The sequence below is a fragment of the Prionailurus bengalensis genome, chromosome B3 (assembly GCF_016509475.1).
Source record: "Prionailurus bengalensis isolate Pbe53 chromosome B3, Fcat_Pben_1.1_paternal_pri, whole genome shotgun sequence".
Classification (NCBI taxonomy): domain Eukaryota; kingdom Metazoa; phylum Chordata; class Mammalia; order Carnivora; family Felidae; genus Prionailurus; species Prionailurus bengalensis.
This window is the reverse complement of record NC_057355.1, coordinates 56327031-56471209: the sequence shown is the minus strand read 5'-3', so window position 1 is coordinate 56471209 and position 144179 is coordinate 56327031. Positions and strand designations below refer to the sequence as shown.

The 144179-nt window shown below is 40.6% G+C and overlaps 1 protein-coding gene across 10 annotated transcripts; it reads left to right on the top strand.

Moving 5' to 3' along the window:
* Positions 1–60631: 60631 nt before the first annotated feature.
* On the top strand, positions 60632–115594 carry SEMA6D (semaphorin 6D). Of its 10 annotated transcripts, XM_043555494.1 has the most exons (20): positions 60632–60678; positions 61631–61815; positions 100873–101035; positions 101453–101564; positions 102125–102185; positions 102285–102347; positions 102452–102553; positions 102778–102868; positions 103539–103658; positions 104352–104440; positions 105176–105393; positions 105503–105634; positions 105941–106096; positions 106187–106360; positions 107150–107290; positions 107386–107463; positions 107939–108039; positions 108402–108458; positions 109921–110088; positions 111879–115594. In XM_043555494.1, the coding sequence occupies exons 3-20, from the start codon at positions 100927–100929 to the stop codon at positions 113165–113167; spliced, it is 3261 nt and encodes a 1086-aa protein (XP_043411429.1). In that variant the 5' UTR covers positions 60632–60678; positions 61631–61815; positions 100873–100926; the 3' UTR covers positions 113168–115594. The 10 variants fall into 10 exon arrangements, with proteins under 10 accessions (XP_043411429.1, XP_043411430.1, XP_043411428.1 ...); XM_043555495.1 differs by lacking the exon at positions 60632–60678 and having other exon boundaries at positions 61108–61815; positions 109921–110076; XM_043555493.1 differs by lacking the exon at positions 60632–60678 and having other exon boundaries at positions 61108–61815.
* The last annotated feature ends 28585 nt before the right edge of the window (positions 115595–144179 follow it).

Genomic DNA, 144179 nt, shown 5'->3' with positions numbered 1-144179 from the left:
CAGTGACAAGATGGCTGCAGAAGCTCTGATCATCATAGTCTTACGGAACATCACATGATAGCATCAGAAGCAAGAAGCAGGCCAATGTCTTCTTGGTCTGTCTCTTTGATGAGGAACATATATCTTTTTAGAAGGCACTTCACTGGACAGGTAATATTAATAGTAGTATTTATCAAGTACTTAGTAATTACCAGACACTGCTCTAAGTTCTTTATGTCCATTCACTCATTTAATCTTCACAATATCCTTTACACAGGAGGGCCTTTAGTATCCTGAGGATCAACGTGTTCAAGTAACTTGCCCAAGTTTACACAACTAATGAATGCTGGACCCAGAGTTCTTATTCAAACAACTGACTTCAGAGTCATACTCTTATCTTTATTTTAATTATATTACATTTTATTTTGTTTTGTTTTGTTTTTTGCGTGGCTTTGGATTTCAATTTCTATTTATTTCTTTTCTGCAATAAAATTAACATAGAGTTATATTAGTTTCTGGTATACAATGTAATGATTCAACAATTCAATACATTACTTGGGGCTCATCACAACAAGTGTACTCTTAATCCTCTTTATCTACTTCATCCAACACTCACGACCCCGCTGGTAACCACCGTTTTTTTTCTCTGTATTTAAGTCTGGGGATGGAGGGGTGTCTCTTTTTGTTTGTTTATTGTTTTTTGTTTTGGTTTTTTGTTTCTTAAATTCCACATATGAGTGGAATCATATGGCATTTGTCTTTTTATGACTGACTTAATTCACTCAGCATTATACCCTTCTAGGTCTATCCATGTTGTTGCAAATGACAAGATCTCATTCTTTTTTATGCCTGGGTAATATTTCAGTGTGTATAGGTGTGTGTGTGTGTGTGTGTGTGTGTGTGTGTGTGTGTATACCACATCTTCCTTATCTATTGACCTATTGATGTGCACTTGGGTTACTTCTGTACTGTGACTATTAGAAATAATGCTATAATAAACATATGGGTGCATATATCTTTTCAGATTAATGTTTTCATTTCCTTTGGGTAAATACCCAATAGTGGAATTAATGGATCATATGATAATTATATTTTTAATTTTTTGAGGTAATTCTATACTGTTTTCCACAGTGGCTGAACCAATTTGCATTTCCAACAGTATACAAGGGTTAGTTTTTCTCTATATCCTTGGCATCACTTGTTATTTCTTGTCTCTTTTATTTTAACTATTCTGACAGGTGTCAGGTGATACCTCATTGTGGTTTTGATTTGAATTTCCCTGATGAATAGTGATGCTGAGCATCTTTTCATGTGTCTGTTGGCCATTGGTATGTCTCCTTTGGAAAAATGTCTTTTCAGGTACTCTGCCCATTTTTAATTGGATTATTTGTGGGGTTTTTGGTGCGGAGTTGTATATGTTCTTTATATACTTTGGATATTAACCCATTATATTAATCCCTTATGTTAATGGATATATCATTTGCAAATATCTTCTCACATTCAGTAGGTTGCCTTGTCATTTTGTTAATGATATCCTTTGCTGTGCAAAAACTTTTTATTCTAGTGTAGTCCAAAGTTTAATTTTGCTTTTGTATCCCTGGCCTGAGGAGACATATCTAGACAAATGTTTCTATCACCAATATTAAAGAAATTATTGCCTATGTTTTCTTCTAGGAGTTTCATGGTTTCAAGTCTCACATGTAGATTTTTAATCCATTTAGAGTTTAATGCATGATGTAAGAAAGTGGTCCAGTTTTCTCAGCACCATTTGTTGAAGAGAGAGTTTTTTCCTCTATTGAATATTCTTGCCTCCTTTGTCATAGATTAATTGATGATATATACATGGATTTATTTCCAGGCTCTCTATTCTGTTCTATTAATCTATGTGTCTGTTTTTGTGCCAGTACTATACCATGTTGATTGCTACAGCTTTGTAGTATATCTTGAAATCTAGGATTGTGATACCTTCAGCTTTGTTCATCTTTCTCATGATTACCTTGGCTACTTGTGGTCTTTGATGGTTCTATACAAATTTTAGTATTATTTGTTCTAGTTCTGTGAAAAATGTGGCAGGTATTTTCACAGAGATTGAATTAAATCTGTAGATTGCTCCGGGAAGTATGGATATTTTAACACTATTGGTTCTTCCAATCCATGAACATAGAATATTTTTTCCATTTGTGTCGTCTTCAGTTTCTTTCATCAATGTTTGATAGACTTTAAACTGCAAGTCTTTCACCTCCTTGGTTAAACTTATTCTTAGGCATTTTATTGTTTTTGATGAAAATTATTGTTTTCTTCATTTCTCTTTCTGCTTCATTAGTGTGAAGAAATGCAATAGATTTGTGTTTAATTTTGTATCCTGTGACTTTACTCAATTCATTTATCAGTTCTAGTTGTTTTTGGTGGAGTCTTTAGGGTTTTCTATATAATATAGTGTCATCTACAATAGTGAAAGTTTTACTTCTTCATTGCTGATTTGGATGCCTTGTATTTCTTTTTCTTGTCTGATTGTTGTGGCTATGACTTCCAGTACTAGTGGTGAAAGTGGACATCCTTGTCTTATTCCTGATCTTACAGGAAAAGCTCTCAGTTTTTCACCATTGAGTATGATGTTAGCTGTGGGTTTTTCATTTATGGCCTTTATTATGTTAAGGTATCTTCCATTAAACCTACTTCACTGAGAGTTTTAATAGGTTTAGAGGGAATATACCCCAACATAATAAACTCCAGTGTTACACTTACAAATAATTAATTATATCACCAGATATTGTGCCTAGGTTGAAACTGATCCCTAACAAAGGGGAATGTAATTGCCAATCTTGCTAAAACAAATTTTTTTTTTTATCCTCTAGGACTAGGGGAGGGACTCAACTTACCTGAGCATGTTGTGTAGCCACAAAGACAGAGTCAGGATTCTAAAACTTAAAAAAGAAGGAGGAGAAGTACCTGGGTGGCTCAGTCAGTTAAGTGTCAGACTTTGGTTCAGGTCATGATTTCATGGTTCCTGAGCTCGAGCCCCACATCGGGCTCTGCACTGACAGAGCAGAGCTTGCCTGGGATTCTCTCCCTGTCTCTCTTTATCTCTCTCTCTCTCTCTCTGCCCCTCCCCAACTTGCACTCTTTTTCTCTCTCTCTATTTATCAAAATAAATAAATAAACAAATAAAAAAGGAAGAAATAGTTGCTGGATAGGCAATCAAAAGTATTTGCCATAGATAAGTACTACTGTTGTCCCCAATTAACAAATAAATAAATGGAGATATAGATTAAATAATTTTTCCTGAGGTCATGCTTCTTGTAAGGGGCATAAAAAACTTCATGAAAAGTTGATATAAACCTGTGGAAATAATCTAAATATGTATTAACAGGAGGCCAAATTAAATAAATTATGGAGATTGACACAATGTGATAATTTGTATTTTTATAAGTATATATAGAGACCTATGGTATGTTCTAAGATTGAAAGATAAGAGTAGAAAGGTAGAGAAAAGCGTATGTCATATGTACGCAAAAATAAGACACATGGAGACACACAGGTGCTTGCACAAATAGGTTCTATTTATCTACTTTTGTATGGATAAACAAGTAACTAATAACAGGAGTTTCTCGAAGGACATGGTCTCAATTACCAGGGTATGGAGAAAACTTACTGTTTGGTGGACAGTTTTTGGTCATATTTAAAAATTTGCCATCTACAGGTATTGCTTTTTCAATTAAAATATGTAGTTTATTGGGGCGCCTGGGTGGCTCAGTCAGTTGAGCGTCCAGCTTCAGTTCAAGGCATGATCTCACGGTTCATGGGTTCGAGCCCTGTGTCGGGCTCTGTGCTGACAGCTTGCTCAGAGCCTGGAGCTTGTTTCTGATTCTGTGTCTCCTTCTCTCTCTGCCCCTGCCCCATTTGTGCTCTGTCTCTCAAAAATAAATAAATGTAAAAATATGTGGTTTATTTAAGAACTAGTTTTGATGTCACAAGTGATATTTTTCTGCATGGTGAATGACTCACAAACTTCCTGAAGATCTTGAAGAGTTGGCTTTTCACTATGTTTCTTTACACTTGTTTGGACAGACAGTTCAGAAGAACCCATGTTTTCATACACAAATTTAAGTCATTTGACAAGCAAGCAGAGTCCGCTGCTTTCATCTGTTAATAAAGTTAGGTTTTGGATAAAGAAACACAGTCACATTTGCCAAATGTCTTTGTAGAGCAAAAGAGAGTCAGTCAGTTTTGAACTCTTAGTCACAGATAGCAGTTCTTTCTCATATTCACTTAATTTTCTTAGGAAGCCAAGTAAAAGAAAAGGAAGTTTTCTTTCTTAATCAGCTTTAGGCACCACCTTTATCATTGCACATTTCTTCAGGGAACATTTACCTGCTGATCCTGTTGCCCACCCCCTCCTCCAGGAATTTCCAGTAGGCACTTCCCTGGGAAACCGTGTCATATGAGATGTATACAAAGATTGAACTTGACTCTGTTTGTTGCCGAGAGGGCCTAATTTAAATGTTGTTTTCTTCCAAACTTATACATCTTTTAATTTCTCCTGTAATAAAAACGAACTAAAACCTGGTGATGATGAAAATATTGATGATGTAATCTCTGCCTGCCAGGCTGAATTAACATTTTAAAAATCCATTTTGGTTTTGACACCTTGGAACTGCCCTGCTAAATCGACAGTCCTTAAGATTTTCTGGGTGAGGGGTGAAGCTATGGAAACTGCATGAAGAGCTGGCTTCTCACATTCTCTCCTGAAGGGAGAAACTCAGGGAGAAAAACAGTATTAGTGAAAAGCTCATTCTAGGAAGTGAACAGAGGAACTGAAGCACTGGCTGTGGGAAAATGGAGACTTTGAAGGTAATAATGTTTGTGCGTCCAAGAAGAATAATGACCAGCTTGTGTCCCGAGAAGGTGATGCTGGAGTCCTTTTATTCAAAGCAAAACCGCGTTGCCTAGTTACAGAGAGATTTTGCTCTAAATGTCAAAAGTGCCAGCAGGAGTAGAATTAGAACCCATGTCCCTAAAATAAAGCAAAAAAAAAAAAATTTAAATGATGCTAATACAGAACTTTGTTATTGAGACACACTTCTTGTCCCAGATCATCAGCCCAGATGTCTTCCACAGATCACTTAGTTAGAAGTGCTCAGTTGCATCTTCATTTCTTTTCTGGGATTCCTAACACCTGCAGAGAATTGACCGGAGGCCCATTCCAAGCCCTAGCAAATGCAAGGTATGTATCCCATGCGCCTCCCCTTGGAAGCACAAATAGAGCTAGTAAGGTTGGATGTTCAAGTTTATCAGTGTGTGTCTGCTGTGTTTGGGAACGTGACAGGTTGCAATGTTTCCAAAGCTGTGCGTCCAGAAGAGAGGCAATGTTGGAGAAGTATGGCCACCATCACCCTGCACGCACACACTCTCTGGCAGAGTCCTGTGTGTGTTTGTGTTGTGTCCTCCCAGTCTTAGTACCATCCCCAAAAGCAGCAGGACAGCAGTGGTAAATCCATTTCTGTGTTTCTGCCACCATCTTTTTTTAAATTTTTTTTACATTTTATTTATTTTTGAGAGAGAGAGACAGAGAGAGAGAGAGAGAGAGAGCGCGCGCGCAGAGAGAGGGAGACACAGAATCTGAAGCAGGCTCCAGGCTCCCAGCTGTCAGGACAGAGCCTGATGCAGGGCGCGAACCCACGAACCATGAGATCATGACCTGAGCCGAAGTCAGTTGCTTAACCGACTGAGCCACCTAGGCACCCCCCCTGCCTGGTGCATCTTCTAATGCACCACTGAAACCTAAAATTAGCCGAGTCTTTATGAAATGACATTCATCTCAGTTTTATCTGCTAATGACAGTGTTGTAAAATCAGGAAGGCCAGAAAATTCTGTTATTAGCTCATCACTCTTTATGCATCCTTTATAGAATTTACCTTCCTCTGTCTCTCTTTGATCCCTAAATATGTCCAAAAACATTTCAGCAATAACTTGCCTCATTAGGCATTCTATATGTATACATATTTATATCATTTCTTAGAGTTAATTTTTTTGTAAACTTCTATTTTAAACACAAAATACGTGAACTCAACTCAGTATGTATATTTTGAGTACTGCTGTATACCAACTTTGAGTTGAGTAGAGTACGAAAGACTTTTTTTTAAGTAGATGGCATTTAACCTAGATTGAGGGGTGTGTTTTAGGAGAGAGGATCTTAAAGTAAGTAGCTATTGTACACACACACACACACACACACACACACACACACGCACACACATTGACTCATATGGGATGATAAAAGCTATAGATAAGGCAAATCACGTGATTTGAGAATAGCATATAGTTCTGTTAGTATGAAGCACCCTTATGCTACATGTTGGTGGAAAGTAGGCTCAAAAGCTAAGTTGAAACCATACTACGGAAGCCATTGAAAATCAGAGTAAAATAACTCATATTTTAAAGCAATTTTGATGACAAAATGAAACAACACACATAAGGCATTTAATAGTGTCTGGTATAATGTTGGTGCCCAGTAAACATCAGTTCCTTTAATTTTGCAGGCAATGGGAGCCCTTAAAGATGACGCAGACATTAACAATTTCCAGAAAGAATGCTCCAAAAACATTGCTTACAGTGAAAAAGGCCAGTCATGTATAGCAATGGAAGATTACCTTGTTCCAACCAGAAAGATACTTGAAATCTTTCACTCCTTTTGGCCAGTAAGCTGTTTATTCTGACTCAAGTCAATATCACTAGAACTGAATCATGTTATTTCCTGATCCTGAATTAATCTTGGATTGATCTTTGAGGTAACAGATTCAGATGCTTTGTTTTGTTTCCACAGTAGCAATGGAGTTGGGAACTTTGAAAAAAAGACATGTATATGTAAACTGGTGTTAGACCTTCTGGTGTCCAGAAATAAAAACCTGTGAAGCTTAGTGTCATAGGAAGGAAATACTTAGAATACAGTGATGAGAGTTCTTCACTAAAATTCTGGAATTCTAGTCATTTGTCTCTTAACTTCTGGATCTCCTTATATTTTATTGTGTTGGACTTTTTCATCATGACCGAGTAGATATATTTCTTATGAATAAAAAATCCAGAAGTCAGTCTTAGACCAAATCTGAAGACAAGTAACAGCAGATACATTAATAGAGACTCAAAAGAACAGTTTTCAATCCACGGTGTTGTCTCTACTATAGATATTATTTATTTACAGTTATTTCTTCTCAACTAACATATATTTACACCTACATATACACACACATAAAATGGTGACATTTGTTTTACATTTATAAGGTACCACACTTATGCTTTATAACAGGCACAACTACAGATGAATTTGCTCTGATTGGTTTATTTTTGAAGATTCCTCACCTTATAACAACTAAGTTCTGTTTCTAGAATATTTAGTGAGCTCCTACTACATGTGCCAGGCAAAGTCCAGGTAGTAGTGATTCCACTTAAGAAGACTTCTTAACTTAAAAAAAAACAATAAAGTGATTATGTAGTCAAATTGTCCTGTGATGGGAACTGAAGCATTTATCATGTATTACAGCTATAAAATATTCAAAAATACGTAGCATACAACTGTAGGCACAGCTATAATTTGTACCACATAACAGCCCCACTGCAGTAGGATGTGACCCTGGGAGGGATCATTTAGCACCTCTGTGAAGGCACTCCCTTAGAAGGAATGAGATCTCTTCTTTGGTCTTGCTTTCGGCTTCCCTCTTTCTTTGTGCCTACTGCGTACCTGAGCTGCTCTCTTCACTTGAACCCTGCGAATCTGTGGTGGGTAGCCACTTTCTACTATCAACAGTGAACGTCTAATTGCAAGGTTTTCATGCATTCTCTTTGTATTTGTTCAAAAGTCATCTTTAGAGTTGAGTTCTATCAACCAATTCTTTATACTGTTCACAGCATTTGCATTATTTGGAAAGATGAATGCAAATGCTGGGCAGGCTCAGTGGATTACCTCAGCAACCGTGGCCTCTATAGAACTCCTCTGATTGCACTTGTCTCCCCAGCTTTAATGGGGGTGTGGAGGAAATAGGGCAGAATTCCCAAGTGTCACCTAGAAGATCCTCTCTCATCTCTCTCTCAAAAGCCCTTTATGGTTCATAATGTAATGCCTTTCTCTGTCAAATATCCCCTCTGGCCATAGCGAATATGTGCTGACTCTGTGGGATTGTTATTTAACTGTTTAATGTAAAACACGATTATGAGTAATTCTTGGTATTCTCAGCCCTGGAATAAGAAGGGAGGCCAAAGGAAAACCATTCTTCAGTCTTCCGTTTGAAGTTACAGGTGATCTCCTCTACCCTTAAGTGTTTTAAGCTATTGCTTTCTGTCTTTCTCGTTCCTTCCTGCTTTTTCTCCCCTTACCTATCTTTATTCACGTTGTTGTCTTTTATTGTCTGCGTGTCCCTTCCAGCCTTTCTCCCATCCTCTAACCCTTTCAGGAAGACAGAACCTCAGGTGGACAAAGAGCAAGATCATGGTTAGAGGGAGGGTGTGGGGAGACTTCGCCTAAGGTAAATACATTTGGGGCCCTTCGAAATAATTGTTTACCCTTAGAGCCTAGCCAAGAAGAACGAGTCAGTGTTAGATCAGTTTTGGCACTCACATCTTTACAGATGAAGAAGCAACCTTAGGGAATTAAGTTTGGCAACACTACAGCCAAGAGTATCCAGAATAAACCCAGAGTTCCTGGGTTCTTCCTATTGTTAGACCATATGTCCCAACTCCTAGTCTGTAAAATGTCGCTGTCCTAAAACTAGCGCTTGCCAATAATACATAGATAGTCCCAGCTGCATGGGAATTTGGATTTCCGAAACATCCATAGTAAAATTTTCAGCCAGTAGTTAGGGAAATGTTGTGTGACGTGTTTTTCTGAACTTACAAAAATGCTTGTTTACAAATTCCTACTCAAATATCCTGCTCTAACGGTGTTTGTGTCTTCACAATGTCATAACAGTGCTCTGCGGGAAAACAAGAAATTGAACTATCTTCCTGCTACAGGAAGTTGGGCCCAGACACGTCTCTATACGTAATGGCAAGGCCAGTGCCCTGAGAAAAATCCCGGTTTTACCCCATTGAGTAATTGTGCTAGGAATTATATTTAGCACCAAGCTGGCTGGGGAAAAATTGTGACATTTAAAGATAACCCCATGCTTAATCACCGACTCCTTTATTTTCATTTACGAGAAGAATTGGGGAGGCTACGGCCAAGAGAATGCTTTTAAGCAAGACGACTCCTATGGGATTGTGGCATCTTTGGGAACCAGAACTGTGCAAGACAGAGACAAGGACCATAAGTATATACACTCTTAGTGTGCAGAGTACAGTGCTGAATTTTTCTGCTCTCCTAGAATTATTTTTCTTAGAGTTCTCAAAATACAGATAAATTACTTCCACTCTGACCCACTTAGGAGAATTTCCTGCTCCTTTGGCTCTTGCTCCCAAATCTCTACATTTCGGGAATGTGTTCATCACATGAACAGCAAATGAAGCTTCTCAATGTGAATGCGCTTTACATATTTGAAAGAAAAGTGCTTTCTAAACTATTATCATCATGATCATGGCCCTTTCATGGCTTTTACATGGCCCTAAATAAGCTTCCATGTAGGATGTTCAGCTACCCTGAGGCTGCTATGCTGGAAAGAGACCAAGTGACATGGAGAGGCCATTCATAGGCACTCCAATCAACAGTCCTAACTGGGCTCAGCCTTAGAGTCCTCATGGCCTGACCATCCAACATAGGAGTGAGGAAGCTTCCAGACGATCCCGGCATGCAGCTGTCCAAGCCTTTCCAGCTGAAGCACCAAAAATCATGGAGCACAGCCCAGCCATCCCCACCGTGCCCTGTCCAAACTCCTGACCCCCAGAATCTGTGAGCATGATCAAGTGGTCATTTTACACTACTACATTTTGGAGTGGTTTGTTACACAGTCAGAATAACTGGAACAATCACCACCATCATTAATGCACTTGTCATTCTGAAGTTTTGATTTGCCGAAACACTAAATGGCTGTACAAACTCGGAAAGTATTTTAAAAACACTATTGAAGCGCAACATAGCCTAATTCTGTGTGAAGCTATAAGCATTCTCTAGCACATCAGGCCTCACGCTTCATAGAGAGCCACATGAAGATGCCTAATTCCTCAGACTGGGTGGTCCCCAGGAGAGACCAGACAGCTCTAAAAACCGTGACACTGAGGGAGGAGTCCGAGGTCCTGTGGGCCCATTTGGGCAGGCTCCGTGATGAGGAAAGTTTTTCCTTCTCCATTTATTCCTGTATGCTTATTCTGTGTCTCTATACTCACATGTTAAAAGTTTTAATTCTTTGCTTTAAAATCATCTTTTTTAAAAAATTATTTTTAATGTTTCTTTATTTTTGAGAGAGACAGAGACAGAATACGAGTGGGTTAGGGGCAGAGAGAGAGGGAGACACAGAAGCAGAAGCAGGCTCCAGGCTCTGAGCTGTCAGCACAGAGCCTGACACGGGGCTTGAACTCACGAGCTGTGAGATGACCTGAGCCGTAGTCAGACGCTCAACCGACTGAGGCACTCAGGCGCCCCTAAGGTCATCTTAAAGAAATGCAATTAATTACAACTTCCATGAAATTTGCTTTGAAAAAGTTAATGCCTTACAAGTGCAATGGTGGAGTATTTCTTTATCTCCAAGATGACTCAGAAGTATCACTGGTACTGAATTCCACTGACTTTATTTCCCCTTTGATGTACCTTGCAGTTTGGAATATACTCTGTTAACACAATAATCTAGAACAAAGCCCAGTATTAATGGCTCTGAAATAACTTGAGTCAGTTTGTTCCGTGCCATACTATAAATGTCTAGTTGATCTAACACTGGAAAGTGTTAATACCAAAATGAAGTCTGACCTATTTCAGTTCTTGGCCAACTAATTTCCACTCCACTGTTTATAACATATATACTATTCCAACCTCTTATGTATAAAGAGCTGGGTAATATAGGGCTCTGTTCTGCTTCTGAGCTGCTTGCTCTGGTTTCATACATCTCAGAAATTACAAAATCAATGAGATTAATGCCATCCTGCCTTCCATCCACCTCTCTCTGCATGCTCCACTTCAAGAAACAAAAAGCTTATTTGAACCTATAGAGTGAGACCCTCTGCAGATTGGGAAGGAACAGTCTCTTCCAAATGCCTCAGTATCACTGTTCTTTGACTTAATGAATAGTTCCTTTTCCTGACCACGACTGGCCTCTCTCTGCTGCTGCTCTCCCCACTTCTCCCGCTTGGAGGAAGGTTCTAACCTTTCCAAGAATGAGTGCTGCTGCTTGCCGTCCCCACCAGGGCTGAGTTTACCCTCCTTGCTATCATAGCTCCTTCTGACTGGGTACCCTCCCATCTTTCAAATTACACTTCAGTTCTCATTGTAAGATGCCTCCTTTTATTCTCCGCCGCCTTGAAAAAAAAATCTTTTAAATCCAAACTTACAGAAAAGTTGGGAAATCTTATAAGGGACACCTGTACCGATTCACCAGCCACTATCATTTTGCTACTTTTGGCTTTATCCACATCTTCTTTTTTTTAATCCACATATTTCTGTCTCTCTTTTCTCTTGCTGAATAGTTTGGAAGTAAATTGGGCAAGGCCATCAGGCCATTTCATCTGTGACTATTTTGGCATGGAACTCCTCAGAACAAGGGTATTTTTAAAGCTCCACCTTCTGAAGTCCTCCCTAGAACCCACTCCCTCCACACAAATGGAATCTTCAGTCCTTCCTTTCTGCATCCCCCTCTCGTTTTTCACATATATACCTTGATCTTAGCATCCGTAACTAGTCCTTGCCTGGAGTTGCATATAAAGCTGTATCTTCTTGATCAGCTGTAAGCTCCTAAGGGCAGGGCTCCTTTTCTGATTTTTCTCTGCATTGTGAGTTCCTGGCCCAGTGCCTGATGTACGGTGCATGTTTGTTAACTGCTACCCAAATGAATGAATGGCTAAATGAGGATCGTCCTCTTTTGGTTTCCCATCCCGGAACTCCAAAGCCCCTCATCCCCTTGGCCACCTGCCATGCCTTCCCTGACAATCCAAAGACTTCCTCTCCCCTTCTCCATGGCTACTATTCAGAACTCTCATCCCTCTCTCACCCCATTCGTATCCCTTTTACTATCAAAAGATGATCCGGCCTATCTGTTCACACATATCTGTCGACTGCTCCATCCCCTTCCTTTCTCCTCCACACCTTTATCTGTCCTTTCCTTCTCAGTTATTTCAGAAAAAGAAACGTCCTTCTTCGGGTACTGAGCAACACTTGCATCTGTGCCTCAACACATCCCAATCTATGTGGTGTAGAACAAACTGCCGTGAAGTCTGACCTGGACTTGAATCCTCACTCTAACATTTTGCAGCCATTACCAGCCTCTCTTCTTCCAGAATATAGGGTTTGTATTGTTATCGTAGGTAATTGTAATTTTATGAGACAACTACCTGGCATATGCTAGCCAGTAAGTTGGCATTGGTCCCCCATGCTTGTATGGTTTTCCAAGCACATTGAATTCTTTCACTCATTCTGCACCTTTGGGCATGTTGCCCTACCTGAGATATCCCTAGCACTCTTCTGGTTGGAGAAATTCCAGCCATGGTTCAAGATCTTTTTCAAATGCCTCACTCACTGTGCAGCATTCCTGGAGTATAACCCCCTCCTCTTAAACACCCAAGAACAAGCAAAAGAAATAGCCGATCCCTTCTCTATGCTCCCTTAACCTTCATTACCACTGTTAGAAAATATTCATTATTTTGCATTGTGAACACTTGGCATGTTCGCTACTCTGTGAGCTGTAGTGTCTTCATTTGTTTCATACACACATCTGCTAACCCCACCACCAGGAATGTGGTGCATTTTCTGAGAAAGAGTTACATACAGAGTATGTGGGCGTAAAAAGGGTGTAGTTTCCTTGTGTCTGTCCTTGCTTGGTTATTGGCATGACTGACCAAAAAAACCAAGGTGAAGACTCCTGGGGCTAACTCACAGCAGAAGCCAATGAGAAATGGGGAAGCACTGCTTTAATGATGTCTTTCCACCACTGTAGACTCCCTTGAAATGGCGCTAAGTAGATTTTCTGTTTCCACGATGTGCACAAGAAAAATCATCTAAGGGATTAATACAGTTAAAGAATTGAAGTTTGAAGAACAAAAGAAAGTTCCAGTGCCACCCTCCTGTATGTAAACGCACACTTCAACACTTACAAGCCTACTTGCCTTCCTCTTTTCTCACTCATTTTTGAAGGGCTGTACTAAATTCCCAAGTCCACTGACTGTCTTGTGGGTATCAGCTTTAACCTCCTGCTGTGTTAGTTACTAAGCATTAGCCAATCCTATTTTTTTGTAGCGAGAAATTCTACACAGTAGTGTTTTGGAAGGATTTTCGTTTCCATTTAATTACTTTCAATAAGTACATTTTGTAAACCGAGTTTGCATTCTTGAGAAAACAATGGTATTGTCTAGATGATAGCTTTGGATTTAGATTTTATTTTGATAATAGAATATAGAAGAAATATCTTTGTGTTTTTATTCCATTTTCAAAGAAATTGGTGGTGGGTTTTTCCCTTCTAATTTAAACATTTCCCTGCAGTGTTGATAACTCAAAGCAAATCTCATTATACACAGTGCATAAGAACCAGAAAATGATGCTGAATTGAGTTGAAAAATGAAACTGAGTAGTTTAGGCTAGATTGTTGTTCGAAGAAATAGTTGTTCTAAGAATTTGTGAAATACCCACCATTTTCCTTGTCACTATCCTAGGCAATGGAGGGTATACAAGAGAATTTTCAGAAGTGGCTAATGCTCTCCAGGGTATATACAAAATGTGGACACAGGTCAGATTATAAAATAATGCAGTACAATATTTGTTCCTTTGGCAAATGTATAAAAGGTATAGATGAAACCTTACAGGAATTGGCATAATGAGAAATACTTGAGGGACAGAAAGAGAAACTTAATCACAAAAGCAGGTGGTAGGGTTTGACTTGGAGGGGGGACTTCAGACAAAAGAAAAGCGATCATGCTTATAGCTTTTTGGGAGCATGAGGAATAAATCAGCCTTGCTGGAGCACTGGGTAATGAAAGGAAATAACATATTTGGGGCCCAGAGATGGAAAGCTTAGGTTGACAAAATAAGGAATCTGGACAGTGGGGATCCAAGTGGTAAGTGAGCAGGAAAAACATGTCTTTTACTACCACGAAGGATAGATTGGAATGGGAGAAATTACAGGCAGGAATAGCAGTTCAGAAGCTATTACAATATTTTAAGTTTGAAAACCTGGTGGTGGTAGCAATAAAATGGAACTGAAGAGATGTGAGAATAGAAGCTTAGAGGCTTGGTAACTGGGTCGATAAAAGAGTAAGTGAGAGAGAAAGATTTTGAGTGGCAGAGAGGAATATGATACCAATGCTTACAGTAAACTAGAAAGTCGCGATGTTCTGCTTCGAGGACAAGCGTGTGTGGCTGTTTGTAAGAATAACAACTCCTACTATTTATCGAGCATTTACTGCATATGAGGTAGTCTGCTAATAATAATAGCAAATACTACCTATATGAATTCATAGACCTTTAAAATCCCTATGTGATATTATTGTCACTTATAATTCTTATAATATCCCTGTGTGATACAGTCATCTCTCTTTTACACAGGAAGGGACTGAAGTATAGAGAGGTTAAGTGACTTGCCGGAGGTTACACACAAAACCAGGATTCAAAACCAGGTAGCCTGGCTCCAGAGTTTGAGCTCAACTGCTGTGCTATGCTGCAAAGCATTTTAGAGACTTTCATCACTCCAGGCAGAGTCCAACAATAGTGAGAAATAACTTTCCTGATCATTCCCACTTTACATATTAACGATTGACTCTTGGGGTTCCCCGGTGGCTTAGTAGGCTAAGTAAGCATCCAATTCTTCGTTTCGGCTCAGGTCATGATCTCACTGTTCGGGAGTTCGAGCCCCAAATCTGGCTCTGCGCTGACAGCACAGAGCCTACTTGGGATTCTGTCTCCCTATTTCTCTGCCTCTTCTCTGCTCACTCAATCTCTCTCTCTCTCTCTCTCTCTCTCTTACTCACTCAAAAATAAATAAGCATTTAAAAAAATTGACTCTTAAAAAGTGAAGTATTGTGGGAAATGCCCGCTGCCCTCTGGGCGATAGACCACAAAAGGTATGAAAAAGAAAAGAAAACAAAACCAAAACAAAGTTCAGTGTAGAAGTCAACTATATGCAAACTGGAACCCTGAAAGTAGTGCAAATAGTGAAGAACACAGGGTTAAATCCTGAATTTTAAGAGAAATTTATGCCACTAATATCTTAATTAACTTGAAATCATTATTTTAGTGATGTAATTTATCCTATCACCAAGTTGTATTAAAATGTTTATTGGCAGTCCTGAGCACATGTATTAATGATATCAATAAAAACGTTGGGACTAAGTTTTATTTTCCTAATTGCATCAGCTTCTCTTTCTGGTTAAATAATGATAATTATATAACATCAATATGAAAATTTCACTCAACCTGAATTGCTTCTTTTTATTTTTCCACTCTAGGCAATGTCTTAATAATCATCAGAATAATTCAGTGCAACATAATAAATATGACCTAATAATATTTAATCACATTAATAATGTAAATGGCAAAAATTAAATGACATTCAGAAATGTTCCTACAATTTTAACAAATAGGCTGGGTTATCAGAAAGACAAGGAACTTTCTCAAATGGGATTTTCATTGCAAGCCAGACTCCTTTAGCTTCTGATGCCAGAGGCAGAAAGATCCGTCATCTCCCTGGTTGCTGTCGAAAACACGGGAGGACCACTTCTGTGTGTTTCATCGGGTCCTGAACAACATATGCCCATAGCCTGGCAATCTTCCCTCAGACCCAGAAAATCCCCCAATGGCTAGCTATCCACTTGAGCCACGTCTCTACAATTACTCTTTGCAAAGGGAAAAAAGAACTAAATTATTTTCAAGAGTAAAATCTGTACCCAATCATAAGAAGCCTGAGGCTAAAAATCTGTTGTATACTTTTCTTCCTTCTGAAATAATATTAAGCTCAGGCATATATAATTATACAGGAACCACCAGGCTGTGAAGGATGAGAAAATATAACACAATTATCTCTTCACAAACCTCAACTGAAATCTGACAGAAATCAACACGAGCTGAGAACCCTCCTCCCCTCCCCTTTTCCCTCTCCAACTTAACCCCTGCTTTCAAATGGCTGTCTACCAGAATCCGTGTCTGGGAATGCTGCCTACACGCCTGTCACACAAGGACTGGGCTGGTCCACAAAGCATTTAGTGGGATATGTCACGTTCAATTCAGGGATAAGGTTTGCAGGGAATGCTTGTTGTTTTGATGCGGTGGCAACACTGTAAGCTTCATAATCTGCTGAAAACCAGCCTAGTCTATGGGACAAAGCCAGTTCTGCTCAGGAACTTGCAGTGGGGTAGGAAAAGGAAGGAAGGAGCTGCCATGCGGTGGTGGTTGTGGGGAGGGGCTGTGGATCAGCACCAGGATAACTGGGAGAAGAAAGATAATGAAAAGAAACCAAGGAGTTAATTTCCCAACCAGCCTGATGCCTGCAGGCAGAAATGCCCTTCTGCCTACATAGGAAAACTTGCATACAAGCAGTATAAAGGTTTCTGTGGGAGAGGTAATGCTATCCTTGGTTCCTTAGGATTTGTCTTAAGGCTTTTCCCCCCAGGAACAGTGCTTCTCAGGCTGGCTTTTCTGTGTCTTGGTACCTCCCCTTTTTATCTCATTGCTTCCCATCTGGTTCTTTGCATCCTGTCCTTCCGGCAGTTTCACCGAAGGCTGTCCCAGGACACTCCCTATAGATCTCCCATATTACTTTGGTGGTCTATGGACCACCCCATTCTGCACAAAACAAGAGCTGGCTCCCAGGACCCATTCGTGGGGAAAGTGCTCCAGGGGCCCATTGGTATCAACCCATAGAAAGTAAAATAGGGAAAATATGCTGTTGATAGCAAAAGCATTTCCAAGTACTTCAAAAATCAGTTTTAGGGTAGTTTTAAGATCTTTGAAGGACCCTTGGGCCTGACTTTTTCTCCTGGTAGAAGGGAGAGCGGCAAAGAGTTGGAAGGAGAAAGAAGTGGATTATGGAAAGAGCATCCGATCCTTCACCCACCATCACCATTGCCATCGAAGTCACTGGGGCCATGTTAAACCTGTAAATCATCTTGAATAAAGCACAGCTTTGAGAAAGCCTGGTTCAGATTGAAAACCTCATCCATTAACTGTTCTTTGATTAAGAGGATAACTTGAAATTCCCACCTACTGTGTCACTTTTGCCCCCTTCACTGACATTCTGACTGCCTCTTGTTTCTCATACCCAGTTTGTAGCCATCGTGGTTGGAAGGGTCAGGATTCTGTTTATCACCACTCAGGATCACTTATTAGATTTTGCCCTTTAAACCAAAACACTTAATTACATCTCCAGAAGCAGCGTGGTCCAGCCAAAAGCAAGCTTAGAGGAGAGGAATGGCAGCTGGATGAGACTGGGCTTTTGTAGTCTCAGAAGGCATTGTGTACATGAGGATTAAGGTGGAGCTAATTATAGGAGCAAACTATGGAAGCCACACCATTTTGCAGCTGCCCCTTTATTAAGGATTCAGGAGCATCTGCATCCCTTTCCCAGCAGAAGTGGGAATTCCTGTTCCTTGAGGGGTTACTGAATAATTAGCACCTGCCAAATCCTAGGTCTCTTGGAAGATCTCCTCCCTCAGTGATCTAAGTGATAACTAATGGTGGGCCCCCACATGAGCAACTAAAGCAGGCTGAGTTACATAATGGCGTATCCGCAATGCAAAACACAGAGCAAGGTCAAGGAGTGACCACAGTATCATAATGCCCCGTAACAGTGTTTCTTACATTATTTGCTTCTTGGTCTGATCCACACTATTATTTGTCCTACTTAGCATATACAGTTTTGATCGACTTAATTCTCAAATTTTCTGATTTTTCTCTTAATCCTTGTTATGGGCTGAATTGTGTCCCCTCCAAAAATTCATGTGTTGAAGCCCTAACCCCCCGCACCTCAGAACGTGACTAATAAAAAGTCATTTGAAGAGGTAACTAAGTTAAAATGAGGCCATTAGGGTGTGTCCTACTCCAATCTGACTGGTGTCTTAAAATGTGGACACACAGAGAGACACTAGGGGTGTGTGCAGACAGAAGGAAAGGTATGTGAGGATGAGGTGGCAAGGTGGCTATCTGCAAGCCAGGGAGAGAAGCCTCGGAAAACAACAAACATGCTGACACCTTGATCTTGAACTTTCAGCCTCTAGAACTGTGGGAAAATAAATTTCCATTGTTTAAGTGACCCAGTCTATGGTATTTTGCTAGAGTAGCCTTAGTAAATATACTCCCCTCCCTAAGAGACATTAATATCAGTACTATGTTTTGCTGTATGTAAGAGAAAATCCAAAGTAATAACAACTTATAGACGATGGGCATTTTTCTCATATGGCAATTCTGTGATCATCAGGGCTTAGTCTCCTTCTATCTTTCTCTTTCACCATTCCTGCACTGGCTTCTGTGGTGCTCCTGGGCTAATTTGGCCATGGGGTCATTTTTAACTTTTCCCTGATCTGCCTTGTACTGGCGGGAAGCTGGCCCCTGCAGCTAGGATTTCCCTGGATCCTAAGATTATTAACCCTAGTTGCATCTAGCCAATGGGAAGTATTGGCCAAAGTTCAGGAGACAAGAGGAAGGATGAAGCTTTTCTGCCTTGGGCTGCTCCTTTGGAGCGGCTGTGCCTCTCTGGGGTTCTAGTTCCAGCAGGATAGGTCCTCAGTGTTACAGTTTGTATTGGGGGACTCTGCCACTCTAGGCTCCAACAACACTGTCTCGTTCCTTTGTCTTCCAACGTGGCACTGGTAGTGGCTACCTACTATTGCTAATTTCTAAATCTTTTCACCATTCTGTTTGGCTTCTCAGCTCTTCCAATACCTATGCAACCAATTCCCTGTTTTTAATTCAATGAGTGTTAAATACAAAGCGTGGCTTTGTTATTCTGGTTAGACCCTGCCAGACGCAACTTCTATCCTCAGTGTCACGTCATTGTCCAAGCTAGATGCTGGCACTCCACCCACCATGTCTAGTTCTGGGACAGAAGAAGGAAACCGAAGAAGAATGAAAAGATCTTACCTCCCGGCTACATCAACTCTTTTAAGCAATGTTTCAGAAAATCACATATAACAATTCTGCCTATACTTCACTGGACAAAAGTTTGTCACGTGACTACTCCTAACAGCGAAAGTAGCTGAGAAATGCAGTGTACTAAGTGGGGTCACTGAAACAACGAATAAATTAGGATTCTGTTACCAAAGAAGATGGGGAAAGTAGATATTAAGTGGCAAATAGCTGTTTCTGCCAACATGTCTTTAAAAAATACTTCCATATCTCCATGATTGACTCCTTTCATATTAAACTTGATGAGGTATGATACTTTTAGAGACAGCTAGTCTAATATTGGCCATCTGAGAAACCAAGGCTAGTTTTCCATATAAGCAAAACGTGGGAAGTTACAATTTGTGAAGCTTCAAGAATTCTGACATGAGTTGTTCCTCTAGTCAAACTCAAATTGCCCCTCACTTTCAATTCTGTGCAACATTTGAGACCAGGGTACTAATAACATTAACCTGTTAATCCCAGATAGTTTGAGAAATAGTATAGAACCAAAAGGAAGCAGTGTGGAATTTAAGAGCCAATGAAATGTAGGAGTACTCTTAGATACATTGCTGTATAGCATAACACCCCAAAACTTAGATCTTAAAACAAATATTCATTATCTAATGGTTCTATGGGTAGTCTGGACTCAAATGAGGAATTCTATTTTGGGGTGTCTCATGGGGTCACAGATTGTGGCTGGGGTTTTTGTCTTTTGATGGTTCTACTGAGCTGAACGTCTAAGAAAATTCACACTTTTGGCTAGCAGTAGTTTCTGGTTTGGGGCTGGGAGCTTGGCTGGGGCTGTTGACTATATTGCCTATGTATGGCCTCTCCATGTGGCTTGGGCTTCTCACAACATGGGGGCTAAGTTCTAAGGGAGAGCATCCCAAGAGGCCCAGGCATAAGCTACTGAGGTCCCTCGTGCCTTAGTCTTGCTATTTTCTGATGTCACTTTTGCCACATTGTATTGGTTAAGAAGATTCAAGGGGAAAGGAATTAACCTCCCTATCTTAATGGAAGAGTAGCCCAAAATCACACTACATATGGGAAAGGGAAATAATGTTACTACTATCTTTAGAAAATGCCATTTGTCATAGTTACTAAGAACCAGGGAATTGGAGTCCATTCCTGTGTGACCTTGGTTTAGATGCCTTCTCTCTCTGAGCCCCAGAATCTTCAATTCTTAAATGAGCTAATTGAACAAGATGCTTTTTACAGTTCATTCCTACTAAAAATATTCAGCGTTTTGTTCATTATGAACAACGACATCTGTATCTATCTAGCTATAGGTCCTGAAAACCAAGAAATCATATAAAAGGAAAAGTTTAAATTGCCAGCAATTCTCATGATGTAGCTTTTAGACAGAGAATGTAAGAAATTAGATGATTAAAGACTTTTCACAAAAGCACACCATGTTTGAAAGCTGTAGAACAGCAAAGAAGCATTATAATTCCACTAAATTAAAAGCCTCAATAGAAAAAGGGAGTGTGAAAACGGGGAGTATCCTTTCTCAACGAGAGCCACCCTGTGAACATTAATTTTCTCCTGCAAATCTCAAAGTATTTGACACATTCACTAGCCTAAGGTTTTACTATTTTCTTTTTATTGAAGAGACACCACTGGCACAGGAACATAATTTTATCATAGAAAATTAGAGCTGAAGGGGACCTCAAGGTCATCTTATCCAATGCAATGATACAGGGCAGAAGAGTACAAATTATATACACCCACTGAGATTGCAATCTAAGAGATTAAATGATTTCCCAGCATCAAACAATAAGTCAGTGGCTGAGCTGTGGCAAGAAGGTAAAGCAACTTTCCAGCCACAGACTAACAGAGTCCCTTTCTTAGCTCCCAACAGTCAAAAATGCTTTAGGATTGTCTACTATTTTCATATCTATTCTTCTTCCTTCCTTCATTCCTCCCTTCCTTCCTTCTTCTCATCCTTCTTGTCTTTCTTACACCTTTCTTCTGGGCATGTTATATATCATAAAGTGCTATCTAAATTATTTCTTCGGATGTTTACATCAATCCTGTGATATCCCTAACTGCTACTGCCCCATTCCCATAACTGAGGGAAAAGGAGCCCTTGTAAATTAAGAGACTTGTCAAAGAAGACCTAGCTGGTAAGTAGCAAAGTGTTGCTGTTGGACTGGTGCAGTGCTGATTCTCATTCTAGCACACTTTCTCTGTCCTTTAGTCACAACTATAGTTACAATGGCTGTTTATTGAGTCTTTTCTATCTGGTTTGATCTGTATTAGACTTACTTTTAATATCTTATTTAATCCTCACAATAATATTATTGTGGGATAGTTGCTATTATTAGGCCCATTTACATATGAGTAAACTGAGGCAGTGAAATTCAGGTCCCAAGGTCATGAGACTACTGAGTATTAGAAACAGGAATAAAGGATGTGATGTCTATTACCAGATTTCAACTATTCGTAAGGTAGATTCTAAAATCCTAGTGAACTCTGCTCATCTGAGAAGGTGAATCTGTACTTGTACTTCTAGACTCTTGAAAAATAAGAATTTGATATTAAAAGTTGGTCCAATGTAATACACTGTGTATATATGCACACAGAATTAACTTCTGTTTGCTGCTGCAAATGTAAGTGCTTTGCCTGCCTTTTGCTATAGATATGTTTTTTAATATAAATTCAATTTTTGCGAAGTGTAAAACATTGAATTCAAAATCAGAAGACCCTAGGCTCTACCACATAGAGCTGTGTGACTCTGAGGGAGTTCATGGCCCTCCTCCGACAAGTGGACAGTCGTCTTATACATAAAATAAAGGGATAGGTTAAGTAGTCAGGAAGATGATTCTGAGATTCAGAATCATCCATATATTCTGGCTGAGAAAGACAGAGAATACTTTGGCCTTAGTTCTGGCATTCTTCCAAATGAGTCTCTCACATTTTCATGGAGAAAACAAGAAAGATCCTGTTTTCCCAGGAGCTCTGCTGTGGCTCTTCAGCCACCTTCTGTCTCTTCTGATGCACACCCTTGCCAGAGAGGCAACACTGCATCATTCTCTTCTGAGAAGAGAATGCAGCTTCCCTATTTTCTCTTCAAATGGTTCACTGGGCACATTTTTTTTTATTGTGAAAGTTAAAATCAATTTCTCCATGACAAATTTTGTAAATGCTGAGACACCTGAAGGAAAAATAATTATAATAATTACTAATAGGGGCGGCTGGGTGGCTCAGTCAGTTAAGCATCCAACTTCCACTCAGGTCATGATCTGTGGTTCATAGGTTCAAGCCCTGGAACTTGCTTCAGATTCTGTCTCCCTCTCTCTCTGCCTTTCCCCCACTCAAGCTCTGACTCTCTGTCTCTCTGTCTCTCTGTCTCTCTCAAAGATAAATAAATATTAAAATAATGATAATAGGGTCACCTGGGTGGCTCAGTTGGCTGAGCATCCAACTTTGTCTCAGGTCATGATCTCGTGGTTTGTGAGTTAGCGTCCTGCATTGGGCTCTGTGCTCACAGCTCAGAGCCTACAGCCTACTTTGGATTCTGTGTCTCCTTCTCTCTGCCTTTCCCCTGCTCTCTCTCTGTCTCTCTGTCTCCCAAAACTAAAGATAATTTTTTAATAAATAAAAATAAAATATAATAATATCTATAATATCTATAACATTCTATATATGTTAAATCATTTCCCCACTGCTTGGCTCATTTGGTCTTCATGCCAATCCTGGTTTTTATAGACAAGCAAACTGGGGATCCAGAAGGGTTAATTTCATGTGGTTTTCTAGATTGTTTCATGTCTCCAAGCTATTAAACGGCAGAATTGGTCCTTAAAACATCACTGAATCCAGTTAAGTCCATGCCAAGGATCAAAGGTCTAAAAATCACCAGATAATCCTCATCATGGAATTGCCCCCACTAACCTGCATAAGACCCTAAAGATGAAGTACCAGAGTGTAAGCCCCTTCTATGTTGTCCAGGTAAGATTATAGAGACTATCTTCCTCTCTCCATGACAAGACTGCAAACTTTTGCCTCTGTTGCCCTTTTCATCACCTGCCCATGGTAGCAACTAGCCTATGTTCAGAATCTTCATATTATTCTTCATATTATGTCTTATGATTCAGAAGTTATCCCTGAAATGCATCCCCATATCCCAAAACCTGTTCTCCTAAGTGTATCTCATATCCTTCAACTGAATTGACCCTTCTCACCCACTAGAGTTCTTATATTTGGTTGTCACATCATTTATGAATTCTGCTCTGAACCAAAGAACATGATAGAAACCTAATCAATAATTCATTTTTATATGAAATTGTGAGTACTAATTGGTTAATACATCGCCCCTTCCAGATAACATGCATGCATTGAAAGCCCTTCTGTCCTTACCCTTAAAACAATGAGGCCAGTCATATAAATGTAGCTATTTGGGCACATCAAAAAGTCAGATATTTATTGGCAAGGTTTCACCTTCTCAGTAACTCAATGTAGACAGTTACTAGATGGTATAGTAGAAAGAGAAGATATAGGCAAACCATACATCTGATAAATGGTTAATATCTAAATATGTAAGGAACTCCTATGACCCAATAGCAAAACACACACACACACACACACACACACACACACACACACACACACACAAATAACCTGATTTAAAAATGGACAAAGACCTTGAATAGACATTTCTCCAAAGAAGACATACAGATGGCAAACTGATATATGAAAACATGGTCAACATCACTAATTATCAGGAAAATGCAAATCAAAATCACAATTACATATTACTTCACATCTGTCAGGATGACCATTATTTAAAAAAGAAACAAAATAACAAGTGTTGCCGAGGATGTGGAGAAACTGGAACCCTGTCCACTGTTGGTAGGAATGTCAAATGGTGGATGTCTATGGAAAACAGTATGGAAGTTCCTGGAAAAAATTAGAAATAGAATAATCATATGATCCAGCAATCCCTCTTCTGGGTATTTATCCAGAAGAACTGACATCAGTTTCTCAGAGAGGTATTTGCATTCCCACACAAATTATTGCAGCATTATTCATAATAGCCAGGAGGTGAAAACAACCTAAATCCCATTGACAGATGAATCAGAAAAGATAATGTGGTATATACATATAATGGAATATTAATCTGCCTTAAAAAGGAAGGAAAATCTGACACAGGCTTCAATATGATAAACCTTGAGGACATTAAGCTCAAGGAAACAAGCCAGTCACAGAAGGTCAAAGAATGCATTGTTCAACTTATATGAAGTATCTAAAGCAACCAAACTCATAGAAACAAAGTAGAATAGTGGTTGTCAGGGGTTGGTGGGAGAGGGAAATGGGTAGTTGCTGATCAATGGGTACAGAGTTTCAGTCATGCAAGATGAAAGGGTTCTAAAGACCTGCTATACAACATTGTGCTTAACAGTACTAAAAGATTTTTCATGAGAGTAGATCTCATGTTATGTGTTATTTATCACAGTAAAAAAAGAAAAAAAAAATGAAGGGGTGGATGAGTGAATGCCTACTTCAGACCAATCTGTGTCACTCATTCACTGTATATTGGACATGATATTTAACCTCCCCAATCCTTAGATAGTAACATCTTCTATACAGTATTGATATAAGGTTACAATGAAATGATTATTAATTGAAAAGCATTATGAAATGAAAGGTGAGTTTATTATTGCTATCATAAACTGCATTAGTATTTCTTCACCTAGAGGAGAGATCATCATGGGGATGTAGTTGATGTTGACAAAATTTCCCAAGTGTGATCAGTGCAAAAAATATTTATCATAAAAATTACTCTCTAAGAAAAAGCTTTTAGATCTAATGGCCTAGTTGTTTAAGATAATATTCAATTTTTATAGAAGTCAAGTTTCAGCTCCGTAACATTAATCTTACTAAGTGTGACTGAGTAAGGTGTGATTTAGGAAATATACATAAACTCCTAAAGAGTAGAGTTAGCTGTTAGGTTTCTTCTCAACTAGTTAATATTTCAGCATACAAAGGTGTCATAGTCTGACCCAATCCGTGCCACTTTTGTATCAGTTGTGTCTGCAATACACATGTCATTCTAAATCATATCTTCAAATCACAAACCAAAATATGTCAAGAATTGATGACTTCAGTGACATTCTTTGGTCCCCCATTTCCAGGGTTTGGTTTACTTGCTCTCCTCACTCTAAATACCAAGTCTGGGATGGTTCTTTACCAGAATGGCTTAACCATATCATTCTGTACAAGTAAAAGACCCATTAAACTATCTCAAGCCAATCTATATTGTACTCTAAGAATAACACAACTCTGCCAAATAATAATATCCTAGTTCAGCTGAAAATTAAATCATTTTTTGATCTGAGTCATTTGGCCTGAGCAGTACATAAAACTCTTCTCACAAATGTCCACTGAGAGAAATGAAGATAGAAACCGGGACACCACACAAAAACCATTTGAGGGAAGGGGGCCTATTTCCCCAGCAAAAGAACATGCTCACCACTAATGCTGAGCATATAAATGCTGTTGATTGATTTCCTAAACAGAGTGAATTCACTCATGTTTAATTCCCGTGGCTGCATCAAAACTCCGAACAGCAGACCATGAAGAGAAATGATTAGTCTGTGTGCGTATTTTTATGTCAAGATCTCCACCTAAAAGCAGTGATGTCCACGTTCTGAAAATAGAAAAGCTAGTAGTTTATGAAAATCTCAAAATCCTTAAATTTGTGTTGTACTATAAACTTTGCAAACTGGAAAGCATAGTACTTTTTGTGTTAACTACCTCCTGCTTATCTGAATGTGACATAAGTTTTAGTTTATCTTAGGCTGCATTATTTTCAGAAAAAAAATCATCTTTGAACATTTTATTGGGTTTGTACTGATATTTGCCCCATTTTTAATCAGCATAAGTCACATATATGAGCACACTCAAAATAATTACTTAAGTATTACTACTGTTAGAATTACTTTTCCTACGTATTAGTGTGGTTGTACTAAAACATGAATGATTCATTCGTCTCTGGGAGTCCAGTCATTAAAGGCCATGACTGAATGAAATATTGACTACACAAAGAAAATTAATTGTGTCTTCATTCAGTTCAGTTCTGGTAATGTGTAACTAATGTTAACATTTTTTAGCAACATGCACTGAGCAACACTCCTAAAGTTTAATACCCAGTGATCGCAAAATCCAAGAGGACTGAAGATAGATGACAAAAGAGGCAGGATTCTTTAAAGGAATGGATATGTTTTGTGTTGATTGACATGGAGTCATCTTCAGAAAAGCAGGCTCATGGTCTTCACCCCTCAGCAGTTTTAGCCAAAAGAAAAGTATTAGAGGCTTCATTCCCCTCTCCCTAAAAGATGTTGATGCTTTCCAAAGCTCATATCAAATATTGCCTGCACCAAATGGGTGGTCATGCTTACATTATATTCATGTGGGCTGTGCAGTTTTAAGACACATTCCCCAGGCTAGTAATAAAAAAAATCAACAATAACAACTACTGGCATTTACTGAGTGTCGACTATATGTTGGGTAGTACCTTAAAAATTATGGATGTGTGTGCATGTGTGTGTGTGTAATCATTTTTTTCTTTTTAACTTTACTTATTTATTTTGAGAGAGAGGGGGGAGAGAGAGAGAGAAGAAGAGAGAGAGAGAGAGACAGAGAGAGCATAAATAGGGGAAGGTCAGAGGAAGAGGGGGAGAGAGAGAATCCCAAGCAGACTCTGCACTGTCAGCATGGAACCTGACACGAGGCTTGGACTCACAAACCGTGAGATCATGACCCAAGCTGAAATCAAGAGTTGGTTGCCTATATGACTGAGCCACCCAGGTAGCCCCATTTTTTTTAAAGCAAGTTGACATACGGAGTATACCCATTTTACAGCTAGTATTAAGGCACAGAGACATGACACAGAACATAAGCTCCATGAACACAGGAGCAGTTGACTGTTTAGTACACTGCTTTGTTGCCCAGAGTCTGTAATAATGCCTGGCACATACCATGGTCTCCATAATTATTTGTTGAATATACGAATGAATGTAGCTCATCAGTGATTACTATGCCAGCAATTATGCAATAATAATTGGAAGTTAAATATTTAACAAATTATAAGACCTTTTAATATGAGAATTCCATTTTTTTTAAAAATTGGAAGATTTATTACAACTATAACCAGTTTTAGTTATTCAATCTAATCATTATGGTGGGGAAAGACAGTTATTCCATCCCCTCATTTATTCATTCATTCATTCACTTACAGATCAACTTTTAAAATATTTATTAGTTGGATTCTATTTTCCAGGCTCAATGCCAAATATGAGAGACATGAGGAAACTTATTTTTAAAAAGCTATCAATAAACAAAGTGAAATAATTAGTGTGTCACAAAAAAAGGAAGAGGAGGAAGGAAGGGTGGACTAAAATTCAAGATTAAATAATATGTTGAAAATCTCACACTTTATTCCAGTCTTTCTTAAATGTTTTTACAGAAGAATTTCTAACATAGATGAGAACAAACCTGTCTTCCAAGAGGTCTGGTTGAATATCATGAGGGTCCTTTTTAAGCATTAACTATCTTTGGAGAGTCATGTTTTATCATAAAATTCATGAAAATTTTTTCCAATACCATCCAATAAGTTTTTGCACAATCCCTAGAAAAGAGCCTGAGGCAAATGCTTTCATGCTAACACTTCATTGGTTAGTGAAATTCCAGGGAGGCAGGTGGAAAGGAGAGAAAGGATGAGGCAGAGAAGGCGAAAGAGCGAACATGGAGAGACATCACCAAGTTAGCCTTCACTTGTATCAGTAATTGTGTGGTCTGGCCAGAAGTGTTTTTTTTTTTTTAATTTTTTTTTCAACGTTTATTTATTTTTGGGACAGAGAGAGACAGGGCATGAACGGGGGAGGGGCAGAGAGAGAGGGAGACACAGAATCGGAAACAGGCTCTAGGCTCTGAGCCACCAGCCCAGAGCCTGACGCGGGGCTCGAACTCACGGACCGCGAGATCGTGACCCGGCTGAAGTTGGACGCTTAACCGACTGTGCCACCCAGGCGCCCCTGGCTAGAAGTGTTTTTAAAGGCCATATGGGGACAGTCCATTGGAGGGGGTGGAGGAAGGAAGGAATGGGAGGAATTTATCTGCTGATTCCCTACCATATTTATTAAAATTTGACCCACATGGAGTTAACCCCCCTAATGCTGAATTAGACCACACAGCCCTTTCAATAAGCCATGGAGCAAGTCACATCTCCCATAAGGGAGGTAGTGCTTTGTCTGAGTCCAGAAGTGGTGGGAAGATCTTAAGACCCCTAGCAGGAATCTCAAACCAAAATAGCTCTGGGAAAACATGTGACCAAGGATCCTAGAGACAGGTGACGCCCAGAGGATCTGGGGCTGACCACATGAACAGTGTAGTAAAACCCATGAGTAAAACTGACCCCAGGAAGATGTGCCACATTCTTGGTTTCGCTTTGTACCTCCTTGAGACTTCACTCAACACCTCCAGGAGAACTTGTAATGGGGGGAAAATTCAGCCTAACTAAAAGAAGCATATCTGAGAAATGGGCCAGGGGAAGAGTGTATGATTACTGACATAAAGTCCACTGGAGAAGCTCTTGGGTAGTTCAGTTGATTAAGCGTCTGGCTCTTGATTTCAGCTCAGTTCATGATCCCGTGATTCGTGGGTTGGAGCCCCATGTTGGGCTCCATGCTGACAGCATGGAGCCTGCTTGGGATTCTTTCTCTCTCTCCCTCTCTGCCCCTCCCCCACTTGTGTTTTCTCTTTCTCTCTCTCAAAAATAAACAAATATACATTTAAAAAATAAAGCCCACTGGAGAGCAAGTGGGTCTGGATTTGCAAAGAGGAATAAAAATGAAAATATTGGATATTATTTATTTATTTAAATAAAAATGTGGATATTCAATCTCAGCCACTATCTGGATGGAAGAAGAGGGTGATACATTCCTCAACATGGCAAAATATATATCAAATCATTCATAAGCTACCTTGTTCCCAGGAGAATAAGTCATATTCTAAAATCATTTGCAATGATTCACAAGTAAAATTAAAAGTAAATCATAAACCAGGGTAAAACGAAAAATCTTTCAGCATTTAGATGTTTTAGAAGGGTCATTTAACAAAGTTCCAACCTTCTGAAATTTTCTTAAAGTGCATCAATGAAAGTTTCATCCCTAGACATGAAGAGTTAGGCATCTAACCATAGTTAGACCAAATGCACTGTGTAGAGGACATGATATGGTTCAGTGGTGCAGGGTTCTGCAAGAAAAGCTACCTCAAAGAGGATTGGCTGGGAATTAGCCAAGTAAAGCAGAGCTATAGAGTGTTCCAGAAGGGAACAGTATGTGGCTTGGCTTATTCAAAGAATTGAAAAATACAGCAAAAGCCAGATCATGAAAGTCCTCTTAAGTCATGTTAAGTGACTAGATTTTATTAGAAAAGAAGGGGAATCCACTGAACAGCTTTAAGCAGGAAAGCAACATGATCACATATGAATCTTTGAAGTATCGACCTGGAATCATGTGGAAAATAGGCGTGTGTAGGGGATATCCAGGCAAGACAGCCTAATAGCCAGTAACAGGAAGAATGGAGACAAGTCAGAAGAGATATATGATGTTGAAGCAACTAGATGTGCTGAATTATTGGATATGAGGCGTAAGGGGAATGTTTTTGGCTTAAGAATCTGCTTATATGATTGTGCCATTCTGTGAAATGAAATTATTGGGGAACTGTAGTTTAGGGAGAGAAAATAATGACTCAAACTTGAGTCCTATGGAATTTGACATTCCTGTGGGTTATATAAGCACAGATGACAAAGGTACAATTGGACATAAGAATTTGGAACTCAAGAATGAGATCTAAGCTCACTGAATGTGGTACATGTTTGATAGTCAACATATATGTTATAAGGAAAGCCATGGGAGTAAATGAGGCCAGAAAATCAGCGATAGAATATATAGGGAGTACATTTTTAATATATACCACATTCAAAGAGTCAACAATGTGATATGGCTTTACAAAAAGGTAAAGTAATGATAGCATACATTAATATCGTATTTGGCACTAAAGTAAGATAATGGAGAGTCCTGTTCTCCTTGGAGCATCATATTCCCTGTTGGGCACTGTACTAGAGGCAGATTCAGAATTGAAGGTCTAGGTAATGAAGTGACTGAAAACCAAGATGAAAACTGAGAATTACTGAAGTGAGCACGCGTGCTCAGTCTAAATAAAAGATGATTCCTCTTCAAATATTAAAAAGGCAATTGCATAGGAGCTGTATTAAAATTATTATGTATTCATTTATTTCACAATTATTTATTAAAGGCATGGAAGTAGTACATTCCTTGTTACAGAAGGTATGTAAGCACAGTCAGGTGAAGACCTAGTAAGGATCTTGTGGAGACAATGACAAGCTCAGATGAATGGGTGGGTTAATACGACTTTAATGTACTTTCGAACATGGCATTCTACGATTCACACTGGAGATGAGAGAGGGGCTTACATGAAGCAACAAAATTTTAGTGAACAACCTGGAAGAAGACTTGTTTTCTAGTTTTGAGTCAACCATTTAATAATGCAACCTGGCAACCTCACCAGACTGTGCTTCAGTTTCCTCAGTGAAAGATGAGGAGGGGCGCCTGGGTGGCTCAGTCGGTTGAGTGTCGGACTCCTGGTTTCTGCTCAGGTGATGATCTCAAGGTTTTGTGAGTTTGAACCCCATATTGGGTTCTCTGCTGGTAGTGCCGAGCCTGCTTTGGATTCTCTCTCTTTCCCTCTCTCTCACTGGCCCTCCTCTGCTTGCACTGTCTCTGTCTCTCTCAAAATAAATACATAAACTTAAAAAATAAAAAAAAAGATGAGGAATTCAAAGTGTTTGCTAAAGTCTTTAAAATCTGTGAAGAGCCATACTCTTTAGCTAATACTCCTGACTAGACTGTCTACCCACATGTAACCAATACACTTCAATTATGCAGATGTATCACATACATGGTTCAGTTGGATGAAAGAACTTAAAGAAAAAAAAAACACTTCTGGGGAGGCAAAGGAAATGAGGCTTGGCTCATTGTGCAAGTTGGCAAAAACAGTGTAAACCAATTCTGAGTCATAGATAAGCCATTTGAATCATGACAAGTTTAATGGATTTACTATTGCTCAAAGACCCACCCAGGAAAAGGAGGATGGGGAGGCAGTGGCAGATATTAGCTTAGACTTTACACAGCAAAATGTATCAGTGATATCTATTCACACTCACCATACTCAACAATTATACTTATATTCAGATGCTTTTAAATTTATGCTTCTGATTTTAGTCACTCCTTTGAATTTCATTTTCATACGGATAGTTGGAACATCTCTAGGTGCTGATGACCTGTTCAAAAAAGGATGAAGTTATAAAAGTTGCTATGGGAAGGCAGTGTCAGCGTGTAACTGAATTCCGTGGTACAAGTTGGTTTGGTTCCTTCATGAACGAGTGCATATAAAATCCTACCAGTCAGATGGCAGCTTCCAGAGAATTTTGTTCATGCTTAGCCAATTGGTTATATCTTGGAAGGAGGGATCCTGACTTCTAGTTCAATGAGGTGATAGGAAAAAAAAATAGAAAATAAGCAGACCCTTTCTTTTTGCTTTCTTTCTGTATTTTTGCTTTCTGTATGTTTGCTTTCTGTATTATCTTGCCCAATAGGGAACAAAAGCAATCCCTTCCACTGAACAATGAGGAAAATTAAGAAGGGCTTCTCCTCCCTTCAGAGCTTTCATAAAGAGCCCCTGTCAACCTAAAAGTTCTAGCAGAGGGAGTGATTTGGCCTTTAACAAGCCTAATTTTCTCTGGCCACTACCTGTAGCTGCATTTCCTTATTTGGGAAATGAGCTGGACTATATGTTTTACAGCAAGGTCCCAACTGCCTTCATGCACCTTCTCCTTAACTTGCCTCTCCTCAAATCATCAGTTTCCACAATAGTCTGATGAAATGAGCTTGCTGGGGTCCACAGCTTTTCTGTATGCATGAATTCACTCATCATCATCTCTTTCCTATTCACAGCTCTGCATGGGGTTCCAGGGCCTCAGGAGATTTGCTATGGGGAGGAGAAAGCAAGGATTTAGAGCGAAGTATTTCCCTGAAACATACTGCCTGGGAAGCCTGGTTCTGCTGTTACAAAGCTCTTTCATGGCCATACGCCTCCTTTCCTCTATTAAGTGGAGTGTTACTGTCATATAGATAGAGGCACCGGCTCCCTCCATCAATTACACCCAGTGCCGCCCATCTGTAGGCATGGCATTGTGCCCATTGTGAAGCTATAGGCCAGCTACAGTAGGAAGCAACTTGCATCTACTGCAAAGCACAGAGGCTTCAAAACTTAAGTGATTTGAGAAGTCATTGTTCCCATAGTGGCTTATCGTGAACCTTTCTTGGTATGTTTCAGGAGTGGTATGTATGGTAAAGATAGGGAAGGGGTAGCACTTGAATTAGTCTATCATGACAGATGGAGAAAAGGGGAACCACCAATCTTAAGAGATATAGTTGTTACATTGACAGTCAGTGTCCATTTCTTGATTTTAGACTTTATCCACATTCTCCACAAGGAATTCCTCACTTTCCCAAGAATGGGGGGGTGGGGGGGGCAGAATCAAAGACTATCTGTTTTCATTCATATGTGCAGAGATATACTGTTGACTCCACAGGTTTTTTTCTGGATTCCTCCTCTAGGAGACACAATAATAACAAAGCATTGCACCTTCAGAATCCACTAAGCAACCTTTGGCACTACCCAGTGGTTCCCAGTGGCACCAAACATAGAGATCCCAACTTATAAGAAAACAGTGTCCTAAACTCCCTTTGGTAGGTTGTGTTTTAGTTTACTTTTTTGAAATTGGAACATCTTTATTATTTTTTAAGAAACTAGGCTGTTTATTTAGCACTTCATTTTGCCATCATTTTAAACTTAAAGTTATAAAAATATAAGGTAGCAACTCAATTGTCCATCCATAGATTAATAGATGAAGAAGATTCTCGCATAGACACAATAGAGTACTATCAAGAGATAAAAATGAAATCTTGCCATTTGTAACGACATGGATGGATCTAGAGGGTATAATGCTAGAGGGTATAAGTGAAAAAGGTCAGTCAGAGAAAGACAAATACGTGATTTCACTCATACGTGCAATTTAAGAAACACAACAGATGAACTAACAAAAGGGGAGAAAAAGAAAGACAAAGAAACCAGACTCCTAAATACAAAGAACGAAGTGATGTTGCCAGAGGAGAAATTGGGGAGAAGGGAAATGGGTGAAATGATAAAGGAGACTAAGAGTACACTTAACTTGATGAGCCCTGAGAAGTGTATGGAATTGTTGAATCATATTGTACACCTGAAACTAATATAACACTGTGTGAATTATACTTCAATAAACAAAAGTTACAATAGGGGCGCCTGGGTGGCTCAGTTGGTTAAGCGTCCGACTTCAGCTCAGGTCACAATCTCGCGGTCCGTGAGTTTGAGCCCCGCGTCAGGTTCTGGCCTGATGGCTCAGAGCCTGGAGCCTGCTTCTGATTCTGTGTCTCCCTCTCTCTCTGCCCCTGCCCCGTTCGTGCTCTGTCTCTCTCTGTCTCAAAAATAAATAAAACGTTAAAAAAATTTTTATAAAAAAAATTAAAAAGTTACAATATACACACAGTTCTATCATACCTTCCACCTAACTTTCCCCTCACCATCACTACCACAGAACAATAATCCCAACCAGGAAAATGACAGGGATACAATAGCGTTAACTAATCTGTAGACTTTATTTGAATTTCGGTGATCATTCCAGTAACATCCTCCTTCTGATTCAGGAGTCAACCCAGAATCCACTCTGCATTTAATTGTCATGTCTCCTTGGTCTCCCCTAGTCTGGGACTGTTCTCAGTATCATATGAAGCATTTGATGAGTTCTGGCTAGTCATTTGTTAGGAATATGACTCGGTTTGGAGTTGTCTAGGTTGACTCATGATTAAAATGAGGTTATGCATTTTTCCAAAAATACCAAAGAAGTAATATTAAGCCCATCTCAGAGAATCACATCAGAAGGTACTTGATGTCAGTATATCTTATTACTAATGACGTTAATTTTGATTACTTGCTTGAAGTGGTGACTCCCAGGTTTCTCTATTGTAAAAGTTACTATTTTTCCCTTTGAAACTATTACTTTAAAAGCTAGAGTTGCAGGGGCACCCGGGTGGCTCAGTCGGTTAAGCATCCAACTTTGGCTCAGGTCATGATCTCACGGCTTGTGGGTTCAAGCCCTGTGTCGGGCTCTCTGCTGACAGCTCAGAACCTGGAGCCTGCTTCCAATTCTGTGTCTCCCTCTCTCTCTGCCCCTCCCCTGTTCATGCTCTGCCTCTCTCTGTCTCAGAAATAAATATACATTAAAAAAAATTAAAACCAGAAAAACAAAAAGAAAACTTCACTCAAGAGGTGATATTTATAATGCAACCCAAAAGGTGGCAAGGGTTGCTTTGTCCAAAGAGCCAAAAGAAAAGCATTTCTAGGAGAAGTAACAACAAAGGCAAAGACTGTTAAGATGGGAAGGAGCTTATGATGTTTGAGAAAATGAGAGATGGCCAGAATGCCTGGAACACAGTGAAGAGAAGAGTTTAAGAGCTACCTGTACTTAATAGCCAAAACTCTTCAGAAAGTGTATTCACATGTTTGGGTTCTGTGGGGTTTTTTTTTGTTTGTTGGTTGGTTGGTTGGTTTTCCCCTCTTAGTTACTGACCATCTAGCATTCTGCTCAGATATGGGCATTTTTCTAAGTCATTGGTGGTATTAGAAATGTATTTCTTCTCCTACCCCAGCCATTACTTTAATTGTGCTCATTGTTGAGAGTGTTCTTTATTCCACAAGGCTTTTTTTCCTCCACTGTGAACATATCAGAATATTGAAGGTGCACCCACTTACCATCTTTGCTTTCCCACATCTTCCATGCCAATTACTGTTTTGCCGTCCTGGTAATGATCTTGCTAAGGTCCACTTGCTGATTACACAATTTTCTCTGCTTAAAAAAATCTCTAAGCATGCTGCAGACTTAGCATCCCTTCAGCACAGAGAGTTAAGCTGTGAAAACAAGGTTGTCTAGCACCTTAAATATTGTCACGTTACATTAAAAACACATTATACCCGATTCTCCAGTGCTCAGAATAAAGCAGAGTCATGTAAACCTGTCAGGAAATTCTTGGCTGGCTGAACTGGAAAGAGTGTTCAAGTTTTCTTGGGATTGGTTGTAGATATGACCCATGGTGTCAGCTTGGTGGGCCATCTATTGCATACCAATGAGCGTCTATTTTCTAGTTGTTTAGCAATGACCCTGAGACCTCCTTCTGGTATCTCAATGCTCTGCTTCAAAAGCATAGCATGAAGTTTGGAATCTGCAATTACAAGCTGAGAAGAAAATATTTACAAAAGATTGATTTTCTTTTTTTTTTCATGTTTATATTTATTTTTTGGGAGAGAGAGAGAGAAAGAGAGAGAGAGCATGAGCAAAGGAGGGGCAGAAAGAGAGGGAGATACAGAATCTGAAGCAGGCTCCAGGCTCTGAGCTGTCAGAACAGAGCCTGACATGGGGCTCAAACTCGAACTCATGAACCAGGAGATCATGATGAGCCAAAGTTGGGCGCTTAACCAACTGAGCCAATCCAGGCACCCTAAGATTGATTTTCTACAATTATAGAGGGCTTTGGTTTAAATGGGAAATCTGCAAAAAGGATCAGAGAGTATTCCTCTCCCACCCCCAGATACTTGGAATTTTAGAAACAACAGTATTAGAGTTAGAGACTGAATTGCACTTCCCCCAAAATTCATGTGTTGAAGTCCTGACTCCCACTACCTCACAATGTAACCCATATGGACATAGGATCTTTGCTGGGCTAATCAAATTAAAATTAGGTCATTAGGGTGAGTCCTAATCCAGTTGGACTGGCATCCTTATAAAAATTTGGACATGTGCACAGAGGGAAAACAATTTGAATAGACACAGGGAAAAGACCACCACCTACAAGGCAAGAAGAGAGACATAGAATAGAACCTTCCCTCACAACCCTCAGAAGGAACTAACCCTGCAGACACCTTGACTTTGGATTTCTGGTCTGCAGAACTGTGGAACAATAAATTACCATTATATAAGCCACCCAGTCTGTGGCACTTTGTACAGCAGCCCAGGCAAACTCAGGCAACTGTTTATTGCCTGAGATGGAAGAAAAAACCACATGGCTAAATCATTGAAAGTGAGAGTGGTCTTCTATTTCAATACATTCCCTCCCCCACTATCACACCAACTCTGTTCCTCTCAGGGAGGGATTCTAAGCCTGGCCTCACGTTATTGGAACTACTTCGAGAATTTTGAAACAAAACAAAACAAAACAAAACAATGCCTGGGCTCCCCAGATCAATCAAATGAGAATTTGGGGGAGCAGAGACTAGGGCTTGGTATTTTTTTAAAAACTACCCCCAAGTGATTCTAGGTTTGGAAACCTTGCATTAGTTTAGTTCATTGCTCCTCAAAGTGTGGCCCCAGACCAGTTGCATCAGAGTCATGTGGAAAATTATGGAAAATGCAGATTCTCAGGCCCCACAGCACACCCACTGAATCAGAAACTCTTGGGGTTCAAGGATCAGTGTTTCAACAATCTCTCCAGATGATGCTGGTGCATGCTCACATTTGAAAAACACTGATCTAGTACATCGATGGTTCACATGTTGGGAGCTCATGAGAATCTGAAAAGTTGTGGATGCTTTCCACACACACGCAAAAATGTACATATGCCCCAAATTTTGTATTAAATATCAGAGAGTTTGCAGTATACCTGCCATATATATGGATATCATAGGGCCAAAAGATCCCAGTTTAAGAACTTGAGACCCCTCCTCTCCACCTCCCACCCACCAAACTATAAATTTAGAAGAGAGCATTTTGCCCTTCTTGATTGCAAAATCAGCACCCTTCCCAGGACAAGGTTTCTTCTGTCCTGCCACATGCCCCCTTCAGCTGAGTTGGGGGCTGCTTGGGAGAAACCTAAGCCTCCTGCTTGTGGCCATCAATCTCCATGGCCTGTGTCTGAGCCATGCATTCACTCACCTGATACAAATGGCAATATTTTTCCTAGGCTCACATGAATACAAACAACCCAGCTGTGAAAAGATCAACGCATGTGTCTGTTGTAGCCAGTCAACTGCAAGTTATTTTTTGCAGCAGGGCACAGGAAGAATACAGCAGCTTTTCTTAAATCAGAATCATTTTTATATGAAAGTGACGAAGATGAAAAGTCATGGCAGAGAAGGTTGGTAATTAAAATACCTCTGTGTCCAATTAGAGCGCATGTTACAATGATTGAGATAGTAGTGATGTATGGCGGTAGCAGGGAGAGGATCCAGAGCCCCAAACATGATAGGCTTGAGCAAGACATTGCCTTAGGCAAAAATTAAGGTAATATTGATGGAGGTTATTTATTCATTGAATGGTAACATTGTGCCTGACATATGCCCCTAGGGCTTAAAACCTATGTTACACAGACAAGCAGATTGTCTAGTCACTAGGTGGTCAATGCTTGTTGGGTGGGCACACTGAATGAAATGCCTCATTTGTTTCCAAATGTAAATCAAACTTCTGTGGACCCAAACTGATTTGTAATACCAATGCCAAATCTAAATTCCATTTTTTCGAGTGAAGAAAAGAAGAAAAAGGTAGTGTGTTTCTGTTCTTGTTTGCCTGTAAGAATCTTGGTAGCATAGTCCTGTAAATTCTGTTCCCTTCAACGAGGCTGTATTTCAGGCCCTAATAGGTTATGGGGATAGATAATGTAGGGACAAAGTTAGGGTATATTCATTCCCCTACAAGGTACCAAGAATGGTCTCTGCTAAAATCAGCTGAAAGAGATTTGCTAATTTGAATTATGGAAGCCCTGATAACTTCTCATTAGGAAAGAGAGGTGTTGTGTGTACATGTGCGCGCGCACACACACACGCACACACACACACACAATTTATAGGTTTCGTTAAATGAAGATGTTGGTTTTTATCATCATCTGATGACTTCCCTTCAACTGTCAAGTTTTCCAAATGAAATCTAAACATAAGTTTTATTATTTTTCTAACAAAATATAAAATGTATTTTAATCCCCAAAGCTAGTAGAGTATAGGAAGGAAAAATGAAGAGTCATATGACTAAAGGTCCATATTGCTGTAGGATTTGACTCGTTGGATGTGACAGCAAGTTGATTCATATTGGCTTGTGTATATTCTGGAGCATGTAATGAGTTATTGATCTATGATAAACTAAGCTGACATTTTTGTAACCAGTAAGCGATCAGTATATCCAGTAAGCATGGGTTTCAGTAATGCATTGATGCAATCAGGTCCTTGGTAGTCTTAGTACACATTTGAAAACACATTTGTTGCCAGAAAAAAACACATACATATTTATAAATGTGCATGTATATCTCTACTGTTTAATTCTCACCTCTACCCACTAGGAAATATATTTTACCTCACCATAAGAGAAGTCTTCTCTTCATTCACCTCTGGTGTGCTTCCATGATGTGAGTTGATGATGCATTAAGAGGGTGAGCTGAACTCCACTTTGTCCAGGTTTTTATTAGAGACCTACAAACTTATTTTCAACCCAAAGTCTCTTTAGATGACTCAGCCTTCAATTTACCAGGTCACATTACAAATTTACAACATCCGAGTGTTGGTCGGATGTTCTGCATTCTCCATCCTTCCCCAGAGCTGCAAGTTGTGTAACACTGAAATCTGAAAGTCTCCCAAGGAACAAGGTCTCTTGCTAAGTTCAAAGGGGAAGAGAGACTTCCAGGGGTTTCTATCAGCCTGAACAAAGTATTTTAGACATTGCGTTCAGGATTACGACTCTTAGCAGCTATTTTTAGAAGCAGGGGTGAGAGGGGGAAGCAAGAGGGGTTCTCTGTGGTGAGAAGATTTGGCAAAAGCTTCTAGTGACTTCTTTTGCTGCCAAAGGTGAAGAGAAAGGGTGGAGGCAGTAGAAAGGATCTGACATATGTTCTGTGGCTTCTTGGAGGCCAAGTACTGTGAAAGGCGCTTCAGCAACAACCCTGCTGTGTGGGAATTAATATTCCCATTTTGCACATAAGAAGCTGAGACTCTAAGAGTTCAGTTACTTTCTCTAGTCACACAGGTAGTGATAGACCTGGCATTTGAACCACTGTTTGCCCATTTCATAGATATACCTACATTACTGGTGATAAAAATGTTTACCTCATAGATTTAGTATACAGATTAATATTTGTAAAGTATCTAAATAAGTCCTTGACACAGTAGGGGCTCAATACATAGAAACTCCTATTACCCTTATTATCAATGTAATCATCATCGTGTAAGTCCCACCCAGGCCCCATTACTATGTGATGGTGTGCTCGTCACTTCCTAAGCATCCAATAAACTGCTGTGAAATTATCAAATTATCAAACAGAGAAAAGCATGTCTTTATTGTTCCTCTCACTCTCACACCAGGCCTGGGTTTTAAAGAATGTACCAGGATGTGTCAGCTGCACCCCCCACACACACACACACACATACACCTTGTCCAGGAAAGGCAAGAGCAATGCATATCTGTGAACTTGCTAAAAACAAGGGAACAGGGTGTGGGGTTGTGAATCTCTCCTCACTGCCAGAGCAGAGAAGCAGAGGAAGGCATGTCTGCTCACAGCGTAGTCTGATCTGCATTCTGAGGATTAGCAGTCATCCTACTCTCCTGAAAAGAGCCAGTCCTACTTCACTTCTGTCTCTGAACTCCTCTAAAAACCTCTCAGGATAACCAGTGTGCCCACAATGATCATTTGTGGCCATCTTGTCCTCCTGCCTCTTCTCTCCCACTAGCAAATGTTATGGCAGTTATTTTCCTAATTTATTATTGACTGAGAGGCATTGGATTCCAAAGTTGATTCTATTTTTACTTCTAACTTTGAATTATTTTCAAATAATACTCCAATAAACTACATGTGTTATGGTTCAGACTCCAAAACCCCTTTAGTTCATTGCTTTTCAACTGTCCATTAGTCTCTTTCCAAATCTCTCTTCCTATAGTTAGAAACTCTGCTGATCGGACATTAATCCTAATTAATCCAATTCTATGTCTGTTGCTATTTAAACCTTCCTCATTTTTCTACCTGAACCTACCTAGTCCTTCTGTTATATAAGCCCTCTAGCATCCTGAATACACATCCTTATCGTCTTACTTCTGACACATCTCTTTTCGGGGGCAGTGACATTTGGTAGAAAATGCTATGATTGAGTGTCAAGAGACTTGGGTTCCATTTCAACATGATGCTTACCTAACTCACTAAGACCAAAGGATAACTAACTTCCCTGAGCCACATTTTTCCCACCAGTAAAATAGAAGACTTGACCATAGATCATCTTTAGAATCTGTTCAATTTTGAGTTTATTCTATCAGAAATCCCTTGATCTTTAACATATGCTTGTAGGAACTATGCATACTTTTTTTTATTTGCCCTCGAAATAGATATTTCTCATTATTAAAATATGGGTTTGGTGAGATCCCTCTGGGATTACATATATTTTGCATAATCCATGAAATTTAATATTTGAACAGGGCTCATGGCGAAGTGGAGGATTGGTCAATAAACATTTAAATGCAAGCTATTTTAGATGTTCTGCCTCTATCTTTATGTAACCAATGTAAGAGGTGAGAAAATGAGAAAAAGAGGGCTGGTGTAAGCTGAGATATTATTGAACAGACCAAATGATCAAACTCTCCAATGGCAAGAACAAGATTTTATAAATGCTTTTTGCTTCTGTGGCAAAACTTCTAGCAATAAAAATAAAACTCTCTTAAGACTTCCTCAGGGTATGGCTACTAAAATCTTCCTACCAAGGAAAACTTCTCAAGAGGGAAATGAAAAATTTTTGATGTAGATGGGACCTAAAAATGTGAATCCACTAAACGAGAAACATTTATAAAATAGATTATTCCCTACCTGTCTGGAAATCACCTGTTCCTTTTTTCCCTTCCTCCATTTTTCCTCACATGTAGCTGACTCACATATATGAAATGGACATACGTGGTACATAGGTATCTAGTGCATGTTGTACCCATGGCAGGCATAACTAATCAATCAGGGTTCTTCCCCACCCGTCCTCCGGAGGCCACAGCATCTTCCTTCGTCAGCACAGCATCCCATGCAGTCACTATCTAGCAGAGTTGGCACAATATACTACACTTGCTTGCCTCCTATGAGCCAGACACTAACTAGGTCCCTAATGGTATGGTCTTCCAGGCTCTGTTTTCACCTGCCCACTGCCAAAGTAGTAGCTATAACATTCTCCACTGTATGATAATCTTAACATCTAAAATGGCTGTGAGAGCAAGAGCAGGCAAAAGGGAAGTGACTATGATTATAAAAGAGGGACAACATGAAAAGAGAGTAATACTTAAATTGATTTTTTATCCTAATTATCTATATAATTTTTTGAACATCTACTCCGTGCCCAGCCCCATGAAGATGTGAAGGGTAAGCCTATGCCAGCTTTCAAAGACCTTTATTTCACTTTCCTTTTATTCAACACTGTTCATTTAGCACCTGTGTTTCATCTCTGAAACTAACCTCCATATAATCATAGGATTTAAGTAAAATAACATAAGACCTAATATTTATTGCAAGCCTACTGTGTGCTGAGCATTATGCTAAGTGCTTTGCCAATGCTATCTCATTTGGGTGTTTAACAGCCCTATGAGGATTGATATTATTCCTATCTTACACATGAGGAAATTAAAATGTATTAAATTAAAGTGACTTTTCCAACAGCTATTAAGGAATGGATTTGGGATATAAACCTGGTTTTATTTGTCTCTATGCAGTGCTCTTTCCACTACACCAAATTACCTCTAAAAAATACCTTAGACATTTGGCACTCTTTTTATTAACAGATCAACAAACTGAATCTTGGAAACATAAGCTACCAGCAACAGAGAATAGTGGCTGCCCCTCCAAGTCATGCCTAAACAAGAAGCCTAAATTGCCTTCTTGCATTTAGTATCAATTTGGTAGGAAAAGAAGGAGAATATTTGGCGGGAGAAAAGAAAACAGAGAAAAAGCAAGAAAACCCAATTCAAGATATTTTTGCTTTCCAATCACCTTCTTGTAGGAGAATGTTTGTCAGTGGTTCCAAAAATGATTATTTAAAAAAAAATTTTTAATGTTTATTTATTTTTGAGAGAGAGAGCGTGAGCGGAGGAGGAGCAGAGAGAGAGGGAGACACAGAATCTGAAGCAGGCTCAGGCTCTGAGCTGTCAGCACAGTGCCAGACACAGGGCTCAAACCCATGAACCCTGTCATGAGATCATGACCTGAGCCAAAGTCAGACGCTCAACTGACTGAGCCACCCAGGCGTCCCCAGAAATGATTATGATACAATTTGTGTGTGTGTTTAAAAAAAAGGATATATGGAAAGGTTTTGAATACATCCTATGAATTTATTATTAATAAAAGCATTATTTCAAATTTCCATGTACAACTTCTTCAAAAAAGACAGTCTATTTAAACATTTCTCCAAAAGAATTTCTAAAGTCCAAAGCAGATGTACATATTGTTAATCAAGTGTTTAATGTTTGCTCAAGCTAACCCATTAGCTTTAGCTAACTGTAGTTTATGGCATGGTGGAATTGTATTTTTATAAGCTTTATAGGCTATACATTCGTTTCATAGTTCTTTGGGACCTTTTGTATAATCAATAAAAATATTTTCACATTTTTTGTATAGGACATGAAATATAATTTTCTTTTTTAAAGCAAATGTAAAGGGGCACATTTGCATATTTGAATTTTTGACATTGGCTAAAGCTGTTATTTATGTCATAATATCAATTACATGACACATTTTGATCAGCTCTGTGAACTTTTACACATACCACTGTTCCTATGGAAAAAGAGAACAGAATCCATCATGAAGCAGCTCACTTTGTGACCATTTCCAGAAACCTCATGTGGGGGAAAATGAAGCCTGTGAAAGATGGCTTCTACTCTTTGAACTTACATTTTCGAAAGGGAAAGTAGGGAATTAACACAATTACCCAGATAATTCTACTGAATTATCCAAATCTATAATGGAGATAGAAATAACATTTGGGTTCAATACTAAGTAATGCACCAATTTTCTCTCTCTTTTTTGGAGAGGAAGGAAGATGGGGTTGGTTTATGTGCGTATATGCATCATATGTGGCAATATATTGAAAGTTTTACAAGGTTTGACTTTGTCAAAAACAATTAAGTGTTTTCTACTAATAAAATTAATTCCCTCTCCATAAAAAGAAAAAAAATTCTGATAATACGTGGACATGTGTATAAGAAAAAAAATTACCTGTCTTAAAACCATAGGGATTTTTAATACTTTTATTTACACACACACACACATACACACTCCTCATTTTGGTTTTTCTTTTAAAATATGAAAGCATATGAAATAAACTGTTCTCTAGTCTATCTCTTCATATGCAGTGGATATATTTCTATACACAAAATATTAATATGCCCCATCAGTTTCAATAGCTATCTAGCATTCCACTGACCGAATACACCATAATTTCAATATTTCCCCTAACGGTAAATATTAAGGTTATTTGAAATGTATTGCCTTTATAAATAGTCATAAGTATGTAAGTGGCCTAATTCTTTTTTTAAAAGTTAATTCATGGAGATGGACCTTCTGGGTGAAAGAAAAGTACATCTTATGTTCAGATACATGGTGCCATTGCTCCCACCTATAAATACAAGATAGTGTACGTCCCCATACTTCCTCAACATTGGGTTTTACCCATCTTTCTAATTAATGATAAACTTATTGAATAGAAATGATAACTCATTGTTTTAATTTGCATTTTGATTACTTTTTGAAGCCATTATCTTTTCAGAGGTCAGTTGGTTGAAATTATCTGCTCAATATCATTTGTCCATGTTATTATTGACATTTTTGCATTTTTTTTTCTCTTTGAAGTGCACTTAAGATGTTAAGAATAATATTTTTACGTGCACAATAATGAACTTGGACTCGTACCTCCACCATATAAAATTAACTCAAAATAGATAATAGATCTATATGTAAAAGCTAAAACTGTTATACTCTTAGAAGACATAGGAGTAAAGCCTCATGACCTTGGATTAGGCAATGGTTTCTTAGATATGACACCAAATGCACAAACAACAAAATACGAAATAGATAAATTAGGCTTCATCAAAATGTTTAACTTTTGTGCTTCAAGGGACACAATCAAGAAAGTGAAAAGACAACCCATGGAATGAGAGAAGACATTTGCAGATCATATATCTGGTGAGGGACTTTGCCTATAATATACAAAGACTTCTTATGATTCATTAGTAAGAAGACAATCCAGTTTTTAAGTGGGTGAAGTATTTAAATAGACATTTCTCCAAAATATATATAAATGGACAATGAGCTCATGGAAAAATGTTCAACACCATTAGTTATTAGAAAAATGCAAAACAATACCACAGTCAGATGTTACTTTACACACACTAAGATGGCTGTAATCAAAAGGACAGACAGTAATAAGTGTTGATGAGGATATAAAGAAATTAGGACCCTAATACACTGCTAGTAGTAATATAAAATCATTCAGCCAATATATAAAACAGTTTGGTAGTCCTTCAATAAATTGAAGACAGGTTTATCATAGCCAGTCCACTCCTAGGTATATGCCCAAAAGAAAGGAAAACATATATCCATGCAAAATCTTGTATATAAATTTCCGGATCAGTATTATTTATAAGGGCCCAGAAGAAAAACAATCCAAATGTCCAACTGATGAGTGATAAACAAATGTGGTATATCCATACAAAACAATATTGTTCAGCCCTAAAAAGAATAAAATATCAATGCATGATACAACATGGATGAATCTTGAAAGCTTTATCTAAGTGAAAGGAGCCGGACACAAAAGGCCACATATTATATGATTCCACATGTATGAAATGTCCAGAATAGGGAAATCTATAGAGACAAAAAGTAGATTAGTGGTCAGGCAAAGGAAGGGATGAGGAGTGACTGCTGATGGGTACAGGGTTTCTTTTGGGGATGATGAGAATATGCTGGAATTAGATTGTGGTGATAGATGCACAGCTCTGTCAATATATTAAAAGCCAGGGTAGCTCAGTCAGTTAAGCGTCCTGCTCTGGATTTCAGCTCAGATCATGATCTCATGGTTTGTGGGTTCCAGCCCTGCATCGGGCTGTGCACTGACAGCATGGAGCCTGCTTGGATTCTCTCTCTCTCCCTCTCTGCCCCTCCCTGCTTGTGCATGGGTGCTCACTCTCTTTCTCTCTCAAAATAGGTAAATAAACATTTTTTTAAAATATACTCTAAAACTTATCATTGAATTGTATGCTGTAAAAGAGTGAATTTTTACTATGTGAATTATGTTAGTACAGCAGTTATTTAGAAAAGAATATTAATCCTTTTGTTCTTATATTGCAAAGAGTTTCTAGTTGGTGTTTTAAGTTTTAGTGTGTTTTTTACTGTATATAAATTTTCATGTTTTATAGGAAAAATATCAATCTTTTACTCTATGATTTTTGGCTTTTTGTCATATTTATAAACTCTCTACCTTAGGTTTGTGGAAATAATCACTGACACTTTTTTATAATCTCTTTTTAAAATTTAGATATTTGATCCATTAGAAATGTATTTGTCGGGGTGCCTGGGTGGCTCAGTCGGTTAAGCATCCGACTTCGGCTCAGGTCATGATCTCGCGGTTCATGAGTTCGAGCCCCGCGTCGGGCTCTGTGCTGACAGCCTGTTTCAGATTCTGTGTCTCCCTCTCTCTCTCTGACCCTCCCCCGTTCATGCTCTGTCTCTCTCTGTCTCAAAAATAAATAAACGTTAAAAAAAATTAAAAAAAAAAAAGAAATGTATTTGTCAGCGGACAATGAAGTATGAAATAGGATTCCAGCTTTTTTTTCCCCCCACGACAGATAGCCAGTTGTTTCTGCATGTTTATTTAATAATTGATCCTTTCCCTGTTGCTTGAAATGCTACCATATTTATATTTTAATTTGCATATTAATGAATTTAATTTTATATAAAAGTTCATGTCTATCCCTATACCCTACTCTGTTCTGTTAACTTGGGTGCTGCTTCCTGAATCACCATGGCATTGTTTTAGTTGTCGTAACTCTACCACCCATGTTAGTGCTCGATTAGGAAAGAGTTACCATCTTTGTCTACAACCACCTAGATTAGTCACACATTACAATTCTAAATGGGTTTTAAAGCGGTATTCAATTCCCCCACAAAATAAAGAATTGGGAATCTAATTACAGGTATACTGTATTTCAGGTTTGATTTAGAGATCATAGATACATTTATTGAGATTTACCATGTAAGAATAAAATCTGGTACCTCATTTACTCATCTTTTATGTTCCTCTGAAGAGCATTATTGTTTTCTTAATATACAACCAGTGCATTTCTTTCCAAGTTTATCCTCAGGTAATTCATGTTTCATTTGTCTTTGTGAATGTGATATTTTACCATTATATGTTGCAACATTTGTGTGGTATTTGGTATATAGGAAGACTAGTGATTTTTGTATTGTTTTATAAATTACTAACCTTATAAGCTCTCTTACTCTTTCTGAAAATTTTACAATGTTTGCCTCCTTCTTTCTGGTATTTATGACTGTATTTTACTTTCTTGACTTACTGCTTTGGCTAGCACATTCAAAATTATGGTATTTTGAGTATAAAAGAACTTGATAGCTAATATCCATGGTTTTTTATTGTTAAGAGGAATTCTCATATTTTACCACTAGGAACTTGTTGGATTTTGATATGAGTGGCTTACATTTTGATCATGTTGAAGAATTATCCTATTCTCGTTTTTTTTTTTCCAGAGCTGTAGTTGAAGTGTATTTAAAGTTTTTAAAAGATGTACTCTAGTAGTAGAAATGCATTCACTTTTCTGGCAATAATCTCTGTGTTGTTATTTAAACTCTCCATTCGATAAATATGTATTTAGCCACAGACTGTTCTAAGTGCTAGAGGCACAAATATGGCTTTCTAGCACTCACTTCTGAAAGCAGCTACTTTTACCCTTTTTATTACTCTGAAAAAAACTTATGGGACACAGTGTAACAGTGGATCACTAAAGTAATAATACTGAATGAGAGAGAAGAGAAGGACTTTACATGGACAGATCATAATGGTGAAGGAAGGGAAGAGTTTGTGACACATCTGGCTTAACAAAGCATCTCAAGTGATTATTATATGGCCACCAGGTCAGCCCTTGAACTTTGGTAATATCTAACCTTAATATAAAGTTTTACAGTTTTAATCTATGAAACCTACATAATGTTTTCACATGTTGATTACTTCAGTCCTAACAATAACCTCATGTTAAATATTTCAACACTACAGAAGAGGAAACTAGAACTTGGAATTGTTAGGATACCAAAGCTAAGCAAAATCCCAAACCTGTGCACTCACCCTCATAAAACAAGTAAATAATGAAATATATGACTTATTTGCATAATGTTTGACAGAGGGTTCTAGAATTCATTCTTCCCTGCTTTTTTAACCCAAAAGCTCACCATTTCCCACTTCAACCAGAGAATCACCTGCTAATCACATGAGGCCATCCCAACCAGTGCTTTCCTCAATCCCTCTGATTTGCAGGAGTACCTAAGACCAGCCCTCTGTGAAAGCCCTGTGTTCTTGTCCCACATTGATTTGTGCCAATAAGAGGCAAAGAAGGGTCCAGATGACTCGAATTGGGTCCAAATTCTAGGCTGCAGTATGAAAAATGTTGGCTTTTCAACAAGCCCTCAACACTAAGGCCATTTCCAGGGAGTCACAAACCTTTTCTGGTAGCCATACTCCTGTGCCTCAAACCAAGAACAAGTTACTTCTCCAGAGCGAGGACTGACTCAGTCCCAGGGTCCTTTTCCTAATCTACTTCATTTGCACAGTACACATAGGACACTGTTTGAGCAACAGGGTGTTGTATTTTTCTACTTCTCTGCAACTTAAGGAATATCAGGGGAAGGAAAGTGGAGAGGGGGCTCAGGAGGCCAGATCAGCAGTTCAGTCTCTGCTGAAAACTGCTCCAGATCTCACTGCTCAAGTGGAATCTTGAGAGCTCCTTGGCATGTTAAATATTCATCAAAAGCCAAACACTACTTTTTCAACATTTGACTGAGTAATACAAGTGTACATTTGTCCCATCTCTACTCTCAGGTCGCTCAGATATACCTAGAGATAAATTAAGGTCCTAATGAAGTCAGCTTAAAAGATGAGGAAAGAATCCTTTGTAGTTTATGCCTGCCTCTCATTTCCTCTTAATTTAACCATAAACTAAACGGATTCATAAAATGTTTATAGAGGGTAATAAAGTGGTGTTTTTTAATACAAAGGTTGCTTATGTAATTAAACATACATTCTATGACATTCCGTGCAATTTGAAATGGGTTGCACAAAATTATATCTGTCTTATTTCTCCTTCCATTAATGGCAAATAATAAAACAAAAAGGGGAAAAACGTAAGTTCCTGCCAAGGTAAGCACCTACAGTTCAGAGACTGAGCCTGCAGATGTTGCTAAAGACTTTATCTTTCTCTTGGAAATGTGCCATTAATTTTAATTAGATTTCTCATTTGCCTTCCTTTTCTTTCATTTTGTCGCTCTGCTTTTTTTCTGCTCCCACCTCCTTTTTCCCTCCTGTCTCTCTCCCTTAAGCGTTGGGGGAGAACACTCTATGTTTTTAACCTACATAACATAAATGAAGAAACTTACCTGATGCCGTAACTGTTACATTATAAATTGTCTTGAAAGAAGTTACTCTGAAGCTCTCACTCTACCTTTCAATACTATCATGATGTTCATGGCCCCACACTCACTTTTCACACACCTTCTTTTTCAAAACAAATAGAAAAACTAATCTTGAAGAATTTAAGGTCATATTGTATTATTTCCAATTTTTTCGTAAAGAGAAATTGGCTGTGATCTAATCTTTACTGTTTTAGCATTTTATCATCTGGCTGTCAAGATGTGATTTCTTGCTCTGAAATGATCCACTCTCTATTATATTTCACGTTAACATTTAAAATCAAGTAAAATGGCAATATTCACATTGTTCAGAATAATTGAGAGAAGAAACCATTGAACTGTTATTTCTCTGAGTTCATTTAGACTTCAGTAGCAAATATTGATAATCAGAACCTAAGGATACCTAATTTTACTTGGAGTTATCATGGCTTAAATCCATTAATTTTTGGACATTTTTCTCATCTACACCACATTAAGAAACATCAGGGTTTCCCTAGAATTCTAAAAGAATGATTTTGAATAGTTTCACAAAAAAAAAAAGTTTTAAAAGTATACATCAGCATTTTTCTAGAACAGTGGCAGGTGGAAAAGATATCACTGAACAGTTGGCCCAAAAGGTATTAGATAAAATATGATGAATTGCCAGGTCTACTTTTCCTGTTTGTGTCACGTGGGTGAGAAATGGGAATAACTCTGTAATTCTCCAGTGTGTATTTTCCATATTGTAAGAAACAGTCCATGGGAAAGATTAAAGTTTCTTGCCTGAGCATCTCTGACCATGTGAGACTTAGGAGGGCATAAAGGCTAATATAGCATAAATTTCCTTTTACTTTATTCTATGTATTTTGCTCATTTAGGTTTTGCTGTTTCTCTGGAAAAGAGGAAGTTTCCCCCGTCCACGAACTATAATTCTAAGAATAATTTCCGATTTGCTGTTGCCCCTCAGGGATACCATGCCAGCATTTTAAGCTCTACTTCTCCAAAGCCAAACTCAATTATCCTCTCCGTAAACCTGCTCCGCTACCTGTGTCTCCATCTCTGACAATAACTCAACTTTTGTTAAATGTGGCCAGACCCAGAAAACTTAGAAAAATCTCTCACATCCCACACCGATAGTCAAATATCAGCTCATTCTGCTGTGTCTCTGGCATCTACTGATTCCAGCACCACCGAAGTCATCTTCTGTCCTGACTCCTGTTCTAGCATCATTACTCTGAAATCTCCTGCTTCTCCAAGCTCTTCCACCCCTTGGCTTGAGCACTGTCTCTCAAAAGTGCAGCCTGGGTTATGATCATTTTTTCTTCAAAAATCTATGACTTGTAAACACCCAAAGAAAGGCCTTCAAATCCCAGCAAGTACCAATTCAGAAAGTCCATGCTATGATCCTATCTTGTCCTTCCAGCCACATCTCTGACTACTTGTCTCCAGAAATATCAATCGTGCCCACCTCCACCATGCCCTCCCACCCTCTCCTGCCTCTGCTCTCCCCTTGGCCCACAAAAACTTGGTTATAGTTCTCTGCCTTTGACACTTGTCTTTCAGTGTGCTTGGCTCAGCTCATATGACCCCACATCATGAAGTCTTTTACAACCCAAGCTGTTACCTATTCCCCCTTTTTCTGTTCATTCAGAACACTTTCTTTCTACCTCTGGATTTGGCATTGGCAACATTCTGCTATGTATGATGTTAGTTGGCTTCGTGCATCTGTCTCTCCAGTTAGGTTGAATGCTCTCTCCATTCTATCCATCAGATGTTTCCAGGATTCCTATCCCAGCTGCTGTTCTATACACTAATGATACAAAGACCTAGTCCTGTGTCTCAAGAAGCTAAGTCTAGTAAGTGATAAAACATGTTAAGGGTGTCTGGGTGACTCAGTTGGTGAAGTGTCTGATTCTTGATTTTGGCTCAGGTCATTAGCTCATGGTTCATGAGTTCAAGCCCCACGTCCAACTCTGCACTGACCATGCAGAGCCTGATTGGGATTCTCTCTCCTGTTCCTCAGTCCCTCCCTCTCTCTCTCTCAAAATAAATAAACTTAAGAAAAACATGTCAATAACTCAATATGAGAAGCATGATAAGGAATTCCAAAGAGAGGAGAATAGAGAGATAGGTTGATAAGCACCCAGACTTAGATTCAGAAGACTCCAGTTCAAGGGCCGGCTCTGTTATGTAACTAAGTCATGATGGGCAATTCTTTTACTTTCAGTTTTCTCATTTGCAAAATTAGAGTTTCTACCACCTACTATTGCATAGGAATCAAAATAAAATTAAATAATGGGTTTCCATTTATTCTACCAGGTCCACCCTCTGTCCTTTTTCTCTCCTCTGTGCCTCTAGAAATTGACCTCTAAGCAAGGGTCTCCTCCACACTGCCTCTATGTCTCTAGGTTCTGCTAATCGCTCCCTCCTCTGGCTCCCTAGGCCCTAGGGGTAGTCAGGCCCCTGGGTACCTCTCCTTGTGGTTTCCCTGCACTCTACCCTACCCACACCTTTACAAATAATCCCTTTATTAAAGGCTCCTCAAATTACAGGAGTCAAATGTGCCATCTGTTCCCTGCCAGGGCTCTGACTGATAAAGCTGCTTTTCAAACTCTAAGTTGCTGTCTGAATGCAAGGTATATCTCATTTATCTCTGCACAGTGCTTTACACAAAGCAGATTGCTGCTATTAATAACAAATGGTAAAATGAACATATGTAAAGATGAATGAGTGAATGATCCTGCCCTCTTCCACATTACATTCTTATCTGGAGGATCTCTTCTTGTACCCTTGATTGGATTTTGTAATGCCCTGCTTTGATTTAGATGGTTCTCTGTTCCTTTGGAACTCACTGTCTCTTAGTGGAAACATTTCTACAGGTAGTCTCTCTCAGCTCTTATATGTTTCCAGTGGTTTAACTTGAAAGGATTAACTTTGTTTGAAATTTCCAGGAAATACACTCCCTTTATAGGCTGTACACTTACCTGATATCAAAATGGATTACTAATTTGTTCTTTTTTTTTTTTTTTTTTTTTTTTTTTTTTGGTTATCAACATCAAAGTTGATAAATCAGAAGCAAGCAAACTGATTGTTCCTTATTACCTGGGAACCAAGAGCATATTTAAGGGAATCCATAGCCTGGGGTAGTTTTTTTCAAAAGCACAATAAATAAACATGGGGCAAACGATCACCTCCACTACTCCTTTCCTAGGCAAAAGCCTAGCCAGTGAATAGGCAATCGGGTAGCTTCGCCAAATGATCTAAAAGAGGTAAATCACAGAATTCAGTATTCTCTTTTTTGAGGAGCTGAAATCATGAGTGATTAGACTTTAATATTAATTTATTCCCAGCAACCATCCTTGTCTTCTGAATCCTTACATATCTCAATAAAATAAGAGATAAACATTTTCCTGTTATTTTAAATATAAGGTTAATGACTTAAAAATGAGGAACTGACCATAGAAAGTATCTTTAGAAAACATACTTTTGAGTGAACATATTTAATAGTATGCTTTGGTACTGAGTAGGTGTTATTTATTAGCCAGTAATTGCATAACTAGAATTCTTAATTAAAATTTGTGATGAGAAATAAATCTGTTTATTCTGTAATTATGACCCAGAAATTCAGAACACATTGGGGTAGTTTATGAGCACAGTTCCAAAGATTTTAATATAGCAAAAGAACTCACTAACACTTTAAACAAGAATTCTTAGAATTCAAACACAGTGTGTGTGTGTGTGTGTGTGTGTGTGTGTGTGTATCCAGATGCAATAAGCTTTAAAAGCCAACCACTGACTACAACTGTAACATGGAAAGATTCTATTTAATGGGTGTGTGATACTGTTAAAAGCCTCTAAACAGTCCTTCTGGACCTCTTCTGGGTTTTACAGAAAGGCTTCAAGCCAGTTTCTTCTCTTAGCTTTGTAATTGAAATACAAGTTAAGATAGTGGCAAACTCTGAGGCTCCTTTTTAAAGGTTCCTAAGAATAAGATTGAAGTGATTTTTTTTTTCAGCACACATCAAACTTTTAGAGGACAGCCGTTGAGGAGCTCATCCTTGGCTACATGAAAGTAAATTGGATAATGTTTACATATAACTTGGTTGCTAGGACCATCCCAGTAAGAAAAGTCTGTTGTAAAATTGATGATCCTTAACTGTTTTTACTTGCTGACTGTCAGCTGATGATGGGTTCTGGTTTCGAAGGCCAGAGAGATCTGGGGAGACCACTTTGTGGAACCAACAAAAGGTTAGACAAACAGCAGGTTTCTTCTGAGCATTCTCCTAAGACATAAATGAAACCCCAGTAGCTGGGGCTGGTGGAGAGAGCATTACCTCCTGTCACCTCGTTTGTGTCACTGCTGACTCAGTGACACGGTATCCCAGACCCTGATTTGAACACTTGCTGGCCAAATGTATCTCCCCCTGTGCTGCTATGTCTTGCCACCTCATCACAGTTTAATAAGGCATTTGGGATTTTAGACAGCTTCTATAATTACAGCAGAATGCTAACAGTGTTTGCTATTGATTTTTATTCCAAATGTCAACTTTTCCTGTGCTCCATACACATATTACCCTTCACTCCCTTGCACATTACCAGTGTCATTTTTTAAATCTCTCATAGAGTCAATATTAATCAAATGTCCATAATGGAAAACATCCTGAGAAGGCAAAAGGAAAGGAAAAAAGGTATCCTTGCGTGCCTTGTTTGGAAGGATGGAAATTACCCAGAATCCTATTCTTTTTTTTTTTTTTTTTTTTTTTTAGGCCAACAGGTGGCACTGGTGATTTCTAGCAATGAATTGGCCCTATAGCTCTAATGTATGGAAGTTCTCGAATGTAGTAGCATTTAGAGGTTAGGATTTTTTTTTTTTTTTTGGCAAAAGGTGCCATCATATGGCCCTAACCTTTAATTGAAACACTTGTAGCCTACCCAGTGTTTTTTTTTTCATGTTTATTCATTTATTTTGAGAGAGAGAGAAAGAGAGCAAGTGCAAGCTGGAGGGGCAGAGAGAGAGAGGGAAAGAGAGAATCCCAAGCAGGCTCCAAACTGTCAGCACCTAGCTGGATGTGGGGCTCGAACTTATGAACTGTGAGATCATGACTTGAGTGAGCTAAGATCAAGAGTTAAGCACTTAACTGACTGAGCAACCCAGGTGCCCCCCTCAGTGGAGTTTATTTTAATATAAATTTGCATGCTGTTAAATAGGGTTTTTTTTTATTATTTATAAGCGATCCAGAGGAGTTATGTGGGCAATAGAATGCATACAATGTAAAGAAGTTTAAAGTATGCTATAAACCCTGTTGCACAGTTCCTGATGCTAGTTTGTATGTGACAAACGACAACTATCAAAGAACTGGAAACTGAAGCACACATTTTTAACTTAGCACTGAGAGTGTAGTTGTAGGTTTTAAATATTTGTATTTCCTGTCTTATCCAAGACACATTGCTTTGCAAACCTGTTCTCTTCTCATTTTTTTATAGCATGGTGTCCTAGAAAGCAAATTAGACTTGAGAGCCAAGCAGACCTACCGTAGATTCTAGACTCCATCATCTATGAGGTTGCACACCCTGACAAGATGGTTAGCTCAAACAAGCCTGGGTTTCTTCATCCCTAAATGATGTCTATCTCCAAGAGATGTGGCAAAAATTAAGTGATAGTATTGTAGCTAGTCAGTATCTAGGATGTAATATGTACCCAGTTAGCTTCTTTTCCCTTTGTTGATTTGAATTTTAACATTGGCTGAGGCAAAAAAAAAAAAAAAAAAAAAAAACCATAAGAAGAAGAAGGAGAGGGGGACGGGGAGGAGAAGGAGATGATTAGGCACGGAGGTCTATTGTTAAAAAATAAATTAAAAAGTATATATTTAAAAAAACATTAAATGTTCTAATTCTCTACCACTTTGGATTATTTGTATTACCTTTCATTTTTGTGAAGAGGTTCTAGCATTTAATAGATATGATTTAGCCTCAATTCCTCAAGGTCAGGGGCTTGGTTACTGTAAATTTGTGGAGAGAAGGCTCTGAGGAATTTACACAGAGCCTCAGCTTCCGTCTCTCTGCAGGCATCAGCTAGCATCCCGGCATCTAAGTGCGCTTTCCCAAAGTATATATAAGTACAATTAAGCAACTCGGACTGAGTTATCACACTTTTGTTTGACCCTGCCTCTAAAAAGTTTATTTGCTTCTGCTTTTTCAAAAGATCTTTGATAAAATGGTGATAATACTCCTGATCTCTTGCCTATTAAAAAAAGAAAACACTAGTATTATTAGGAACATCTAAACTGCTCATCTTTCTGATGAGAAAAAAAAGACCAATTTTTTTTTACATTTATTTATTTTTGAAAGACAGAGTGAGACAGAGTGTGAGTGGAGGAGGGGCAGAGAGAGAAGGAGACACTGAATCTGAAGCAGGCTCCAGGCTCTGAGCAAGCATTCAGCACAGAGCCTGATGTGGGGCTCGAACCCACGAACCATGAGATCATGACCTCAATTGAAGTTGGATGCTTACCGACTGAGCCATCCAGAGACCCCAAAGACTGATTCTTTTTATTTGACTTGATCACTCAGTGTCCTTCCACATAGTGGCACTTGTGGGGTCATCAGCCAAATTAAAGAAGTAACTGATTTATTATTTCCATAAATGCATGGTGCATTCCTTTTACTCTGAGTATACAGCAAAAACTGCTCATGCTAAGGAATAGTAATCAAAATGACTAAAAAGGCACATTTTTATCATCCAAACATAAGCATAGCTGTGGTGGTATCTTATCAGAGTACATAATAATAGAAATGAATTATGTCAGTAAAATCTTGAGGTTTAAGATTTACCATGATAAATATTTTTCATTAAAGTGAAATATCTTGGCAGAGTCACTTTCATATGCAGACTGTTGACACAAGGAGGCCAGCTGTGCCCATGCAGATGCCGAGATTTGGGTCTATATTATTAATGATTTATCATGTCATGGAGAGCTTAGATTAGTTTTGAAAGCAATCCCTTGCCACAAAAGCACTTTCTATAACGTGCGAATGCAAGGAATACTATATGTGCATTCCAAACTAAAGTAACCATAGAAGCTGTAGCTACCTTTGAAATGTCAATACCTCTCTTTTTATTCTGGAACATGAAATTCTAGATCCTAAACTGTATTACTCATTAAAATTTATACAAAAATGTTATTGCATATCAACTGGATAGTGAGCAGTGTGTGTATCTGAATTAACACATCTATAGACATAGATGATGGAATGAAGGAGATAGAATGGAACAAAAAGGTATTGCAAACCTATTGTATACCATGTGTTTTTGCCCTAAATCTCACATTTAATGTGAGGTTGGATTAAGTTTCCCAATCCATTCTGCAGGATTCCAAGATTGCACTGCCTTCAGGGCATGTGTAATAACATTGGCTAATATTTATTCAGTGCTTGCTGTGTTCCAGGTAAGATGCTAAACACTTTACATGCATTATCACATTCAGTCTTCATAAGACCCATCTGAAATATTGTTATCACCCCTGGTTCACAGATAAGAAGACAGAAGCAGAGTGCAGTGAAATAAATTATCCCAAGAGAGAAGGAGCCTGGACTTGAATCCAGGTTGTCTGATGTTTTAAAGCCTTCACTATTAACTATTGCTGTTAACGGTGACCTCACCATTAACCACTATTACAACTAAGCAAGAAGTAGGATTCTGATCCTACTTAGTTACTACCTGTGTGGCCTTAGGCAAGTCACTTGAAGTGTGTAAGCCTCAATTTCTTCTTCTATAAAATGAAGATAATAATACTATTCACCTCACAGAATTGTTGTGAGTTAATACTTGTAAAATGCTAAGAACAGACTTTGGCACATGTTAAGCACTGATGCTTTGTACAGTAATATTTAATGAGTTGTACTCTTTGATAATTGATATACTTTCATTGACTATTACACACAGAGTCTCTATAATTTTCAGATAGCTTTTATTCTGAAAACTAGATTGGAAATGAAACACAGAAATTAAATTCTCGGGGTGCTTAGGTGGCTCAGTTGGTTAAGCGTCTGACTCTTGACTTCGGCTTAGGTCATGATCTCATGGTTCATGAGCTGAAGCCCCCAATGGGGCTCCGAGCTGACAGTATGGAGCCTACTAAGGATTCTCTCTCTCTCCCTCTCCCTCTGCCGCTCCCCTGTTTGCTCTCTCTCTTTCTCTCTCTCTCTCTCTCAAAATAAATACACTTCAAAAAATGTTTAAGAAATTAAATTCTGAAGTTTACTCCTAAAGAAAACCAACAAACAAAAGATTATGAATTAAGTTACTACTTATCACTGATGGGAGATGTATGCATATAACAATAAAGCATAGTTGCTAACCTATATTGCTAACATAATTGCTAATCTATAGCACTAGTCCTTTAAGTATTCTTTCTGGGTGTGGAAAGAGCCAGATATCTTCTTTTCTTTCTTTCTTTCTTTCTTTCTTTCTTTCTTTCTTTCTTTCTTTCTTTCTTTCTCTCTCTCTCTCTCTCTCTCTCTCCCTCCCTCCTTCCCTCCTTCCTTCCTTCCTTCCTTCCTTCCTTTCCTTATTCCCTCATTATTCACTCATTAAACCAACATCCTTACAAGGGTACTGTGCTTGCCCTGGGGATATAGGTGAGTAAGTCCTTACTCTGGAGGAGCACACAGTCTAGAAATGACTATACCCTTTGGTTTAGCACACAAAAGAGTGTGAGAAGGTTGTAGGTTCCATCATCTGATCAGTTTCACAAGTATTTAGGGTGCCCACTAAATGCCAGGCACTGTGCTAGGCACTGGGGCTGTTCAGGTAAAAAGACAAGATTCCTGCAGTTAAGAAGCAGCCAGTAGGGAAGACATCCTGAACAAATATTTTCCTTACAATTTGGCAAATTACATAAATGAACTTGCTGGGACAGCACAGAAAAGAGTTGCTGAAACCCATCCCGGGGCTGGTAGAATGAAGGAAATTTTGATACTTAAACAAAATTTTTGGTAAAAGTCAAGTAAAACAGAAATTAAAGTACCTGAAATGATGGGGAAAGAGCACCCCCAGAAAGCAGAGATACCACAGGTGAAGACATGGTGACCTGAAACCACATGACACAGTGGGGGACTGCAAGGGGCCACACAATGCTAAAGCCTAAAGCACAAAGTGGGACAGCATGCGGGGCTAGAGAAGTAAAGGGGCCACAAGGTTAAAAGTGTACAAAAGCAATGGAAAGGACCAAATGCCAACAAACTACATAGAGTGAGCACTTTCCTTAGATTTCTTTCCACTAAAAGCCAAATTAAAAGAGTGTCATTTTCCTGGCCGTCAAGATTCCAGGAACCAAGGAAATGATGAATCCTTAAGAATAATGTTTGGATCCTGACTGAAAGATAAAGGGTACTAATCTTCCGATGTCAGCGGATTGTCCACTTCCCTGCTTCTCTCCCCCAGTGAACCAAACATCGAGATTGGCTCAGAGGTCTAGACTGATAGCCAGACTGGGAACGTGTCTAATCCTTGGCTCCAAATGACCTATTAGCACACAGCCTTCTGCAACTTAAAAGTTTTTTTTTTTTTTATTCCTGGCTTTAAGAACTTAGTCCAGGTAAATTGCACTCTCAGGGAGTGGTGCTCCCCCAAAGTTGGCCATCGTGGAATTTCTGCAAAGAATTCAGGCATCTAAAGAATTGAACTTTTTTTTTTCTTTGCTACCATGGCAGACACAGAACAACTCCTAAGGGTTCTGCCTCCAGGTGGGTGGCAGTTTGACTCTCATCAAGCCCCTGGTCACCCCCTAGCATCTTCATTCAGTGCACAGAGCCCTCTGCCTGCAGCGGGGGGGGGGCTTCCTTTCTTGATGGAGAAAATACGAAATGACTGGATGCCAGTAAAACAGGCGCAGCTTTCTGGGTCAGAAGTTGGCTGGGGAAGGGCCCTGACTGCCAAGTAACTTGCAATGATGTCAGAGCCGAGCACAACCAGAAAACACCAGCCAGCCAGCCAACAAAAGCCTTAAGAACAACAGAAAAATCACAGAGCTGCCTTGCCAAAGCTGTTCTTTCCGCCCCCTACCCCTTTCTTGGAATAGGAAGAACAGCAGGAAGAGAGTTTATATTTTAAAAGACTCTCCCTCCTCCTCCCTCCTTCTTCCTTTTGGTAACAAAGTGTTAACTAGTGAGGAAACAGTGCTCAGGATGAGTCCCCCAGCAGTTCCTTGGGGTGTCTTTTTTGAGTTCCTTTTCAAGGCTGTCAGTGGAAGTTTCGGAAACAACTCAGAACAAGGGTACTTTTTCTAAATGTGAGCATGTAACTTTGTGCAGGGGAGAAAGCAGGAACCATTGAAGAGAGGAAAATCCTTTCTCTTGCCCCCTTCACTCTTTGACGGTAACTAACCATACTCAAATGAAAAGGAAAAGTTTTGTGGAAAAGCTCTTCTTTCTTTTTCTTTAAATAGGGGTATCTTGGTTCATTCCAGCCATTTAGAGCCCTCAGTGATTCATAACTCAACTGGAAATTAATAAAACACAGCCCCCGTTCTTGGAAATGAAGTTTGGATTAAAATCTTCTTGTTTTGGAATATATGGCCTTTTTTTTTCATTTGTGACAGTCAATTTTAAATGATGTCACTTCAAGGACATTTTCATTTCTCCCACAACATATTACACGAAACACTTGCCTGTAAAACCGGCTCATTAGCCTGCAAAATTATACTGTACTGAATGGCTTTCATTCAAAGTAGAAATGGGATTTTTAGTAGGCAATTTCTGTATTTTATAAAGATAAAGCAATGTTTGATTGCTTCTTCCCAGCTGTTTTGCTTAGTGGTTATAAAGAGAAATTGGAGGGGGCTGGGGGGGGGGGCGAGAAAGGTAATATGGGGGCGGGGTGTGTAAGGGTGTGTTTAAAAAATAAATCTTAGATTAGGAAACCGAGGCAGAACTTCACAGAACAACTGGGCCTGCTGCTCCTCGAGGCTGCAAGGATTTGTCCTCTGGATTGTCTGGAGGAAAGCGCTGAAAAAAAGTGAGGGAAGGAGAAAAAGAGGGAAAGAGGGAGGGACGCGACAGGGCTGCTTGTCAGGCGGCGGCAGCCACGGCGAGCTGGATGACTGAGGCTCCGGGAGTTGCTGAAGGAGCAGCCCTTCAGAGGCGGGGAGAGGGAGGGTGCGCGGCAGAGCGCCGGGGAGGAGGGACGCGGAGGCCACCGCGGGGTCAGCGGGGCCGCGGCGCCGGGCTGGGGGCCTCCAGGCGGCGCTGGCCGCGGCGCTCGGGCGAGGGTGAGCGCGCCGGGCCGCCCGCGCCTCCTGCCGTCCGAGCCCGGGGGTGGGCCCCGCGCCGCGAGCCGCCTAGTGCGGGGAGGGAACCAGCTCCAGCTCGCCTGATGGATTGACTTGGAGATGGATCGAATTACACCATTTGCCTTGCCTCGATTTGTTTTGCTCCCGCTCCGTCCCGCTGCTGCTGCTGCTGCTGCTGTCGCTGCTGCAAGGACTGGTGGTGGCGAGTTGCAGGATCATATCGAGGAAGCCAAGACCCAAAGAGAGAGAGGGATATATATTTTTTCTTTTATTTTCTTTTTTCCCTGCGCGTGACAAGCTGCTTTTTTTCCTCTTTTTTTCTTTTTTCCTTTTTTTTTTTAATTGTTACCAGCCGACCCCCCATGAGGTAAGACCATCTTGTAATCTGCTAATGCTCTGGGCTCCTGGTGGGGATCGGACCCAGATCCTCAGAGCCCGAATCGCAGCCCGTGTGTGTGTGTGTGTGTGTGTGTGTGTGTGTGTGTGTGTGCGCGCGCGCGCGCGCGTGTGTTGTCACTGGAGAGTTGATTTCTATTGCCAGCAGCTCTGTCCGCCTGCGGACGCGCAGCGGGCTGGAGAGGTTTGGCGGACCCGTCAAAACTGGCAATGGGGGAGGCCTAGGGGGAGGGGCACGTGGACTTGGAGACCCCCCCTCCACTGTGCACCCCCCACCCGGGAACAAAAAACGGGCGGAAGGAGGGGGGCAAGTAAAAGTTTCTTGCCAGGCAGCGCCGGCTCGGCGCTCCCCCGCACGCTATCAGTGGGAACCCGGGCTGCTCGGGTGCTCGGGCACGGCGTCTCCAGCCGGGGCGGGAGCCGCGCCGAGGCCGAAGAGCCGGCTGCGGACTCGGCCGCCCCCTTCCGCCCGCCGGCCCCGAAGCCGACGCCGGGACCATCGGGGTCGCGCAGCGCCCGCAAGGCTAGGAGGGGACCCGCAAGCATTCGCCTGCGCCCGTAGAGGGGGCGCAGCGCTGGCACCGAGACCCTAGCGGCTCACCGCGGAAGCCCGCTACCTGTCAGTGCGCCCCGGGCTCGGACGGCCCCCGGCAGCGCCTGGGGGCGGGGGCGGGGGCTCGGGTCCTCTGCCCCTCCATCCCCCCAGCCCCCCGGGCTGCAGTCCGGAGGGCAGCCACTTCCCACCCGCCCTCTCCCCCTGCTGGCCGAGCGCGCCGCGGGCGGGCGCTGGGGCTAGGAGCTGCCCACAGCCCACCCCCCACCGCCCACCCGGCGCCCCGGTTTCTTCTGCCGGCCACTCTCCCCCGCAACTTTCCGTGCTTTGTTCTACGGCTGGAAATGATTTACGGAAGCGTCTTGGATAGGGTCTCCGCCAGGCGGCAAAAGCCCAGCGCTGAGATGTGTGACGTTCTCATCTACCCATCAATTATGGATGGAAACAAATAAGGAAGAGTCAATTTTGCATGAGCCCCTTCTCCGGCAGCGAGAGGCGTCCTGCAGCCAGGAGGGAGCCGCCGCTCGCGTCGGCAGGGGGATGGTGAGGAGGAAGGTAGGGAAACTTTTATTTCCCGTCTTGACAGCGATGATGTTTGTTCCTAGTCTGCAGAAACTGATACAGCAGCCGCCTTGGGTAATTTCGAAGGGCTTAAAGCTTGCTCTGTCGTGTGTAAGTGTTGGATTGAAATAAAAGGTCATAAAAGACTTGATGTGGATGAGAACTGGGTTTTAAGAATTTCTTCTACTAAATCGACTCTCAGGACCACCTCTGTCAGGTGATTGTTTAAATACCGAACTTGTAAAGAGCTGAATGTCATGGAACTAGAGGAAAATGAAGTAGCAGTATTAATTAAGGCATTAAAGGAGCTGAGGGTAGTACTCTGTTTCTGAGGTGACCAGTCAGCAACCCCAGTTGCCCTCACCAGTCTCAGGAGGGTGACTTTCACAGAAGGGACAGTAGATTGTTATTATAGATATATAGACTTTGTAAACAGTAATTGGACCTCATGCCCACCACTATGGACGGCTGCTTTCTCTTTAAAATAACGGTAGTGTTTCCAGTTACTTGGGAAAAGAAAGGTCTGGGGTAATTTTCCTAAGAACTTCTGGGTACTAAGAATCTTAAGTCTGCAGTAAAAAAGTCTAGGTGCTTTTTTAAGGACTGTCCTTCCCTCTGCTTGTCCTTTGGAGTAGTAAAGTGGATTATTGTGTTTATTTCAAGGCTAAAGTCCTAGGGAAAGGTTTAACACTTCTTTTCTAAACTGTTTTCGTCTCTGTTCCTCGGAATAGGAGAAATACTTGTTTGGAGAAATTTTTCCAGGTTTCTTCCTTATAGAACTGAGAAAAACCTCAGACAGTTCAAGGTGAGGATTCCACTGTCCTTTTGGTAGTTTATAAACAATAGGTTTTGATGCTGGTCTGTTCAAGTTGTTAAAAAATCCTATTGCTCTCTTAGGTGTCTAACTCGGGAAATTAAGTTGTATGTAGTTCTGTTGAACATAGTGAGTGACAGGCATATTCTGTCAGGCTGACAAATATTACACAAACATTTACCCGGCTTAGATAAATAGAAGTTGCCAAGTAAACTCTGAGATTTGGCCCCAGATTATCATGCATTTAAAACATCTTAAGGTAAATAAACTATTTACCTTAAGCCATAGCTGGGTTTTGTTTTTTGTAGTTAGTGTCTGTGCTTTGATTTAGGTCCCTGGCTTGTGCTGTCAGAAAGACAGTTAAGTAAATAACCCTAGGATCTCCAAAATGTGTTGTTTAGCAAACCATTTTCTTCCATTAGCACGTTTAGTTAGATTAACAGCCAGTTACTGTTTCTTACTGGATTCTGCAGAATATTGCTACCGGTCATCGCTTCTACCAGAGATGCTACATAGATTACCTTTTTTGAGGAACATTTCTGTGATGCAGGACAGTATGCCAGGAATATTGTGACTTCTCCATCACCAAACATCTGGTTAACTCCAGTTTGATTTAGATTTGTGGGCATTCTGCCCTCTTCCTTTTTTTTTTGCTTTCTGTCTTCTCTCTTTCTTTCATTTTTTTTTCTTTGTTTTTGTTTGTTTTTTGGGTTTTTTGGTGGGTTTTTTTGGTGCCCACTAATAGCACCATCCGGTCATGTCTCCCCTGGTTTGATGGATTTGAAAGATGCCTGTGATGTAAACCTATTAGTCCTTAGAGTGAGGGCAACTTAGAAATCCGGTGGACTTCAGTTCACTGGCCGCTTGCAGCGCAGGAAGGATCTGTCCAGTAACTGTGCTCTGGGTAACTGGGCCCCTGCATCCTTGTGTGGTGGTTTCTAGTGCTTGAAAGGCACACAGGCAAGTAAGCAGGAACCAGAGCTTTGGTTCACAAAGATGCCCATCATTGTTAAGGACTTCTTGAAACTGGAGAAGTTCTTCACTTCTTGCTGCTCCATCATAATGAACGCTGGTAATTAGCTTAGTCATTGTTCTTGCATGTGAGTTTCACTAAGATACAAAGAGTGAAAAATGCATCTGAAATGGGGTCATTTTTTACCCTTCTGATGCATTTACACAGACTTAGGAGCCTGGCTGAGTGCCTAACCATTATTGGTGTCACCGTAGGAGGTGAACTCCCTCCCTCGCATATTGCAGGATAAAATATTACCTTTTATTTCAATTAATAGACTTTAAGGCTGCATATTCTAGGTTCATTTCTAGAGGAAGCAAGAGGTACTCGGGGTATGCCAGCCAGTCGGTGTTTATTGAGTACCTGTCATTTGCAAGGAGCTGTGCTAGCCAATGTTTCAACACCAGGTGAGGCAGACATGTTTCTGTATGTTCAACTTAAGTAAGAATGCAAAGAAATAGAGAATGGCAAAATGGATCCCTTGGCAAGAAATGTAAATATGCATCATTTTTTGAACCATGTTGTTTAATCCTAAAGATTCACACTAAGAATTCAACATCCTGTTAGTGTAGTTCACGAGTTGAAACTGTCATTAGAGCAGGAGAACTCATGTGAATGGAGACTGAGCATTGAAATCTACCAAAGCCAGTGTCTTAGGTTGCTGCTTATTTCATGAACGGCTGCCTACTTCTCGTTCGGGGGGAAAAAAGTGCTCTTTAATTTGTTCCCATGACACATAGAGAGAATAAAATTCATAGGACTGTGTTAAGCATATCAGAACCCTCTTCAGTTGAGGTGGCTGTTCTTGGGTGGACTTTTTTGTCCTCAGACCTGACAACAGCTAATACGTGCAGCTGATACAAGTGGGGCCGCTTCTACTTCCCCTCGTCCAACAGGAAAACTAGGAAATGTCCTTGCTTTGAAAAGCGACCATTTATGTAACCAAGGGTGATCAAATCAGTGGTCCACATAGATACCACATGAGGTGGACTTATTTCTCAAACTTTTCGTTTCTATTAAGCTTTTGTTAGCTCACCCAGATTAGCATTTTAACAACCCTGAAGTGAACTTCTGCCATTCTCTCTACTTGGACACAGTGTGTAGATCATCCATCATCCTGTCCTTGGCTACAACAGGCTGCTGGCTCCATCACCATTTGGAGCTACACAGAATCCATCCGACTGTGAACAGCACAGCTGGCTACAGCAATTTTTTCTTCCACACCACTGGCAGCATTGTCTGGCTGTGGTAACTAAAGTTAACACCCAGAACGGGAAGTTTCCATTGTTTGGCAACCTGTGCTGGGCCCCTCGTCCAGTTCTGGGCACACACCTGCAGTAAGACTCTGCTGACTTGCAATGGTGCGCTCCACGTGAGCAAGGACGTGCCACAGCCTGGTACAGCCCAAAGCAAAGCCTCTTTGGGCTCGATACAATTACAGCACCAGAATTACAGAATTAGAAGGCTTTCAGACACCATTCTTCATTCACCATCAGAATGGAGTCTTTTGGAAAAAGGGAAGAACAGAATGAAAGTAGCCTTTGGCCCGTGACTCCAAATGACAGAACACAGAAAAGGACTTTGTCAAAGTTCTTTGGAGAACTGAACATGTCACTGCTTCCTCCCTTTTCCCAAAGAGCATGTGATGTAACTAAATCTGGGGCCCATGTCTAATAGAACCCAGTGCTTTCTATCACCTTTTTTTTTTTTTTTGGCTTTCTTCTTTTTTTCTAAGAAGATAACCTGTTACAGCAGTAATTGTTTGATAAAACAAGAGTGACATGAGGTGGATACGTTTGTTAAGTTATGTTGCAAAACTTTAAAAACCAACTTTTATAATTGGAAGTCCTGCTTTTAGAGTTTGATGTGAGAGGGGGAGACTGCCTGGTATTTTGGTCAGGATAGTCTTCTCGCTTCTCTCCCTGATATTTGCTACTGAAATCAGCCACAGATCAGCTGGGATGATATGACGGTGATGAAGGTGATAGAGAAAGGGGAAGGGGGAAAACAGCAACAACCATAATACCTACCACTTACTGTTACTGTTAGTCTTGATCTTAATTACATCGTGTAACCTTCAATCAACTGCACTATGTGGGCTCTGTTATTATTATCACTGCTTTATCTAAAAAGAAAACTCAGGGACCTGAGAAGTCAGGTCATTTTCCTGAGGCTGTACAGCAGGGAGGTAGGAGGTAGAGTCGGGATATGAACTTAGGTCTGCCTCACATGTCAGCCCACACCCTTTAGTCACGACACTGAATTGTTTCTGGGAACATGGACCACGCTACTATTTTGTGACTCCCTGATATTTCTGACTTTTGTTTTCAACAAAAGAGTCCTACTTTGAGGGAGAATTTTACACTGAATGAAATTATATGTACAGTGTGGCTATCCTCTTAAATTTTAACCTTGCTCTAAACTAAATCATATTGTTGCACTCTTCTTTCACTTTTATTCCTGGTGGCCAAATAATTATGACACTCTCCTTTTCAAGTGTCCTAGAACAGCATCTTCTTCTCCCGCCATTTTTCTCCATGGTAGGCTTTCCTGTCCAAGATTACAGTGGCATAGGACAAATGGCAATATTCATCACTCTCCACCAAAAAAGTGAGTCTGCATCAGGGTGCAGTTGACATTCATTTCCCTGATCTTGGCAGGTGAAGATCCATTATGTATCCCTGTCCCATTTCCCAGGAGTATTTATGGGCCCCATCAGCAAAGACAGTGAGAGGTGCAGCTGTTCACGCATTAGTGGCACCAGGATGGAAAGTGTATTATTGAAGCTTGACTATGTATTATATTGTAATACGTATTTTTCTTACTTATGGCTGCAGGAGAGTCCTTTTACCTATACGAGTAATCAGACACATTGTTGAGAAATTGTCACTGGTGCCTCAGCATTTCTCTGGTTGCCCTTTTTTTGTTTTCTTATTCAGGATTCCTATGGGAGGGAGAACAACAAATACACATTACCACTACACAGAATGCTGAAATTTAAGGTGTTCAACATATATTTACGGGAAAGAAATACGGGTTTTAAGAAGTTCAGTATGTTGGTACATGTATAATAAGGCCTCGGGAAGATCTGCAATTACTTAGCCTATTACTGGAGTCTGTATTTAAAAATAAAGTCAGGAATTTCTACTCAGACGAAGAACTGGCACATATGAACCAGAGCAGATGAAGCTCTTTGAGAAAATAACACTTCCATTCCCAGGAGCCGGCTGTCAGCAGACCAGAGACTGACTCCCCCCTGCGTCTGCGTTGGCCTAGGCACCACTTGTCATTATAGGGGTCTCTGGAAGCTTTTTTGGTCTGCAGAGTTGTCTACACCTATCAGTAAGTCCCCAAACCTCCTCCCCTGGGTAATTGGTAGATCAAGTAAATAGATGTTTAAAAGCTACAGAAGGAGGAGAGGGAGGAGGGGAAGGAGGGGCAGAAGAAGGAATAAAGAATGTTGCAGTTGTTTCTGTTTTTGTCATTGCTGGGGTAACCATTTGTTCATTCAGTCATCTTTTACCAAGTGTCTGCTCTGACAAAGTAGGTGCCAGGGTGGGGAAATGGTTCAAAGAGGAACTGACACAGAGTTCCAGAGCTCAAGGGTCTTATCGAGTGGTATAGAAAAGACGAGGTGAACACATAGCCAAAATAAAATGGCGAGCATTGTTAGTGCCAGAAAACATGCACACAGACCTATGGAAATTGAGAGGAGTGAGAAGTTATTTCTGGCTAGGGTAGTCAGGGAAAGCTTTATGGAGCCACTGATATTTGAGCTGGTCCTTGAACTAGGTGGGATTTGGACAGGTGGACTGTGAGGGGCAGTGGGGGAGGTGGTGAGAGGGAGGGCATTCCAAGCATAGAGAACAGCTTAGGCAAAGGCCCTGGGGTGAGGGTGGGGGCAGGGATCTAGATCAGTTGTCCACATTTGAGTTATAACCTAGCACAGACTTGTCTTTCAGGTGTGAAGAGGCAGTTTGCCAGGCAATCCACAAATATTTATTGAGTATCTCTGGTCTACTCCTCTTAGCCATTCAGCAGATGGCCCCACGGCTTAAGCCATCAGAATGAATGGGATCAATCTTGTGGCGATTCAGTAGACTGCTCTGTGATCAGTGCTAAAAACTCCATATCAACTGCCAACTGGTTCAGTGTTGCACGAGAACATTGCAAGGGAAAATACGATTTTTGCCTCAAGATGGTTCCCCCCACGGGGTTGTGTAGCAGAGCCAAACTAGAAGGCTCCTGCCTCATTGGTTTCATCTTTTTTAACCTGAAATAACTCTAGACATAGACTCTATGAGGAATAGATTGCATACATCTATGAGGAGGATTGGAGATGGGAAAGGGGGATATGGAGAGAGGAAGCTGAAGAGAGTAGAAATAGCATGAGCTGGACTCTAGGTGCTCAGTCCACCCTGCAGGTCCCATGAGGCTGGATTGCCTGTTCATCCCTGAAAGGTAGCACAGCGAGTGATGTGCAACAAATATCTTAGTAAATGTGTCTATCGAGTTTAACATTTTATTACACTGCAGATGTAGCCTATCATGCCTGGTAAACTCTGCAAAAAAATGAGGTTGGAGCTGACAGTTTTTTCCCAATAAAATGAAAACGTAGCAGTGAACAACTTGGAAAGTTACTAATGCTTCCTTTTGGAAAATCTCATCCTCCAGAGACCCTGGGGTTTCAGCTCCACTTTCTGGGTCTGAGCTTTCAAGATAAACTCAGCCCCATCAGTGGCTGCCCACATCCCCACCTTTCCAGCTCCCTCCCCACCTCCCTTCTCCTATGCCCAGCCCTACTCCAAGATAGGCTGTTGGGTATGAGGGTTTCCAAGCCATCGTTAACCCCTCAAGTTAACATAAATTGTAATCAAACCACTTAACCACAGTTAAGTTTAATGGTGGAGGTGCTAAGCTTCATGGAAAGAAAGACGGGTCATTCAGTATAGTATAAGCATGCTTATTAGAACGCATAATAAAGGAAAAATAAAATGAAAACAATTACATTAGGGAATGATTAAGCCAATTACTTTGCCAAGAATTGTTCCAGCGGTTCAGTTTTCTTTGGTATATTTAAGTCTTTTACAAGCTAATAGTTACGTGACAGACAGTCTGAGAGAAGACTTAGGTCTAAAGAATCACTGCCAATGAAAGATCAATCAGAAATTATAAAATAGGTCAATGGGGAAAAAGGATTAAGCATATACAAGTTCAATATCGGGAACTTTTCAGGAATATTCCAGTGACATAAAGCAAAGAACCTGTTCAGTCAAATAATTAGTCTGGCTCCCACCCAGTTATTTTTTGAAGCCAAGGACACGCTGCCTCCCCCTGCATAAAAAGCACAGTTGCCTTCCAGACAGGACCTAAAATAAACTGGCCTGGCTCAACTGCGCTAATAATAGGAGCTAGCGCTTACTGTGTGCCATGGCGCTGTGCCCAGCACTCTAAATATGTTATCTAATTTAATCCTCAGGCTACCCCTGAGAGTATAGGACTGATAGGTAACCTCGAGCTAGCATCTACTGAGTGCTTACTGTGTGCCTGATACACTTTTAAGTGCATATACTAAATGATTTGATCAGCGTTCGTTGAGGGAGGTATGATTATTAATAATATCCTAGTTTTATACAGGAAACTGAAGGAAACTGAAGTCGGGGAGGTTAAGTAATTTTCCTAGGGTCAAACCCCAGGGGACTTAGATCCATGAGAAAGAGCATAGCAGGGTGTTTAACACCTTGAACTCTGGAGCCAGCCTGTCGGGTGTGAGTCCTGGCTGTGAGTTCTGGCTGTGTGACTGATCAGCTGTGATCTTGAGCAATTTATTTGACCTCTCTGAGCCTCAGTGTCACCACATAAAAGGTGGCTGATGTTGGTAGTCCCCACCTGGAAGGGTTGTTGTGAGACCTAAATGAATTAATAGTTGAACAGCAGTTAGAATAGCGCTTGGCAGGTAGTGAGTGCTATATAGACGTCAGTGTCTGTTAAACAAAAGTAAATGCAGTCTGGCTCCAGAGCCCATGCTTTTAGCCCTTATCCTGTGCTGTCTCTTCACAGGTGACTTTATCATATCTCTTAACTGATATAGAGACCTTGAGGCCAGTTTCACAACCAGCTACCCTCTACCCTCATGCACCGTACTTGCTACAAATTCAGCCAGACTGGAAAGGAGTTTGGCTGGGGAGGTCCAGCAGCCTGGAGATTTAACCCAGACCTTGATGCCTGGTTGCATATCCCTGACCCTGATGTCAATCATTTCAGATTCATGATGGCAGAAATCTGGCTTCTACTGTTGATTGTTTTGAAGGCCGATACAGATGATTGGTATGTGTTCTGTGCTGGTTGCCCCCTGGGCTGATGAAAAGCTGAATAGCACCCCGAAAATCTAGGCACAGTCCCAGACTATTCCTGTCATTACCCACATCTTCGATCTCTACCAGTAGTCCTCTCATCAGAATCTCACATGGTTAAAATGCAGATTCCCAGGGCCCCAGCACTAGGAGCTCTGTTCTGCTGGGTCTGGAGTCTGTGTTTGCAACCAACATCTCAGGTGACTCGCACCCTGCAGGCCCTTCACCGTGCTTTGGGAAATGATGCTGTGGTGTGGCCAGAGCACGGATCCCCACCCCGACAAAGTGCTAGACTTCAAGTCTAGTGTTGGCAGGCCACTAGGTAGCAGATCTGAAACCTCTCCCCTACAGCACGGGAAGAATGGTGATGAGCCAGAGGCATCCCAGCTAGCTCATGAAAGAGTGAAGAAAGTTATAAAATCTGCTCAAAGCTAAAGAGGCTTTTTTCCCCCTAGTTGGCAAAAAAAAAAAACAACTTCACAGTGAGCAGAAATTAAGAAAGAAAAAGGGCACTCACTTATTTCTGCTGACTGGCCTATATCATTTCATAAATGGAGTCCTAGGCCAGTATTCATAGCAACAGTTTTTGATTTAATGATAAACTGAGATAAGGGTAATCAAACTTCATGCTTCAGGGCATAAGGTGATTGCCTGCTGCGGTCAGGATGGAATTTTTTCCCCTGTGCTTTGCACAATTGACTAGATGCATTAGAGAGACTACTCAGGCTGCACTGGAGAGCTGGGGCTGGAGGCCCTAGTGAAAACTGCACTGGGCGAGATCATATGGGAAATGGGCTGGTATGTGATGAATAACCCCACCATCCTTTGGCTTCATCATTTTTGTTTCATGTGAGGATTCTGCATACCATGACTGTGTATTTCTGTAAACCACATGATGAGATTGGGAGTGTACTATGTTTGGAATCAGATGACCTGTGGCCAACAGAGTGCTCTCTGAGTGACTGAAGAAAGCACTGTCCCCTCGGACCCTCAGTCCCCTCCTCTGTGGACTCACAATTATAATAAGCATCACATAAGACATCAGAGGTGAATGTGCTCCATAAAAGCCAGCTAATTGCTGCTCCTATGTAAGGTATTATTATGATAAAATGAATTACATTTTGTGGAATCACCATTTATTATAATCAGCAATATGTAAATCCCTAATCTACATGATGATATCAAATGCATAATCACAGTGTACATTCTTTGAGTTTTTAATCTGCCAAGCACTGAAGTGTTTTATTTATATTCTCTTAATGTAATCATCACATCAGCCCTTTGGGGCACATTATTTTTTATTCCCATTTTATAGATCAGGACACAGATGCTCGAGGAGCATCAGTTAGACTCCTATTGCTGTTATAACAAATGATCACAAATTTAGATGCTTGCAACAACACAACTGTATTACCTCACAGTTCTGGAGGTGAGAAGGCCCAGATGGGTTTCACTGGGCTAAAGCAGGACTGTGTTTCTTCAGCAGGCTCTAGGGGAGAAGCCATTTCCTTGTCTTTTCCACCTTCTAGAGGCTGCCTTCATTTCTTCACTTGTGGTCCCTTCCTCCAGCTTCAAAGCCAGCCATCCCTGACTCTGACTTCTCCTTCTATGGTCACATCTCTTTCTTGGATGTATGCCTCCCCCTTCCATCTTTTAAGGACCCTTCTGATTACATTGGGCCTGCCCAGATAATCCAGGAAAATCTCCCTCTTTTAAGATCCTTTGCTTAATCACATATACAAAATTCCTCTTGCCGGGTAAAGCAGCCTCTTCACAGGTTCCAGGGATCAGGGTGTGGACGTCTTTGGGGAGAGGTTGGGACAATATTCTGTCTGCCACAGTTCACTACCTCACTAGGAGATGGCAGAGGTAGTCAGAATTCATGCCCAAGCCTGTCTGACTTCAAAGCCCACCATCTCAGCCACTCACTATGAAACCTTCTTGAGTCAATCAATGGAAGAAACAGTAAAGTCATAGAACATAAGTGCTCAGGAGGGCCCTGTTACTTTTAGAATAATCAATTGGGGGCTTTTAAAAATAATCATTATAGTAGTAACAAAACAAAAGTTAACCATACTGATCTTCATGTCCTACTTTGTACTAAGCGTACTATACATAGTCTTTCATTCATTTTGTGTGAGTTTCAGTATTATTTACCCGATTAACTGCATTTACAGAGTCCTTGAATCAAGGTGTCTTCCATGGGATGATTGAATAAAGAAGAAGAATTTAGGGGACTAGAGGACAATTTTGGAGGATTGTAAGGAAGGTGTTTTAATGGGTTTACCAGACATCTATGGGCAAGGCACTGGCCTTGCTGCCCTTAGTTCTCTCATTAGAACAAAGTGAAGTAGAAATGGGCAGCACAGAGTCTAGAGAATCTCCAAGATTCTTTCTAGTAGCAGGACTCCTTAATGCTATATTAACTTTCATATTTTAATTACCTTGGTAGTAGGATCAAATCTATTGGTGATTTTTAAAAATTTGAATTCACTTCGTAAAGAGACACATTCTAAAAATGTGTCCGCAAAAAGAGACAGACACACAGATAGTCCAACTTTCAAATTTATTATCGCCATTTATATTTTACAACACTTTGCTCTTTTCTTTTGGGATCACTTAAACTTCATCGCCGCTAATATAGTTTTTAGACTCAATTTTCAGGAATACATAGATAGTATTTTCAGTTAGCAGTAATTTCACCCATTCAGCTCTCAGGGGTTGATAAACTACCATTGCACAATTTCCCTGTAATTTCAGTTACATCCCTGAAGAGCCATCCCCCATTGAACATGTAGGACAGATAGGGCAAATGAGTTTCAAAGTAGAGAGCCAAACCTGACGGGTTGGTAGTGGCTGTTGCAGCTTGCGTTGTAGAAATTTGTGAGACTGCATCCGAGGTCAGAGAGAAAAGGAAAGCCTTGACTGATTAGTAAAATCTTCTGTGAAAAGGGAATGGTGAATGGCAGCCCCTTTACAGCAAATTTGCCGTCTTTGATTCAGTATTTTCTTTAGGGACACATACCTCCCTTGCAACACTCATGGTCACTAATGGTATCCATATAGGTTGATAAGTATTTAGTGCAGATGTCATCTGGTGTGATGTTGATGTCTCAGCTAGCCCCGAGAACAGAGCTTGAATTATCTGACCCATGAGAAGGAAAATAAGTAACTCCCAATGGGAAAGAAAACCTGGTAATGATTACTTTTCCCAGTTCTTGCCATTTGCTTTCTTTTGTTGCATATTCCCTCAGTAATGCCTGTGTGTAATGTTTTATGTGAAACATGTTTATGTTCAGCGTTTTAACATTTCAGACTCCAAAACGTGATAAATGATTGTGCCGCTACAGATAACACCCTCACCATAGGTATATAAACATGGATGTGTATAAAAATGGAACATCACCACACATGTACACAAACACATACAGAGATTTTAAATGATAACTTTCAAAGTCACGCAGACTAGGGTTGGAATCCTGCCCTATCTGCTAACTAGATGTGAGTAATTGGGTATATCATTAGTTTCTCTAATTCCTAGTTTCCTTTTGTGTTAAGTGGAGAAAATATCACTTAGCTTAGAGATGTGAAATCAATTAGAGATATTGCATGGAAATTGGCCAGAAGAGTCCTTAGAACATAATAGGTGTTAGTCATGTTGGGTTTGGCAACCAGTAACAGAAAATCCAACTCAGAGTTGCCTCAACAATGAGGACATGTGTATATTAAGTTGCATTATAAGAAGTCATGAGACGGAGTGGCTCCAGGACTGGTAACTTCTTTGGTTCAATAATGTCATCAAAGACTCAGGTGCTATCTGTGTTCTGTGCCATTCTCAGCCTGTCATCTTGTCCTTGGTGAGCTCTTTTCATATTCCCAATAAAACTGGCACATTCTATGTGAGTATCCAACAGATCAAGAGACCAAGTCTAACTAAGATACCTTTCCTAGTAACACATTTCTCCTTGGTCTCTGTGGATAGAATCATTGACACCTTTTCATGGCTGTAGTCCTAGGCAGGGGGATGGGTCCAGTGCAATGGACTTAGATGGGGAAGACTTTCTTATCTACAGACAGGTGAACAGAATCAGCATGTTGTTACAAACTGTGTTTGTATGTATACATTGTTATATATGCATAATGTGTACACACAGGGTCTATTACATAAACATATTCATGAGTGTGCTCAATCTATAAAACTTTGGTGTTTTGCCAAAAAATATTTTTCTGCCATTATTTGAAAATTTTGCCTATCTAAAGCAGATTTTTTTACTTAACCAGTCTGGCAATTAAAAATTATAAAAGATATGACACCAGAGGACAATGCTACAAAATGTGGACAGAACATATATACAATGAATTTAAGGGGCATCTGAGTGGTTTAGTCAGTTTAGTGTCTGCCTTCAGCTCAATTCATGATCTCATGGCTCTTGAGCTCAAGCCCATGTCAGGTTTTGTGCTGACAGCTCAGAGCCTGGAGCCTGTTGTGTCTCCCTCTCTCTCTGCCCCATTCATAGTTAACACCCTCTGTCTGTCTGTCTGTCTGTCTCTCTCTCAAAAATAAACATTAAACATTTTTAATAAAAAAAAATGAATTTGCTTTTGCTATGCTTCCACATTTTTCCTTTATTTCCCCCCATAGGTTGTTTTAAATAAGAAGTAAGATACCCTTGCCACTTTGAAATGTCATAATAAATACAAGCCATAATTATGAAGGCACCCTTATCACTTGAGAGGTAGATACAGAAACACTAACTATATTTTCTTCAATTCTGAGACATTTCATGATTTTAAACTCACATTTTCTTATGGTTCCTACTTCGAAAAACCATTAGCCCCTAAATCTCTGTAAAGTTTCACGTGTTTCTGTTACACATTGTAAATCTGTATCTACTGAGGAAAGTTACCCACTTTTTTTTTTTTAATCTTTCTTGTTCCTTAATGAAACAAATATACTACAAACCACCTGAGTGGAAATCGTAGCTTGGCTCTGAGCCTCCTTTCACTCTGTACTGTTAACCTCTTTTCCCGGTATAGTAATGCAATAAATCAGTCCTAAGGCCCCATAAAATGTGGGCAAGGAGGCTCCTCCTTTACCTGCCTTTGTACAACTGATCTGCCTTTGTAGTGAGCTGAAAATTAACCGCCTAGATTTTCATTTCTGTTCACCAAAGTGAAACTTCACTCAGGCCTTATCAAATAAAAGTCTCATTCTTTCAAGTCAAGCAATAGCTCCTGTTCTGCTCTTCTCGGTATATCCAACCTGCACTATTTTCCTTTCAAAGAATAGTGAGTCTCCAGGAATCCAAATAGTCTAAAGTCAAATTCTGATTCCACCACTCAGCCTCTCAGAGCCTTGTTTTCCTCACTGGAAGATCAGGGTAATATATCTACCTCATAGAGATGTTATAGGGTCTTCTTCAGGAGGAAATATATTCAAAGCACTTGACATGATATCTGACATAATAAAAACTCAATATACTGTAGTAGTTTTATTGTTATTACTATTGTTTTTAAATCAAAGATGCCTGGCAATGTATGAAATATTCATATCTGAAGGGCTTGCAGATTTTGCACATGGGTAGGTTCCATAAAATATATCTGGACGGCTACTTCTAAAAGCAGAAAGAGAAAAAAAGCCAAAACCATCCTGGTAGGAAGTTGGCATTTGTCGAGCACATAATAGCACGGTAATGCCACCACCTGGGTGCATTGCCATTCACGTCCTGGACATAGATCTGGCAAGTTATCTGTATTGGGACTGGGAAGGTTTATTATGTTATGCGGTATTTTCAGATTATGAATTGTGACACTTAAATAATGGACCAAGCACTCGCAGTGACTTGCTGTATTAACTCAGCCTGACGCTGAGTCTTAGCCGTAGTCTCCAAGATGCATTCCTTCCCTCATTTCCTTATTCACTCATTCCCTTCCCCACATGACAGATAATTTTGGAGCGTTTTCAGCATTCAAAGAGCCTTTCTTCGCTTTTGCCTTCCATGAGTCCAAGTCCAGTAAACAATTAAGTAACTGTACCCAGGGTCAGTTTCCTGGGTGTGTTACCTGTGCAGTGACACTTGGCCCCATGCCAAGAACACTCTGCTGTAGCCATCTTAAAATTCATAAAAAAATAAATTTTTTAATAAGGACCTCCATGTTTTCATTTTGCACCGGACTGGCCCCTGCAGATCATGTAGCCTGTCCTGATGGCTGCTTTTCAACAATGGCATTTGTTTTGTATTGATCTGAGTAGACGGACATGAGTTGTAAAGAGTCCTGGGCTCTGGCTCTGAGTTCCCGCTGCATCATCTACTCAGACAAACCATGTAATTTCCCTGGGCCTTGGTCCTTTCAGTTGTAAACTAAGGCAGAATAGACATGGCCTCCAGGGTCACTGCTGGCAATCCTCACACTTCAGTAGACTAAAATACTAGTATAAAATTATGTCAGGCCTGCATTTGGATTGTAATTGTGATGATTACACTCTCAAGACTTCATATTAAGACATGGGGATTATGGAAGCAAAAGAAACACAAAGTGGAAATCACAACTCCTTTTGAGAATTTGAGCTCTATAGCTGAAACCTTTGACCTCTAGACTAGGCCTACAAGCTTTTGGGTGGTTTTACAACATAAAATCAAATTCATTGAGATGGGCATTATTCTGCTCATTTCATTTGGATCTGTCCTTTCCTCTCTCTAGATTTTTATGCTGATATCCCAGAGGAGACTTAACTAACTCCAGTACTTTGGCTGCACTTAAAAAGAAATCTATATCTAAGACCTTAAAATTCTAATGTATAAATGCCGGCATCCTTGAGAATTTTCTAATTTACTATCCAAGAAGTTTGGTATATTGCAGGGTGATAGCCAAAATATTTAGCCAGCCCTCTGGCATGGGTACTGACCAATTAAAACAGACTCCACAACATGATACCAAGTGAATACCAGCTCAGGGTATATACCATGTAGTCTGACACTCAGTGTTAACTGTTAGAAAGGTACCACCATACTCAGGGTGGCCTGGATGTCTGCACAGACTCGGTCTCCCCAAGGTGTAAAAAATAAGGTACCGCTATGGAATCTACATTTCCTTAGTGTGAGAACCAAGATATCTTCTGGTTCAGTCATCCTGACATCTCTGAGAGCACAGTTACAAATCCTGTATTAAAACTTACAGCTATTTGGGGCGCCTGGGTGGCTCAGTCGGTTGAGCGTCCAACTTCGGCTCAGGTCATGATCTCATGGTCCGTGAGTTCAAGCCCCGCATCGGGCTCTGTGCTGACAGCTCAGAGCCTGGAGCCTGTTTCGGATTCTGTGTCTCCCTCTCTTTCTGACCCTCCCCCGTTCATGCTCTGTCTCTCTCTGTCTCAAAAATAAATAAACATTAAAAAATTTTTTTTAAAAAGCTTACAGCTATTTAATGGCAAGCACAGACTTAAGATGCACTCCTGTTTGTGTGTTTATTTTTCATCAAGTTGAGGTCACCAGGAAATTGCAGTGAGTAAAGACATTTCAGAGAAAAACAGCCTCTAAATTAACTGAGATTCAGCGTCCTTGTTTTGAGATACACCTTCAGTTCTACCGGAAGCCACCTTCTACTTTAGTAAATTTTAAATCACAAGACAAGTTGATGCTCCAAGTGTGTCTAATCACCCACCTAAACGTTTGCATCATCAAGTGGGCTTCTCCACTTCATAGGCACGCTGTTGGCCTGTTTGAGCGAAGAGATGGGGTCCGTCTGCAGTGTTAAAAGCCTGCAAACAACTCTGGTGTAAGACTAGCAGGAGCCAATTAAGATCAAAGCCACGATGCTTAGTGCTATGGATTTCATCACTTAAATTTTAAGGAGTTTTTCCTTTGGCCTTGATCAAGAAGTGTTAATGTAGATTCTTTTAAACAACTGAAATAGCTTAGGGCGTTTGTGTGTGTATGTGAAAGAGAGAGAGAGAGAGGTAATTTTTCTGCGTTCAAGAGCTACAACTATCATGTCTTTAGGCCTCCTAAAATGTATCCAGTTTAGGGGGTTGTGTATTTATTTACTTACTCTAATTTAACTTAACCTTATTTAATTTTATTTTCTCCTGATGGAAAACATCTTGACTTCTGCCTATTTTACTGTGTGCAATAGAGTGCTTCACTTAGAAGCCTTGGAACCAAATGGGAGCTCACATTTTAGCTCCCAAGAGATTTCTTCAGTCCTAATGGTTGGTGGAATGATGTGTTTACATTTGCATTAGCATTGAGTGGGCTGATTTGAAAAGGGCTGTAGAGAGAGCTGAAGTCTGCCTTCTTGTTGCTCTAACAACTAGTGACAGAGGTACAGAATTATCCTTATCTGCTGTGGTATTTATTTTATGACTAAGAAAAATGGCTCAGTGTGACGAAATTCTGAAATAGATTCAGTGTTCCAGCAGCCACTTATCTCTAAGGTAAAATATATAAACAGTTCTGCTTGGAAATTAGTTTATAAAAACATGTACTTAATGTTTTGCTACACATTCAACTGAAAGTTAATCTAACGCTTAGATTGTCACTTGGTTGGATCATGGTGAAGGAAGGTGATGACTACACAGTGAGCAAGAAAGCTGGCAGAGAAAGTGTCCTTACTTCCTGCCACTCCACTCACAGGGCTTTAAGTGGAAATTTGGGATTTGAATGAGCCAGGTCTTCCTTCTCCACTTCCCTGTGCATGATTTTAGAGTCGAGAAAGGAGACCGTAATGCCAGTGTTTGAACCATTGGGGTAAAAATGGTTTGGGCTTTAAATATCCAAGTACTCGATAGCAATCAGTTTTCCACTTGCTTTTGCTGGTGTACATTTGACCACTAAGAAGTCGAAGCCAAGTTTTCTTTCTCCTGTGTGACTGTAATTCTTAATTTTTAATGCAAAAGACAATCACTGTATTACTAGCACCAAGAGAAGAGCAGTGATTTTGAATTGGCATGGATCTTTGTGAAAATTGGATTAAAGTTCACTCTAAAAATAGAAACTGTTGGTGCTGGTTTTATTTTGGCAGTTTATATTTTGAAAGTCTAGGAAGGGAAAAGTAGAAGGTTGGGAGGGGAGAGGAACAAAGCCAAAATTATAATGTGCTAATTTAACTTCAATTTCTGAATTACCTCCATTTTCTCTGACTGAACACCCAGAGTATAAATATGATACAAAATGATAGAGGACTTATTCTCTAGGAAGTCACTGCCTAAAATAAGCTGTTTTTCATGGGATCCAAGTATCAGTTCTTGGTTTTATTCAACAGAAGGGCAATAACTAACCATCTTGACCACAATGGTCAATTAACTGCTTAATTGAGTTGGAGGGTAATTTTAATTTGTTTAATGGCTCGTCTCTCCATCCCACCTTCTTTAAATATTAAAAAAATACAAAGTTTTGTTTTTAAAAGGCAAAAATACTGATACCAGCTATTATATAAACTACCTTCTTTATCTTTTCCATTTTAATATTTGCTTTATATGTATCTGTGTCTTTATAAAGTTGTAGCCAGTAGATTTACAGTTTTATATTCTGATTCTTTCCCCACTTAGTATTATTACATCATAAGCCAAGGATTGCTGGTCTTCCTTACTGTCATCTTAATGGTTGCATAATATTCCACAAGGCTGATGTAATATACTTTTGATATAATTTCTTCTCCGTGTTTAGAAATTTAACCTGCTTCCAGTTTTTTCACCATGATGAATAAGACTACAGTGAGCATCTTCCTCGATTAAGTTTCTTTATTTTTCCTTCTTTAGATTATTTACTTAGGATAAATCATTAGAGGTAAAATTACTGAGTCAAAGGTTAGTTTTTTCTAAATAGTTGTACTAAGTTACCCTGCTATGTGCAATATATTGATTGAGATATATTGCAATCCCAGCTTCACTAGCATTAAATAGTATCCTTTTATCAAAAAAAAAAAGCTAATTTAAGATAGTACCTCATTGATATAATTTGCTTTTCTATGATTAATAACAAGAAGACATTATCTTAAGAGACTGGGACAAAACATCTTAGGGACAAGTTTTGTACTGCTTGACACATAGAAAAACAATCTGAAAATTGCTGCTGAGGAATTGTCATGGCATCTGCATTCTGACCAAAGGCTCCCTCTGTTTCTGCAATACCACCAGCAGTATCTTCTGCAATATATCTGACAGCTAGCTAATTTGAGTCTTTTGCTGGTCTAAGAGGAGAAAGCAAAGAAAGCAAATTTCAAGATAGAATACCTAGAAAAGATCCAGGAAGGGATTCTCACCTAAACATGGAGTCTACAAATTATCTAGCTGCATTAGAAACCATCTCAAAACCAGGTGTTTAAAACAAAAACAATCAAGGAGCACCTGGCTGGCTCAGTCGGTGGAGCATTCTCCTCTTGATCTCGGGGTCATGAGTCCCAGACCCACGTCGGGCACAGCATTGACTAAAAAAAAATCATTTATTTGACTCATGGATCTGCTTTTTGGAAGACGCTACTCTGCTCCACGTAGGATCGTCTGGGATGGCTCAACCAGGGGCTGTAGGATCCAGTTCTGAGACAGCCCATTCACATGGGGCCCAGTGGTGTTGCTCTTCAGCAGAGAGTTCAGCAAGGACTGGCCTGAGTTCCTCATTATAAGGGCCTTCTCCACGAGCAGCTTGAGCCTCCTCATACAATGGTGACTGGTCAACATCAAGTATCTGAAGAAATCGGAAGTGGAAGGTGCCCATTTATTATGTCCTGGGCCCAGAAACTGGCACCTCACTTCCAGCATATTCCATTATTCAAGTAGTCATATGCCAGATTCAAGGGGAGGATATATATATATATATATATATATATATATATATATATATATATATATATCTCCACTTCTAAATGGGAACAGTGTAAAAATATTTGGTTGCCATGTTTTTAAACTGCTATACAGAATTTCTAACCCTTTGAGAGGTTGAAAATCTAGATACTTGGAACATCGCGGCCTGGGATGTATTGTAGCAGTAATTCCCACTCCCTACTTTTCAGAATTCCTCAGGAGTGAGATCTCCATTGACCCCATTTACCTTTCCCACAAGGAATTCAGCCCAGCATCTCTTGGACTAACATTTCTGCTACTGGGAATCTAGCAGTATTCCTTCTATTACACAGCCTTCTTCAGGAAGCCAGGTCTCAGTGCTATTAATCATCGGTTGTCAGGGCTCTTTTCTATTAAGATAGATATTAGAGATGGGCTTGAGTGTGTGATGTGTCTCCAGAAGAATAATGACATTAAATATATTTGGTGCATTTATACTGGCAAAATGCTTAACTTCTAATGTGCCGACAGCCATCTTTTTGAGGATCTTGCCTGATTGCTGAGTGGTTGACTTAGGTGTTTCCATTACTAGTACCACGAAAAGGGAAATTATTTGAAGTCAGTTTCTTTGTCCAGTCTTCCAAAGAATATTACAAGGGAGAATTTGGAACTGAAATCTCTAGAGTTTATATGCAGAAAAGATTAGATTATCACAGGGCAGGGAACAGAGCAGAGAGAAAACAGAGTGATGCTAATAATAATACCAACAGCAATAACCATGCTAATAGCTAGTACTCACTGTGCTTATTCACCAGGCAGTTCTAAAGGTTTGCTGTATATTAAGCCTACAACCCTCAGAACAATCCTTTAGGATAAGTGGAATCATTTTCTATTTTTCAGAGATGCAAGGTTAAGTAATTTTTCCAAGGTCACACATCTAGTGGGTGGTGGAGCCAGAATATTTTTCAAATGTGTTTCCTCGTTGGATTGTATAAGAGGATTTCTTCTCAGGAGTGGTGAAAAGATGGACCATCATCCCGTTGCTCTTTCCTTGGGTTCCATGCAGTGACAGCGCATTTCCAGCCATTTTACCCGGCTGAAGTGGGAGGTGGGTGAGAACTTCCCCTTTGATGTCCTCTTATTGGTCCTTGAAGACAGAAACTTGAAAAGCGGACAAGCTCTCTAGAGGCAGAGACTACCTTGCCGCGTGCCTCCCCCTCACATCTGCTCTGCCTGGCCTGCCAGACATTTAAAAGGAACAGGTTCCCAAGCGAGGCTTTCTTGAGCTTTGAAGGACCCGGGAGCAAAGAGGCTTTCCACCTTCCATCAGGCCTTCCACCCTAGTCTATGCGTACACAAGAGGACCCGAACAGGGAGATTCCCTGGCCCCGGGGGCGGGTCCCTGCTGCATCCCTGCTGTGGCAACTGAAAGACTGCTGATTATGTCAAGGATGGTAGGGAAGTGGCCTCTCACTGCTTCAACGGTGGAGACAGGGGGAAGAGGTGGAAGCCAGCTCCCAAGACTTAGGGAGGCAAGATCTTGGCTCTCGTCCTGCATGAAAGTCCTCTTACTATTTTATGTTTTTCACAGAACCTTTATTTGCTACCATTACCCGCTATGTCATCAGGCTGAAAGAAGGGATGCAAGGGAAATAATGGAGTCCATATCTTAAAACAACAATGATAAAATCAAGCTAAAGATAGGTATTTTTCTTTTCTTAGCAAATTACAAATGCCTCTTCTCTCCTCTCCTGTCCATTTCTTCTGCCGTACCTTTTCCTGGTGTAGTGATTAAGACCACAGACATTGGAGTCAAACTGACTTAAGCCCCACTATTTAGTTTTGGGACTGAAGGCCGACTGCCTCTTTATTTCCTCATCTGCAAATTTGGAGAAATAGCACCAGCATCCTAGGGGGCGCTGAGCACAATGTCTCTTGCCTCCTTAGCATTCATCCATGGCTTGTCATGATCATTACGGCCTCCACTTCTCCAGCCTCCAGCTTGTGCAGATTACACAGGACCCCAGGCGCGTCGCCTGTAAACCGAAGGAGTATGTTATCGATGGCCACCTTTGCTCTCTTAGTGGAGCAGGCGTGGGGAATATCTCATGTACTGGCATACGAGCTTATTTCCACTAAGAAGTCCTGCATCCTGCTTCCAGGAACTCACAGTCTAATCAGAAAGGGAGCAAGAAGGTGGCCAGTGCTACCCACCATGGCAAATCCATAGTTGAAATGGATGGGGTGTTGCGAAAGGAGACTAGAGAGAGATGGAAAGCGGCCCGAACCGGTGATGGGCCCTAAGGGATGATTAGGAACTTGCCAGTCAGAGCATCCTCACTCGGAAGGCATTCTAGGTCCAGAGAACAGCAGGAGCAAAGGGCAGGAGGCCCCGAAGGCCGGCCACTCGAGGAGCAGCTGCATGTGTGGAATGAGGAATGTTCATATTGATTTGAGCCAAAGCGTAAGCGATGTCAGTATACCGTGCTGATGCAGACTGCAACTAAATAAAGCACCGATAATAATACTATTTCTTCACACTTGTATAGCACCTTTACAGTCTACAAAGTATTTTTACTTCCATTTTCTCACTTGTCCCTTTAAAAAACTGTGGCGAGGCACTCAGCAGCAATGCTCCCTAATCTCATCTCAGAAGAGGTGACAGAGCTGGCCTGGGAGCGTGGGAGGGCACGGAAGCCCACGCTGCTGGGGCCCCTGCTGTCCAGCCCTCAGGTGCTCCACAGCACCCTTGTTTCCTCCCCCACCTTGGAAGGTTGGGGGCTCAGAAAGACACAGGAAGCAGAGAAGGTGGTACAGGCTCTTTTGAGATACAGCTTAGGGCCTGTGAACCTTTGATCAGAATGCCTCTGAAAAGTGGTCTCCCCACCCACATTGGGGTGAGGATTGTGCCTGTGTTAATGGCCTCCTCTTCTTGGGTCCCCACTACCCTGAAGGCTCTCTGGGACCTTCAGCATGTGCAACAGGAAAGAGGCAGCATTCCCTCTCTCCCCAGCTTGGAAGAGACACAACTTGGGAAGAAACCTACAGGTCCCTCCTGTTTGCTTTCCCTCAGTCCTGGTAGAGTTCTTTGCCTATGCTTTTTATAACCCCTCTTTGTCCCTGTATCCTTTACATAAAAGACCCCCAAACCTTCCACCTTCCTGGTTTTATAATTATTTTTACCAAGGAGCTGCAAGTCTGTAATAAGGGTAAGTGGTGAAAAGGAAAGTCAGCCACACTTTTCTCTCCAAAAGTAATTAGACTAATTTCCGTCAATCTTTCTTCTGTAATGTTCAGCCTGTTTGCATGTGGTAAGCAACACTGTGTGTGTGTGTGTGTGTGTGTGTGTGTGTGTGTGTGTGTACCTTCCCAGGGTGCTTCCACTTCCTATATGGCTGGGATGGAATTTGGAGCCCCAGGTCCAAGGCTCAGGTCATTGTAGAAAATGGGCCAGATAATATTACTGGAGCGTTGTAACTCCTGTGTATTTATCTCCACAATTGCAGCAATCACAACATCAGCAGGAGCCCATGTCTTACTGTGGTCACATTCAGCAGCTATGAGCACGAGTGCCTTCCACACACACAGCCGCATAATTTCATGCCGGTGTGTGTTCATTACTGGTGCATATGGGTGACCATTGCTACCAGCTCATCATTAGTGGGAAAAGTGCTCTTTGGAGATTTTTAAACTTTTTTTTTTTTTGATAAGGTACAGGGTTGCACACAACAATTCATTCAACAAACAACTATTAAAAACCTGTATCCCAACCACTTTTTAGGAATTTATTTATGGGTATAAGAGACAGTCCCTGAACTCAAGATGCTTACAGTGTGGGGCTGGGGAAAAGAAAGGAAGCTGAGAAAATGAGGAAGCCTAACATTGTGTGGTACGTGTTCTAACAAAGGCGAGCTCAGATTTTGGTGCCAGAAGGCAGGAAAGGGAAAATCTTGGTGGAAAGTGACTTCTGATTAGGAGTTGGTGAGGAAAAGATAGGAAAGACATTCCAAGTGGCAGGCACAGCACATGCAAAGGCAGCGAGGCAGGGGAAGCAGGCTCATTTTGGAATTGGGTGACTCCATACACCCAGAATGTGCATGGCTAAGAGAGCCATCATCCAAATGCTGCCCACTGCTCCCTCTTAGTCCTCGAATTTGTAAGGTCACTGCTGAATGTCGCTGTGGAACCTAGTTTTTGTGTTTGTCTATGCAATTCCATTTTGAGCCTCTCTGAGATTAGCCACTGAGGTGATAGAAAGAGCAACAGACCCGGAGACAGATGATCCAGAAGCCTCTTTTTAACAGCCTAACCTCAAGCAGTTCTTTAACTTCTCATCTGTGTGGTGGAAATTCATGCACTGACTCGGTAAACATTCTGTGAGTAGGTATCTGGTACCAGATACCATGGTGGTTATAAAGATAAAAGCCAAGAACAGAACAGACGTAACTTGTGTCCTCATGAAGCTGACATGAAATTCAGTGGAGGTAATCATTTCTGTCCTAAGCCTTTAAGGACCAAAATAGACAAGGCATTTTTGTTTTAAAAGCATAAAACACAATAAAAGTGAAAGCTTCATTGGCCCAGTCCCTGGAGTGGGATGAATATCCCTGAGACCTGGGGGCTGTTCTCACACACAGAAGTTAATGAAATACCTTTGTCAGCTATGAAGTACATGTGGGGACAGAGAGAGTTGAAGAGACCTAGGGCTTCTGGGTGTATGTGAGCTAAGCTTCCCACAAGTATATCATGAAATTTAAAGACATTGGAAGTGATCTGTTGACCTGTGGGAGGGCTTGCACCACCTGATCCCCGGATCCAAAGAAGCTAGAGACAGCACTTAAAGCTAGTATTTCTCAAAGCCACGTGACAGTGAGGGAAAAAATTTACCCTCTGCCGTTGCATCTGGTACACCATCACAATGCCCCATCCCCATTCATACATGCCAGTGGAGACTCATTCCATGTTCAGCCCATCAGTTTGTACTGCGAAGCCTGTCTGTGGTTTGGCGTTACACGTGAGAGGCAGTGATCACAGCGCTCCCCAGTCCCCAGGATTCAGAGGGAGTACTTGCACTTTGTATCCTAGGCAACATCAGTGCTATAGGAAAAATTCAGAAGTGTGAATTGGGGGAATCATTTTGCTTTTGGTAAAGAGCCTTTCTCAAACCAGGCACATAAGATCAGAATCATAAAAGCTAATGACTTGGAGGAGTCCTTAGAGACTTTGGACATTCTAGCCCAACCCTCTCATCATCATATAGGTGAGGAAACTGAAGCCAGAGAAGGTACGTTAGCTTTCTTGTGGCCTCTCAGCTAGCTCCAGCTGAATCAAAGGTAGAATCCAGGGATGCCTGGGTGGCTCAATCAGTTAAGCATCCGACTTCAGCTCAGGTCATGACCTCCCAGTGAGTTCGAGCCCCATGTTGAGCTCTGTGCTAACAGCTCAGAGCCTGGAGTCTGCTTCCGATTCTGTGTCTCCCTCTCACTCTGCCCCTCCCCTGCTCATGCTCTGTCTCTCTCTGTGTCTCAATAATAAACATTAAAAAAAAATTTTAAAGGTAGAATCCAGATTTCCTAACTCCCTATTATCTCCAGGTGTATTTGATGTCTGGGGTAAGATTAGTACCCACCCCCCCAACGCCCCCCCCCCCCCCGCCACCGAGGTGATTCATAAGGTGAGGCCAGAATAGATGTAGATAGGGGTAATATAACGTTTGAAGCATAATTATCTCCAGCACTAGCACTGGAAGCACACAACCCTTTCTCAAGGCTGCGCCTTCAGCCTTGCGCCATCTTCCTGGTACTCACCCAATCACATAACATGTGCTGGGAATTCTGTATGCTGCTTTAATAACTCATTCCATCCTCAGAACAACTCTGTGAGAAAGCTGCTAGCATTATTCCTGGTTTACAGGGAAGTGAGGTACAGAGTAGTTAACCACTTGCTCAAGAGCAAACAGCTAATTAAGTGGCAAAGCTGGGACTCCTACCTAGACATTGTGGCTCCAGAGTCCATGTTCCCAACCCCCATACTTTAGTCAGGCCCCACCCTTCATAGAAGGAAGGGCCCAGCTTTTCTCATACCCTCTGGGTGCTGAGTTGAGTTAGTTAAAAATCAGGAATCAGCATCAATTTACCTAAACTCCCATTTTGTCTCTGTGGCCCCGGATGTTTCAAAAATTCACAGGTAAACTAACCCAGGCCTAGGCTGGGCCCTCACAGAGGTTGTGCCGCTCATAAAATACACTTGGGCCATTATTCTCACTCTTGATTACAACCTCTCTTTCAGTCTAGGACTTTTGGGCTAACATAAGTCACCAGGGATCTTGTTTCTATCAGTAGGGACAAAACACTTTTTTAGCAAATGTTTATTTTTGAGAGAGAAAGACAGAGGGAGTGGGGGTGAGGGGCAGAGAGAAGGGGACAGAGGATCAGAAGCAGGCTCTGTGTTGACAGCAGAGAGCCCGATGTGGGGCTCGAACCCATCAACTGCAAGATCGTGACCTGAGCCGAAGTTAGACGCTCAACCAGCTGAGCCACCCAGGCTCCCTGGGACAAAATAGTTTTCTTTTAAAAAATTATTTTGAGGGGCAACAGGGTTGGTCAGTCGGTTAAGCATCTGATTTTGGCTCAGGTCATGATCTCACAGTTTGTGAGTTTGAGCCCCGCGTCGGGCTCTGTGCTGACAGCTCAGAGCCTGGAGCCTGCTTCGGATTCTGTGTCTCCCTCTCTCTCTGCCCCTCCCCTGCTCATACTCACTCTCTCTCTCTCTCTCTCTCTCTCTCTCTCTCTCTCTATCAAAAATAAATAAACAATTAAAAAATCTTTAAAAAATTATTTTGAGGGGCACCTGGATGACTCAGTCCATTTAGCATCCAGCTTCAGCTGAGGTCATGATCTTGCGGTTTGTGAGTTTGAGAGCACTGTGTCAGGTTCTGTGTTGACAGCTCAGAGCCTGAAGTCTGCTTTGGATTCTGTGTCTTCCTCTCTGCCCCTCCCCTGCTTGTGCTCTCTCTCCTCTCTCTCTCTTTCTCAAAAATAAACATTTAAAAAATTTTAATAAATAAATAAATAATTATTTCAAAATAATTATGACCTCACAGGGAGTTGCAACAATAGTACAAACGCCACGTACTCTTGACGCAGGAAGGCCATTTTTAAAAACAAAGTGGAACTGAATTTTCTAATAGAATGTGGATAACAGTAATGCTTTAGGTCCTTTGAAACCATTAATAATCGTTCTCCACATTTGCCACGGACAAGCAACCATTACTGTTGGCTTACTCAAATGCAGAAGGCAGATAAAAGCCATGTTTTTGGCAGCTGAAAATCACAGGATTTGAACCAGGAATTTTTGACTTTTAAAATTTTAAGAAAGGCTGCTTCTCTTACTCTGGATTGTTAGAATTTAACCCTTCTCTAAACCCTCGGACACTGTTTTAAATCATGACATCATCTGGAAATCTCTGGTGAGGTGGTTTGCAGAATATAAAACGTGAAGACACAAGCTCTTTAATGCAGAACAATTGCTATTGTTGTTGGCAGTGGCTGTAAACATAGATCACTGGACGCTTGTGAGATCTAGGTTCTGCACTGGCTTCACCACTCTTGGAGTAGAAGTTCCTTCATTTATCTGCTTCTTCTCTCCCAGGAATGGTAGCAGCAGCTCATCCTTAGTCTTTCCTTGCCTCAGTGTTGTTCATGTTCTTTGAAAAGCTGAAAAAGACACCATGGAGGATACTGAAAGCGGCATCGGAAAGTCAGTAGTGGTGGCGGCATCCGAAAGTCAGTAGAATCAGAACAAACGTGCTCTACTTCTGTCATCCTAGCCCAGAGGGCAGAAGCAGGCATGGACCCAGGCCCTTTTATCCTGAACAGAATGTCACGCGCAGGCCATATGGCAGCCCCAGCAGGTCATCTGGTAGAATAAGCCAATGTTCCAAAGACAGGCTGAGTCCTTTGGCATCTCAGTCATCCCTGGGAACCCTGAGCTCTTCCTTTGTCTAGAATGGTTCCTCTCCTGGAGGCCCCGGGGAAGCAGCCGGGATTGGCCAGAGCTCCCTGTGTGGAGGAGATAACAAAAGAAAAGGCTTTTAACTTCTCTTGTCACCAAGTTAGCCTCGAAAGCCCCGCAGTCCTCCCTGAAAAGAGAGCAGCACACTGTTGTGTGAGTATCTGCCACAGCAATCTTCTGCTATCTAATTTGGTTTTCTTTGTCAATCATAGAAGGTTCCTATGTTTTGTATTTTCACAAAGCTAGTCCTCATCTTGATCTCTTAAGAAGCTGATGTGTTTGTCATCTGCCTGGATGGCGGGTTCTCTCTGCTTAGATGTGGGGCTCGTCCTCTCATTAGTTTCTTGTGTTACTTTCTCATTAAATGAAGATCGTTTCTAGGACAATTTTGCTTTCAAATGTTACCCAATCTGAGTTAGGGCCGACCGGCAGAACTTCTAGACAAGTTGTCACTAGAATTACATTCCCTGGAGCCATGGCTCTAATCAGAGGTCCAATTCTGAGATCCCTGTTTCTGATTTGCTCAGAATTTGGCAAAGACAGGTTAGATCCTGTTTTATGTACCTTCCTGCTCAGTTCCTTTTAAGTTCAATTCCTTTTTGAATTATTAATATTTGACCAGAAGCATTACTGATGGAGATATTGGTATGCTTTGCTTAAAAAAAAAAATTCAGACTTAAACTGAAAACCTTACATAAAAAGCTGCTTTAATTTTCAGAAAACTTTTTAAAATAGCCAGTTTTCCTCATGCATGTAAAATGAAATTAAAATAAACAAAATTGACCCAACTTTGGGGAAAGCATCAATTATAAGAGCAAGGCATTAACAAAGAACACAACAGGCTTCCACACCCTACAGCATGCCCCTGCCTCCCTTCCATGGCATCTATTCCCACCTTTCCTTTTTCTCCTATTAGAATCTAGCCCAAAGGAAAGATCTTAGGAAGGTATTCGTCCTGATTTCTGGCTTATGCAGTGTGCTTTAGCACTACTTACTTTATAACTGGACAAAAGGCCATCTGCCAAAGAAAAGAATTTCCCATTGCAGGATCTCAGACATCAGGCAGCCATTAGGCAGGCTAACTTTTATTTTATTTTTGTTTGTTGGGTAGTGGGGAGCCAAGCAGACTTCTTTCTCTGCCAGTCCCATATACCCTGTTCTTTCATCTCAGGAGCAGCTCTGCTTTCCTTTTCTTTGTTCTGGGGAAGCTTCAAAATGAACAGGAATTCCAGTGGAGGGGTGAGGTGTATGTGGCAGAAATTGCTTAACTCCTTTGGCCCTTGTTACCCATGGCTCCTGGATCAAAGAGCAATTTGTTAATGATGGCTAAGTGTGAAAAGAGGCATCTGTTGCCGTTTGTAAAGAATCTGTTGGTTTTGCAGCACCTGGAAACTCATGGATTGGAGGCTGATGAGGATTGTGTGCTAGGAGAGCAATTGTAGGCTCAAGACTCTAGGTGTTTGAGGCAACGGTAGAGAGATGTTCATGTGGCACCTGTGCCATAGCAGAGTCCTGTCACATGTACAACCTCTTTTGTATATTTACCTCTTCCTATATTCATTAAATACTGACTGAAGACCTCCTAGATGCCAGTTCCTGTCCTGATGCTGGGATAGAGGATGAATAAGATCTTCTCTCTCCCAGGAGCATCCCAGCAGAGAAACTGTGAAAACAAGTAATTACTATGAAATGATAAGATCTGTAATACAAGTATTTACGTGGTACTACAGTATGATTAGCCATCATTAGGAGAGCAGTGTGGCCAGAGAAGAGGGATTAGGGGTTGGGGGGAAGAATGGCCAGAAGTAAAGACCAGGGACAGTTTGTGGTGATAAGTAGACAATTTCCAAGATGGGCATTTGAGGGACAGAAGCTGGCAAGAATCAGATTGTGAAGAACCTTGTAAATCTTGGAAATGAACTTGGATTTTATCATAGAGGACTTTAGAAACCATTAAACTATTTTTAGAAAAGAAAGTAACATGATACTATTTGTGCTTTGGAAAGATCATTCTAGTGGCTTTTTGGAGAATGAACTTAAGTCTAGGAGAGCAAAAACCGGTTAAGAGTGCATTCTAGAACAAGGAAGAGAAAAATCAGTAGGGTGTACTAACAGATTGGAGAGGATGAAAGGGAGAAATCTAGGATGACTCTCAAATTTAAGGCTTAAATCTCATACTATAATAGTATGAGATTTATATCCTACTCCATGGCGATCATGGAGTAGGATATTTAAAATATCAATAAGAACAATACTAGTAGTTGTAATTATTGAATCCTTATCATGTACAAAAGGCTTAGTTATATGTGTTGCATAGATTATTTCATTGAGGCACTGTAATGATGTAAGTGCTACAATTATCCTCATTTTTGGTGAGAAAACTTGGTACTTTAAGAGATGAAATAATATATCCAAGGTCACATATTTGGAAGTTATAGTACATGAATTTGAACCCTGGCACTTTGAGCTGAGACCATGTGCTCTATAAGGTATTTAGCAGGAGGACAAGTCAGGGCAATATATATGAAGTTCAGGCTTGTCCCTTCTGAATTTAAATTGCTTATATCTTACTGAGGTCAAAATATCTGGCAAAGAATTGAACAGCTGGCTCTATAACTGAGGAATGTGGTTTGTGCTGGACATGTGGATTTGGGATTCATCAGTTAATTGGTGGTAGTGAAAAAGGTGGGTGTAAGGTGAGTGAATCTCCAAAGAGCCAAGTGGAACCGTGAAGAATCCCATCTAAGAGTGAATGTGTTGGGGAAGTTTGCTGAATAGGAGTAGCTAGATAGATAAGGAAAAAACTATGAAGGCCAGAGGTAGACATTCAAGAACTGAGGAGAGGTCAACATGATTAAATACCTTGCGGAGATGAAAGAAGGTTTAGAATGAGGGTTGAGTTGGGTTTGCCAATTAGGTGGTTGATGGGCAAGAGCTGAAGTTAAACTGAAGTGGGTTAAAAATTTAATAAAAAGTGGAGACAAATGGGCTCAGACATCTCTTCAAAGAAACTTGGTGGAGGAGGTGAAAGACAGGGAGGTAACAGAAACTGCCTCAGGATCGGGGAAAATTCTGTTTGTCTGTGATGGGAGTCACTTGGGATGCTCACACATTGAGGAGAAAGAACCTGTGGGGCAGTGGGGATTACCCCAGGACATTTATCTGAGTAGGCAGGGGAAGCAATAATCTCTCCTCCAGCCTTCAGGAGATCATGACTCTTAAGAGAAAGAAGTGTTCCTACATTTCCAACCCCCCACTCCCTTCCTTTTTATTATATGAAGAAACCTAAGCCAGAGATGTGAAATGACTTGGCGATCATGCAGCAAGTCTGCGATCCCAAATCTCCTGGTTCCTGGTGCTTTCCCTCTCCTTCCAGTGTCAGTGGGAGAAGAATTCCCGACAGGTTCTTTGTTCCAAGTCCCCAGTTCCCCATGGGGACTCTTCCCTGCTCCTTGAAGATGCATGTCCTTCCAGATTCTAATCTGTCAGCAGGAACTCAGCTGTGTGGAGGGTGAGTCAGAGAGCTGATTTGTCATTTCCTCAACATGCCATGGGACAGTGTTTTAAATGGTTGATTATAAAGTGACATTAACATCACAGCTCTCGAAGCCTTTTCCTCTCACCTGGGCACCCAAGTTCCCAGAAGACAGAAAGATCTCAGACTCAAGGGCCTTTCAGCCACCTCTTCCTGGCCCAGAGTAAGAGAGGGTGTATTTGTTCATATATGGCACCCGGTCCCCAAGCTTGTGTGTAAGAGAGGATTGGGTGGAGGTCAGTGGGGTAGCAGTAGAGATTCCTTAAACAAGAGACTCCAAGAGACTCCATCAGTCCAGCGTCACTTGGTGAGCCTGGATTCAGGCAGCTCCTTAGAAGGTCCCAGAATACCTACCTCAACTCTGCTTAAGCATCTTCTGGACTAATAGTGGTTCATCATCTCTTCCTCTCACTTTCTTATATTTAACAGGCTATGCTGTCAGCCTGGTTGTCATATAATTCTGACTAAACATTTACTAAAACCTACAGCCCTAACCAGAACATACTGCATAGAATCCAGGCAAGTGAATGCTGTATAAACATAAGCCTTTTGTAATTGACCTTCAGTTACAACCCTGTCTTGATTGGCTCCAAAGAATGGCAACTAATTTGCTTCTCTTTGCTCTTTTTCAGTCAACCGAAACCCATTGCTACCTTTCCATTCTGTCCTGGGGGTGGGGGGCTGTTAGGCAGTAGACCTATAACTCCTGTAACTCCAGGAGCTGGCTATCATTCTCAGTGTGAACAGTGCCCCCTGGAATTTCATGTGCTATAGAATGAATGCTGTCCCTGGTGCTGCAGCTCAGGTTCTACCCCCATTCTTTCATTTAGCTCACAGAATATTCAACTAAAAGAATAGTGCTATTTGGGAGTCGAACCTAGGGTTCCCTGGGTCTGCTGCTCTTTGTTATACCTGTTTGTTTTTTTTAACAGTATTAAATACATTTAGATTAGATGGGAGCCCAAAATTCTGATCTTGCCCTGAGAGATTCAGCAGGGCTCGTGGTGATTCAGGACACCTGATTAGTTCTTTTGTTTCTTCCTTCATTCACCTTTCATTCACAATTGTCTCGAGTATAGACAACTGTGACACATGCTTATCCCCTGACACTGAGAAGAATACCCTCTAGACTCTAAACACTTAGTAAGACTTAACTAAGCCAAAGATGAGAGACAAGAAGGGCCATCCAGAGTGAAAGTAGGAACAAAGTACTTGATGGAAGTAGGTGGAATGATACATTGCAGGGCCAGACACAGGGCCAGAGTGGTAGAACACAAGTAAAGAAGGATATAGGCTCAAATTAGACTAGAGAAGGAGACAGGACTCAGAACACGGAAAGTCTTACAGCCCCATTACACAGATCAGGGCCTTCTAAGAGTAAGAGAAAGTTACTGGAGGACTGTGAAATAATAGTATGAGATTTATATTCTGAAAGATAATGCTTGTTTCATCTAGAAATACATGAGAGACAAACGAAGGTCAGACCGAATAGGCAAGAGGTCAGAAGAATGTGATATAAGGGAAGTTGGTGTTTTAAAAAGCTGTGAACAGTCAACTGTGTCTAAAGCTACTGAGCAATCCTAGGAGACAGGACTGGAAGCATCCATTGCATTTAGCTACCTGGAGGTCATCCTGTCTTTACTGAAAGGTGTTATTGAGAGAGGAGCTAGAACAGAGGAAGTAGAAGAATGAGTGGGAGGTGAGGAAATGACAACAGTGAGAATACAAAACTTTTTTAAGTGCCCGTGAATGGAAAGAAAAAGGAAGGTGGGGGCTAGAGAAGAATCTGGGGTCACAGGAGTTTTTTCACCATTTTTTTTTGAGATGAGAGAAGCTTAGACAGATTAAGTGCTGACGGATAGTATTTAATCAATGAAAAGTTAGAGAATATACCAGAGAGAGGAAAATATAATCCATGTTTTTGTCATTTTTTTTTTCTATTCCAGGAAAGACAGAAAAGGTTGGGTTTAAAGCACATGGAGAGGACTTGGGAAGTGAAAGTCTCTCTTAAAACAGGACGGGAGGAAGAAACACTAGATAAGGATGCAGACAGTGAATCTGTTTGGTAATGGAAAGGGGACAGGAGAGGTAAAGAAGTTCCTATCCCATGGCTTTTACTTTCTGAGTGAGGTAGCTGTGGGGCATCTAGAAAGAGTGTAGTAAAGTGAGAAGGAACAGATGAGGGTTTTTAAGACAGTAGGAAAAGCTTAAACGTATTCATTTGGGGAGCAGGCATATCTCATAGGGAAATATAGCATCCCCACAGATGATCGTGCTAGATGTAGTGGGGGGCCAAGAATTCTGTGGTGTTACTACCAAATTGTCCCGGTGTGTGGTTGTCTTGACTGGTTCTCAGCTGTTCTGGGGCAAGTGCAGAAGGTGAATGATTGACTCCATCCAAGGAAAGAACTTTTCAACAAAGTCTGACAAGGATACAAAGGATGAAGGAGTCTAGAATATAAGCTAAAGTATTATTGAAATGATTGACTATTGCCTGTTACATCTAAGAAGGATAAGGTGATATGTCCAGATTGCAAAAGGCTAGTGAATTAGAAGAAATTAGATCGGTTGGTAGACTGATGACCCTGATGAGAAGGAGGAGCAGTCACAGTGAAAATGGTCAGACAAGCAAGCGTTAAGGACAAGAGATTGACAGCAGAGCATGCAGTGCTTGACTTAATGAATCATGTGATATAATGAGTCATGTGATATAATGAGTTTTGGGGTGAAGAAGCTAAAGCTTTTGACACATGCCAAAGTGGAAGCATAGACTGAAACTACTAAAATCTTTGAAAAGTCTGTTAGAGAAAGTGACTAGGAAGTTACCAGTTAAAAAGGAGGAGGAGAGGTAGAACCTCAAATAGAAAGTTGTTTTTTTTGTTTTTGTTTTTGTTTTTGTTTGTTTTGTTTGTTTGTTTGTTTGCAAGAGCATGAAGGTCCAAGATCTGGAGAAGTAATTGGGAAAGTGGGAGGAACCAACTCCACTTTTGGATCCTGAGGTATATGCAGCATGATAGTCTGAACACCTCTTCAAGAAGTGGCATCTCCAGAAGATAGCTAGGGTAGAGCTTTAAAATCAGCATGTCTCTGGTGTGTCCCTGGGGTCTTTGGGCTGGGGATAAAGTATGGCTACTTCATTCCTGAATTCTCACTTCCTTTGCACAAATATAAGTTTCAAAGAGACAAGAACTCTAAACCAATTTATTTATCTGGGATTCATGAATTTCAAATTTGGCCACTATGCTATAATCATAAAAAGAACTTGTGTTAACCAACCCTATATGTTATCCTGCTTAAAGAACTCCCTTTCAGTATTCCTTTTAGTTTGGATCTGCTAACAACAAATCTCTTGACTTTTATGTGTCTAAGATGTCTTGATTTTGCCTTCATTTTTGAGGAATATTTTCACTGGTAATAGAACTCTAGCCCCCAAATTTATTTTCTTTCAGCACTTTAAAAATGTCATTCTATGGCCTATTGGATTGTATCATTTCTATTGATAAGTCAGCTGTCAGTACTATTCTTGCTTCTTCGAAGGTAAAATGTCTTTCAGCTTCTAACATTGTTTTGGTCTTTGTTTTCAGCATCTTGACTATGATGTGTTTAACTGTGTTTTTCTTTGTATTTAGAAATTCTAGTTTCTTGAATGTGAGACTTACATGGTTTTTTTTTTTTTTTTGTCAGTTTTGAAAAAGAATGCGGCCATTATCTGTCAAATATTGCTTTTGTCCACTTCTCTCTCTCTTTTCACTCTCAGGCACTCTAATGTTAGATGTTTTCATAAGATTCTATGTGTGTCTTACTCCCTAATCTGTATTTCCCAACGTTTTTGCTCTCCATGTTTCTATCTGATATTTTCTATTAACCCATCTTCTAGTTCACTAATCTTTTCTTCAGCTACAAGAAATGTGTTGCTAAACACATCTATTAAGATGCTTGATGACTGTGCTTTTGTGTTGTATAATTTCAATTTAGTTCTTTTTTAATAAAGTCCAGTTCTCTGGTGAAATTCTCTATCTTGTCATCTTTTTTATTGAACAAAATAAACAATTATTTTTTTTAATTTATGTTTAATAACTATAATATCTGGGTACCTATGAGCCTATTTCTGTTGTTTTCTCTCTTAGTCTTAGTTATTGGAATGTTTAGTAATTGCTGTTAAGCATTTTGTATAAAAAAATGTACACTCCAGATAACATTATTTTCCTCTAGAGAGGACTCACCTCATCTTTTATGCAAGGAGCTAGAGTGGTGGGAGATTTTATTATTTTATTGGACCCCAAGTTGGAGTTTTTGTAGTTTGGTCTACCTCATGTTTGCTTCCTCTTCTTAGGAAGAAACTTCCTAAGATGTAGATCTTCAGAGATCCAAAAGAGAGCCTGTTGGTATTTATGGGGGCTCCTTCTTGGTCCTCAACTTGATACTGCCCAAAATCTGGCTTTTCTGGATAGCTACACTCTCCTTTTTAGATAGCTTAAGAATAAACAAATTCCATAATATAAAATCAAGTGCCAAGTGTGGATCCAATTTCCTGCCACCCTTCCTTCTCTCAAGGATTCTGCCACTCAAGCCATTGCTATCTTGACAGCTCTGAACTGCTTTTAAGAGCTTCTCTCATTACATTTAGGCTTTAACCTCAGAAATATGTGGGAGATGCCTATATATAATACCAAAAATGTACTTACTCAGTTTCCCCTGTTCTCTGGCTAAAGGGAAAAATCTCTTATCAGCATGTTCTTTACTGTAACCTTACGCATGAGGAAGGTGGCTTGCTCCTCCTCCTTGGAAGCATCTATGTCCATGAAGCAGTACCTTAATCCTCTAGGAGCACCCCTACCATTGTTACAATGGTATACATAAATGGTTTGTGAACAGTTGTACAAGATAAAAGAGAAAGCATTTCTTTCCCCTTCTAGGGCCATTTTTGCCCAATAATATATAACAATAATAGTCATAATGATACCTGTGAAAATCTACTAGAGGTTTACTATGGGCCAGGTTCTATGTTAGGTGTTTTATACAGATTGTCTCATTTCATCCTCAGAAGAGCCTATGAGGTAGTAATGGCAATTTTCCTAATTTGCACTTAAGGAAACTGAGGCTTAAAGAGGTGAAGTCAACCTAAACAAGGTCCCAGAACCAGGAAGTAAATGGCACAAGCAAGTGTGAACTCAGACCCAAGGTCTATATTATTTTCCAGCATTTTGACCTGCCTCTTAACTTGTCCTCCTTCAGCAAAACTAGTCTCATGATTTTCCTGGGCCCTGCAATTCTGAGATACTTCCTTAAATAAGGTAAAAGCCAGATATTCTGAGGGGTTTGCATGCAAGAAGTTCTCTTTGGTTCATTTCTCTCAGGTATTTGGTTATTTCTAGATCCGTGCCTCCCCCATTTAGTCTTACTTTGATGTATATTTTACATTAAATACTTCCATTTATAATTTCTATGGCAAATCTGAAAGTATTTTTTAAATAAAGCTTTATGCAGGGACAGGAAGCAATTAGTGGTGGGGCTTTATTTTTAGAGGATGAGATGGGTGGGGGTGGGGTATGGGGAGAAATTGCTTTCTGCAGTGTCAGATGAATGAGTTATAGGAAATGATAGCTCAGCCGGCAACTTAGTGCTTGCCAGTGAGTCAGCAGTGATTTCATCCTCAGCCTCAATGCCGGAATCACAGATGTGAGAGACACCCTTCCTGGTGAGGGCCCCTCCCTGTCCTGAGGTCTGGGACATCAAGGCTCTGCCCACATGATGTGAACTTACCTGTCATGGTGGAAAAAGATTCACAGAACTATCTGCCTCTTGTTTTCACACAAATATTTCTAAGTGTCCTTAGAATGGATGGGTGTTCCTGATCTTTACCCCTGTTACCTGGCAGAAACACCAGTGACCTTCCATCCAGAGGATGAAGTTTGGGATGGGTATCATAGCAGAATTTTCTTCTTATGGCGACATTTCATATTTTTTACTACTTCAGCTTTCCAGGGCCTGTATAAATGGCAAAACATGGAAGCATGGTGGAAAAGTGAGACAGGAAGACGCTGCTTCAGAAAAACTGGTACATTAAAAGAGGTCACCTTGTCATGATTGGAAATATGTGCATGTGGCAAGAAGGTAGAACCAAATCATTCCGTTTGTTGCATTAGGATGGTAGGATTGACAGTGATTGTTTTTTACCTTCTTTTCTAGGTTCGATAAATAGGCTCAAGTTGTACAAAATTATTCTAAACATAATATTTTTGTATTTTAAAGAAATCCTTTAAGAAAAAAATGGCCAAATAGCTTTAATATTTTAGTACATCTTTTTCCCAGACTCTGCCCGGATTCTTAAGGTCAAGGTCATGTGATGATGTCCCCTAGGCAATGGGTGAGGAGGACTGACTGTGCTCAGAATTTGAATGAGGGAGACAGTTAGTTCCTTTTCACCAAGTGGATGAGGTGGTATTATCCACACATTGCAAATAAAGACATGAATGCTCAAAGAGACTGAAGAAGCTTCACCCGGTCAAACAGCTCATAATGGTGGATGTCCATCCAAGCCCAAGTCCGAGTTTGCCAACGTTCACACTCTTTTGCCTTGAGTACAAAACGATACTGCCACAGATCCCACTCCACCATGCTTTTTGCAGGGCATTTTCAGTGTGTTGACTTACTGCTGGATTCATCCTCCATTAGGAGAAAATGCATTGCAATATTGTTCTCTCTTTTTGCAAAACTAGAATTCTAAAACTCACATATTACTTGCCTTCTACTTTAGTTAAAAAGACCAACACTGAGAGTATTGCATAGCTTCCATGCCTGTACATCTGTGTGTTTGACATTCAGATGATAGAAGAGGCATAGTAAGTACCCAGCTGAGTAGTTGGACTCACCCACAATTTGAAGTGATCTCCTAAAGTTAGGAAATGAGGGAAATGAGACTGTGACAAAGCTAAATGTTATACCATTCAGTACAGTAGCTGTGACAAGTATGGCTAAGGAAGGGGTAGTATTGTTGTAGAATAGAGCATTTATGGTCTCAAAAAAAAACAAAACAAAACATCCCATTGCCCCAACAGAGCTCTAATTTACTTTTTAAATAAATTAGTACCAGCTAAAGATTTTTTTAATTTTTGACAGTTAATATTATACAGTTAATGCTATGAACTTTGTTGAGATACTGACATACAATATACTGCACATATGTAAATGTGCAGTTAAAATGTAACATATGCAGGGCACATGGGTGGCTCAGTTGGTTAAGTGTCAGACTAGCTCAGGTCATGATCTTGCGGTTCGTGGGTTTGAGCCCTGCGTCAGACTCTGTGCTAACAGCTCAGAGCCTGGAGCCTGCTTCAGATTCTGTGTCTCCCTCTCTTTCTGTCCCTCCCCTACTCACACCCTGTCTCTCTCTCTCTCTCTCTCTCTCTGTCTCTGTCTCTCTCTCTCAAAAATAAATAAACATTAAAAAAATTAATAAAATAAAATGTAACTTATGCATACACCTGTGAAACATCACTCTAACAAAGGTAATGAATGTATTCATTACCCCCAAAATATTTTTTGTAATGCTGTTTTTTGAAGAGAAAAAAAAAGTTAATTTCATCATGTAATTTGATGAAAAGAGCCCGGATGGGGACACAGGTGATGTGAGTCTATACCCCGATCATGTTCTAAATAGCTCCCTGAAATTCAGCGAGTCCCTTAATTTTTCCAGCCCTTGGTTTTCTCATCTGAAAAATGAGGGGGTTGGACTAGATGGTCCCTAAGGCCCCCTACGGTTCTAAAGTTCAATAAAGCTAAGAGGATAGGCATACTTAGGGTATTGGTTTGTGTCCAAATGGTTTTATGTAAAGAGGTAGACATCCCCAGTGGTCTGGTGTCAGCTGTGACTCCTCAGTGCTGTCCTGCTTAATTGATAGATCGTGAAATCATTTCATTTCTTTTAATTCTCTTTCACCCAGATTCAATGTCATTCATGTCATTGCCTCCATATTGGTCTTAGTAAGCTAAGGGAACTGTTCAACTTTAGGATTTAGGACGAAGGCTTGAGTAATGCTGGGAATCTGGCAATGCCTTTAGCAAAGGTCTGATGAGAGGCGACAGGACCGTCAGCTCCCTGGAAATTTGTGAGGCAGCTTGGGCATTTTATGGTGGGGGGTGGGGTGGGGTCAGAGACAAGCTGTACTGGTTGTATTTCAGGCTGGGGGAAGGGAAGCAGATTGGAGTTTAATTAAAATTCTAATCCCAACTTAGCCCATCTTCTTGCCAAGTCAGCAGCCAGCGTTTCTGTTTGTGGTTCTGGTGATCTTGCTGCGATGACATACGTAGTTACCTCAAAAAACTCTTGCAAATGTGCCTAAACCTTCAATATGCTCACCAGATGCTTTAATCAGACCTGGCATGGTGCCATCTTTTGCCTGTATTTTCAGAGATACCTCACCCAGCCCTGCCAGGATTCCTGGCTGGAGGAGGGCCCTGGAGAGAGCTGGTGGCGCAAATGGAGCTGATTACAAATGAGAAAGTTTCATTACACCATAGAGATCTTTCCAAATTGTTTCTGGTTTCCAGGTAGCTAAGTGGGATTTCTGAGGAGGGGCTGCTCTGACTTCACCTTGGCCCACCATGAGGTGCTTCTTGCTCTGTGCCTACATGCTGCTCCTGATGATTTCCCAGCTGAGGGCAGTCAGCTTTCCCGAAGATGATGAACCCCTTAATACAGTCGACTATCACTGTAAGTAACCTTAAGAACATTCCCCTTTTCTGAGAAGAGAGCTTTTTTGGTTTTGATTTTCTAGGTGTATTTGTTTTTAGAAAGAGAGGTTTTTTTTGTTTGTTTGTTTGTTTTTTATGTCTAATCAATGTTTTGCATATTAATTTATCCATAATCATTTCTTAGTGTTTAGAGAAAGTGGGACAGCTTTGTTGGCTGCTTTTCTAAAGCAACCCATGTATAGGTTATATATTTCCAGTTAAAAGAAAAAGACCATTTGCTCACACTCCCTGTCTTTTATTCATTTATATTCAAGACCTTAAGAGAGGAATTTAGTTAAAACCCTTCTACAACTAGTATATACAGCTAATCAATGCTGTATATTGATTCTTCAGCTCCATAATCCTGACTGATGGTTTAGCCCATTTTTACTTGCAGATTCAAGGCAATATCCGGTTTTTAGAGGACGCCCTTCGGGCAATGAATCCCAGCACAGGCTGGACTTTCAGCTGATGTTGAAAATTCGAGACACACTTTATATTGCTGGCAGGTAATTTTCCTCTGGTTGGTTTATTAGATTAAAATTCTTTTCTCTTGTGGTGCTTGCATTAATGTGTCTAGTTCATGAAAAACTAATATGTGATTGTGATCAAAAATTGCAAGTAGCCAAAAATATTCACTGAGAAGAGGCAGTGTTGTGTACCAGGAACAAAATACAGAGCTAAAGCCTTCAGCGGTGCTATTTTATTACTGCCATCAAGAAATCATACACCATTCTTTATTCCTAAAGCAGCAGGAAAAAAAATCTTTCTTTATTCTTTTTTAACTTGGAATTATTCAAGCAAATATTAGAAGTATGTCTATGCTAATACCAAGTAGCAGCTTGACCCATGCCTGAAGAGAAGAGCGTTCTTTGCTCTCTAACCACAGCAATATATAAAAGCATCTCACTAATGAAAAAATACTCTTTGTTGACTTTGTGGGAGACATAGAAAATCCAAATGATCTCCAAAATACAATAAAGGCAGATCTGTAAAAATAAAATAAGAAGAAGCAGCTTAACATTTTTATGCATTCACATGATTTGACCTACTGCCTTGTTTCCAACAGGGATCAAGTTTATACGGTAAACTTAAATGAAATCCCCAAAACAGAAGTCATACCAAACAAGGTGAGTGAGTGAAATTTATTTGCATTCCCTCAGAACTTGAATAATGTCCAAGATTTTTCTGTTAAAATATTGAACTTTGGTTTTGCTTGATTACTACAGAAACTGACATGGCGGTCAAGACAACAGGACCGAGAAAACTGTGCCATGAAAGGCAAACATAAAGTAAGTAATACAGACTAGTGTCTGCCAGAGTCTTTATGTGGGCCTCATCCCACGGTGTCTGCCTATGGAATGTCTAATATTAATTGAATTATTACTTTCTTTAGGATGAATGCCACAACTTTATTAAGGTATTTGTCCCAAGAAACGACGAGATGGTTTTTGTATGTGGTACCAATGCATTCAATCCCATGTGTAGATACTATAGGGTAAGTATATTTCATACGGTGTGCTTTTTGTACCGACTTTTTTTTCCCCTCACTGCCATGCTGTTAGAGTTGAATCCTTTCTGCTATAACCCATTTATCTCTAATGCTATGGAATAATAAAGACAAAATTCTTCAAATAGAATTTCAGTACAAATAAAGGAGCATTGCCTACAAACAGGTACATTGAACAGATGTGACACTGGCTATTTATTTTTCTTTTATAGTTGAATACCTTAGAGTATGACGGGGAGGAAATTAGTGGCCTGGCAAGATGCCCATTTGATGCCAGACAAACCAACGTTGCCCTTTTTGCTGGTAAGATCCTTTAGTGTAATGAATATAAATGATTAATGACATTGAAGGTAAAAAAGAATTTAAAGGAAGAAAAAAAGCTCATAACTGGGGTAGCTACCTTGATATAGGTGTTTCGAAGTCTAGGAGCTATGAAAAAAAATTTCCCAAAAACAGGGATTAAAAGTGAACATATAAGGCACCCAGGGGCGCCTAGATGGCTCAGTCAGTTAAGCGTTCAACTTAAGCTCAGGTCATGATCTCACGTTTCCTGGGTTCGAGCCCTCATCAGACTCTAAGCTGATAGCACAGAGCCTGCTTGGGTTTCTCTCCCCCTGTCTCTCTGCTGCTCCCCACTTGTGCTGTCTCTCTCTCTCTCAAAATAAGTAAAAAACTTTAAAAAATTATTTTAAAAAGTGAACATATTATAAATAGTCTCACACATGGCTCTGTTGTTAACTAGGTCAGTGACCCTGAATAAGTTGCTTAACTTATTGATACTTAGATCCCTCATCTGTAAGATTAGGTAATACCATGGGCCGACTTGTCGCAGGTTGATTATGAGCATCAGATCTAGGTTTATTTGTATACATAGGGATAACAGGTGAAAGCACTCTGAAGGAAAGCACTACATAGGATAACACACTACAGGATTATTATGGTCATCTTACCCAAATTATAACTCTGGTTTCAGATGGGAAGCTATATTCTGCCACGGTGGCTGACTTCTTGGCCAGTGATGCTGTTATTTATCGAAGCATGGGGGATGGATCTGCCCTTCGCACAATAAAATATGATTCCAAATGGATAAAAGGTACCTTTGGAAAGCAGGGTGTGTGAATGCCAAGGGTGGTGGGATGGCCAAGTGGGAACAGGAGCCGTGGCATCAGGAGGTTCAGTGCATGACTTTATATTGTTTACAGAGGGCAAGTCCAAGTTGCTTCAGTTGTGAACAGGAGCATTGACAAGGAAAGAGGAGACTAGTAGCCATGTTGGGAAAGTAGATTCATCTACGATTTTATCCTAGTGATTTCAAAAAAGAGAGATCTCATTTCTGTGTGCCAAAGTGCCTACCTCTAAGTGCACATATGCTCCCAGTCCACGCCCACCTACCTATCCTGCAGAGTTAGTAGTGAGAATCAATTAGTTCATATCTGCAGAGCTGTCTTATTCTTTGGAGTCCAGATATCAGGATTTTTTTATTCTCAGTGTAAGGAGTTTTCTTCCCCAGTTAAATAGGTTAATGAATAAATCTGTTAAAACAAAGACCTTTGCTGTAGTTCAGTTCCTGTAGGCTTTTTACAGTCCATTAGCTGACATTAAAGACTCTGGGTTCCTTGAAGCTTCCACACCCCCATACTGGCACTCCTGGAGCTCAGTGGTGTATTGAAATTCACATTGGCTTGTATGTAGCCATGCAGTATCTGTCAGTCATGCCTAGCAGTTGGGGTCTTATGCGAATTGGAGTATCCTTTAGAAACCAGTTTGTTTTCAATTTTTCTTTCAGAGCCACATTTTCTTCATGCCATAGAATATGGAAACTATGTGTATTTTTTCTTTCGAGAAATTGCTGTGGAACATAATAATTTAGGCAAGGCAAGTATATGCACTTGACTCATCTTATGGTCTTGTCCTGCGTGGAATCGAGCCCCCTTCAGTAGAGTTATGCACTCTGTGTATTTTCCAGCACTCAGTGCATTTAGGGTCAAGTGCAAAGAAGTGAGTTGCTTATCATGAGAATAATTGCTGGAAAACACCTGAACAACGACCAGAGTGAGAACAGCAGCCTTGGGCCTTGAGAAGGTTTCATTTTTTCTGTCACTACAGAGAGTGTTCTTCAGGCACCCTTGAGCTATGGATGCTTCTTTAACACTTTAGAAATCTGTTGGTAGTTTATTCTTTGTCAGAGTCAAAAGACAGAATGGAAAGTAGAGGCCACTTTTCAATTTTGAGTGCTTCAGCAGAAGCCCACGTAATTTGAAAGTATCACAACGTCGTTATGCCAAGTTTAAGGATGGCACATTTCATTAACAATACAAGAAACAGGGTGGGAGGCAGAGTGTGGGAATGGTTCGCATTCACTCAGGCATTTCCAGAGCTCGCTTCTTGGGGAGCTTGTTTGGCAGAACAGGGAAATGGCCTTTTTTTTCCTTACAGGTAAAACTAGTTTTACATTCTAACTGTACAAATCCCTAGAGAGAAGATTGCTAGATTCTTTGCAGCCAGACATATCTTTAGCATTTTTGTGTCCCTCCCTTAAATTGCAGCTTTTTGTTTCCATTCCCCCTCCAAGCTCATAACCCTGTTGCTTTGCTTTTGTCCCTTGGGCAGGCTGTCTATTCCCGTGTGGCCCGCATATGTAAAAATGACATGGGTGGCTCCCAGCGGGTCCTGGAGAAACACTGGACTTCATTTCTGAAGGCTCGGCTTAACTGTTCTGTCCCCGGAGATTCATTTTTCTACTTTGATGTCCTGCAGTCTATCACAGACATAATACAAATCAATGGCATCCCCACTGTGGTCGGGGTGTTTACCACACAGCTCAACAGGTGAGGACAGATCCCTGGCACTTCAAAAGCTGCTCTGTGCTTGCCTAAGGAACCCAAGAGTGGGCCTACGATTGCCTGATGGTTTTCCTGATGGTTTCCCCCTTTTCAGCATTCCTGGTTCTGCAGTGTGTGCATTTAGCATGGATGACATTGAAAAAGTATTCAAAGGACGGTTTAAAGAACAGAAAACCCCAGATTCTGTTTGGACAGCAGTCCCTGAAGACAAAGTACCAAAGCCAAGGTAAAGAAAAAAGACAGAAAGTGTTTTTGTGTTTAACAAAACCCTCTGGTCACTGGAAGCAGCCATCCTCAGAGAGCAGAGGGGGCCAACCTCCCAGGCCAGGATGGGGTCCCTGGGCAGCATTGCAGACAAAGTCAGTAAACATAGCCCTGCAGGGGTGAATGCAGAGAACCCACTGAGTGCAGGGAGATAGCGATGCTCCTTGGTTTCGCTCATTCTCCTTTCTTCCTTGGCCTCTTCTTTCAGAATGGACACTTATTCCTTAGATAGTTTGTGAGGGGAGAAAACACACTGTTTTCCTTTCAGGCCTGGCTGTTGTGCAAAGCATGGCCTTGCTGAAGCCTATAAAACCTCCATCGATTTCCCTGATGAAACCCTGTCGTTCATCAAATCCCACCCGCTAATGGACTCTGCCGTCCCACCCATCGCCGATGAGCCCTGGTTCACAAAAACTCGGATCAGGTGAGACTGCAGGAAACAGCAGCCCACCGCCCTCAAAGGCCCTCTCTTCCTGTCGGCCTCCCCTCTGACTTGGCATACCTCCTCTGGCAGGTACAGACTGACGGCCATCGCTGTTGACCATTCTGCTGGGCCCCACCGGAACTATACAGTCATCTTTGTTGGCTCTGAAGCTGGCGTGGTGCTTAAAGTTTTGGCAAAGACCAGTCCTTTCTCTTTGAATGACAGCGTATTACTGGAAGAGATTGAAGCGTACAACCACGCAAAGTAGGTGTATTTTACAAGAATGCTTTTCAGCACTGCTCAAAGCTTTCCGGTGTGTGTTTCATCCAGCAATTTCCTTTTAGTCCTTGAAATTAGCAGTGGTTTGGCATATTAAGTGTTTTGGGTTTTTTTTTCCCCCTCCCTGAAATAAATCCTGAGTTTGTTGTGCTTCCTGAGTCCACTGGGGCTAAAATGGTGGACAGTTGACGAGTTTAAAATAACTCACCCCATGTTGTTCACCTGTGGGCAATGAGAACATGTTAGCACCACCCCCGACACCTTCAGGTATGTTTCAGGATGTCACCTGCTGCAGACAGTAGGTAGTAAGTATACACACACGCAATACCACTCTTCCAACCCCTGATATAAAAAAATAATTGGCCACTAAAACAAAGAAGAAATAGGTGATGGAAATGGAGCAAAGGAGACTAAAGAGAGACCCAGAAACATCTAGTGCAGCGAAATTTAAGTGTACTGAAACACTGTCCTTTTTCTTCCCTGTAGTCCAATGTGGTCTTCACAAACAGTTCCCTTCGGTCACCAGAATAGGAAAGCGATCTTAAAAAAACTCTTTGTCCAACCTGAAATTGAACCAACCGTGCAGAGCATCAGAAGTTGAACCACAGATTTATTACTTCCCAAACTCTGTACCTATCTGGTTTGCTACCGGGAATATTCCTTAAGATACCTCAGCTCTTAGTAATTGCACAACCAAACCCCACTTGTCTTGTACATTTCATGTAGCTTTTGATTTACTAAACATATGGCTTCAAAATGCATCCCAAAATATAGGTGTAATGCTGAGAATGAGGAGGACAGAAAGGTCATCTCATTACAGTTGGATAAAGATCATCACGCTGTGTATGTGGCATTCTCTAGCTGCGTTATTCGCCTCCCCCTCAGTCGCTGTGAACGTTACGGATCCTGTAAAAAGTAAGCTGAGGGTTCTTTATTTACCATGAGTCTTGCAGCATCTTGACCTTCAATGATGAGAAAATCCAAGTTATGTTCTGTTTGTTTTTATGTAGGTCTTGTATTGCATCTCGGGACCCATACTGTGGCTGGTTAAGCCAGGGGGCTTGTGGCAGAGTGACCCCAGGGATGCTGTAAGTATGTTTTGTTACATTAGCTGAGAGCTTCTGAGAGCTGCCTCTGTCTTCTCTAGGGTCTCTAAAGCTAGAAATGTTAGAAAAATTCCAATAATACTGCTTTTGTTTTTTTTTCTTCCTTTCTTTTCTTCACTTTTCTTTCTTTCTTTTTTTCTTCTTTCTTTCTTTCTTTCTTTCTTTCTTTCTTTCTTTCTTTCTTTCTTTCTTCTTTCCTTCTTTCTTTCTTTCTTTTTTATGGGAGAAATAAACAAGAAAATCGGGAGTTGTAAGAAGGAAGGGAGATTGTAGACAGTAGCCTAAGGGAAATGGATGGAGAGAAAAAACAATTCTCTCCCCTGTCTTAAACATTTTAGTGGCCAGATGTTGAACAGGAATCCTCGTTTTAGCAAGCTATGTTGAAATGTCCATTTTTTCTTACTAATCAGTCTGTGTTCTTGATTCTGCTCTGGTTGTCACTTGTGTCCCTATGAAGGCTGTTAACCGAAGACTTCTTTGCTTTCCATAACCACAGTGCTGGAGGATATGAACAAGACACAGAATACGGCAACACGGCCCACCTAGGGGACTGCCACGGTAAGACCGGATCTTCCTTTCCCTCCTGGCAATTCTTTTTAACCACACTTGCACGTGAACATTATTTTACAATCAGCCTTTTAATGACTCAGGACACATAACCACATAGCATTTAACTTAAACTTCGCAAAAGCTGAGCTGTTTGGTCATGGGGATACATTAGAGAAGAGTCTTACCTTTTATTTTTTTTTCCTTCACCATTTACAATTTTGTAGAAAATCTAGAGAAAGGTAGTCTAACCAGTAGGTTAATCTTTTTATTTATAGTCTTTTCTTTTGACTTTTTTAGTTAATTGGAATTCATAAATTTTTGCTTTCTTTTGGTTACTTTTTACTGATTACTTGTTCCTTTAATTCTTTTAGAAATTTTGCCTACTTCAACTACACCAGATTACAAAATATTTGGCGGTCCAACATCTGGTTAGTTTTTTTTAATTTTTTTGAATTAACAACCTTTTCTTTCCTTCAGTTCAGCATTTTCAGCCCCTTCTCCCCTCCTTTTGCGCAGTTTGGCAGCCCTTCATGTTTCTGCTTTGACTCATAATCCCACTGATGGTACTGAAAGACTTTTTCTTACTCAGCACTCCACCTCTGTGTAGCATGTTAACAGTTCATCATTGACCAAGGCACATCCCCTACGAAAAATCAAATGGATTCACATAGACTGCATTCCAGCTGCACGCCTGCCCACCCGAGCTTCCTTCTCTCTCACCCTTGTGCATTGTGGATGTTCCCTCTGGCCATCTATATCCAATGGATGGCAGAATTTCATTATTTTCCCCTTCTTTCCTTACCTTTCCTAAGACCTAGTAAACAAATACACATTTCCCCAAAATGTGTATTTATACATTTTAGACATCTTTTTTGAATGGTTTGTGGGGATCCCGGGAATCTTTGAATGTTGTGGTCTCAGTGTTGTGAAAAAGGCTTCTGTTGAAGGAAGCCGGTATCTGATGTATTAAGGTGTTCAACGACCCGCTGTCTGTATCTGTTCTGGAGCCTTCGTCTGTGACCATCGTGCCACTCTGAACGGGGGTCTCCAGAGTTTTAATCTAAAACTGTATGCTTACATTCTGAGAGCAAAGCTACTTTGTGGAAATCAGTAACACACATGCTAAGAGGTTAAGTTCCTTCTGGTCCTATTGCTGCTTCCAAAACTCACAGCAGTTTCATTCTTCAGAAGGGAGAAAAGGATGGCAGGTCTTATGTATCAGAACATCCTTATCTGGCTTATAAATGCCATTTCTTTTGCATGAGTTGCTGCTAATTCTTTGGAATAAATTCCCCGAGCATTTTGAAGGGTACAGGCAAGGTTCATCCGTGCTTCGGTGCTTTACCATGGATGGTGTGAGGCCTCAGTGCACAGATGGATGGGGAGTCCGTGGTAAAGCAGAGCAACCTGCTTTATCAGGTCAAAACCCAAGTGTTGACACGGACATAACCAGGTGTTTCCTGATGAAGTTACGCTGTAGGTTCCCCAGTGAAGGATACATCTCTAACAGTCCATGGAAATGCTTTTAAACATATACACAAAAAGAAAGGAAATGATGCTGTCTCACAAAATGATGAGAAAAAAAGCAATTAATCTCTGGGATTTGTGTTACCCATTCCATGAGGGTCATTAATCACCTGAGGGGCTTCGGTAGGAGTGTTTTGAATGTCTTTAATTTTGAAATCTGCTTAATATGTCTTTTTTGTTCATTTTTAGTTTTTCCTTTTCCCTTGCAAGAAAGCAATTTGGTGTAGTCTCTTTGGATGTGTTTTTATGAAATCATAGAATAGGATTTCTCATAAAATTGACTTAAACTTTACTTAAAAATGCAACAGACCAGTCAGAAAAAAAAATCTACCCACGTTAATAAAAATCTGTTTGCCACCACAGACATGGAGGTATCTTCATCATCTGTTACCACAATGGCAAGTATCCCAGAAATTACACCTAAAGTGATTGATACCTGGAGACCTAAACTGACGAGCTCCCGGAAATTTGTAGTTCAAGATGACCCAAACACTTCTGATTTTACTGATCCTTTATCAGGTATCCCAAAGGGTAAGGCCTCACCAGGGAACTCATCTCTCGCTGAGTGGAAACCTGATTCCTGATATCTCTGAGGAGCTAGTGGACTTAGGGTTTCCCAGAGGTGAACCAAAACAGACCCCTGCTGTTGTTCACGCCACCTCCGCTGGCTGCCTCACTCTGCTTTCTGTGCTTATATCGGAGTGCATTCCTTCACAGATGAAAGAGGTGGGAAGCTGTGAAAGAAAGAGGTGATGACGTAGCCACTCAGACAATCTCATCTGTGTTGGTTTCTGCCCGAAGACACTGAGAGTCTGCTCAATGGCAGAGAATTTCCAGGGCCACCCCAACAACATCAAAACACAAAACTCATTAATTGCAAATATCCTGATATCAGATGTTTTGTCTAAAAGCCTTTCCCAGCCTTCTGTTTAACTTCAATTCCGAATGCAATATGAAAAGGATATATGAGGTGCTAGTAAGTTGCTTGAATGTCATAAGCAATAAAACATAACAGACCACTTGTCCCTAAATATCATTTTCTGCCCTTAATAGAAGCAGTTATACAACAGTTGCCTGGATGAGGTAGCTTATTAGACATCTTACTCCAGGGGAAAAAAATCTATTCTTTGGTGCTTAGTAAACTATGGTATCAGGTTTCCAATCAGTTTTTATGCCAGTGCATTGTCATTTATGATTTACATCTGTTGATTTGGGTTTTATATGTTTTCATTGTAAGCAATTTTATAATCATTCTTTCTGTTTTGTTTTCCTTAGTAATATCATTTCTTTCTACTTTTCTTTCTTTGTCTTTTCCAATGACACTGAATGCCATAATCCCGAACAGTGATTAAAAACAACTAATGACCAAAGGCCTTAGTACTAACCTAAAACAACAGAATCTTCAGAATTCCTCTGACTTACCTTATACTGGGATAACTGTGCTTATAGCATGTAACAGACTTGGATACCTCTTAAACTAACATTTCTTTGATTGACTGTTAGATGTCTGTGGTTGCATTGAAAATCCCAATAATTATAAACTAATTCACTCTTCGTCTGGTCTAACTTAAATATTTCTTAAATAGCTCAAGACAATTGGATAATATTACTTAACTGATACATATTAAACTTCTTTAGACTGTCTGGATTTCTTTCATAGCAGGCAATTCAAGAGTACTTCACCTGAAGGTGGAATGAAAAAAATTAGCAAAGTAAACATGAAAGTCCGTATTTGTAGCTAACAGTGACCAAGCAGGTGCTTTTAGTTTGTGAACCAATTGTGTGCTTTATTCTAGTTAAGATAGCATAAGTTTATTTGCTTAATTATTTTAGCATAATGGACATTCATGCCAATCCATACGTTTTCCTAATTCCAGCAGTTGCCCTTTAATCCTGATTTATGAATTAGGAGAAAATCATGAGACAAAACATTTCTTGAATTTAAAGTTGGCCATTTAGAAAATACCTACTTTCTAACTCTTAATTTTTAGGCAAAAAAACAAAAACAAAAACAAAAAACCTTGGAGTTTTGGATGTTAGATAACAACTACTTACAAGAGATTTTGGGGGGAAAGACAGGCACGTAGGAATCAGTGGGAGATCAGAGTTATCCTGGCATTTGCAGCAATCCTATATGTCTCTGGGGATCCGATCGTGATTAAAGAAAAATGTATAGGTGGACTTTTAGAGTCTCCCTGACCCTCCAAGCTAAGCATATGGACCATGTGAAGGTAGTGCTGGCTCACAGGAAGCCATTTGCTGGCTGATATTGTCTGAAAGAAGCACCTCACTCAGACTCTTTTCCTGTGTATCTGTTGCAGGTGTACGATGGGAAGTCCAGTCTGGAGAGTCCAACCAGATGGTCCACATGAATGTCCTCATCACCTGTGTCTTTGCCGCTTTTGTTTTGGGTGCGTTCATTGCAGGGGTGGCAGTATACTGCTATCGCGACATGTTCGTTCGGAAAAACAGAAAGATTCATAAAGATGCAGAATCTGCCCAGTCGTGCACAGACTCCAGTGGAAGCTTTGCCAAGCTGAATGGTCTCTTTGACAGCCCAGTCAAGGAATATCAACAGAATATTGATTCTCCCAAATTGTATAGTAACCTGTTGACCAGTCGGAAAGAGCTGCCACCCAGTGGAGATACCAAATCCATGGTAATGGACCATCGGGGCCAACCTCCCGAACTGGCTGCTCTCCCCACACCTGAGTCTACACCTGTGCTTCACCAGAAGACCCTGCAGGCCATGAAGAGCCACTCAGACAAGGCCCACGGCCATGGGGCTTCAAGGAAAGAAACCCCCCAGTTTTTTCCTTCTAGTCCACCACCCCATTCCCCATTAAGTCATGGGCATATCCCCAGTGCCATTGTTCTTCCTAATGCCACTCATGACTACAACACGTCTTTCTCAAACTCCAATGCACACAAAGCTGAAAAGAAGCTTCAGAACATTGACCACCCGCTTACAAAGTCATCCAGCAAAAGAGATCACCGGCGTTCTGTGGATTCCAGAAATACCCTCAATGATCTCCTGAAGCATCTAAATGACCCAAATAGCAACCCCAAAGCCATCATGGGAGACATCCAGATGGCCCACCAGACCCTAATGCTGGATCCTGTGGGACCTATGTCTGAGGTCCCACCCAAGGTCCCTAACCGGGAAGCATCGCTGTACTCTCCTCCTTCAACTCTCCCCAGAAACAGCCCAACCAAGCGAGTGGACGTCCCCACCACTCCTGGAGTCCCAATGACTTCTCTGGAAAGACAAAGGGGTTATCACAAAAATTCCTCCCAGAGGCACTCTATATCTGCTATGCCTAAAAACTTAAACTCACCAAATGGTGTTTTGTTATCTAGACAGCCGAGTATGAACCGTGGAGGGTACCTGCCCACCTCCACAGGGGCAAAGGTGGACTATATTCAGGGAACACCAGTGAGTGTTCATCTGCAGCCTTCCCTCTCCAGACAGAGCAGCTATACCAGTAATGGCACCCTTCCTAGGACGGGACTAAAGAGGACACCGTCCTTAAAACCTGATGTGCCACCAAAGCCTTCCTTTGTTCCTCAAACCACGTCTGTCAGACCACTGAACAAATACACTTACTAGGCCTCAAGTGTGTGCTATTCTCCGTGTGGCTTTATCCTGTCCATGTTGTTGAGAGGATGATGTTGTAAGGGTACCTTAAGACAAGAGACTCCCTTGTATTTTAAGAGAACCAAGTGGCCAAAGAAACTCTTTCTAACTTTGGCAACATCAGAACTTGCCACATGTAGCTACTACAGCAAAGCTTCTGTGTACTTGCCTGAAAACAAAGGAAGGTGCTGGTCATTCCATTTCTTTTGTTTGAAGCTAAAGAGATGTGTAGCACCCAGGGGGCTACCTTACCAGTATAGAGAGCTGATACAGTACTCAGAAGAGTCTGTGAGCAAATACTTGAAAATGGGTTCAACTTAGACTACCATGATGTGTGGTCTTCCCATTAAATGTGAACATTTTAATTGTATGCATTCACCTTGCCTCTTGCACAAATGTCAAAAAACAATGGTAATGTCTCAAAGAAATGAACTTGTAGATTACCAAACAATTTGCTAAAACTCCAGTCTTTGACCCAAACTGTAGCATTTTTTTCAAAGGGTGGCATTTTTTTTCATGCCACCAATGGACTGTGTTGCCTGTGTGCGTGTGTGTGCGTGTGTGTGTGCGCGTGCGTGCACGTGTGTGTGCGCGCATGTGTGTGTTCTGTACCCATGAGGATTTGTTCTGGTGCCCATTGCATCTTTTTGTGCTATGGACTTGTTTACATTGCGCATGACTGAACAAGAGACAATAACTTCTTCCCACAGCAGTCCATTGGGTTCAGCTTTGAGAAAGAAATAAAATCAAGGCTGATCTGACCATCAAAATGATTAACTTGACTTACATGGTCCCCAATGCCAGAATGTAAGAGTTCTAAGTAATTTTGTGCTGCTATTCATTAAAACTTCTATTACAGTCTTGCCAGCTTAAGGAGATAGAGATGTTAAGAGGGATCCTTGATTTATCCACCAGTATTCAGTAGTAAAATTTACCTGTCCACTGTGAATCCAAGCCTGACTCACTGTATTTAACCTTGGACACACTAATAAGGTTTTATTTTGATGTTGTTTGGTTTCTCCCATGTAGTACAATTTCTCTTCCTTTAACTCCTCCTACCCCCAAGATAAATGAACAAAACAGAAGACAGAGGAAGGAAGTATGAAAGCGATTATAATTGGCCTAACAGAGAGAGTCTATGAAAACCGAACAGTGGTGCAATCATGTTGTCTATGTTGTGTTAATATGAGAGTTTTCTTTGAAGTCATGCAGGTAATGACAATATACTGTAAATATTACATGTGAGTTTACCTGAATCTGTGCATTTTGTGCCTTATTCATGAGAATGATAGAAGTACTAAAATATGTCGTGTTTTCAGTAGAGCACATCATTTGCCGAGTGCCAGTTGTAAATGTTTTTCAACCAGCACCTGAAAAGACTTTTAAAAAATCGTTAAAACAACCTAGAACAATTAATTGTGAAACAATCCACTCAAATAGCAGCATTACATCCTTTGCCATGATAAACATTCCACTCCTGCTTTCCTAAGGATGAAACAGTGATAATGTGAAGTCAAATGAGGTTTCTCGGGTAATGTGACACCTGTGGAAACCATAGAGTCATTTATTGGTAGTTTTGCAGAAGCCACTTACAGCTGATGATGTGTAACCCTGATGCAGTTAATATGCTGCACACCACACCATGGTTTATTGAACCTAATCTAGAAAGTATCCAGGCAGAGGAATGCTCCTGACTTAAGTCAGACAAATAAGTTCAACCGATTTCTTGGGATAACACTGATGATACATATGACTTGGGGGAGGATGGGTTGCAGAAGACCAGAGCATTTTTATACAGATTGTAGAATACTGATAGAGTTATTCTTTTCCTTTGAGAATATTGCTTTCTAAAGAATGTGATTCCCTGAGATCTGTGGAAGCTCAAAATCTAGAACTTCTGTTCTCGAAACACTTCAGCTTTGCAACTAAAATGTTACAGATTAATCGTAAATTAAACCAACCAACGGTAAACACTACTCAGTCCACCGCCAACAAATGCGTTTGAGTTCACCTTACCGATATTAATCCCGGCGTGCAGAAAACGGAACAGTAACTCTATGTGAACCCAGATAACATTTTGTAACATTGTGCTGCCTTGTAGTTTGTAATGTGAGTTCGATCAGTATTTATGTTGAAATTTCTAACATAAAATCTAGTCTCTATCCTGTTAATTTAATTTTTAAATGCTTTATCCATTTGTGCAAAGGTAAACACAGATTGTATCTTTTTTAATGGTACGGCATAAAAAGTAACCCTAAAGTGAAGTGGCTCTATACTGTTTTATAGAGTACTTTAACATGTATAGATATCTTGTAAACTTGTATTGTGGATGTGTAAATAATATGTACTTTGGGTTTTTAACACCGCATGTAAAGTCAAAATAAAATATACAAATCATTACACCCTGCCTCTTGGTATTGAAGAGGTTTATGACTTAACCATGTTTTAAAAATATTTTATAGTCCATCAGCACCAGTGAGAGTTTCTTTTAAAATGTACCAGAATATTCTTATCTGCAATGTTTGCTATTTGGTCATGGTTATACCACCATTCTCTTTGTGGAAAGCTGATACTGAAAAACTGAGACACGAGTCAGAAAACCAGATGAATTATGCTGATCAGCAGTCAAATGCGTGAGGCAGGCGTACCAGTGACTCACCTTGTCCGCGTATCTAGTTCAGCAGACATTTTTTAAATCCGTGATTTGTATTCCCCCGTGAAAATTTTAATGTCATTTTAGTCCAGAATCATAGCTGACAAACCAGGTTCCTGTGAACATTTCTTGCTGTTTGGTATCTGGAATTTCTCAATTCCATTGTTTTCATTGAATAGAACATATTAAGAGGTACATTCCCCCCATACTGAAATGGAAGATAAAATTACGATTCCATTTGCTCCTTTGCTTGGCATGGAATGAGTTGGCAGCCGCTGTCATGGCCTCTTGTGAGTGTTGAATGTGTCGCAAAATTTCTGGGAGAGACGATGAGCGTGTTTGTAGCACCCTCTGTGCTCTGGCTTCCAGCTGCTGCTCCTGACCGAAGCCCATGTCTACCTCCTCCCAGGCCAGGTTTTCTCCAAGAGCCCCAGCAGTATTTCCACACATTCCTGCTGGGGACTTGCTCTCTTTCATGAAATCCTCTAATTTGGGGGCTGTATTTCAATATTAGTTCAGTGTATCAGGGGTCCTTTTTCACTCCCATCATGGCACACTGTCATCTAAAGATGTGAGGAAAGGTATGCAAGGATCCTATCATGAGAGGTAAAGTACGTGGGATGGCGATTTGCCCCTTTTTACAGCTGGTAGGCAGCAAGGCAGTGCCACCGGTCATGGAGCCCGACTTGGCACCCTGAACCCTGCCCTACCGTTGCAGGCAGTCTGGGTCAACCTGGACCCTCAGGGTGTGGTGCTGGAGAAGAAGGTGGAAGGCGTTTTCCTATCCCACTTACTTGCAGCAGTGGATTTGTAGCTCAGCTCTTGGACAAATGAAGGAAGGTAGAGACAAGGGAACTGTATCTTCAACCTTGTTTCTTCCTGGGATTCTTAAGAATTGGACTCCCTTTTCATTCACATTGCCTGTTTCTATTAAATTGATGTTTATTAGACCTTTTGGTCATCATGCTGTTTTCCTGGGTTCAGTGATTTTTTTTTTCCTTCTAGAAAGTGCATCTTTCTCCTTTTCTCCTCTCACTTTATAGCAGATCTTTTTGGACCTTTTGCAATCATGGATATCTTTGATAATTTAATGAATACTATAGACTGGGAGCTGAATTTCACTTGCCTTTTTGGGGGATTTACAGGCCCCTAAAACCACATCTATGAAACCTCAAGGTAAATGCTTAGATGCCATTTTAGAGAAGTGGGATTAGAGAACTTGGAGCTTTTCATAAGTAAGACATAGTAAAGGCACGCTCAAAAATTTAACTAACCAGGACAGACCACCTGTACTCTGGTTCCAGAAATCCCATTGATTGGCATTTAGGTTACTCTGGGAAATGGCGGTTTTGAAGGCAAGTGGCGTACTTGAGAATGCCTGTACGGGCTAAGAAGAAAGAGTGTCTCCCAGCCACGTGTCTCCCATAGTGGGCCTTGTGTGGCCTAGGTGCTGGCCAGGTGCCAGGAGGACTCGCCTTCCTGCCATCTGAGAGTGGCCATCTTTCTGCGTTTCCCTCCCAGCTCATCTTCTTCATCCCCTTGGTCAGAGCAGGGCGACAAAGGAGGTGCCCAAAATAACCCTGGCTCCACATGTGGGAGCTGGGTTCTAATCCTGACTCCGTCACTCAGCAAGTAACTTTGTGGCACTGCACTGCTCTCGATTTCAGTTTTCTCATTTTTGAAAGGAGATGGCTCAGAATCCATTTTGTTGACAGTTCCGTGATATCTGTCAATGCTACAATTCCATTACGTACTTTATGAATGCCATGCTTAAATATTACTCTTTCAATAGCTTGGTTTGTAGGCTTTTTATGGGTGTGTGAGGCCTGTTCCCTGTTAGATGTGAGATATATGTGAGATTAGCAATAAAATAAGGCATGATAAACAATGCACTTTAAGCCATTTAGCTCCGGTCTATATTTGATGTTTACCCTTTTTGCATATATAACATGCAAAACACTTAAATCTCTGCCAGTGTTGCATTCTTTATCAAATAGATGTGATACCATAAACAAGAAGGAAATGGGCCTATAATAAAATCAATCTTTAATTCACAGAGGAATGGGGGAGGTGAGAGGATGGGGTGGGGGGGCAGTCAAATCCTGGATATTCAGACCATGAATCAATTGGGATTCACACATAAAAGAAAATAGAATATTTCTAGTCCCTGGCCTGTGATATAATTCTTTTTTAAAATTAAATATTGATTAATGGTTGATAAATCTCTTTGTAACATGCCCTTTGGTTTATCTTACCCTCTTACACTGAATGAAGGAAATTATGAAAACATGGCATTCGTTGCCTATGCACTGTTGCTTAGGAGTTTTCTTCATTTGTATGAGATGGAATCACATGATGCTACTGTAAATATGGACTTGAGGCTAGTTAGCATAATGGTGAGAGGAAAGATTTGTCAGTGTCAAGAAGCACTGTCCAGTGGAACCTTCTGTACCAGTAGAGATGTTCTGTATATGTGCTGTCCACTATTGTAGCCACTGGCATGCAATGTATGGCTTCTGAGCATGTGGAATATAGCCAGTGCCATTGAGATGCTATATTGGACAGCACTGGTCCAGAAAGCCACTGCTTCTGCTGCCACAACTGTCAGAGGTCAGACTGCTGCTCTGAATACAGCAATTCCAAGGGGTATTGGACTCTGATTAAGAGGTAAGATACACCTTGTGCCTTTTGTATATTGACCCTTGTCCTTCCCAGTGATCTTGGCTCACAATTAATCACCCAATCACAGATCTAGTTTGAGGATGTGGTGTTTGTTTTTCTTTTTTCTTATTTAGAAACCGCAGCGAGCCCATCCATTGATACCTGTGAGAGTCAGCAGGTTGGGAGGACAGACTTCTCTTGGTTTTTCTGAGTGCTCTTGAGCCCTATGCAGTTGAAACAGGACAAGATTTGTCATTCCCATTTTCAAGGCATAGAAGTTGAGGTCAACGGGGCTGACAACTATGGAAACATAGATGACAGCCGATTCACAAATCAGGGCTAATTCACATGTTCTCACACTCATGCCCTGTGCATAAACCAAAAACACCCTTCATGAAAGAGCTGACAGGGAATATTAGTGTTCAATCAGGAAGGATGGCCTCTCTCCAACACTTCATGCATAGTGAGGCGAAACAAAAAAGGTAGGATAATTACAGTATCCAGGAGTACGTGCCAAGCATCCAGTGAAAAATGAAACATTCAGTGAATCAGTCACATGCTGGGCCATCTTAATGAACATGCCAAGTCAATTATTTGGAAAAAAATCCATGGATTGAGTTGACACAGTGTAGGCTGAAAGCAACCAAAGAGGATGAGTGCAGAGCTGTTGAAAGAAACCAACCTGATGTGTCCAAGTTGTACCCATCTAAGTCTCTGGGCATCCTGCCAGATCGACATCTGTGCACTGTCGGTGTCTCAGGGGAGCATTCATTTTATTTCTTATTTTGGAATTTCTTCATATTGAGCTGGGGTTACATGTTGGGAGTTAAATATGGTTGTAATTTTTTGACTGCTTCTTCTAGTTGGGGAGCTAGAGCAGTGAGACTTTATCTTCAAGGAGAAGGTTTCCTGATGACCTGAGCTGCCTGGCCTCCATGAGGCACAGAGTAAGCACACAGAAAATGTCTGTAGAAGGACCAAATTTAATGATGACTCTAGAGTTTTATCCTGTCAGGTAGCACAGCCTTGCCGGACATTTGCAACTGTTAATGCTAATAAGCACAGTAGAAGCATATACACCCCCCCCCCTTAGAATTTGTAAAATCAGGTTCCCAAATAAAAGGATTATAGAATCCTTTAAACCTTCTGGGAAAGGAGCATTCCATGGGTTTGGGGAAGTGGAACCCACAGAGTACTTTCGCAAATGTGAAAGCCTCCAGTGCTAGTGAACATTTGGAATTTCAGTCAGGCTCCAAAGCTCAATAACATCTTAGGGTGAAAAATAGGACCATTTGCTGGCCCAGGCAATTGGATGTTTGTTGGTCTTTATGTACCTGCAGCAACTCATAAAATTGAAGTCAAAACTTTAGATTCAACATGACTTGATGATGGTCTCTTCAGTTAAGGCTGCCCCTTCATTAACTCCATCTGATTGCCAGGATTCACTCAGAGATTATTTCCAATTACCTTTGCAACCCACCTCCAGAGAGGTATAAACAGTTGAACTCTTGATGTTTGCTTAATTTACATAAATATTTATTAGAAATCTATTCAATGAAAATAGCAAAATGCCAAACTGAAGAATGCAATAGCATTCAAATCATTTTACATATAGAAAGGAGTCTAGAAAGAAACATACATGGGGCACCTATATGGCTGGTGGCTCACATGTGGCTCAGTCGGTTAAGCATCCGACTTAGGTTCAAGGTCATGATCTTGCATTTCATGGGTTCAAGCCCCGTGTCAAGCTCTGTGCTGACAGCTGGGAGCCTGGAGCCTGTTTCTAATTCTGTGTCTCCCTTTCTCTCTACCCCTGCCCCACTCACGTGTTCTCTCTCTCACTCTCTAAACTAAATAAACATTTAAAAAAGAAAGAAAAGAAAAAGAAACAGAGGTGCCTGGGTGGCTCAGTCGGTTAAACATCCGATTTCAGCTCAGGTCATGATATCACAGTTCATGAGTTTGAGCCTGTCATCCAGCTCTGTCCTGATGGCTCGGAGCATGGAGCCCATTTAGAGCCAATTCTGTGTCTCCCTCTCTCTCTGCCCCTGCCCTCTCGCTCATGTTCTCTCTCTCTCTCAAAAATAAACATTTAAATAATAAACAAACAAATAAGAAACATACAAAAATATTGAAAACTGGTTATAATCAGTAAAATTGACATATCTTTTTTTGAAATGTAGCTTCACTCAAACATATATTTTGCAAAAGTTTCTTTAAGTTTGATTCTAAGCAAGAAAAAACCTTGGAAACAGACTCTGACTTTGCTTGTTTATCTGGTCTCAAGAAAGGATGAAGTCTATTGGTGGCCAAAACCAAACTCCTAGAAGGTGTAATTTAGCTACAAGGGAGAGGTCTGTGATCTCCTTTGGTTTCTAAAGTGTCTACACAGTATTTCTTTTTTAGTTGGAGATGCTAAAACTGAACTGATGAAATATGGAAACTTTGAAAATACTGAAAGGCGGAAGGAAAAGAGGCTTCCAAGGGACAGAACCATGACTGCGACAGATTAGCTGGGGCAGCAGTGGCTGAGCAGGCTGAGAGGAGCCCAGAGTGGAGAAGCTGAGTCAGCTTCAAAGAGCAAGGACACAAAAACCCTGTAAAGCCCCATTTTCTCCTTTGTCTTCTTGTGCCTGCCCTCCAGGATAACAAAAACAAGGAAGCTGATGAATGGAGAGCAGGTAGCTCTGAGGACAATGAGACTGTTATAATACTGATAACTTGTGAAAATACAAAATAATTAGTAGAGAAAAATCCTCTCCTCTGTGGCTATCAGGAAAGCCACACCCCCTTCCAAAAGTCCCTGAGTTTCCTCCCCTCCACCTACTTCTTAAAAAATGAATTTTAGGGGCGCCTGGGTGTCTCAGTGAAGCACTCGACTTCAGCTCAGGTCATCTCAAGGCTCTTCGGTTCCAGCCCTGAGTCAGGCTCTGTGCTCACAGCCCAGAACCTGGAGCCCGCCTGGATTCTGTGTCTCCCTCTCTCTCTGCCCCTCCCCCACTTACACCCTGTCTCTCTCTCTTTCTCAAAAATAAATAAACATTTAAAAATAAATAAATTTTAGAGCACCCGACCGGCTCTGTTGGAGGAGTGTGAAACTTGTGACCTCAGGTGTCATGGGTTAAAGTCCCACATTGGGTGTAGAGATTCCTTAAATAAATAAAACTTTGAAAAAGGACTCAATTTTCTCAATTTAACAGGCTCTCCCTTTGAAGAAGGGACTTTGCTTTTCCTATCTATTGAAGCAGTGGACCACAGAGATTAAAGGTGTTTGGATCATCTTAACCAGGATAGCCAGCCAAAGTGGAATTCAGGAGCCTAGCTGTATATAGTCATATTTTCTTCTTTTTTTTTTCATTGAAGAATAATTAACATACAGTGTTACATTAGTTTCAAGCATATTATATAATGATTCAATAATTTTATAGGTTACTCAGTGCTCCTCATGATAAATGTACACAATCCCCTTCACCTATTTCACCCATCCCCCCATTTACCTTCCCTTTGGAGGCCACTAGTTTGTTCTCTGTATTCAAGAGTCTGGTTTGTTTGTCTCTTTTATCATTCGTTTATTTGTGTGTTTTTTTCTTAAATTCCACATATGAGTGAAATCATATGGTATTTGTCTTTTTCTGACTTATTTCACTTAGCATAATACTCTCTAGCCCCATCCATATTGCCCCAAATGGCAAGATTTCATTCTTTTTGATGGCTGAGCAATATTCCACTATATATATATATATATATATATATGCCACTATTTCTTTATCCATTCATCTATCCATAGACACTTTGGTTGCTTCCATATCTTGGCTATTGTAAATAATGCTACAATAAACATAAGGGTGAATATGTCTTTTCAAAGTAGTGTTTTCAATTTTTTCTTTTTTCTTTTTTTGGTGGGGGTAAATACCTAGCAGTTGAATTACTGAATCATATAATAATTCTATTTTTAATATTTTAAGGAGCCTCCATATTGCTTTCTTCAGTGGTTGCACCAGCTTGCATTCCTACCAACAGTGCATAAGGATTCCTTCTTCTCCACAGCCTTACCAGCACTTGTGTTTTCTTGTCTTTTTGATTCTAGCCATTCTGGCAGGTGTAAGGTGATATCTCATTGTGCTTTTGATTTGCATTTCCCTGTTGCTAAGTGATTTGTATTATATTTTTTCATTGGTATTTCCTCTGTTCTAACTTGCATCAAGATTGTCAATTACCAAGACAATTCAATTTCTTTTTCTCTGAAAATAAGCTTGGGATATAAAAGGAAGAATGCAGCCACTGTAAAGAAAATTACCCTCTGTATGAAAAACATTTTAATTAGTCACATAACTGGACTTGTCTCTTGGTTTTAGACTGGTCACCTACTACCAGGGAATTAAGAGATCTCTCTCAAGAGAGTACTTTTCCCATCTTTACATATGAAATCACCCCAACAGAATAATTTTAATTTCTCAATCCCAATTACCGAAAAATAGTTGGCCTGGGTACGCTAAAAACACATCAGTTACAACTTTTCTAGACCCCTGCTGCTCTTGGATCATTCATGTTTGATTAAAATCTGGTCAGATTCTAATACGACAAAGCCCTATGCCTGAACTGAAGGTGGCCAGGAATCCCAATTTTGTTGGAATCTTTTTTTGAATGTGTTATGTCTTTTCCAGTGATCGGGTCTTTTGCTTCTTTTCTTCTCTTCTCAGACACTGTATATTGAGGGAGTGGTTTGGAAGAAACATATAAAACATTCAGGCTAACTATGTTTGACAGAAATCTATAACATAACTCCTATATAAATGTTTCTAACAACTGTTTGGTTTTGTTCACATCTAACTAAAAAATAACTGAAAACCCATAGCTCCTAAAAACAAATAACAATAAAACAAAACAAAAACCCTTGGCAGAACAGTTGAATTTTAGAGCTTTGTGAATAAACTCTCCTTTGGAATAAACATGGGAAAAGAAGGAAAAGGGTCTGAAAGAACAAATTCCTCTCCAGCCTGCAATAGGAAACTTCAACCATTTGGGCAGCAAAAGTCATGGGAAAATGTGGCATGTTTAGAAATGCAAAAATTCATCCCAAGGTCTTATATTCCCCTAGGAGAGAATGTAGCTTCTAGAAGCTTAGGAAGGACAAAATTGATGGCAGGAGACCCAGAAAACTTCTCTGCATGTGAGCAGTTAGATGAAGTTAGTTAATGAGAGCCAGTTGAAGCTAGAGGAGTACATCGAGGACCCTTGGCTTCATAATACTGTTGCCCTGACATCCCAAACAACAAAGTAGGAGTTAGGCTAGAGAGCTCCATACTCAGTCTTAATTGGGCTCTTTGATAAAAGCTGAAGGAAGTGGAGAGTTGAATCAGAGGAAACAGGGAAAAGTTGAGCACTAATGGGTAACATTTAGAGATTAGAAAGCAAGATACCTAAATGTATACACTTGACTTGAAAAAATTGCCATAAGGTGCTACATGATCCTATTGTGTTAAATAAATGACACCCCCCCCACCTCCATCACATAACTATATACATTTTTTTATGCTTTATATAAGCCCTGAGAAAAGCACTGAAGGATAGGTGTGAACATTTGTTACTGGGGTTATGTGCAGTGAGTCAAAACTATAATAATAATAGCACAATGTGAGAGGGAGAATGACTACAGTGAAGAACATCTATGATACAATCCCATTCATGTGTGTGTATCTATATATGCAAACATAAATAAATGTTTTTATGTGAGCATAAGGAGATGTGTGAAAGAATTGACATGGTTGTTAATCTACCCAGTAACTATCCACCCACCTTCTCCTGCTTCTAACTTGCTGGGAAAGCCCACTCACCTCCCACTATAGAAGCTAAAAATGTCAAATACTTCTTTTCTATTCTCTCTTGCAGTCAGGACATGAATACAACCCAATTCTGGCCAGTAGAACCTAAATGAAACCATGGGAAAGCTTTGGGGGAAGGTGTTCCTTCCCTAATAGAGAATACATGAGGAGAAACTTCATCCCTTTGGGTGATGCCATAACATACATTCCATGGATCAGTAGCCACCATATTGGTACTATAAAGGCAAACTAGGAGAAAGACCACATGCTGAAAATGGCAGACCAAAGAGATGGAAAGCCCTTAAGTCCTTGGTGGCTGTGTAGAGCTCCTGAAGCCCCTCATATCCGGATTTGCTATTAAGGGATAGATTAATGTTCTTGTTGTCCCATTGCCGAAAGTGCTCTAACTGATAGAGGCATTGTGATACTGTGATTTCTCATAAGAAATATGTATGTGGTCATCCAACTCCTGGCACAAAGCTCCTAAAACCCTAGGAACTTCCAGTGATGAGAAAGATGAAGATGTCTTTTTTTATGTTAATGAGGCAGCCTTGGGAAAGCCCTAGAACCTAAGGATGGGAATCAGTTGCCAGTGGAGTCAACCATGATTAGAGGGTTAGATCTTTCCATCTTGCCCCACAGCAGGGTTTCCAAGTAGGGTAGAGGGATTAGAGGTTTCACTGGTGGCCAACAGTTGATTATCTGGTCAGTTTTGCTAATGTAATGAAGCTTCTATAAAAACCTGACAGGTGGGGTTCAGAGAGCTTCCAGGTTGGTTAACACATGGAGGTACAGGGAGAGCGGCACGCCTGGAGAGGGCGGAAGTCCCACATCCTTTCCCCAGACTTTGCCCTGTGCATCTCTTTTATCTTGCTGTTCCCGAGTTAAACCCTTTTATAATAAACACATAACCTACTAAGCAAAATGTTTCTCTGAGTTCTATAAACCACTCTAGTGAATTCATTGAACCCAAGAAGAGGGATTGTTCGAACCTCCAATCTATAGCCAGTCAGAATCACAGGTAACAACCTGAACTTGTAACTGGCAACTGAAGAAGAGGGATGAAGAGCAGTCTTGTAGGACCAAATAACTTAACCTATGGAATCTGGCACTACCTTCAGGTAGGTAGTGTCAGAACTGAGGTGAATTGTAGGACACCCTGCCAGTTTCTGAGAATTGCTGGGTATGGGGAAGAAACCCTCGTATTAGAATTCATAGTAGAATGTTAGTCACCAGCATGTTCTTAAGATGGTTATGTCAGTGTGGAGGGTGATGGGAGCTGATGGGGTGACAATCTTCCTCTCCCATCTATCTGTCCATATATATTTTGTTCTATATTAGTGCTTTTCAAGTCTAGCTGGATGTTAGAATCACCTGGGGAGCTTTTCAAAAATACCAATGCCTGGGCCACATCCCAGAACAATTAAATCAATTAAATCAGCATCTCTGGGGTGGGCCCAGGCATTAATATTTTTGGAGTGCTTTCCACAAGATTTCAATGTGCAGCCAGAATGGAAATCCCCTACTTTGTGTTGTGTGTTTCCATGTGTTGTAAAAAAAAAAAAAAATGTTAGTGTGTATGTTTGTCATCCAGGACTATAAAATAAACTGTATAAATTTTCTACTGTTGAATAAAAAATTAGCACAGATATAGAGACTTATTAGCACACCATTATGTAGGTCAGAGATAATGTGGGCAGGTTTGACTGGGTTCTCCGCTCAGGGTCTCACAAGGCTGAAATCAAGGTCTTGGCTAAACTAGGCTTTTATGTGGATGTTCTGGACAAGAATCTGCTTTTAACTCTTTTTAGGCTCTGTAGGATTCCATTTCTTGTGGTTGTCTGACTGAGATCCCACTTCTCTTGTTAGGCAGCAGCTGACTCTGCTCGGAGCTTCTAGAGGCTCCTATATTTCTTGTCACGTGGGCCCTTCTATCTGTGAACCAGCAAAGGTACAACTCCTTCTCATTCTTTGAATCTTTTTGATGTACCCTTCTGTAACAAGTCAGAAAAAAACTCACTGCTTTTAAAGTGTTCATTTCAGCGTTTTAAATGATCATGTCAAGGCCATATCACCAGGTCAGCTGACTTGGGGCTTTAATTATATTGAAAACTCTGTTCACAGCAGTCCCTACTTTAGTATTTGAATAACAAGAGAAGGAGAATCTTGGCAGGAGGGCATCTTTAGAATTCTGTCTGCCACAATACTCCAAAATTTCCTGGCTGACAACAATAACCATTTATTTCTCACAATTCTGTAGGTTGGCAGTCGGGCTCAGCGAGGACAGCTCACCTCTGCTCCACATGGGGTGAGCGGGGCTCACTCATGCATTTGCAGTCAGTTGGTAGAGCTGACTGTGATACTGGCTGGTCCTTGATTACTTCACATACCTTGGGCCTCAGCTGGTATGTCTGGGATGGCCTCGCCTCAATTATCACATGGTCTTTGTTTTGCTCTCACCCCACAGGTTCTTTATCTTCAAAGAGGCTAGCCTGGGCTTGCCTCAAGATGTACAGGTCCAAGAGAGTGAGAGTGGAAGCTCTAAGATCTCTTTTGAAAATCGCACAAAATCACGTCTGCCACTTCCTTTTGGTCAAAGCAAGTCATGAGGCCACTTGAGACTCGGGAAGTAGGGGAGACAGACTCCACTACTTGACAGAAGGAGCAGTAAAACATTTATAGCCGTGTATAACACATCATAGTGAGTAATCAGTATTTATGATGATATGTTAACAAAAGAGTGTTGGGTGTGGTTTTAGAGGCACAGAAAGCACAAGTAGATGGATCTGAGCTTTTCTCAGCTAGAGCCCAAAATATTTCAGGTGGCTCTGAGAAAATCCCAAGTGACTGACCAAAACTATGTGAAGGTGTGACCATCAGGTGCAAGCTACTCAGATGGCAGAAACAAACAAAGCAATCAGCTGCTCCAAGTCTAAGCTTTCAAATCTTAGTGATGACATCGTGCAACTTGCTGTCCAGCTCTTGAAAGAGCCACAAGAATCAAAGAATCCTCTTTCCCAGATGAATGTCAAATAGTGAGAAGAGGAGCATTTCTCTCCATTAGTTTGAGGAGACCCTTGTTGCCATTAAGGATTTAGGAGTCCCTCCTAACCTTATAACTTTGCTGAAATGATAAATAATTGAACATATTTAGTTAACATTTTTTCCATGAGGACATGTTGTCTTCCACAACTATACAACCCCATTCGACCATGTAAGGCGAATAAAGTATATTTATTTCCATTACTTGAAAGGTGGGTAAAGTGCTTTTATTTCCATTAATAGACAATAGAGTCAAGGCAGCCACATCTGTAAAACTAAAAAGTCCTTTGTTCACTGAAATTTCCATTGTCACATTTGGAAATCAACAGTAGTTTGGAGGTTGCTCCACAGCAATTGATCTTTTACATCACCATCAGAATGATTTTTCTAAACGGCTTTGGTCACTAAATTACTCCCTTATTGCTTAAAAAAGCTTCCATCGTTGCCTGTAGCAAAAAAAATAAAAAATAAATCCCAACTTCCTTAGTCTTGTATACAAGGCCTTTGCCAAAATGGCCTCAACGATGGGAACTTATCATCTCCTGTTATTTCTCTAAATCATGCTTGGAAGCCAGGATTGTTCATTCATTAATTTAGTTATTCATTCATTCACACAAGTATGCTTTGAGGGCCTATTGTGAGCCATAGATAGTCATCTAGTTCCTAGAGATTCAAAGATGAACAAAGTATTGTTTCTTTTCCCAATCCGGATGAGGCTTACTGGAGAAAATAACAAAGATAATAAATGACAATTAAAGTGGACACAGTGTGGTAATTATGATGGTTCTTCAACCTAGATACCCTTGTGCAAACACATTCCTTTATTCAATGTACATTTGGTGAGTGCCTACTGCTGAGCATTGTGAAAGTACCTAGAGAAACCAGTGGGAAGACATTGAGCTTTAATTGGACCTCCATGGTGAATGAAGAAACAAACCTGAAGGAGGAGGAGGAGGAAGAGGAGGAGAAGGAGGAGGAAGGGTAGTAGGAGGGGGAGGGGGAGGAGGAGGGTGGGAAGAAAGTGTATAAAGGTAGATTCAGGAGAGCTTATCTGTCTTTCCTTGGGCAGCACTGTCCTGTGACAGGAAGAACCTCTAGTCTGGGTGATTGTAGAGCATGTTAGAAAATGCTGCTGCCCTGTGACCCATGAGAAAGCATGTGACTCAAGTACTGACCTGGTTGTCCACATTGGTGGGGCTGTGACATGAAAATGTTTTCCCTGAAAGTGTCAGTGGCAGACTTGGGACAAAGGACAGGCTAACATTCTCTCTCAAATCTGTTTCCCTTCTGTTCTCCCAAGTTTTCTGATTGTGGTTCTTGGAAAATGGGGAGAGAAGCAGAGGAATTGGGTTAAAGAGATAAAGTAAATTGCCTTCATTCTGGGGTTGTTTTGTATCTTGTCCCGATTATTTCCCATCCTGTCAAGTGATGGGAAGTCTGGACTAGGACTGAGCTGGAGCCTGGGAAATCCAGGCATAGCCTGCCATCTGATACTGCATGGAGCCCCCCTTTACTCCCATCTGCCCTTCCACCTAAAGCTTTCTCATAAGGAAAATGAGAACGTCAATGGAAGACAGAACGAGTAGGTGTAGGTTGAAAGAGGAAAGGAGAAGGGCAAGAGGGTGAAGATTCGACAGAGTCACAGAAATGATAAATCTAAATCCCCTTTTTATCCCTGGGGCTCCTATCAAACCAAACTTCTTATTGCCTGCATATGTAGGGTTTTGCCATTGTCTTCACTGCTACATGTGTGAATCCTGTCCCTCCTTTAAGGTCCAGGGCAAGCACAGCCACCTCTTCTCTGACATTTCCTCTGATGTGCTGACTGGAAGCAGTCTAGCCCCTGATCTCCTTGGGTCTCCCTATGAACTCCTTTGATGGCTTTATTATTGTCTACATCACAATCAGATCTCAGGTGCATGCCATTTCCCATTCTTGAGTGTGAGCTTAAATCGGTGGCAGACTCCAATAGCTAGCACACCTTTGTAATTCTCCCCAATTCCTAACCTAATCCTGCATGTAATTAGACACTTATACGTCTCAGGGCCATGAAACTGAAGTTTTAGCTCATTCTGGCTGCCTGCTCCACACAGCCCTCTCTGCCTCTGAGTGACTAACCATGCTCTGTTGCCTCCTGTGGGTCTAGAGTTGATGATCATGTTTGCTCTTACTAGACCCCAGACACTGGACTTCTCTTCTCGTTTCCCCACACCTTACTCACAGTTTGTAAATTCTGCCTCTGTGAGACTCTACTCAGATTATCCTAATAGGAGTGTGTTGTCCGTTTCTTCCTCAGACCCTAACTGACATAGTATTTTGTCAACGACAAATAACAGCTACTATTTGTGGGACCACTTTATATATATATTTTTTTCCCTCTCCTTTGTTCTTATAATAAACTAAAAGTTGCATAATTTTAACCTAATTTTACCCTCCAGGGATTCAGTAAAGTTAAGTAATTTATCTGAAGTTATCTAAAGTTGTAAGGTCTCAATTCATGTTGCCTTCTTACAGGAGTCCTTAGTACTTGAAATATCCCCTTCCTCCTGAGCTCTACCTTGACTTTTTTATCCCTTTTATAACACCATCAGATATTCTCTAACTTGGTGTATTATTTACTTGTCTCATCCAATCAGAATGTGTGCTCTGCAGAAGCAGGACTTCATTTCATTCAGGGCTTTACCCTCTGGAACATACTTGATACTCAGTAACTATATGTTGAATGAATGAGAGACACTCTTCAATCCTGTAAACCTTCCTTTACACTAGGAGTAGCCTGGGATTATGTCCTTTCCATTTGCATCAAGATCTTCAAACCCAGAATTTAAATCATGAAATTATATCCACATCCACTCTTTGGGCCCAAAATAGGGAATCTCAAGTTGATTTTGATACTATAACAGAAAAATTAAAGAGCCAATCAAGAAAAAGCAGAGTTGAGAGACAGGTGGGGTGGGAAATAAGAGGTAGGGTGGTGCAAAGACTTCAAAGGTTGTTGACATTGCACCTTAAAGCAACAGCAAAGTAAAAATAGTCACAATTTAATAAATAAATAAATAAATAAATAAAATTGAATAAACAATTTAATAAATAAGTAACCCCTGTAGAATTTCAAAACCAAACAATCCACTCTCTTGAAAAAAAATCAATTGAGACTAGAGTATGTAGTATATATTCTATAAATACTCTACAATCTATTCCCTGTGGAAAAAAAATTCCACATGCTCTAGTAAGTTTACTGCTAGTGACTATTGTATACACCTACACAATGTCACATTTAAAATATTTTAAAATATCAAATGAAAATATTTCAAATCCATATGATCCTTCCATACATGTAAGTAGTCATCTCCCCCCACCCAAACCAATTTTGGTCTTAAAAAATTCTCGACAATCCTTTCATTTTGTCCCATAACCAGTCTCTCTGCATAGCGCTGGCCCTGTCTGATGGATGTATACATGAACCTTTATTCTGGGCTTTTTTTTTTTTTTTTTTTTTTTGTCTAGGAAGGACAGGAATAAGTTAAACTCTCATTTCTCCATCATGTTGTTAGAGGCAGTTAGGTTCTAACCGGATGCCTGGAGGCCAGCAGGGAGGAAGTCATGGCCAGCTATCGGGAAAGTCAGAGGCCTGTCCTGGAAGCATTCCAAAATAAAGCCACAAGAAGCCAGATCAAACCACGCAGGCCCAAGATGGCTGACCAAGGCAGCCGGAAATCCCTGACCAAATAAGGAAGAAAAAGCAGGAAACCTTGCTTCCAAGAAATCTCTGCCCCGAGTAATGATTATTCCAGTCCCTTGTTAACAACTATCAATAAAAGACAGAAACCAAACCCCAGCATGCAGCTCTCTCTGGAGCTTGCCTGCCCTCACATCGTGAGAGTGTACTTTTGCTATAATAAACTTTCCTGCTTGTACTGCTTATCCTCTGTGTTGTGTCTGTCCTTGAATTCCTTCTCATGATGAGAACAGGAGCCTTGGACAGGCTAAGTCAAGGTCTAAGGGCCTGGGACCTCCTCAATCCACCGGTCAACACTGTGTTCCCTGCTCCCCACTGCAAATTCCCCACAGACATCACTGCAAGGACATCCCTGGGAGCTTCCCCAAAACTATAGTCTGTAGTTCTCCAGGCTGTAAATCCTTGAGCCTGGGAACCTAGTACTGTGCTTGGCACATAAATGGAATGATTCGGTTGGCTACCTGGAGGAACTTAGGGCTTCCTCAAAAGAATAAATAACTTACAGCTATCATGTTTTTTCCTTTCCATAGAAGTTATTGCTCTATTAGAAGTCTCTGTTTTGATACTATATTAACTGGTTAGATATAAAGACCTTTGCTCCTCAAAAACTATTCCTGAGTGAATTCAAAAGGAGCCTTAAAATCCCTGGCATTGGCACGGAGCAGCATGAACGTCTGCAGAAAAGCACAGCAGTCTAGAATAAGAATAGTGTACAGATGACACCGTGGGACAGGGACAAGCCTGAGTGACTCCCTTGCTGGCTAGTCTTAACTGGACCCAAAGGCTCCGGTCCCTGCTGACATCAAACAAAGGCTGCAAATAAAGACCACATCCATGCAAGTCATAAGCAAACCTAGATAACTTGTGTGAAGTATTTACTGTTTTTTTTCCTTGTCAGATAGTTTTCTGTATCTAAAATCCTTGTAAACTCCATAGACATACCGTGAAGAAATCCTTGCCATCACTGTCCTGTTACCTGACCGCACACCATCACTTCTGGAGAAGTGATGCATCCTATGTCCCATGCATCCTATGTCCATGCATCCTATGTCCCAAAGGTGAACCATGGCTTTTGCCCATCTCCATGACTGTGAGGACACAATCTGTGGACAGCACATGCAGCTGCGACCAACTTGACTTTCAGCGAGTCCCTTGGCTTAGCACATCTGTGTTAGCACCTCTGGGGCCTAGCGGGTTCTCCAAAGGTGGTTTTGCATATACATGCAGCAGCAGTACAAAATCTGCATAAAAATTGTGAATTGTCAGTGACCCACAGTTCCTTGAATCAATCTGACTTTTGGCCAATAAAATTTATATTTCTTTCAGAAAATACACATAGTGGTACGTTTTGGGCTGTCCTCATATACATTTTTTCAAGCAAATTGTATTGTCTTGAGATGAATGAGCTTTAACAGCTGCTGTTCCAAACAAAAGTTACAAAAAGGCAGAGGGAGAGGGCAGGGAGTGTTATACAGAACATCTAGATCAAAGAGTTTTAGGGGCACTTGGGTGGTTCAGTCAGTTAAGCCTCAGGTCGTGATCTCACTGCTCAGTGAATTTGGGCCCCACATAGGGCTCTGTGCTGACAGCTGGAGCCTGCTTCAGACTCTGGGTCTCCCTCTGTCTCTGACCCCTCCTCCTCCCCCTGCTAGCACTCTCTTTCTCTCTCTGTCTCTCAAAAATTAAGAAAAAGGCATCAAAGAGTTTTGCTGTTTCTGTTTTGCAGCTATTTTTGCTGCGCCATCTATGCTGTGCGAGTTCAAATCCTCAATTTCCTAAGTAACAAGATTATATCAACCAAGCTCTAACATGTTTCAAGTCTAACTTTATATTGCAGAAGCCGGTTGACCTGGGGTTGCCCCATGATCTCTGCGATTTACGAGCCTATATGCTGTGCAAATTTGCCCTTCTCCAAAAAATAAACTAGCCAGTTTCTTCATCTGTTAAATGGGTATGATAATAGCATACATCCCTCTTAGAGAGTTTATGGAGATTAAATGAGTTTCTATGTATAAAGTGTTCAGGCAGCATTGGCACCAGGAAATACATTCTATATATTAGCTATTAGCTAAATATTTTAATTTTTATTATTGTTCTGTCTTCATTGAGGAAAGCTAATCCAAAGTTTCTCATTGCCAGGGGTAATGCAGTCCCAGTGATTGTGTGACTGTTCTTGTAGGCATGCATTTGAGTAGCAAAGATTTGTGGAGGGGCTTCAGTTTTATGATATATGGATGAAAGAGATGTGAATGTCCTTGAAACTCTGCAAAAATAGTCACAAATGTGAACCTCTTCCCAGTGACGTTACTTCTTTCTGGATAAACAAGTCAAGACCCCTTCCAGTGAAATCGTTCTAAGTGAAGACTATCTTTTTTGTGTGTGTGTGATAGGAGTCTGAAATAAGCATTTCAATTAGATTCATTAAGACAGTTATTACTTGGTAATTGAATAGCAACAGATTGCAAAGGAATACTTATTGAGGTCTAATAAGTATGTAGGAGAGAAATCTTCTCCTTCTGTAATTCCATCAGCTATAAACCAGTGTAATTAGATTCTTACTAACACATTTAAATTGAAGGGAATGTTGAGGCATATAATTGGCACTTAGGAAGATACCTGTATTACGTTAAGGTGCTTTCCATTTACATACTTATTAAGTGTCAGTTTAAGTTGTTGAATAATTGAGACTAGTGGACAATGGTAGGTCAAGTGGTTAAGCAAGAATTAAGTTATTACACGTATTAATAAATTGGGGTCAGATAATTTTAAAACATAAAATGCAAGTTTGTTGTGTTCATAAATTTGCGTCAATACCCATAAAATTTCAATGCAATTCATGGACAAATTCAGAACTCAAATTCATGAATTATTTTCTCAAGTATAATAGATTTATTCATTCACTTACACTCATCTTTTGAGAAACTACTACTTAAAAAAAAACACGTTACTTACAATCAGTTTGATAACGGAGATAAGTTCATTGTATAAAAAATCCATAATTTGTGACACGAGTATGCTGGGAGAGCAAAACAGAAGAAAAAAAAAACGAATTATTTTCATGGCACACAATCCTATTTAGGATTTCAATTTTCTACCAGCGATACAACTAGATATTTCTTTTCCCAAATCAATGTACAAATTTCAGAGGCAGACCTCTACTCTTTATTTTTGATACAAAATGATTACCAGATGCTATGTGTATAGCAAGTTAAATTAAGTACTTATGAAACCACAGATAACTTTTCATAATAAAAATGTATTTAATTGTTGGGGAAGTTACATTTAATGCAATTATATTAAGAAGCAACCAAAATTTGGATAATGCAATTTGTCTTTTGTTGAAACCATTCATAAGAAAATATAATTTCTTTTTAAATCCAGGACACTAGTCTCCGAGAAAATCCACAGGGAAATGCAGGAAAACAAACACTGAAGGGACTGCACATGTGTGGTTGTTGTGACTGGTTCAGACTGCATTTACAAGGCAGAAAGCTCATTTGATTGACAACTGGTGCAAAAAAGTACCGTTTTTGTTACCAAAGTGCCTGGGAAGCAAAGAAAAGCCAACAACCATCTCCAACCCCGTTCCCCAGACACCAAGAACTAGAACTTGATAATATCTATTTTTGAAATTTTCTAATGAGTAAACCTTGCCAGAATGTGTACAGATGGCTAAAAGTTCGCATTGTGTGAAACATTTCCCCCTCGCCTCTCTTTTTAACTGCTTACTTTTCTACGAGAGGACAGAGAGAAGAGAATGTGTCTTCTTTACTATTCTGGCACCATTTTGATTTTACTATCAAAGCTCTGGTGATACCACTGCCTTATATTTATAAATCCAGTGCCTTATCGGACAGACCGACCTCTCCCCTCTCCCTGTTTGTCAGAGATGCCATTGTCTCCCTCGTCTTTCATACTCACTATCACAGGCCTGCATCTGACACTGCCCTTTTCTCCCCGTCACTAAGAAATAAATGTCACTAAGCCTTGTCACTTTTCCTTTGCAACATCTCTAAAGTTCTGTCCTAGCTCTCCAAGTCTGTTAAACCCTTACCCATGTTTTATCCTGTGCGAAGACATAAAACGGGCTTATGTGACAACTGGAGGGATTTACCTTGAATGTAAGGGAGAATTTCTTGACCATGAAACATTGGAAAAGGCTCCTAAGAGAGTCTTGTAATGTTTAAGAATGACAGACTCACCTTGGACAGGAACCAGTTTAAATTTTCTGAAACCCAACTTTACTCATCTGCTTATTTGTGGTCATTCTTCTCTCTTCTAGGCAGCCCTCACATCACTCCTTCTAGCTCATATTTCTGCCTTCATTATTTCACCCTCAACCACATAAATGGATTTCTCTATTATTGATACCTTAACATTTCTTTACAAATTCCCGTGAATAACTCCCTCAAGAGTCAATTAAATGACCTTTGCAATAGAGGCTCATATTTATTAAGCACTGACTATGAGCCCGACAGTGTCATAAGCACGTTGCATATGTTATTTCATTTAATACCATAACAGCCATTTAAGGCCAGTTAATATCTCATTTTCCAAGTTGGGGAAATGAGATTCAAGTTAAACAACTTGTCCAAATTCTCATAGTTAACGCATGTGAATGGGTTTTCACCCAGGAAGTTCCCCTCTTAACTATCACGGCATAAAATAAGTCATGTCATCACACTTCAGCTTTGTTTCCAATAGAGCAGGTGTTTGCTGGTCATTTATCCAGGGTCCATCCCCCTCTCGTTTCTTAATAGTACCCAGGATTTCATGAAAAACTAAAAGGTCACTCATCCCCAAATTGTCCCAGTACTTGTGAGAAACTGACCCCACTTACAGCTCCAACAATGGACCCTTGTGGACTGAAACTAATCAAGGTATTCCATATCCATTCCATTCATTTATATAATGGTAGACATGTGACATAAGTGTCCAAACCTCGGGGCATCTGGGTGGCTCTGTCGGTTAAGCGTCCGACTTCAGCTCAGGTCATTATCTTGCAGTACTTGAGTTCGAGCCCCCCGTCGGGCTCTGTGCTGACAGAATCCTGCTTCGAATTCTGTGTCTCCCTCTCTTTCTCTGTCCCTCCCCCACTTGCACTCTGTCTCTGCTCTCTCAACAACAAATAAACGTTTTTTAAAAATTAAAAATAGGGGCGCCTGGGTGGCGCAGTCGGTTAAGCGTCCGACTTCAGCCAGGTCACGATCTCGCGGTCCGGGAGTTCGAGCCCCGCGTCGGGCTCTGGGCTGATGGCTCAGAGCCTGGAGCCTGTTTCCGATTCTGTGTCTCCCTCTCTCTCTGCCCCTCCCCCGTTCATGCTCTGTCTCTCTCTGTCCCAAAAATAAATAAACGTTGGAAAAAAAAAATTTTTTTTAAAAATTAAAAATAAATAAATAAATGTCTAAACCTCAAACTTCTTGCTTGGAAGGCCAGAGCAGAAACATTCTCCCTGTTCTTAATGTGAAAGCAGCAGCATGACATTCCAATCGCTACAGACACTCATCTTAGGAGCACAAGAAACACCAGTCCTAGGATAAAGTACCATCCAGAAGGCAGAGTGGAGGTATTGGAAGAAACTGAGCTGTTTTGAAACCTGCTCAGCCTCAGGAGTTCTTGTTATCTGGACTAGTGAAATCCCCTTTATGGCTTAAGTGAACTTGAATTGGGGTATTGTAAGGGTGAAACTGTGTCCCATTTGTCTAGAACAGTCCAGGTTGATACCTGTTATCCTGGAATAATTATTAGCAATGCCTCCTTTCATTCTTAAAGGATCCTACTTTGGGTAATAAATCATATGGCCACCCTACTTTTTCTATAACTTGAAAGAACAAGTCCTAACCGATTCAGTTCTTTTTCAGTCAGACTTTATTTCTTCTTATGCTTCTCACAAATACTGTGCAACTGGCTGTGAGAAGATCAGAAAATAATTAAAGATCCCCTGATAAATGGAGCATGATAACTTTGGCATGTCAAATTCCTGACTCCTTCTTTCTTTCGGTCAGCTAAGAAAAGGTCTCTCCATGCACAAATCTAACGAAAAGGCCATTTGGGGATCTAAGATCCAGTGAGCGCCTGCCTGCTATAAGTCACACCTAACCTCAGCTGATCACTGGTCACGAGCATCACTGCTGTGAATCTAGAAGCATCTCACCCACATTCATTTTGTCAGCAGGTGAAGATTTAGTCTGTTTCTTGTTGTTCTATAAACAGTCAAATGTAGCCCTTAGAATAGAAAGAACTATGCATCACTGAACATCATATTGATGCCCCAGCATAGCACATCAATGCCAACACCCTGGGAACCAGATTGAAAAGGTGTTCTGGCATCTGAGTCAGAGCTAGAGCGATGTACTGAGTTAACTATGGATCCCAGCTAGGAACGCTAATTTTAGCAGGGGAAGAGAAAGAGAAATTGGGAAGAAAATAGCTCTAATGGAGAATATTAATTGAGAACTTTTAGATCTCTTATCTTGAAATGCAGCACAGGCTTTAGGAATCAGAGTGTGGGGAAGAGAAAACATAATGATTACAAAGGAAAAATAAGGAAGGAGTAAAGTACCATAATTATTCATGTACTTTCCATCCTTGAGTATTTCCTTCCACTCAAATTCTAAGAAAATTTTTGAAAATATTTACCTTTTCTCCTGATTAATCTTCATCTCCTAAACTTCCCCCCACCCAACTTTAAGAAAAAGCTTTAAAATAGCAATTATTGCAACTAGTAAAATAAGCATAACAGGATATCCTGGCTGGGCAGAGAATGGGGCTCCAATATTTTGAGTGTGTCTCTTTCCATATAGTAATTGTACCTACAATTACTAGTAGAACATAAGTTGCAACTTATCTAATGAGCCTGGTTGGTGCCATGTGGACTATACTTCTAGGGGCCCCAAAAGGTCTGCACCCAGGGGAAAGGAATCTGTTGAGGAAGGTCAGAAAAGAAACAGGCCTAGGTCCTGAAAGGGATTGGGGGTTCTGAGCACAGCTTGAAGGTGCCTGTAGAAGTGGTCCTTATCCAGGACTCCAGGAATCTATGGCTGGATAACAGAGGATTCCCCAGTTTAGTAAATTAAAGCAACAACCATTGTATAAAGGTGTGGGTTTGGCCAGTTCCTCTGCATCAGGTGGCATTACTGAGGTCACTCTGTGTTATTCAGCCAGTGACCGGGTTCACATGCTTGGGGCCTTGGCAGGATGGCTGGAAGGCTGGACTCAGCAGAGCCCACTTCCTCTCCACATAGTTTCTCCAGCAGGGTTGTTGGACTTGGAGGACGGTGCAGTGTTCCAAGAGGTCAGGGCAGAAGCGTGAAGATCAGGCCAAGATCCACTGTAGATTCACCTCCCTGTACTCTCAGCCAAACACAGGCCAGCTAGATTCATGGGCAAAAGTGCATCAGAGAGTTTGTCCACATCTACAGTCTGCCACATCCAGCTGTGTGTGTGTGTGTGTGTGTGTGGACAATAAAAGAACAGATCTTCAAACACTTGAGGGCTGTTCATATAATCATATGCTGGAGATTTCATCTTTTTCAAAGTTAAAAGTGAAGTCATTTTCTACCCTTTGTTTCAGGCACATCTGGCACACCACCTTAGACCTCGGCAAGGTGATGGCAGTACTCACCACTGTGGTGATACAAGCAGATTTCCACCTCACATCTGCATCTCTGAGGAACTGCTGACCTGTGGGCTGCTCATCTGGTAGGGGGGACTACGCCTGACCTAGGGAGGAAGAAAGAGCTGGATCACTGATTGTGGTGATATTTTGAAGCTCAATCTGACTTTCTGCAGGAAATCCTGCCTTCCACTCTCAACATGACCGGCCCCTTCCTCCCCTTCTGATAAGGCTGTCTGGGTAGCGCTCCAGTTTCCCTGACATGGAAAACAGTTAATTTTCAATTTCTGCGGGATTCAAGCAAAAGTAACTGAGACAGGAATTGCATTCTTTCTAGAATCAGAATGGTCTCTCCCTAGAAACATCAGGGCAGGGCTACAGAGTCTTGGTGAGATAGAGACCAGGTTTAGAAAATGGTAGAGATGAACCAAAAAAGACCAGTTACCCTGGAAATGGATTGGGGTGGGGTATGCAGTTAAATATGTAAGGGACTTGGAGCCTTTGAGATCTGGGTGTTCAAACAACTTTGGCTGATTGGCTGGTGGAGCCTGAGTTGAGCACCTTACATAGATGGGATCTTTTTTCTTTTCCCTTTTCTTTTCTTTTCTTCTCTTTTCTTTCCTTTTCTTTTCTTTCTCTTCTTTTCTTTTTCTTTCCTCTTTCTTTCTTTCTCTCTCTCTTCCAACTTACTTTAGTGAACAGAATTAAAATAAACATCAGCTAGCTACTGACACCTGACTTAGCAAAAGGAAAAGTGAAAACAATAGAAGAGTGATGTAAAATCATGTCCTTTCTTCCGCTCCATTGCCTTCCTTCTCCACATGGACAGTTTGTGTTTCAGACCTCATCAGAGAGGCGGGAGGTCCTCCTGAGCTCCAGTTACAGGCTTTTGCAGAGGTCCCTTGGGCATCCACAAAGTGATCCTGCTTCACGCTGGAAATAGGCTGAACATCCCTACATCTTTTTTCCCCTTGGATTATAAGTGCGTAAATTGTAAACCTGAAACTTGAAAAACAAAAAGGAAATTCTTAATGGAAGCATCATTTGTAACCATGTCCTGCTAAGTCCCTCTTCTCGTTTATTTTTCATAAATATGAATATCACATTTCACCATATACAGTCATTTCATGAAGGGGAGAAGTTAATAAAGAGAAGGTATTGGCAATCTAATCGTCCATCTCCTTCTCCTTCTCTTTTTTCCCTCCAACTTCTTATGTTGAAATTTTAAGCATACAACCAACTTGGAAGAATGCTGCTGTGAACAACTGTATATCCAATAAGATTATACCATTAACATTTGAATATACTTGCTTTATCACATATATATCATCAGTTGAGATGATCTTAGTTTTAAACTTCAATTTGAATTGCAGTGTAACTCAGTTTCCATTAATGAGGTGACAATTTCATAATAGTTGTTGTTGTGATTTCCAATGGACTTGAGGCAATGCTGTGTTTAATATTCTCTTTTCTCTCCTTCCTTTTTAAGACAACTTTCTCAAAAAGGTAAAGAATAAGCCTACTAATATTTAGATGTATTATTTAGGAATAACAACTATAGAAATGAGAAGAGAATAAATTGTTTAGATCAAAAATGATCTTTTGATTCAACATTCATACTTTAGAGAGGACGTATTGAGAAACCACAGACGTGTGTGTATCTGTATACATATGTACATGTAGAGAAGGAGAGAGAAAAAATAACCACTCCTTGTGTGAGAGAGAGAATTTATCTCTCAGATAGCATGATGAAAAAGTTCATCTTTTGAAAAGAAAATAAAAACTAGGGGAAAGAAAAGACCATGAGTCATTGTGTAGGCTGAACATACAAATACCTCTGAATCATTAAGTAACTTGCCCCAGCTTTATTGAGACATAATTGACATATAACTACTGTGTATGTTTAAAGTATACAACAGGATGATTTGATACAACTATATATCGTGAAACAGCTACCACAATAAGGTTAAGTGAATACATCCATCACCTCACATAATTACCATTTTTGTGTATGAGAACATTTCAGATCTACTCTCTAAGCATCTTTCAAGTATATAATACACTGTTGCTAATTATAGTCACGTGCTGCACATTATATCCCCAGAACTTACTATTTTACAATTAGAAGTTTGTGCCCTTTAACAAACATCTTCTCATTTTCCCCAACTTCCAGCCCCTCACAACAATTCTACTCTCTGTTTCTATGAGTTTGGCTTTTTTAGATTCCACATATAAGTAATATACAGTTTTTGTCTTTCTTTGTCTCACTTATTTCACTTATCATAATGCCCCCATGGTCTACCCATGTTGTCACAAATGTCAGGAGTTTCTTTTTTTATGGCCAAATAATATACCATTGTGTATATAAACACCACATCTTCTTTATCCATTCATCTGCCAATGCACACAAGTTGTTTTCATGTCTTGGCTATTATGGATACTGTTGCAGTGAACACAGGAGTACAGATATCTCTTCAAGACAGTGATTTCATTTCCCTTGGATACAGACGCAGAAGTGGAATTGCTGGATCATATGGTAGTTTTATTTTTAATTTTTAAAAGGAAATTCCATACTGTTTTCCACAGTGGCTGCACCAGTTTGCATCCCCACCAACATTGCACAAGGGTTCTCTTCTCTCTGTGTTCTTACTAACACTGGTTACCCCTTATCTTTTTTACAAAAGCCATTCTTACAGATGTGAACTGATATCTCCCCACTTTGATTTGCATTTCCTTGATGATTAATGATGTTGAGGATCTTTTCATGTACCTGTTGGTCTTTTGCATGTCCTTTGGGAAAATATCTATTCAAGTACTCTGCCTATCTTTAAATCAGATTGCTTGTTTGTTTGGTTGCCTATTTTGTGATTAAGTCATATGAATCTGTCACGAAGGTAAAATGATAGGTGAAATAATAGGATACCTACCAGGCATGTCTCCTGTAGCTTTTGGATGTAATACTGAAGAGGGAGTGGCAAATTCAGTGGGAAGTGATTCCTTTGGATGGCAAGAAATGTGGGAAGACAGCATAAACCTGAATACAGGTCTTCAAGTACAGAATACAGACAAGGTCTGAAAAGGAAGAGCAGAGGGCAATTCATCCCCACTGCACCACCAGGTACCCCAGCTGGCTGGGGTTATGGTTGATGGTTCAAGTAGGAGTCCATTTATATAGATTTTTCTGACCTGCGCCGCTCATTTTGTCAACGGTCTTTGTTTATGACTATTACAAAACTAAATGAATTAACATGGAAATGGAGAGAGCCTTCATCATATCCGCTGCCACTATTCTCTTTGATTTATGGAAGGTATTTGCTCTCCTGAACTTCTATGCTAGTGGTGATACATACAAAGGAACATTGGGGGAAAACATTAACAGGATGATTCAGAAAGCGATAGGCTTAGACATTGGAATGTTATTAGGATGAGGAGAGAACTGGCTTTAGAGAGTGTGGTCAGGGAAAGACCTCTCTGAGGATAAGGCCTTTAAGTTTAGCTCTGAGTAGAGGAAGACAGACATGCAATTTTCTGGGAAAGGAGAGGTCTGGAGAAAAGGGGCGGTAAGGAGGCCCACAGATGAGATGAGTTCCTGTGGCTGCGGTAGAGGAAGTGAGGAAGAAATTGGAGTCAGAAGTGGAGACAGAGGTCAAAGTTCACAATGCCCTGTTTGGATTTTCTCTCAAAGCCATCTGAGTGCTTTGCAATGGGAGATGAACTGTGGTGACAATCTGAGAAAAGTTTATGAAAAGATCAGCCTGCTTCCCTGTGACGTGCAAAGCTGGTAGCAGGGAGACCAATCAAGGGACAGTTATAGCCTAGAGATAATGGATTAAGGCCGTGGTGGACAAGCTCCCAGGGGATCCTGATGCTGCTGGTCTGAGGACCACACTTCAAGAAGCACCAATTCTTTCAGTGGTTCTTAAACTTGGTCACGCATCAGAATGACTTAGGGAATTTAAGAATCCCAATGCCCCACCTGTGCTCCATATGGATTATATCAGAATTTTCGTGGGGTAGGATCAAGGCATTGGCGTTTTCTAAAACTCTCCCGGTGATTAAAATGCACAAACAAGTTTGAGAACTTGTGGTTGCAGGTACTGACAGGACTAGTCAATCGGTGACTGAGCTGGGGAATGGGCAGGCAGGAGCATTTGTGGAATGCCAACAGCCTGTTGCTTTTCAAGTTATGGTATAGGGACAGGGAGAGGAACTGTTTCATGGGGGTGGGGGTGTTTTTGGGTGAAGAGACCCACTCAAAATTTAGAAGTGGAAAGTTCAGTAAGAAGTCTTCACTTGGTTACGTTTTCTGTTTCCTATTCCATTTCAGAGAAGGCCAGCAGTCCGCTTACTCTGTCCAGCCTGAGTCCCTTCCTTAACTCCTCTCCCACCTTCAGAGCTGTAGCCTATGATCTAGAAGAAACTGAATACAAACCAAGCCTAACGGTAGCTTGTAGCTCATAAACTAAAAGTAAGCAAATTTGATTATGTGAATGCCATGCAGTGCAGTGTGACATTACCCCAGACTTTGTGGCATATTTAAATCATAAAAGTATGTTATGCTTCTTTTCCCTTAGTCCCCCAAGCCTTCATTGTTACATGGCCTCCCTGCTTTTTCATGTGTGTATTAGAGGCTTATGGGTTCTTCATTTTTAATAAATGAGATATTGATTTGTTTTGCAAAATGCTCCAACAGGTAAACCTTAATTGACTGCTCCTAAAGACTCAGGTTATAAAAAATCCATCAGACCCCACAATTACACTCTTGAGTTTTTTCTCCAAACTTCAGGAGACATGAAAAAGCATTCCCACCTCCATGACATCCTACAGAATGGCTCAGCTCCCTTATAAACAGAAGTTTTGCTCGCTCCCAGAGATGTCCCACGGAACTCTGACCTCTCGCATTCCATCATTTCCAGAGTGAATTTTCAACTCAGAAGCTTCAGTTTGGCTTGAGGGGGAGGGGGGGTCTCAGCTCTGAGCAAGTGCACACATTGGGGAGGGGAAAAAGCAGCAATTTTCTCAAGAATCTAGAGGTCAAGTGCCTCATGTTGATCAAGGAAAAGGGTGAAGTTTCAGAGTGTAAAGGGATTACTGGTGCCCTGTGGCCTGCCTACTTGAGCAGGCATTTCTCTGAGATAACTGTAAAATCACATCCACACTCTGCAACCTACTGAAATGCTTGCCCATTGACAGTGCAAAAGGGAGGCAGGAAGACGGCAGGGTTGTAGGATAGATAGGATCATCTGAGCATTATGTTCCAGAGCATGCAACCAGATCTTCCAGTCAGATAATTAGGCATTAAACTATGACACAAAAATGTAAACACGTGGTTATTAAACTAATGCACGAGGCCATTGGGCTAAATAGAGAATCCAATTTGTAGTTGCATTCTTGGTCCCGAGGCTATACCTTTGGGTTTTGAGGCATGGACTGAAATGTTCGTTTTTCAAAAT

Bases quoted from the DNA above. Each gene is read 5' to 3' on its own strand.
- SEMA6D (XM_043555494.1), top strand. From the start codon at position 100,927: ATGAGGTGCTTCTTGCTCTGTGCCTACATGCTGCTCCTGATGATTTCC. The intron at 101,036-101,452 runs GTAAGTAACCTT...TTTTACTTGCAG, and splicing joins TAATACAGTCGACTATCACT to ATTCAAGGCAATATCCGGTT. The intron at 105,394-105,502 runs GTGAGGACAGAT...CCCCCTTTTCAG, and splicing joins TTTACCACACAGCTCAACAG to CATTCCTGGTTCTGCAGTGT.